The sequence below is a fragment of the Natator depressus genome, chromosome 22, assembly GCF_965152275.1.
Source record: "Natator depressus isolate rNatDep1 chromosome 22, rNatDep2.hap1, whole genome shotgun sequence".
NCBI lineage: Eukaryota > Metazoa > Chordata > Testudines > Cheloniidae > Natator > Natator depressus.
In genome coordinates this window covers 13,557,183-13,677,586 of record NC_134255.1, presented here as the reverse complement: position 1 = coordinate 13,677,586, position 120,404 = coordinate 13,557,183, and the positions used below count along the sequence as shown (strand labels likewise).

The 120,404-nt window shown below is 53.3% G+C and overlaps 6 protein-coding genes across 12 annotated transcripts; 5 read left to right on the top strand and 1 right to left on the bottom strand.

Annotated features, from left to right (window-relative positions):
* The first annotated feature begins 14,104 nt into the window (after positions 1 to 14,104).
* Positions 14,105 to 22,723, top strand: HINFP (histone H4 transcription factor). The gene is made up of 10 exons (XM_074936632.1): positions 14,105 to 14,195; positions 14,830 to 15,009; positions 15,739 to 15,965; positions 16,364 to 16,475; positions 17,335 to 17,487; positions 18,318 to 18,395; positions 18,498 to 18,618; positions 18,814 to 18,952; positions 20,407 to 20,531; positions 21,316 to 22,723. Exons 2-10 carry the CDS (start codon positions 14,847 to 14,849, stop codon positions 21,836 to 21,838), a joined length of 1,641 nt encoding a protein of 546 aa, XP_074792733.1. The 5' UTR covers positions 14,105 to 14,195; positions 14,830 to 14,846; the 3' UTR covers positions 21,839 to 22,723.
* Positions 22,724 to 26,650: 3,927 nt separating this feature from the next.
* On the top strand, positions 26,651 to 31,085 carry LOC141976100 (CUB and sushi domain-containing protein 3-like). Its single transcript, XM_074936904.1, has 4 exons — positions 26,651 to 26,962; positions 28,532 to 28,666; positions 29,967 to 30,134; positions 30,714 to 31,085. Exons 1-4 carry the CDS (start codon positions 26,890 to 26,892, stop codon positions 30,923 to 30,925), a joined length of 588 nt encoding a protein of 195 aa, XP_074793005.1. The 5' UTR covers positions 26,651 to 26,889; the 3' UTR covers positions 30,926 to 31,085.
* A 10,474-nt stretch (positions 31,086 to 41,559) lies between these two features.
* Positions 41,560 to 72,453, top strand: ABCG4 (ATP binding cassette subfamily G member 4). The gene is made up of 15 exons (XM_074936802.1): positions 41,560 to 41,975; positions 44,370 to 44,607; positions 55,932 to 56,049; positions 56,256 to 56,388; positions 57,251 to 57,301; positions 57,780 to 57,925; positions 58,594 to 58,717; positions 59,133 to 59,247; positions 60,128 to 60,267; positions 61,000 to 61,098; positions 61,459 to 61,627; positions 62,410 to 62,510; positions 62,852 to 63,010; positions 63,327 to 63,445; positions 64,113 to 72,453. The coding sequence occupies exons 2-15, from the start codon at positions 44,379 to 44,381 to the stop codon at positions 64,336 to 64,338; spliced, it is 1,929 nt and encodes a 642-aa protein (XP_074792903.1). The 5' UTR covers positions 41,560 to 41,975; positions 44,370 to 44,378; the 3' UTR covers positions 64,339 to 72,453.
* A 2,072-nt stretch (positions 72,454 to 74,525) lies between these two features.
* On the top strand, positions 74,526 to 93,510 carry NLRX1 (NLR family member X1). 3 transcript variants are annotated; one of them, XM_074936502.1, is made up of 10 exons: positions 74,526 to 74,752; positions 76,943 to 77,048; positions 77,846 to 77,979; positions 81,258 to 81,333; positions 82,795 to 82,892; positions 83,553 to 84,169; positions 85,045 to 86,456; positions 89,038 to 89,124; positions 91,117 to 91,368; positions 92,085 to 93,510. In XM_074936502.1, the coding sequence occupies exons 3-10, from the start codon at positions 77,865 to 77,867 to the stop codon at positions 92,401 to 92,403; spliced, it is 2,976 nt and encodes a 991-aa protein (XP_074792603.1). In that variant the 5' UTR covers positions 74,526 to 74,752; positions 76,943 to 77,048; positions 77,846 to 77,864; the 3' UTR covers positions 92,404 to 93,510. The 3 variants fall into 3 exon arrangements, with proteins under 3 accessions (XP_074792603.1, XP_074792605.1, XP_074792604.1); XM_074936503.1 differs by lacking the exon at positions 74,526 to 74,752 and adding an exon at positions 76,619 to 76,698; XM_074936504.1 differs by lacking the exons at positions 91,117 to 91,368; positions 92,085 to 93,510 and having other exon boundaries at positions 89,038 to 89,128.
* A 942-nt stretch (positions 93,511 to 94,452) lies between these two features.
* Positions 94,453 to 104,881, top strand: NHERF4 (NHERF family PDZ scaffold protein 4). 3 transcript variants are annotated; one of them, XM_074936816.1, is made up of 11 exons: positions 94,453 to 94,515; positions 96,197 to 96,224; positions 97,038 to 97,102; positions 98,319 to 98,530; positions 99,135 to 99,321; positions 99,520 to 99,656; positions 100,364 to 100,568; positions 100,935 to 101,131; positions 101,396 to 101,599; positions 102,474 to 102,715; positions 103,940 to 104,880. In XM_074936816.1, the coding sequence occupies exons 1-10, from the start codon at positions 94,500 to 94,502 to the stop codon at positions 102,702 to 102,704; spliced, it is 1,482 nt and encodes a 493-aa protein (XP_074792917.1). In that variant the 5' UTR covers positions 94,453 to 94,499; the 3' UTR covers positions 102,705 to 102,715; positions 103,940 to 104,880. The 3 variants fall into 3 exon arrangements, with proteins under 3 accessions (XP_074792917.1, XP_074792918.1, XP_074792916.1); XM_074936817.1 differs by lacking the exon at positions 102,474 to 102,715 and having other exon boundaries at positions 103,940 to 104,878; XM_074936815.1 differs by lacking the exon at positions 94,453 to 94,515 and having other exon boundaries at positions 95,895 to 96,224; positions 103,940 to 104,881.
* On the bottom strand, positions 103,470 to 111,888 carry DRC12 (dynein regulatory complex subunit 12 homolog). Of its 3 annotated transcripts, none has more exons than XM_074936820.1 (7): positions 111,757 to 111,888; positions 110,570 to 110,650; positions 109,471 to 109,536; positions 108,052 to 108,171; positions 106,866 to 106,958; positions 105,758 to 105,888; positions 103,472 to 105,417 (listed from the first exon to the last, which is right to left on the bottom strand). In XM_074936820.1, exons 2-7 carry the CDS (start codon positions 110,634 to 110,636, stop codon positions 105,289 to 105,291), a joined length of 606 nt encoding a protein of 201 aa, XP_074792921.1. In that variant the 5' UTR covers positions 110,637 to 110,650; positions 111,757 to 111,888; the 3' UTR covers positions 103,472 to 105,288. The 3 variants fall into 3 exon arrangements, with proteins under 3 accessions (XP_074792923.1, XP_074792921.1, XP_074792922.1); XM_074936821.1 differs by lacking the exon at positions 111,757 to 111,888 and adding an exon at positions 111,346 to 111,393; XM_074936822.1 differs by lacking the exon at positions 106,866 to 106,958 and having other exon boundaries at positions 103,470 to 105,417.
* Positions 111,889 to 120,404: the final 8,516 nt, after the last annotated feature.

Sequence of the window (120,404 nt, the reverse complement as noted above, 5' to 3'; positions counted from 1 at the left end):
AAAACTCCAAACCCAAATGGTCCAGCTAAAATACATTCTCATTACCATGCTTTTGATTAAACTGTGCTGAACTCTAGATAACGAGGAACTAGTTTCTCAAGCCCACTCTCTGTTTCAGTAGGCAGCATGGTCTAGCAGACAGGGAACTAAGTCAGGAGTTATGGGTTCTAGTCCAAGCACTGCCATTGACTGCTTGTGTGGAAAGCAGGTGAAAAGCACCATCCCAATGCAAAGGTAAAATAATTAGTAATTCTGAGTCTCATTTAGGCAGAGCAAATTCCATTAAAACAAAGAGTTGTTCCCTAGGGATGGGCTGTTTGAGAAGTCAAGGAGTTCCTGTCTCCTAGTCTTGTGCTCAGACCACTAGTCTTAGCCTTGTCCTTCAATGTCAGAGAGAATCTGTGGTTAGAGGAGTCGGTGACGGCTTTATTCTGCAGCTGCTACATATAGAGCTCATTAATTTCCATCTTTCATTTTTGCGGCCTTCATATATAGAGGATGTGGGGTTTTCTAGGGGCAACAAGCTGCGGTTTTTCCATATCCTCATGTAATTTTCTGATGCATCTTGGTTAATACCACTCACAAAATGTTACATGTCTGTAAAAAGGTTTAAGGTTGGTTTTTTAAATTATAAATCATGTGGTAATCTCAAGAGTTGCCTCAATCATACTAATTCTGCCCTGAAGTCGTTTTCAGATCCTACTCACGAAAACAGATTAAAACACGTTTGAAATCACTAGCCTAAATCACAATGGAATTACAGAACAATGAGACAAAGAACAATTAGGCAGATATAGTAAAGAGGTAGTAACCTCATTTTTTGCTAACACTCACCACTGTTTTAACTAAATTTTTACTATCTTCTTACAATGAATAACTGTCATTTACATTCAACAAAATCTAGATAGTTTAAAGATCTTGATAACATCAGTTAATAGTAAGTAATATCTAAAAAGTGTAACCCCACTGACAGAGTGGGTGCTGTATCCTTCTCTAGTGGCTGGTTCACTGGCGGATAACAGCTACTACTGCTATAGTGTTACTCCTTTGGCTCAAGCGGTAGAAGTCTATACTGTGCAGTATGTTGCCTTGCATAATGAAAAAGGTGGTTTGTTTGGTGTATATTTAAGATTCTATTATTAGTTCATTTTAAAAAAAAACAACAGACCAACACTGGGTGTGAGTTCTGTGTACCTGCGAGAGGCCTCTCTTCCCTTGACACACTGCCACAGCTGTGGTCAGCGAAAGTGATGCCCATCATTATAAAAGAGAGGGATATATTATGATGATAGGGTACTGGACTGGGACTCGAGACCTGCCACTGCCCTGCTGGATGACCATGGCCAATTCATGTCCCTCCCTGTGCATCAGTTTCCCTATTTGTAAAATGGGGATAATGAAAATGGCCTTTATTTGCAAAGTGCTTTACAAGAGAAAGATCAAACATGCTAGATGAGAGCTAAGTAGTATGATTGGCGGGTGGGGGGTGAGGGTCCCAGGATTCTGGAACTTGTTCTCCACCTTCATTGGTCCAAAACTTGGTGACCTTCTGGGCATGTTGCAAAAGCCGTTTATTTGACAGGGTTTTGTGGGGAGCCTGTGGGTGTGTCTCTGGGGGTGGGGCTAATGGGGCATTTTTGTTGCTTTGATTTATCAGCTAGCTGAGCTAATTGATATTTGGGCGGTCACCAACCATTTGAACATTTAAGTTGAAGTGTTTGGGGCACCCAGATGTTTATGTATGGGCATTTTTTATTGTTCTATAAACCTATAAGAAATAAATTATGGGCCAGATTCCCCATGGGTGTAAATCCGTGCAACTCCGTTAAAGTCAAGGGAGCAACACCAATTTGAAGGCACAGAGAACTTTGCCTTTTATATTATGTTATTCTTTGGATTGGCAGGTTGTAACTTGGCCTAGCATATCTGATTGGTTAGAAAAGCAAATAATTTCAAGCAAGACTTTTGTACTTAATTACTTGTTTTAATCTGAACCAAATATTCCCCTTGAACAGCTCAAGATGAAAGAGCAAGTTGACTTGGTAGAAAATAGTCTGTTCTTCAAAGGAACTGAAAGCAGGTTGCAGTGGTAAGATATTCAGAGACTTTGGGTTAAGTTAGGCAAAGCTGTTTTTTAAGGATGAAATTTGCCCTTGTGCAGAGAGCCAATGCAAGGCCTACAAACCACTTAATAATAATAATTAATAAATACCTCGCTCTTATATAGTACTTTTCAGCAGTAGATCTCAGAGAGCTTTACAAAGCAGGGAACTACATTAGCTCCATTTTACAGATGGGGAAACTGAGGCACAGAGAAGCAAAATGACTTGCCACGGGTTGCTCAGAAGGCCAGTACCAGAGCTGAGACTAGAACCCAGGACTCCTGAGTCCCAGTCCAGTGATCTATCCACTAGGCAACACTTAAGTCCCAGTGAAGCCTGCACAGGAGGGAATTTCACTCTATCTGAGTTTTGGAGAGGCATATCTGTTTGTTTTTTTCTGAGTACATCTCTGCAAAACTTTCCATTTGTTTGGGTGTTTTGACTGTAAATGAGCCCAGTGATGAAGCAGGGTACAATACTGAAGGTGACTCTTTTATCCTCTCCATTGGAGTCTGCCCACGTAAAGAGCTGACACCTGTGGAAAGCAGTGAGGAGTTTAAAAAAAGGCTTTTATTCAAATGTTACAAATGGGAAGTTGATGTTTGAGTTAATCCTTTGGAAAACAAAAAGATCTGTGTTTCCGGACAGAAAGTAAACACAAACGTATCAGAGAGGAAGTATCTGATCTCTTTAAAATTTTGGTTTACTTTGCTACATCTATGCTTTTCATCATTCTGGCTCACTTTATCATTTTAATACCTACAATATTGTTATCCACAGGTGTATTTAAACTCATAGAAACTTACGTAGGGTGAAATTTGAGGCTTTCGTGGTGTTGGGTCTTTGTGTTGGCCATGGGTCACAAAGTGTCTAAAATTCTCTTTGACAGGGCATTGTTTGTATTATTGTGATTATTTATTTTTAATCAAATTGTGTCTGTGGCCCCAGCCAAGGTCGGGGCTCCATTGTGCTAGGTGCTGTACAAATAAGGAATAAGAGACCAGCCCTGCCCTGAAGAGTTTACAGGTAAATAGATAAAAGGTGGGAGGGGAAGCAGAGCGGTGAAGTGACTTATAAAAGGTCACAAAGCAGGTCAGAGCTGGGAATAGCACTCACATCTTCTGAGTCCCCCTCGCACAGCTGTCTTCCCGCTGACTGAGTCTGACTCATCCACATATTGAGTCTTTCCGTTGACTCCACTAGGTATTGATTCAGGGTCCTAGTGAATAGGCTTTTGTTATTTCTGCTATAAACCCAAATGATTAAGGATATTTTCTGCTGCATTGGTCTGAAGCACAAATTCTGAGCCTGGGCATAGTTATTTTATATGCAAATAATTTCTAAAGAGTCTTAGTTCTAATAAAAATGCGTTTGGGCTTCTAATCAAGAAGCTATGAAAACAAGGTTTGCTAAAAAAACAAACGAGCAAACAAAATTTTACAGGCGTGTCTGTGTGTATACATGTAAAATTGATTGCTTAGGGGTATTTTTAGGAAGTTTAAATATTTAATTTTAAACTTTTGAGTTGTTTAACTTTAAAATAAAACAGCTAATGCATATGATGCATCCACACTACAGATCATATGCCAAGGCACTACAGCAAAAGTGGACAATATATACATAACAGTACTTGCACTTAGAGTTTTCCACCTCTATACAGATGCCTCTAAACGTTAAATTAACAATTCTGTATTAATAAAATAATTCTAATAGAAGTGCCCAAATAACATACTATAGACCCCTCTTGATATGTTTTGACAAGTAAAATAATTACCTCAAGTGCCTTCTGTTTGAGTCCAAATAAAGGATTCAGGCTCCGATTCAGCAAAGCCCATGCCTAATTTTAAGCATGTGAGTAGACCCATTAACGTCACTGGGACTATTCACATGGTTAAAGTTAGGCATGAACTATTTGAATTGGAACTTAAGGGAAAAATATAGTCTTGTATTTGATGATTGCTAAAATAGCAATATTTTTTTAAAACTGCCATCAAAAATTCCTAAAAGATGGTATAATAAAACAGAATCACTAGTGAGAATGACTGAGCAAACTAATATCTACAGTTGGGATTGAGGCCAGAGGAGTTATTCTTTACAACAGTTCAAATTACAGGTTTCTGTTTTAGAAAACTATTCACTTTCAGATTTATATACTGTTATCCTGGATTTACACCTGTATCACTGAGATCAGAATTTGGCCTACAATTAAGAAAAACTTTCTCGCAGTGGTATCAATTAGTTTGTTGAATAAGCTTAACAGGGAAATAGCAGAAAAGTCCTACTGCATTAGATCTTGAAAAACAGACTTCAGAAAAAGCCCTAGCAGATGAAGGATGGATTAGATGCACTTTTCTGTAGGGTAGGCTGAAAAAATTCCATTGTAACGTTTTTCAATAAAAAATGGGGTCTTGACTAAACAATTTTTTTGTGAAATATGTCTTCTTTCCTCAAATATTTTTTGATTTCTCATCAGAATTCAAAGAACTCCAAAATTGAATGGTTCTTGGCCAAAAATTCTTGTGTTTTTTTTTACAAAAAGCTTAAATTTTCTACAGGATCCCTACCTCTCCTTCTCCCCCAATTTTCCAACCAGCTCTACTGTTCAGTCTGTTCCATGTCTAATTTCTGCCATTCTTTAAAACACACATAATATTGCATTTAGGGTGTTAAATGAATGAGGCAAAAATACAACAGAAGACTTGGAACCTGCTTCTCATTTACACTAAGTCCTCTTTACACCTCTCTGACAGTGTACCATGTGCACTATCAGAGCTGTATAAATGGGCCTTAGGTAAATGGGACTCAGGCCCTACAGGATGTCATTCTCAGGCTCCAGGTACACCAAATGGATAAAGCTAGGTTGGACAGTATCATAAAACTTGTTTAACAAGACAAAGCCAGCATGAAAAACTGATCCTCAAACTGCAAATATACATAAATTGCAACGATGAGCTAATCTTGTGCCATTAGAGAAAATATGCATTGAAGCAGATCTTAAATCCAAGCAATTCTGTAAACAGATTTCTAAATACCTGTAAAGCAATTATCAGTGTTCTAGAATTGAATGCAGGACCTAGTTGACTTCTGCAGTCAAATGATTTTTTCAACTGTATTATAATGCTACTTCTACTTTGCCCCTATTCACTACCGTCATCTCAGGATCTCAAAGTGGCTTGCAAAGATGGGGCATCATGAATCCCATTTTACCAGGGGGAACTGAGGCACGGGGAGGTGAAATGACTTGATCAAGGTCATACAGCATGTCAGTGGCAGAGTCGCCACCAGAATAGTCACACTCTCTGACCGGATGGATCCGTCCTTCTATGTACTGATGAAACTTGACCTGTAAGAGGTCAAGAACGCACATTACAAACTGTTGATGCAAAAGGAATTGGGTGAAAGATTCAATGGGAGGGGGGGAAATGATCTGTGCTGCAGGGGCAACTGAATGGGAGTGTTGTGTGATATAGCGGGAGGTAGCATAGCCCCATGGCTGGAGCCCTGCTCTGGGATTCTGTAGGTTCTGTTCCTGGCTCACACGACTAATCGTGTGACCGTAGGGAAATTACTTTACCTTTCTGCATTTTGGTTTTCCCCCATCGGTCAAATGGGGATAATGACACTGTCTCACCATTGTGAAGTAAATATAATTATCAGTACCACTGTGGAGAGGCAATGTTTCCTCGCGTGTAGAGCATTGGATTGGGACTCACGACATGTGGGTTCTATTCCTGGCTCAGCCACTGGTCTGCTGGGTGACCTTGGGCAAGTCACTTCCCCTCTCTGTGTCTCTGTTACCCCATCTGTAAGATGATGCTCACCTCCTTTGTAAAGCACATTGAGATCTACGGATAAAAGTAGCATATAAAAATTAATAACTAGCTCTTATTATTATGAAGCTCTTTGAGAGCTATTGACGAAAAGCACTAGCTAGATATCAGAGCTAGGTATCAGAAGATCCCTGTGCGGATACAAAATTTGTATCTACATCTGATCCACAAATATGGTCTGTGGCTATAAAGCGAATATCCGCAGATTTGCAGGGTTCTAGGTATTCGGTTGCTTTCTCTTCGTCATCTGTGCGTGGCTACTTTTAGATGGCATCTCTCATACAACCGTACATTTGCTTTAGAATGACCCATGCAACCCAAGCTATATACTGTGACCCCCTTTCCATAATACATTAGCCCAATTCCACATCCTGAAAAAGAGACAACAATTATTACTTGCAGGCTCTATCGTCAAATATTCTAGAATCTCATTAACTGATTTGACTTCTATCATCAGTTCCTCTGGTAAATGTGATCCCATGTCCATATATAAATATAAATGTTTACATTTTGTCTTTACTATTGTCTTAACATAAACAATATCTCAGATGGGACAGGGCTGATTTCACTGTATTTCAAGTAAAAATCAAAGGAATTACAGTCAGGAATGGATTAACTTCAGTTCAAGGAATAAGCCAATTTTCATATCGATTCTTATTTAAATGAACCTGTTTACCCTGCTCTAACCCTGAACCACTGAAGCAAAGCATATATGAATGTTATAGTGAAAGCTTCTTTTAAATTAGTGATTTTATTTACAAAGTAAGACCTTGATCCTGCAAACACTTATGCAAATGCTTAATTTTACTCAGACGAGTAGTAGTCCTATTGAAGTCAATTGGTCTTCTCACATATGTAAAGTTACACAAGTGCTTAAGTCGTTGCAGGATCAGGGCCTATCTAATTTATCAATTACGAAATAAGGGCCCAGCACTGCAACTTTTTCTCACCTAGATAGATTCACATAATCAGTCCCCCTGAGTTTAGTGAGCCAGTGTGCTAGATCTGACACTGAGATATTAAAAACCTGAAATAACTGGCAGCAGAGAGGAGAGAACCTAACTTTGATCAGAATTTATTACAATTTTCCAGTAAGTTCTGAAAAAGTGCATTATGAATTACGTAAGCATCCTAAATTGTATTTAGAGAAGGCTGAAAATATTAGTTAATATTGCTAAAATACTGAAATATTGAAAAAAGAAAAGGAGTACTTGTGGCACCTTAGAGACTAACCAATTTATTTGATCATAAGCTTTCGTGAGCTACCTGAACTCATCCGATGAAGTGAGCTGTAGCTCATGAAAGTTTATGCTCAAATAAATTGGCTAGTCTCTAAGGTGCCACAAGTCCTCCTTTTCTTTTTGCGAAAACAGACTAACACGGCTGCTACTCTGAAACCTGAAATATTGAAAATACCAAACAGTGATTTAAAGGCATATTCCTTTCTTTGCCTTTCTACTTCAGTTCAGACCACAAGTAATGTGCCCATTCCCCTGTTTTCTTTTCTACTGTTGATATTTCAATTAACCATCGGTGAGATATACATTTTATATTTTGGAAAGTTTTGACAATGAAACTCACCAGTTTCCATTCTGAATGCTGCTGTGAATTTCCCCCTTTCAGACTCTGCAAGCTTTCTGAAAATGAACCGTCAGGAGCTTTCCAGTTGAGAATGAAGTCAATGCTCATTCTCCACTAATAAAGTTCTCTTTGAGCCTGACGGAAATGTATTTTTCACAATTTAATGATGTCTCTGAAATAGCTTCTTTGGGATTTGTTTAGATGCAAATCTTCCACTGTCTGTTTCACTGCAATTTGCATGGTCAGTGCTGATCATTCTCAAAGGTTTTTTCTCTTGATTAAAAAGACATTGCATGGGTGAAAACGGAATTTCACATGCTGATGGAGGAAAAGTTATTTACCATGAAAAACCTATAAGTCATGCAGTGATCAGCGGTCTCCATATAGCAGAGAGGAAAAGGGACTTGGCCAGAGAAATTGTGGGGCTCAGGAAAATGCCATATTACTTGTAGCACAATACCCCAGCATAGGATCAGGGCATCATTTTGCTAGGCACTGTACACACAAGGAATAAAACAACAATCCCAGGCCTAGGGCGCTCACAATCGAGGTTAGATGTTAAAAAATGTAAAAGAAATCTAAGGGAGACTCTCCATGCACTGCAGTGGGCACTGGATTGGGTCTAGTGGAGTGGATTGAGACCACTGACCAGCTTCACAAAGACAATCACACCTTTCAGTCAATAACAATCTGGACCAGAGATGACTAGCCATATGTCTTTACCAACCCATATTCAGTCCTTCCTGCTAGATGCTCTTTTCATAGCTCCCCAGTAAATGACCTTGGCTTGTTCCCCATTAGCATGCAAGAAGCTTCCATTCTACTAATACATTGTTGTCACTGTGTCTAGGTGGATAGTATTAGACTCCTTGCAGATAGCAATGCACTCTGATGAATTCTGCATTTCTGCTCTTCCTGAACCAAGAGGCAGAAACTCTATTTACTGTTTCTTCTTCAAATATTGTAGCTTATCCCTTGGTTCAGAAACTTGCCCTGATTATCAGTTGGGAGATCACTATTGTGTGACATTACTGGCCTCAACATGGAAATATGTCAGAGGAAAAGTGCAGTAAGAGGGACAAGGTCTGTAGTATTTTGTTTACAAGAACAGCAGGTTGTTGCTCAATATACTATGTCCTGAATAAGTAAACACTACATTTACCTATGTGAAATATTGCCAGTACATTCATCATAATCAAATAGTTCATTTCTTCTGGAATCTGTTGACGGCTCAAGGGTCTGCCAGTCCAAATCCATTCCTCTTTGTAACTCCACTGGCAGCATTACTGGAGGAGGGCTTTTATTTTTCCATCCATCATTTGTTTTTTGGAGGAGTAGGGGGGGGAACAGCTGCTGGCAAAGGCTGCTCCTGCCAGGCATGTCAAGAGAAAGAAAAGCAGCTCATGGGGAGCTGAAATAACAGAAAAATTGCAACTCCCTTCATGACATATTGAATCTACATCACTTGGCGTGTGTGTCTGGCCATATAATGCAAAAAGGCAAAAGTCTGACAGCCCTGCCCCAGAGAGTTCATAGGCTAGGAGTCAGACAGGATGTAACAGAACAGACCAACAGAGTGGAGAAGGGTAGGAGGATAAGACAGAAAAAAACAGAGTTTAGCAGGAAATTATGTAGTACAAGCCAGCACCTGCCCCAGAGAGCTTACAATCAAGGTTCATGTCAAGAAGTAACAAGGAGCCAATAAAGCTTGGAAGGTGGTATTAGGTCACAGTAAAAGGAATATGTTTTTGCATACTAAGAAATAGTGTCACCTTTCTACCTGCTTACCTATTGTCAGCACTCCTCACTAGCCCTGTCTGCTTCCATCTCTTATTCCATCTCTTATCTAAAAGATATAGGTGAAATTCTGGCCCCATTGAAGTCCATGGCAGTTTTGTTATTGACTTCAATGGATCCAAGATTGCTCCCTAGAGTTCCAGAAGTATCTATTGACTCTAGGTGTCTTTGCTATCAATTAAAAATAATGGCATTAAAAAAACATTTGAACCTGCAGCTGCTCCTCATGCCAAGCCAAGAAAATAATGAACCAAAGATGAAATCAAAACCCAACCAATATCCTTCTTACCACAGACCCTAGTTCTTATCACACACCTGCCTTCCCAGAACATGGGACTGAGATTTTCAATGCAGTGTAGGGGTTTTACGCACATATCTTCCATTTATTTTGTTTTCAGGATCAGGATTCATAATAGGAAACAGATATACAGCCAATTGAGTATTGCCCTGTAACCATAACAGAACCCACTGGGTCATATTACACACCTTACACCATCCCGTTTAATTTTTATATTCTATTTGCCTGCCCCAAAACAAACTTTGCTAATAATTTACTCCTATTTACTAAGACAAAGCACTGGCCTAACAGATGTAATATTCAGTGTTTATTTCCCTAATTCAAATTTTGATTTAAATCCATTGCTAAATGGAGAGCATTTTTGCTGTTTGTTGTTAAATAACATTATTTTGCAACATGCTGTGACACTGGCCGATCAGATCATGCTAGACTGTTTTCAGGTCATTTCACTTGTGGATTAGTATAGATCAAAGTGATTAGTGTTTTGGATGTTTAAACGTTGTAAAACTAAAGGGATGTTACATACATTGTTTTAACTTATCTGTTCCTGTTATAATGTAATAGCAAACATTTAAAGCGTAAATACCCCTGTAACTAAATAACTCATCAGACATCAAAGAAGCCTGGTGGAATGCTAATGATGGACTTTATGTTCTGATAAACATTGTGTGTGCCATTGTGGCCATTGTGTGTGATGACCTGTAGCCAAAAGACTAAGTGCATTCCTCACTCATCATCATCAAAGGAAAAGTCCATGTTGGTAGAGAGACTGTCAGTTTGTCTTCTGTGAGAAGATATAAGAATGGATCCAAAGAAAAATCCTTCATCTCTGGACTGTTTGGATTCTAACAGGGCAGAATAGCTGAATGAGAAGACTGAGATCCCCAGAGTTATTCTGGGTAGCCCTGAAAGACTTTTGGGAAACTGGCCATTTATTACACCACTGCTACCATTTGAAGTTACAAATTGTGATTCACCTGTTGTTATATTTTACCTGCTTTAATTTCTCAATAACTCATTCTTTTTTCTTAGTAAACTAACTAGAGATTTATTAGCTATAAATTTGGCTGCCATCATTGTCTTTGGTATAAAATGTGGAGTATCAATTGAGCTGGGGTAAGTGGCTGGTCTCCTTGAACTGGGAGAAACCAGCTGTGGTGTGATTTTAGATTTAAGTACCCTTTTATCACAAAGTCCAGTTTGTCTGAGTGGCAAGATAGGCTGGAGAGTCAAAGGGTCTATGACTCCATGGCAAGACTGGTATCGTTCTCCAAATGTTCACATTTGTTACTGACTTGGTGAAATCTAATTATAAGACATACCACCAATTTGGGATGTCTGCCCTTGTTTTCTGACAATCTGAGGTAGGCACTCACAGTTGTGAGCCACTCCAGATAGCGTGACACATGCAGCATAAAGTTAATGGATAATAAAACAGTTAATTTACTATGTTTGACTGTGAACTCCAGCTGCCAGTAATTTGATTGATCCTTCTGGGATGAGAGGGGTTTACTTGTTTATAGAACAAATGACAATGTTTGCCCTGTTTACCATAGTGACCAACTGTAAATTTCAGTTAACATAACATATTGCAGGATTTCACACTTTGTCAAGTTACAGAGGAAAAACAGCCACCATATGAAATCTCATGACATACTCAATGCTTGGGCCCCAAAGCAACTACTAAAGCCTAAAGTTAAGTATATGCATACATGTTTGCATGATTGGGCCCCTTGCATTACTTTTGATATCTTCAAAAGTGTTTTACATCTAGTAATCAATCCATACAACAACCCTGATAGGCAGGTATACCGATTGTGAGATAATATGATATCAATAAGCCCTCAGTCAAGCAAAATACTTAAGAATATGCTTAACTAAGAGCAGATGGGTAGCCCTACTGAAATCAATAAGTTTTTAAGGGCTTTGCTGGATCAAGTCCTATATATAAGCAAACAAGTAAGCACAATCTTAAGGTGGAAGCAAAACACTTTAAAAATACGTAAGAAAACCTCTATAAGAGATGAAACCTACAATTTGTCCCCCCACTCACACACCACCCCCCCCCCCAAAAAAAATTTTTTTAACAGTTTTCTTTAGAAAGTTTGCAACAGACATGTTTCTTTAAATAATTTGTATCTTTCCATTGTGGGTGTAGACACCTGTTTATTTGGTACTCAAAAAAAAAAAAAAGCTGGGGTACTGGCATTGATATTATCTCTTAACAAAAATGACACTGAACATTAAAATCTTGATCCTGAATTCCTAATTCAGCAGCAGATGGGGGTAGAAAACACCAGTAGTTAGATGGACTTCGCAAACAGAGAGAAAAGGGGGGAAAAGGTTGTTCAGATTACGGCCCACAAAAGTTTGCAATGCCCTTTAATAGATGATGCTGATAATAAATGTGATACACATTGTAGAGCGCCAAAGAAACATGTTATAACCTTTTTTGCCTCATTGTTTATGATCCAGGTTACACACACACACACACCACAGGAAGAATAGAAAGCATTGTTCTCAAATAAGATATTGCAGGAAGGTTTCAAAGTCCCAGTGATGTGTATCTGTTTTCACAGCAGGATCGCTATTTGTATTGACTGACTCAAAACTTCTGCCTCTTATTTGCCTAGTGTTATTTGCATGAATTTTCGCATTAGCCTTCATGATTTTCAACATTAAATAAAAGATGAACCCAATAAAAAATATTAACATTTTGGGGATAGAAATCATATTCAGTAAGTTTCAGAGGCTTATCCACTGCCCTGCTCCTCTGGCCCAATGGTGCATTTATATCTGAATAATTATGATGGAAACAGAAGCTGTGACCATGAGGTTCACTAATGATAAATCATAAATTGGTCCCAGAGAATGAGAGAGTTCCTGAAGATCAGGACTAGGTAACATTATTTCCTAACCTGACGTTAAGGCTTTGGGCCCAGATCTTCAAAGGTATTCAGGTGCCTAATTCCCATTGATTTCAATGGGAGTTAGATGTCTAAATACCTTTGAAGATTTGGGCTTTAGAATCATAGAAATGTAGGACTGGAAAGGACATTGAAAGTGAGGTCATCTAGTCCATCCTCCTGCCCTGAAACAAGACCAAATATATCTAGAACATCCCTAACCGGTATTGTCCAACCTGTCCTAAAGAACCTCCAATGATGGGGGCTTCACAACCTTGATTGGTAACTTATTCCAGTGTTTAACTATCCTTATAGTTAGAAAAATTTTCTTAATATGTAACGTTAATCCATCTTGCTGCAGATTAAGCCCATTAATTTTTGTCCTACCTTTAGTGGACATGAAGATCAATTGATCATCATCCTCTTTGTAACAACCCTTTACTTAGTTGAAGACTGTTATTTGAGCCTCCCTCAGTCTTCTTTTCTCAAAACTCAACATGCCCAGACTTTTTAACTTTTCCTCAGAGGTCAGGTTTTCTAAACGTTCTGTCATTTTAGTTGCTCTCCTCTGGACTCTCTCCAGTTTTTCCACCTCTTTCTTCAAGCGTTTTGCTCCTAACTAGATATGCATGTTTCAGAGTAGCAGCCATGTTAGTCTGTATCTCCATATAGAACAGGAGGACTTGTAGCACCTTAGAGACTAACAAATTTATTAGAGCATAAGCTTTCGTGAGCTACAGCTCCCTTCGTCGGATGTTTCATTAAGTGATGAGTTTTGTGTGTGTTTGCAGTGAGTGCAGGTTTTGTGTTTATTAGTGTAGGAATGTTAATGTGGTGTGCAGAGCGTTTTGCAGCAGTGACAGCCCTAGTACCATAGGCCTAGAATGGCTGAGGGGTCACTGGCACAGTGGCTCACTGATGTGAGTTTATATTGGGGTCAGAGACAGATCCGGTGGGAGGACCCCGCAGGGGTTGTTCCTCGTGCCGGCAGGGGTGATGGGGCTCGGTGCTGCAGGAGAAGTGGCAACTGGTGGTTGATTCTCACCCCCAGCCACTTGACAGGGTTGGTGTCCTCTGCCTCTGGCGACTGCTCTCACAGCCCTGACCCTGGCTGCTGGGAAGGTCAAAGGGCCTCTGAAGCCAGAGTTCAGAAGGTCAAAGGTCAAGAGGTCACCGAGATGCCTGACTCCACCTACCCTGATGCGCATGGGCCAGGGGTCAAGCGGCCGGGCTCACGGACAGTTCCTGGCCCACAGGGGTCAGAAGGTCACGGACAGGCTGTAGTGGGTCAGAGTTGAAAGGTCAAATGAGAAGTGGTCGGAGCCACTGAGTTTTCCGACCTCTGCCGGGGTCAAAGGTCAAAACGGAGACGTAAACGTTTTCAGCCTCTCCCCCTCCCGAAAGGGCCTCCATTGCTTATTTCCGCTTCCGGAGCCAGTCTCGGGCACTTCCGTGTAGACCGGCAGCCGGAACCTTAGTGTCCCGGCCTGGCGGGGGGCGTTTCCGGCCGAGGCCTTTCCGCCCGACTCTCCGCGCGGCCGCCCCTCGCTCGGATTGGCTGGCGGGCTGGGAGGAGGCGCTGCCATTGGCTGCGGAGGCGGCCGGCCTCGCGGTTGCTGCGCCCGCCCCCCGGCGGGCCCGGAGCGGGGAAGCCGGCAGTTGCCGGCGCGAGGAGCCGCCGGTAACCAGGGGTCGGGTCCTTCCCCGCCCCCTCCCGCGGACAGGCCTGGCCGAAGCGGGGCCCGGCCCCCCGCTCTCGTGGCTGCCCGCGGCAGGTGCCCCGGTCTCGGGACCCGCTGTCCCCAGCCCCCCTCCCCTCCTGGGGCTGGGGGAGCCGGGCCCCCTGGGTCCGATCCGGCCATTGCCCCCTGCGGCGGGGGCAGCCCCTGCGCTGTGACCCGGGCGGCGGCGCTGGACCGCAGGGTTTGCGTCCACACGGCGCCCCCTGCGCTCCGGGGCCGGCGGCGGGCTCCTGGCGGCCCGCGGGGGAGGAGGGTGTTGCTGGGGGACGCTGGTGTCTCCTGTCTCTGGATTTTCCTGGCGCTCCTGCCTGCATCTTATTCCAGATGTAGATTGTCACAACCCCACCCCCGAGACTCCCGGGGGCAGGGGCTGGATCTGCAAAATACAACCTTGTGCTGTGTTGCCCCTCTGAGCTGACCGCAGTCACAGTTCTGTCCCCATTGTGCCATGGCCCACGCTGCATCTAGGAACCCCCACGGCTTTGTAGAGGGCATCTTTTTTGGTGGTGGTGGTTTTCTGGGTGACTGAATGGCGTGCCAAACATTTCCTGTCTTTGTAACACCATCTCTCAGTGCCTAAAGGTCGGACCATGCCTCCTGGGAAGGCCGGCAATAAGGAAAAGCTGGTGCTCCAGTGTGAGTGGGAGATGTGCACCTATGTGGCCTCTAAGATGGAGGAGTTTTGTGATCATGTGTCGGAGCATTTGCAGCTGCATCTTCGTGGGGAACATAGGGATGAGATGAACCCTCTTGGTAAGGGACCCTGAGTGCAATTAAAAACTATAACTAAAATTGGACTCTTGGGTTGGAAGAGCCATAAGGTGGGTCATTAAGCTCCCTTCATTATTCTGAACCACCCCGGTAGACATGGAGAAATTTCAATAGTGAATTTCCTAGTGAGAGTGATGGCATAGTGTCCACTGGAGATAACGCGTTCTGCATTCTGGTAAGAAAATAAACTTTCCAGCGGATCTAGTGCGCTCTGCTGTCAATTAACCTATAAACCCTTAAATCGTAATCCTTTTCATTATGTGACTTCAGTTAAATCTATGCTGGGCTTTTCAGTGAGATGCTTAGCAGTGTTAACTAATATATATTTTTAAAGGGTGATACATAGTCTAACATTCTGATTACTGGATTGGGATCTGTGAACACTGAGCTATTAACAGAGCTAAGGAGATTTATTTTTATTTTTGTAAATAGTTGATGTTTATATTGACTGTCTTGAGTGCAAGGTATTGGCTGCCTTTGTAGTGGATCATAAGCCAGAGGCTTAGCCTTGTAGAACAGAGTCCAGAACTGAACAAGTAGGAAGATGAGAGTTCTCTTCTCACCATAAGTAGGTGGTCCCACCAGTTGCAGGGAAGGAAAGCTGTGAAGAAAGCTTACATCTTCTCTTGCTCATGGGGACTTAAGCTTTAACAGGGAGATAGTTACTGACAAATCTGTAGAAAATGAATGTGTTTCCTGTTTATGTTGCAGAAGAATACACCTGTCTGTGGCAGGAATGTGGCTTCTGCTCCCCAGAGAGCTCTGTAGACCTGGTCCGCCATGTTTACTTCCACTGTTACCACACTAAGCTGAAACAGTGGGGGCTGCAGGCCTTGCAGAGCCAGTCAGATGTGACCCACTGTCAGCTGGACTTCCAGAGCCGCAACATCATCCCTGAGATCCAGGAAAACTTCTTGTGTCTGTGGGAGTACTGTGAGGTGAGAACAACAGGGAGGGGATCAACCCTCCTAAATCCTGTCTATAGGTGTGCAGTCAGGTGGGAGTAGGAGAAAAGGGGGGCTTAGTCTCACACAGTGTCAGCAAATCTCCCAGTTCCCGAGCATTCAATCTGGTGTAACCCTTGAGAACTCAGCCCAGTTCAAGTGGGGGCACAGACAGGGCCTTACGTGGTCCAAGCCAACAAAATCTCTATTCTAGGGTAGGGAGATAGTCTCAGCATTACGAGCACTGCAACCATTTTGGATCCTGGATTGTGCTTTTCTGTGTTTTCCCCAAGAGAGAGGAGGGAAGAAGCTCTGTCAAAGTTGAGCTGTATCAGAACTGCTAGTATGCATGTGCTGACCAATATTCTTGTGTCTTTGTCTCCCCGCAACAGAGATCTTTTGATAACCCTGAATGGTTCTACCGGCATGTGGAGGATCACAGCTTCTGTTCAGAATACAAGGCAGCTGGGAAGGAGAACCATGTGGTCTTTTGTGGCTGGAAAGGTATTTGATTTTATTTATGTTACAGTAGCACTTAAGAACCCCGGTCATGGACCAGAACCTCGTTGTGCTTGGTGCTGTACAAACATGGAACAAAACACAGTCCCTGCACATGTGAGAACTTGAAAGCTCTCCTGGGGCGAGGCTGGGGAGCAGCTGACAAACGACAAAGCTTTGCACTTCGGTAGCTCCTTTCCACTGAGGCTCTCAAAGGGCTCTCCATTTCCCCACTGGTTGGCTCCAGAAACCAAAATACAGTGTCAACTTGCTGGATTGCCCACGGTATGTCAACGTAAGAGTGAGGAATATAACCTGGGACTCTTGCTTCTTAGTCCCCAGCCCTTTTGATTTAGACTTCCCTCCTTCCTTTGCTAAGGGGTTCTCAGTCCCTGGAGTGTAAAACTGCCCAAGAACTTCCCAACCCCAGTCAGAGAACTGACTGGAACCTGCCCACCATGGGTGGACTCAATACCCGGTGATTCCAGTTGAGGCATTTAATAGACGGTATCAAGGCCTCTGAACAGAACAGCAAGGGGGAAGTGCTGGTTTAACTGTAACAATAACTGCTGTCTTTCATGTGGACGTGATCATCTCAGCTGCTCATGTGTCCCGTGGAATGACAGATCTATGCTGTCTGTAGGCCTGTATCCAGTCTTCTACATATCTGCAGCATGCTTGGCCTGGCTCTCCACTGGGGGCAGCATTAACCTCCCACCCAGCAGAACAGCAAGTTGAAAGCTTCTGCGTGGTTTGGGGCTGTTGAGTCCAAGGCATTTTCCTCTGCCTGTGCTACTGAAAGTTTCTCGGAGCTGTCCGGTCCTTTGCCAAGGAGCTAACCAATGTCTCTGCCTCTTATGCTCAGACTGTGACTGCACCTTCAAAGGACGCTGTAAGCTGCGGGAACACCTGCGCAGCCACACGCAGGAGAAGGTAGTGGCTTGTCCTACCTGTGGCGGGATGTTTTCCAACAACACCAAGTTCTTTGACCACATCCGCCGGCAGACCGCCCTGGATCGTAAGTGCCTGAGGGGGGGTGGGATTGTCCCTGATCTACCCTGTTGCTTCTAGCTGGGTCATTTGATTTGTCAGCAGCTATCTCTGTTCTAGGAGCAAGGCATTAGCAGGGCACGACCACTGTGAATGGTGGCACTGATTGGCTCTCAGGCTCACCAGAGAGACCAGCAGCTTGAATAGGCCATTGAGACTGAATTCCCCTCTCAGGCAAGGGTGGGGCAGCACGGGAGAGGTTTGTCTTGCAGTATCCAGTGCCATTCTTGCTCTGTGGACATGGGACTAAAGTCTCGGGCTGGCAGGCAGGCCCTTCTGCCAGTGCTACATTCATTTAAAATCTCCTTGAGCTCTTTTGTGCCATACTGGGTGCTGGAGTCAGTACTGTGCTGTGCATTCTCCACTTCAGGCTGGGCCTGTAGCTAAAAGTGAAAGGCGTTGCTGGTCTACCCATAGCTCCCTGCAGGGGCCCTGTCTACATTTCCAGCTCTCCCTGTATGTCCCCAGCTCCCATGCATCTCATTCCTGGTTAGACTTGTTTTGTGACCGTCCTTGAAGGCAGTAGAATTGGTTCTGGGGTTGCTTCCTGAGTCATGCAGTGGTAGCACTGGGAGGACTGTGTTCACTGGAAGGCAAGACACTGGCTCTCTAGCCAGGGGCAGCGCCCACAGTGGCTGTGAATGAGGCGAAAGGGCACCTGGCTCTGATACAACTAATTCTCTTCCTCCTGTGTGTTGCTATCTGTGCTATATTCTCTCTGCTTTGTTCTTTCTGTCCTTTCCCCTCCCCCTTTGTGCACTCTCTTCTCTCTCCCCCCACCTTTCCCCACTGTTACAGAGCAGAGGTTTCAGTGCTCCCACTGCTCCAAGAGGTTTGCTACAGAGAGGCTGCTGCGTGATCACATGAGGAACCATGGTGAGTAAAGGCCCTTCTCGCTCTTCCAGGCGTCGCTCTGGCAAGTGCATTCCCTCTCCCCACTCCATGGTGATGGGCTTCCCTCTCGTTTTTCTCGAGCAGTAAACCACTACAAGTGCCCCTTGTGCGACATGACCTGCCCACTACCCTCCTCCCTGCGCAACCACATCCGCTTCCGGCACAGCGAGGAGCGGCCTTTCAAGTGTGACTACTGCGACTACAGGTGGGGTCCCTGTGATTGTACTTACCTAGGGGGGAGTGGGTCTGGGGTTCAGAGGTGGGGCCTGAGTCTGTGTGGGGTGAAGGGAGGGCAGCTGGGCTGTCAGGGACTGGGAGAGAAGCACTGATGGGCCGGGAAGGAGAATGGGGTAGGGGTCTCTCACGCATTTGGCTTCATTCCCACGTTCTTTCCTTTCAGCTGTAAAAATCTCATTGACTTGAGGAAGCACCTGGACACTCACAGCAAAGAGCCAGCCTATCGCTGCGAGTTCGAAGCCTGCAGCTTCACTGCGCGCTCCCTCTGCTCCATCAAACTGCACTACAGGAAAGTCCACGAGGTGGGGAGGGAACCAGGGGATCTGCTACTGTTCCCACTGTTTATATTGCAATAATGTTGAGAAGCTCCAAGCAAGGTCGCGGTCCAGTGTGCTAGGTGCTGCACATACACGTCGTGAGAGATGAGTCCTACACTGAAGAGCTTGCAATCTAGATAAAGATAAAAACTGAGAGGAAGGGAATGCTGTCCTCCCCGCTAGACAGATGGGGGGAGTAAGGCACAGAGAGACCAAATTACTTGTCCAAGGTCATACAGGGAGTCTGGCAGAGCTGGGATTTGAATCCACATCTCCTGACTTCCACCAGACCATTCTTCCTCTCAAACCCGCCCTAGCCCTCGAGGTGATCATAAAACCCTAATGGAAATTTCAGCTTCATTTTCCTCACCCACCCATGAACAATCCATGGTCACACTTGGTATCCATCAGCTCAGGGAGGAATTGACTCTTCTGTCCTTCCTGTTCCTCTCTCCACCTGCTGCAGTGCTGATGGCTAAACGGGTTCGGATGAGACAACACAAGTTATCTGGGGAGGGTGGGTCTCTCATGACTTTCCTTCTGGCTGTCTGGTCTCTTTTGATCTCTGCTCTCTGGCTGGGAACAGGGAGTTGCTCCCCCTTCCAGTGCAGGGTCGAGGGCAGGAAGAGCAGCAGTTCCTTAGATTTGTAGATACTAAGGTCAGAAGTAGCAAAGATGTACTGAACAGTAGGTGAGCCCTGGCAAGCAAGTAGCAGGTCCCTGCATTGAAGACACTAAAGACGCAGAGAACACTGACCAGAACTGGGCATACACACCCAGTAATTCAGGCTATGTGGTGTGTTAACATGTTTGCCTAGAATCTTGCCTGCTTTTTCCTGTGGCTATAAATGGTGGCTTATGGGGTTTGAGTGGGAGTTCTCCATTCTTGGCCACTATCCACTAACCTAGCAATTGTGCTAATTTTGTGAGCCGTGAGTTTGTATCTCCTTCTGGCCAATCCCTTGGGAGCACTGGTTGGGGTCCGCCTGCCCCTGTTCCTCCCTGCATGGCTGACTGCGTGTGTTCTGCTGCTACTCTCTGGCATGGGGCAAGCATTTTAATACCTGTATTTCTACAGACATGGGTATGGCTCCAGTACTTAGCCCTGCCTCGGTGCAGGGGACAGGACTAAATGACCTACTGAGGTCCCTTCCCGTCTGACATTTCTATGATTCTGTGGCCGCTTTGCAAAGCAGTCCCAAACAACTAGCAGCCGGGGCACAGGATCTCCTAGGTAATGAGATTCCCTCCATCCCATGGATTGGAAATGCCAAGCCCATCAGAAGTGTTACCAGTCCCCCACTCCTTTGCCATAATGATGCTTGCTATAGAACTTGTAGGATGTTTGTTTCTCTTGGAAAGCCTGGCTTCCCACAAGGCAGCTTGGGTTTGAATCCCATGACATTTACATCCTTCCTTTCTTCTCGCTCCCTCCCCAGGGTGACTCAGAACCCCGGTACAAGTGCCACATCTGTGACAAATGCTTCACGCGTGGGAACAACCTCACCGTGCACCTAAGGAAGAAACACCAGTTCAAGTGGCCCTCGGGCCATCCTCGCTTCAGGTACTGGACCTCCAGCCCCTCCTGTGTGCAAAGCTCACTACCTCTCTCAAGCCACAGGGGGCAGTAGGGGACAGTCACGCGGGGGTGGAGGACGTTGCTCCTGGGTTCTCTGATACTCTGGTGATGGGTGCCGTATCAGTACCTAGATAGCAGCCTCCAGTGGCAGATCAGAGACAAGGGCTGCTGGGCAGCAGTCACACTAATGCGGCTGGATCTACTGGGATGCTTGTGGAATTCGCAGGCTCAGGCTGCAGCCAGATCCAGCTCTCTTCAGCCTGAGAGAGTCACCCCAGTCTAAGCCCGGTCAGGTTTTGAGGATGCCTTATCCGGTGTAATCTCCAGCAAACCGCAGTCTCCCCCAGATGTTCCAGGGCTTAAAAGGGTGAGGAAGCAAAGGAGGGCTCTCAAATTTGCCCATGGAAACTGGACAGGACAAAGAAACCAAACCTGGCCTGAGTGGAGATGTAAACCCTCTATCTGGCGTGCGGCTGCTAACTGTTAGGGGCTGGGGATGAAAGGATTTACCCTCCCTGACAACGCCTCCCCCACTGCACTGCCTGTTAACACTCTGGGCGCTGTGTGCTGGGATGTCTGCCCCATAGGAATATCAGTGCTGCAAAATAACCTCTTTCGGGTAGCAACTGCCACTGATCGCCACCTAGCCTGGCGTTGGGTGGGCTAGCACGCTGGGCAGCACTCCAAGCAGGCAGTCCTCCCTCGGTAACTGCACAAGGCATCTGCTTTCCAGCCCCGTTCTAACCCTCCCTCTCTCTGGCCTGCCCAGGTACAAGGAACACGAAGACGGCTACATGCGGCTGCAGCTAGTGCGCTACGAAAGCGTGGAGCTGACTGAGCAGCTGCTGAAGGACCGGGAGAAGCAGGGCGAGTTGCTGGATGGCACGGCGGAGTGCGTGGTGCTGACAGAGGGTGAGGGCAACTTGCAGGGGATCATCCTGGAGCCACCGGCAGAGGCCTCCCTGGAGGAGGCCAATGACATGGAATCACAGGTGGCCCCGCTGCCACCACCGGCCTATGCTGCTGCCAACCCTGACCCAGCTCAGCAAAGCACCTTCCCGAGAGCTGAGGCCTCGCCAGACCGAGAGTCCAGCGCCCCGCTCGGCCCCATCATCCGTGTGGTGAACAGGACCAACGAACGTGGGGAGAACGAGACGGTGTACTACGTCATGGCCAACGCACCCTCAGAGGAGCAGACAGCAGTGCCCGGCGGCCTGGCCGGGGAGCCGGAGGAGAACGTCATGGACCGCCTACAGAAGACAGCTGAGGAGCTGGGGATACAGATTATGTGAGGTGCCAGCGCTGCCTCCCTGCACTTTGGCTTCAAGTAATTCAGGTGTCTCTCCTGCTTGGGAGGGCAGGGATGGAATCACAAACACTCTCCATCACCCCGCTGGGGTCCCTCCTCGTCCTTGATCATAAACCCAGAGGAGTTGGTGCTGCCTGCGGGAAGGTTCTGAGCACGTCCCCACCCAGCCTCAGCTGTCTCCCTTTGCCCTCCTGTCACTGAGGAGCAACTGCGCTGTGCTGGGTGACCTGATGGAGGAAAGCTCTGGTCAGCGCCCAGTGGGTGAGAGGGATCGAGCTCCCTTCCACCAGCCTGGGAAAGGAAGGTGGCAGTGGATGCTGGGAGCAGCCTTAGATATTCTCATGGCAGGAAAGGGGATTCGAGCTGGGAGGAAGATGTGGAATAGTCTCCCAGCACAAACGCTTTGTGACTTCAGTGCCCTCCATCCCATGGGGAGAGGTTTGGGCTGTGTCCCGCCCACACCCCAAAGGTCCCTGGCAGATGGGTCAGACTCCTGCTGCTAAGAGACTCAGTCCCTGTGCTTGCTGAGAGCCCCGTGCTCAGCCAGAATCTCCACTCCTTTGGAGCTGCAGGTGGATTAGCTTACCTCCTGAGATGCTGTTTGGCCTTAAACAGGCTCATTCTGTCCAGTTTCTCGTTGCCCTCGGGTGAACAAGACGCCCTGACCCTGTCTCAGACATGTCGGAGTGTCCACTTTCTAGCTTGCTCAAACAGATCCCTTATCAGTATTTGCATTGACACTGCCCCGTCACCTTGTTGATCTGAGCAGGGGACAGCCGAAGGGTCCATTTGTCCCTTTGCCGGCTGCTGCTCCCCCATGCACTGGTGGGGAGCTGGTGTAAGCTGGGGGCTCCCTTCTCAACACTCAGGGACCTTTGTGCTGCCTTCGTCCTCCCCTCGGGTTCTTGCTCAGGGGTTTCCCCACACTGGGGCCTGGGCTCCTGGCTGTGCAAAGTGAGTGCTTTTATAATAAAAATAAATAAATAAAAGCCCTGTGTTCCAGGTCAGGTTGCAAGTGTGTGGTGTCTGCCGTGGCCCTGTCAATGTGGCTCTTGCATGCCCTAGGGCAGGGATGAGACCAAGCAGTTGGGGATTTTCGTGACCGTATCCTTGTAATATCTAGGGTGCCGGTGACACTTGAGCTCTTACCGTATCTCTGTGGCATGTCCAGTGATACAGAGCCACCTTCGTGCAGCTGGAATCCCCAGCTTCAGCATAGGAGTGTCTGCTTTTGCTCTGTACCTCCCATAGCTTTCCACACGCACGCCGTCTCATCAGATAGGATACAGCGCTCCCCCAACCTTCTTCCCTGCACGTGGACTACTCCGCCATTCCCGTTGACCCAGAAACCTTTCCTTGCTTTAACATAAGGATCACTGTCGACTTGCAAGCAAGTCTCTACCACGGGACCAAGCTGTGCTAGCTGGCCTCTTTTTCTCTCCTGGGATCCCAAGGGGTCTCAGTTCTAAACTTCGGTTTGTAGATTTGGGAGACAACTCTACAATCCTCCTGCCCTCCAAGTCATCATTAGATGTATTTGCAATACCCTCATCAGTGAGGTGTTGACATACCATGCTTGTTAGGAGGTCTCTGTCTTGGCTAACCTCCAGCATGGGTAATTATGGTCTCCCGAGCCACTAATCCTCCTGGCCGTTTCAGCGGAGGACACAGTTCTCATCTTCCTTTCCTGAGCCATTATATCGCAGTGTTATGGGGAATCAAATAGTGCTGCGTTTCCTCCCATAGCTGGGCACATTTCAGGGGCGGACAAAGCGAGGCCCACTTGAAAAGTTTGTTGTTGTTGGATGAAAGGCATGAGCCAAACATCATGTTGGGGGTAGTTTTTAGCAGGTCCATTGCAGATTGCTGTTGTCTAGCTTGGGTTGGTTCTGGTTGCTTGACAGCCTGACCCCATCCTACTGGGATGTGGCAGGAACATGGCTGTAAAGTGCAGGTAAATAGGAAGCTCTGTCCCACCCTCAGACTGGTAGACGGGCTCTGGTGGTGATCAGTTCCCTTGGAGGTGCTGTGCTCTTTCTAATCCTGGAATAACCTTCCCTGCTCCACGCTGAGCTCTCGAATGGGGGCACCTGCTGCTCTCCCAGGACAGCTGTAATCGCCTTAACCAGCGTATTATGGAGCTTGTCTTACTGGGGAGCTGCCTCCTGGTACTGAGGGTGCAGCAAAGACGGCCTCTGCCAGCTGCATCTGGGGCCATGGAAGGTTCTGGTTTGTGCTGAAACCTGCCTGCCTGGCAGACTGACAAAGAGCCTGGAAGAGCTGAGAGCCCAGCTCAGGGCTTCTCTGCAGCCCAGATCCCTGGCTCTGGGACAGCCAGCTCAGCATGCTGTCATGGAGCTGGGGCTCCCATCGAGCTAGGTGGAAAACGATCATTCTGGCTTGTGGAGGATTTTGAAATTTGCGGGTTTCGTTTTGGAATCTCAGGATCCTTCACGAAGCAGGATTACCGTTCTCTGCCTAGCTCTGACTGGCCTTCCCAGGCTGAGGGGCAGTCAGCGTGCACATCAGCACGACTTCAGTTAAAGCAGGGCAAACCCCTGTGTGGGGAGGTCTTATTTCAGTGTAAGGGGGGCATTTTGGTTTTGTTTAAACATGGTTTGAATTGACTTCAGCTAAACTGCAGGAATCCTGGTTTAAACCCTAATAAGTGTCCACGTGGCCTTTGGCACTGGCTTAACTAGATGGTTTAAAATCGCAACTTAAGTTAAACTGGTGTAACTCTGCCCTTCTGCTCAGGGCCAGCCTGAGTCAGGGCTTGGATGGGAGACGTCTAGGAAACCAATGTGATTTGGATACTCTTCCCACAAAGCAAGTGCCCCACCTGGAGACTCCCTCTTTTGGATAATACACTTGTGCTCATTAGAACATCCCATGGTGCCATTGTACCTCCCTGCAGTTTCTACTAGATACAGAATTTTTCTTCACTTCCTGTCCTAAACTGAGTAAGGTGTTGCAGTGCCCTGCTGGCCTGTAGTTCTGGCATGCTTGGTGGGGGATTTTCCAAGTAGTTTTTCCATTGGTCGCCATTAGGGATTTGCCAGTGGCAATAATTGAGGCAGGATTCTTGCTGGCTCACTGGAGAGCCCTGAATGGAGGGACCCTGAAGGGAGTCGGTTTTGTGCAGCAGGTGCACGGAAGTCAGGTGTCTTGTTCTGCTGATGACTCCGGGAAACAATTGCTGTGTGTAGGCTCAATGGACCATCCTCCAGCAATGCAGTGGGATTGTGGCCTCAGCAGCCACTGTGGTGTGGTGGTCGCTGCCTTTCCCGTTCCCTGCTTGCGTAGTTCAGCAGAGCAAAAGCCGCTGAAGCTCCAGGTTATTTCAATGGAGAAATCACTTTACATTCAACCCCCAGCCATCTGCTCACTTTCTCATTACAAACCCACTAAGAGCATAATTCACAGTTGTGTCCTGAAAGCAGGAGGTGGTGGAGGGCAGCGCCCAAAGGGATGCTCTCTCTTCAGAATGTAGACGCTCACATTGGTTTCTCGTCCTTCAGATACTAAGGGAATGCCCATGCTATGGAGATTATACCAGCATCGCCCCATAACATAGACGCAGCCTATGTCACCGGAAGGAGTTTGCTTGTGTAGGAACTCCACCTCTCTGAACAGCTAGCCATGTCAATGGAAGCATTCTTCCATCCACATACCTGTGTCTACACTGGGGTTTTGTTGGCCTAGCTATGCCGGTCAGGCTTGGTTTCTTCACACGCCTGCCTGACATACTTATGCTAATGTAACTTTTGAGTGCAGACCAGGCCTGAGTAAAAGTGGGGAGGTGGGAAGGAAGGTGAGTGTCTGTTGGACAAAGCGTTCCCAGGCAGAGGTGGGCAGGGAACACAGCCCCTCTGGAAATAGTTCAGACAGTCGTGATCAAAATCCTCTAGTGGTTTGGAGGCCTGTGTCAAATGGGTTTCTCAGGCCGATTCCCCACAGACAGAGATCAACACTGTGTGCATGCATGCCCCTTCACAACTGATACGTAGCCTCTGCAGAGGGGACAAAGGCGTGAAGGGGCCCTGGACACTGTGTCCCACCCCAGAGGTGGAGTCCCAAGGCTGGGGTGAAGCACGCTGCCAGGAGGAGTGGGGTAAGCTTGCCCCGCCCATGCTGTAACTGGCGTGGATGGTCGGAGGATTTCCGGGTTGCTCAGCTGGCTCTAAATTCCCTTGAGTGCTCATGCAGTGAACAGCGCCTCCATAGAGGTTCAGCTCTCACATCCAGGCTGAGAGGAGACTGGACAGGGAGGCACCTGTGCATGTCCCAGAGGGCAAAGGCTAGTTTCCACCTTTCAGCTAGGTGAGTCCCATCTTGTATGCTTGGCATAACCTGGTTCTGATCAGTTGTACCAAGGATGCCTTCGCAGCAAGAGCATTCCAGGCAACAGAGCCTAGCTGGCACATTAAAGAACCAAATCTGTGCCAAAAGCTGCAGTGAATTGGGATGTCCTTTCCATGGCACTACTCAGGTCAAGTAGCCTGGGGCTCCACAGGTGGATATATGGGCAATGCAGCTGTCCCTGGAATGGACCAATAGAACCTAAGGTCAGGAAATACCATAGGGCCCAGTCTGAAACTTCACTGGTGCTCCTCTGTGGGATTGTGGCCTCTGGGGTCTTTAATAGCTGCAGCCACAGCATAGGCTGCAGAAGGTAATCGCTTTGCCAGAGGATTATCTGCAGGGAAGAGAGAATGGGGATTAAATGGAAGCCTCGTCCCCGTCCCCCCCCGCCCCGGTCCTCCCCCAGCTACCGGACCTGTAAGGTGTCTCTGTCCTGAGCACATGGAAGCGAAGTTCCCCTCCGCCATGGGAAGGCTGGGTCAGGACAGAGCCAGACCCTGCTGGCAGCCAGCTCAGCCCGGCCAGCATCCCCAGGGTGAGGGGGAGATGGAAAAGCAAATACTACCTGTCTTTTGAAAGCTGGAGTCCAAGGCCAGTGGGAGAAGGACTGGAAACTTCAGAACAACTAAGGAGGGCAGTGTGTGGAGAGGGCACTGGACTGGGCCTGTGATGAGCACCATGGAGCTGGGACTCCTCGTCTTAGTCACGCTGGCTGGGTTTGGCTCTGGTGAGGAGGAGGAAGGTAAGTAATGGGGCAGGAGGCATTGGCTACACACAGTATGGTGCCTGAGAGCCACTAGGGAGGGAGCTAGCTGTGTCGGGATCCAGACAGCTCTGGTCAGTGTCCTTGCGGAGAAGAGCAGCTTTGCTTTGGTCACAGAGCAGCAGCTCTGTGGTCCGTGTGGAGTGGTGGGATCCACCAAGGAAAGGGGGTGGTGGCTGCTTGTGCTTTCTCAGGCGCCCTCCTGGTGCTGCAGGGCCATGGGCTGGCAATGCTCTGAGCAGGCCCCGCTCTTTGTGTCACAGCCCGTGCAGCAGGGCACAGTGGGAGGTCACCCCTTCCCCCATGCCACAAAGCTGATGGTGGCATCACACTGAAAGTGTGCCCACCCCAGTCTTTGCCCAGAGCTGGGAAAGATCCTCCATTCGTGTCCTGCCAGTTCTCCCCAGCATAGGTTCCGTCTGGCGTTGAGTCACCCCTGCCTCTCGGGGGCCGAGGAGCTCCGTGCTCCTTTCTGTTTTGCTTCCCCGTCAGTGGAGAGGGCAGGAGTCGCTTCTCCAAACGGCTTCTCATGCCAAGGTCCATCTCGTCTCCCTGGCGTGCCCCGGGCTGGGTGGGAGGTTCTGGTGCTGATCTGGACCTGCTGGTGTTGGCACTCTCAGCCAGGCCCCGATACCCCCACCCCTCACTGCTTCCAGACCCTTGCAGCGTTCTCAGGGTACAACTTCACCAGCCCCACTTCGGTCCCATGTGCAGACAGGAAATGCAGGTGCCACCTGCAGAGAATCCCTTGTTGGCAGCATCAGAGAAAAGCCATTGGGAACGCCATGGCAGGGCTGAGACCTCTTGGCAGGATCAGTCTGAGCTGCTGCTGCCTAGGGTGCACCTCTCCAGAGGATAAAGAGAGGGCACCAGATCTCAGGCCTGTCACTCAGACATGCCATAAATGCCATGGGAGCCAGGACTCCTGGGTTCTATCCCCAGCTCTGCCAATGACTCCTCGTGGCCTTGGGCAAATCAGTCCCTTTGTCTATGCCTCAGTGTCTCTCCTCTCACCCCCATACCTGCTTGCTCCTGGGGTGCTCCCCAAGAGGCCCCTCAGTATCTGTAAAGGTCTGTGAGGCTGTGAAGGGCCACGGGAATGCAGAGCGCTACTTGGGGCCCTCGGAAAGACCTGGGGCTGACCCTGTTGCAGAGTGATGGCTAGCAGGGCCCTGCTTGATCTCCCAGCTGGCTTGCCTGGGGCTGGGGGATGTCGCGGCTCTGTCTGGAGCTCGGGTGCTGGAGCCTAGCCCGGCTGGGTGAGCTTGAGCCATAACAGTCACGCTGGCATTCTTAGTGTGCTCGCTTGAGCCTGGCTAAGGTGAGCCTGTCTACCTGGCTGGGAGGCTCACGCGAGCTGCAGTGTAGACACACCCTGGCAGGTTCAGTGCTGCTGCTGAGCCCTGGGGGAGCCTGGCCCAGCTAGGAAAGAGAATTTTGGGAGGTGGGGGTGGGAGACAGAATCGTGGGGGTGCCCTGGGACCTGGGAGAAGAGAGAGGTCCCAGCCCATCTCTCCCTGTTGTTCTGCCTTGATCGGTCCCCTCCAGGAAGCTTGGACACATACTGGTCTGGCACGGCCCCCATCTGCATGGGGGGCTGCAAAGGGAAACACAAGGAGCTGAAGAGGAGCCAGTGTGGGAATGGCAGCTGCTGCTGGCTGGGATACAAATCCTACTGTCGAGGTACAGGGGTGCTGTGGGAAGAGCAAAGGCGAGGCTGAGTTTGGTGGGGGAGGAACTGTGCAGGAACCTCACTGATCTCACCCCAAATGCACTCGGACACTGGGAAACAAGTCTGAATTGGGGGTGGGGGTGGGAGGCTGTCTCCAGTAGCAGCCCGGTGAATTTGTTTTGACAAATAGAAATGTGACGGAAAACATTAATTTTGTTTTGGTGTCTCTGGAACTATTTGTAAATTTCGATCGAACTCAATGAATAGCTTCCACGTGGAAAAACCCAGATTTGTTTTAAGTTGAAATGCTTTGTTTAGAGGGGTTATTCGTTTGTTTCAACGTGGCATTTGGTTCTCAAATACAGCCAATTTAAAAAAAAAATTTAAAGGGGGGTGGGTGAAAATGTTAAACGGTGAATTGAAATGAAAAAATGCCGTCAAATCAACGCAAAACATTTTGGTTGATTTGAAATGAATTGTTTTATTATTTGATGAGATATTTAAAAACAACAATGGTTTTGGTTCAGTTCAAACCTGTTTGTTTTTTGTGTGTATGTGTATATATATTTGTGTGTGTGTGTAAGGTGTTTATATACACACAACATATACATACATCTCTCTATGTGTGACCCCAAAGGCCCTTTTTATCTCCATCAAAAACTGTCTTTGGCTTGGAGAATTTGGGGGGCATCTGGGAAGTGAGAATTATGGGGCATTTCCTGAGGGTCCCCTTGGCAAGGAATTACAGCAGCTGTTGGCACCACGAGGTGTTGAGGTTAATGCAACAAATCTGTGTCCTGGAGCAGGCTTGGTGGTTGAAAGGGTACGGGCTGGGGGTTGATGCAACATCTCTGTATCCTCGGTTTCCCGACATCCAGGAGATGGGCCAATGGATCCTCTCTGGGATCTGGAGCATTTACCTCCAGCCCCTGGCATCCTAGCATCCATTTAGGCTCCATGTCACATACCCAGAGCAGTTTACCAGCACTGCTAGCATGCATCCAGGCTGTGGCAGATAACCTGGCCATCGCGGGTCCCAGGAGCTATATACCCTTGTCATCCATAGCATAAGCTGTTGCCATCTCTTTGGGATCCAGACCCCCATGCCCAGCATGTCCCCCCAAGGATCTGGTATTTACCCTTGGCATCTTTCTGGGGCTGTGGAATTATGCCAGCAGCCCTTGGCACCCCAATGATGCCAAGCATGTATCCATGGCGTGCTGCTCTCTGGTGCCCCTTTGGTCTCTGCGGGGGTGGCGATACCTTCAGACTTCCAACTTGCACCATCCACCGGGACCTTTCTCTTCCCAGTGAACTGCGGGCGGCCAGAGGCAGACTTCTATTCCATGGTCTACGGCAATGACTGGTGGGTGGGCTCTGTGGTGCGCTACGGCTGCCGGCCCGGCTTCCTGCTGGTGGGGGACCCAGCCAGTGCTTGCCAGTCCGATGGCCACTGGACACCTAAACCCACCTGCCTCCGTGAGTACTGCGCCGTGCAGCACCGATGGGCAGTAAAATGGGTAGGATTGGGAGGAGCTAATGTTCCACCCTAGAGGTGGCTGCATCACAGTGGTGGCTGGAGTGTCCCTTATTTGCCAATTTTCCACATGGGAGTCAGCATAGTCTGCAGGTCTGGCTGCACTGGGTGAGCTCCATTAAGACATCCCTGATGTGTGGCGGCGAGGGGGCTAATGGAGGAAACACCTCTGTCCCCCACCCCTCTGCAGTCAGGAGCAGGGGGAGAGTGGGGTGTCGCTCTCCTATCCCAGCCTGGGGCTGCACCATCAGCTTCACCTCGCTCCCTTAGGGGTGTTCCAAGCTCTGGAGAATGTGCTGGGTCTGCCGGGCTTGGGGACCTGCGCACTAAAAGGCTGCAGGGCTGGTTATTGGAACCCGGGGTGCTGGTGCCATCAGCAGCCTGATGCCTCATCAGCCTTGAGAGACCAGCCCCACTGCTCTGATAACCATGGCCCAGCCTCATGCTAATAACTCCCGCGCTCTGTTCTCAGTGCCTCCCCCCAGCCCCGGGGTAACAGGGCTGCTGTCTCTCCCCAGCAGGGGTATGCCTGCGGGGCCGGATCGAGATTAACGAGCGGGACATCGACGGCAGCTGCTCCTCCACCTGCACGGACAAGGCTCACCTCGGGGCCTTCCTCAACCGCGGCTGCATCAAGATCTCCAACTGCGTCACCAAGCAGTGGGGCTGGACCCGCTGGTTCGCACGCTGCGACTTCTGCGAGTGCGACTGCTACGTCCCCTGCTGTAAGTGACCCCGTCCCGTCCAGAGGGAGCCGCCTCCCCAGCCAACCTGATGGGACTTCCCTGCTGCTCCCATCCTATTGCAACACAATCGCTGCCCTGTGCTGGGTGGAATGTATTGGACCTGCTCTCCTGTGCGTGTGTGATCACGTCGCCCCCCTAGTGGCTACTCCCCATAGAGTAAAAGCCCTAATGTACTGCTGCTGATGGAGATTCTCCTTTCGCTGTAGTCATCAGCCCTGGTGTTCTTTGGTCCTAAAGGTCCTGGGTTTTATGCCTGACACCGCACGTGTTTGGTTTGGCTGGTCTGCTTGTGACCACAGGATTAGTCAAGTTTCTTTCTTCACCTCTTGTCCTAAACATTGTTGGTGCAGGCTTATCAGTTGCCAGGTTCCACCCCAGAGAGGCATGCCTTTTCCGGAGTGCCCCTGACAGCAGTATCTAAGAAATCTGATCCCAGTATGGAAAGGGCTACTGTCTGCCCATTTTGTGCCTTGTATAATGCAGAATGACTCTGCTGGCTGCGCTGGAGTTACTCCCCGATTGGCGCCGGCTGAGCCAAGAGCGAGGAAATTGGCAACTTTGTTTTGCAGTTGGCTCCATGATCAGAGCAGGAAAGTGAGTTTCACTCTGCTGCTCTTCACTGGCCCATGGAGCCGAGGGGAGGCAAGGAGCAGAAGCTAGTCGCATGCCAGTCCAGATGCGCTCGCATGGCACCCTTGACTTGGCGTGGGGCACGTGGGAGGGGGATGGTCAGGATAATCTAACATCACACAGACGCCCATTGTCTGAACGTGTTCTCGTTACAGCTTCCTCCGGGTAGAGATCTGGGGTGGATGGATTCGTGGGGAGCTGTTCAGCTGTGAAGGGGAGCTCCGTCCCAGGAGGGGCAGCAGCCAGCCTGATGCTCACTGCACAGTAGGCTACCATACTGTGCCTCTCCCCATCGGGCCAGACTCCTCCATCCATCTGTTCCCATCGCGCCCTTGGCACGATGCTGGCAGTGTGCTCGCGGAAGTGCGTGGTTGTGTCTGTCTCCTGGGCTGGAACCGTTTGCCAGCCTGTCTTGGGGTGCAGCATCTGCAGAGGAAAGGACTGCCTCCCCCATAACTTAACCCTTTGCACCCTGCTTTGTTCCAAACAAGCACGTAGGGGGATGGGTATATACAGTCATCTTCCTGCACTGCAGGGGTTACGCTGTGGGAGCCAGGGACCAGAGTTCCAAAGAACAGGAATGGGAGCCAAGGACTCCAGTCTTGCCCTCTTCTGAGACCGTGGGCAAAGGACAACACCGATCTCTGCCTCAGTTTTCCCATATGCTTAATGGGGATGAATAATACCCAGCACTGGGTGTGGGGGCATGTGGGGATTCGCTGTCCCTAACGATCTTTGAATGAGGAACGTCATTATCTCAGTGCTGCAGATTGCTACAGCCTCCCCCGTTGCCTCTCGCCAGATCTGGAGTCTGCGTGGACAGGTTCCATTGGCAGCAGGTGCAGTGAACCAAACCAGCTGGCCAAAAGGGACTGCCCCTCCCTCCCTCCCACCTGCATGCCTGCCCTGGCGAGTCCCACTCCCTACCAAGGCAGAGGGGCATGAGCAGAGAGGAGCGGGGAGCAGAGGCCTTCAGCCTAAAGGAGCTTTAGTCGGGGGCAAACTGTGTAAAAGGTGAATTGTTCTGCAAGTGCCACCTTTGGCAGGGGAAATGCACCACCCACAGCAAGAGGGGAGAGGGAGCAGCTGTTCTACGGGGGGGGAGAGGGTTGCTCCTGCCCTAATGTGGGATTAGGCACCAGTTTCCTCTTCTGACGCAGGGGGATGGAAGGCAGTTGAAGGGAATCCCTTTCCTTGCCTGCTTTTCTGTGATGCCATGCTACTCCCTGGCACCCAGCAGCCTCTGTCAAATTTTCTCCCTCACCTAGCAGTTGGGGAGGGTCTGTGGGACACAAAGGCCTCAGCCAGTGGTGTTCTCCCTCCTGGCCACATATGGGGTAGGCATGGGGAAGGTGAGGATTAAACGCTCGGTATGGTGAATGCTGCTCCTGCCCTAGGGGCGTTGTCTCTGTCCCCTGGCTCCAAGCCTGTGACCATCACTCCAATAAATCTGTCTAGAGGTGACTGGTGTTTCAGTGTTATTGTTGGAGGCGTCTCCTCACCCTCTAGCTCCCGTCCACACTCCACCCAGTTAAGTCCCTGTGTTCAGAAGCACCATCTCTCCTCCAGGGCTGGGGGTGGAGCTGGTTGGGAAGTGGGGTTTTGTTCCTGTGAAACAGTCCCATGAAAAAAATGATAGTTTTCAACAAAAACTATCTAAGAAAAAAGGGCCAGTTTTAACTGAAAAACCAGCACTCCCCAATTGTTTGGGTTTTGACAAGTGCCAGTCCCAAAAAAATGGGGACAAATTTTTTTTAGGTTGTGGCCAAAACTTTTTGGGTGCCAAAAAGTGAATGGGGGGGTTTTGTTAAGTGAACAACTGAAAAAGATCATTGGAAAGCAAAGTTTCCCCTGGAAATGACGCTTTTCTAACACTGTATTCATTTTTATGAAAAAGTTTCCACTGAAAAAGTATGACCAGTTCTAAGTGTGAGCTGTGCTGGCCCGGGAGCCGTTTGCATTCAGACCGAGGTGGCAGTTCTCGGTTTGGCCAGCAGTGTGCAGCACCAAATGAGGATAACCAGCATCCTCTCCCCTGCCTGCTGTTAGTCCAGGTATTTCCAGAGCATTGCGGTCACTGTGAATTTAATTTGTAAATCTAACAGGACCAAAGCCAGTGACTTCAAGGCTAGTGAATTGGGTGCAGATTCACAGGCTTCCAGGGAGCAGTAGCTCCTTGCACTCCGGAGGTGACATGCACAGACAGTGCTATTCCTTCTTAGGCATTGATACTCACCAGCTGCCTCTCCAGGGTATTCCTACCCCCCTACCCCGGCTCACATGTTCTCCCCTCTCCTGTAGGTTCTGGAGCCCAAGCCCCGCATTGCTACAGCTCGTGGAGGCATGAGGCTGATTGACGGAGACGGTTCATGTTCTGTGCCCACGCTGCTAGCTCAGCTGATTTCAGCTTTGGGCAGGCTTATGGGTGAACTCAGCCAGTAAAGGCAGCTAAGGCAGTTGCTATGGCCAAAGAGTCACTGAGGATGCCAACAAGAGAGAAACCCAGCTGGTTATTGGGCTTGCACACAGAACGTGTCCCACATACTGTGCAAGGCTGTGCTCGTAGCTCCCAGTGCTCTCCCCTTGTTAAAGGGGAATTTCAGTTCCCCTCCTCTGTTCCTCCACAGGTGAGGCTGGAGGCTGTTCTTTACCCAGAGCTTCCTGAGCCTGCTACTCTACGACCTTCCTTCTCCAGTGAGTCCACAGGCTGCTCCCCTTTGGGGTCAGCACCTTGAGGGCCTGTCCCAGCTACTGTTCCATCCTTATTCTCCAGCCGGCTGGGGCTGCTCCCAGGGAGTGGGTGGATGGTTTGCATCCCAGCGAGACAGCAGCAGGGGGTTATGCTGAACCCAGTTTCCCCTCTCCAAAGGTCAGTGCTTTCTCCCATGGAAGTTGATGGCTGAGCTCCCGTTCATTGCAATGGGCAGCATGGGATTTAGCTATAAAGGCAGGTTTCCTTTTACATCCCTCTCTGCAGCAGCATTGCAAAGAGGGAAATTGGCCTCTCTTTAAGGAGATGAAGGCGACAGACCCTCCCCTGACTCTCCACAGCCAGAAGTGCCTGTTATGTACCCCACATCGGCAGGCTACCACCCACCTTGCCTGTGTACCCCCTTGCACCCAGGCCTCCTGTGCACCAACTCTTCCATCTAAACAAAGCTGCACATTTTGCTCATCCTCATGCCTGCTGCACCCCAATTATACCTGGGCTGCTGCCTGCGTAAAAGAAACCTACTGGTTCCTTCTGTGACCTTGGACTGGTCACTCCCTGTCTGTGCTGGAGATCCCCCAGCTGTACAGCGGAGATGATCTTCTCGCTCATCTGCATAAAGCAGTGTGAGATCCTCAGGGGAAAAGAGGACTTAGATGAACAAACATATTCTCCTTGCAGCACCTTTGATTACAAACCCAGCCCCTGTGAAATGCAGCCAGCTCTGGGGGAGCCAATGCCCTCCCCAAGAGTGTGGGGGAAGGGGAAGCTAGGCCACTAGGGCAGGCATCTTTAACGCCCTTGCAAAGGGGAGAGTTCGTAGCCTGCAGTAACTGCACAGACCTCAGTGTATCCAGTGGGGAAGGGTGAAGGATGGATGCTGCTGGATTTGACCCTGTGGGTTCCAGGGGTTTTCAGCCCTGTCGACCGTCCTCTCCAGACAGAAAGCAGGAGACCTGTGGTTCATTTAGCCCCCTATCCCAGCTCCAACCAAAGCCAGCCGCTGGCACTTTAGAGGCAGGTGCAAGAAAGCCCCAGGTAGATAGATGTGTGATAACCTGCAAGGTCTCATCCCAATCCCTAATAGTTAGAGCGTGGCTTGTCCTGTGGAGTGTGAGGTGGGGGCTCCCTACTAGAATATGTTAACATTGAGTAGCCCTATTTAACTGTGGGGAAGACTGGACAGTGGCGAACACCCTAGCCTGGGAATTAGGAGACATGGGTTCAATTCCCTGCTCTACTCCAGTCTCTGTGATCTTGGGCAAGACTCTTAATCCCTTTGTGCCTCAGTTTCCCATCTGTAAAATGGGGATAGCAACAACTAGCTCTTGTAGAGTCCTTTATGTTTATTGATCTCAAAGAGTGCTGCCCTCTCTCATGGCAGGCAGGCTGAGGGGATCAATACGGTGAAGAGCGTGAGGTGCTCAGATACTAGTGGCCTGAGGCAGGTATGGACCAATAGAGAGCTAGAACCCAGGCTGGGCATCGTGTGAGCAGCAATCAGCAGCTCAGCCGCAAGCTATTGAACTCCATGCAGGGGGCACTGGGGAAAGTTCAGGCCTGGGCAATGCTGCTCAGACCGGCCCCTTATTATCTCTGTTGGAACGGCCGAGGAGTCCAACAGCAGCGCCCCAGGGGAGCAGGTTGGCCAACCTCAGCTACCTAGAAGCCGCCACCACCACAGGGGCCTTAGGAACCAGCAACTCTGTTCTTATTCTGGTTTGTCATGTGCAAACATTGGGGGGCGAGGGCAGGAGGGAACCAGGGTGATTCTGAAAATAGCTGTGACGTGGAGAGTCATTTCCAGTATCTCCTCCCCATGCTGCCCTCCCGCCCCAGCCCCATCCTCTGCAGGAAGGGGAGGGGGCTGGGAAGGATGGTAGGTTTTTCCAAGGCAATGGAGCTGAGCAGCAGTGGCTGGAGTTTGACTGTGAGTAACCTCACTGCAGCAGCAGCATCCCCTCCTCCCTGCCAGAGAAGGAGGCTGTGAGCAGGCACAAGTGACAGGTAGAGAATTTAAAGCTACAGGGGCACACACAGAGCTTGTCCTCCAGCTGCCTAACCTAGTTACTTCCAAGGCACTTTAGTATGTGCTCCCAGGGCAGCTGACACGGGGACAGATCTGCTCTGTGGCTGGAGCTCTGAACAGAGAAGCAGCTCGGGTAAGTGACCTGTGCTGGGGTATGGTGGGGACGGGGAGCTAGTCACCAGGAGGAAAAAGAAGCTAACTGAGCTGGGGGAACTGATCCAGCTGGGATGGCAAAGGAGGGTTCAGTCCTTGGGTTCTATTTTTACAGCAAGTCACCTCAGAAATGACTACATTGGAGAGGCCGAGGTGGGGGTAAAACATAACTGCATGGGTCTGTGACTGCAGCATGGGGGCAGGGAGTATGCAGTGCTGGGGCTGAGCAAACCCCAGGCCTTCTGAGAATACAGCCCCCAGGGCTCAGGTGGTCCAGAGAACACAGCATTGTGTCTGGACAGCATCCCAAGGAGCCAAGGCCAGAGATGAGGCAGTGCTGGGTCTTGGGCTCAGTGGCTAGTAGGAGTTAGAGCGGCAGGGAGGGAGGGTGGGAGAGAGGGCTTGACAATGACCCTGTCTGCCTGTGGGAATTGTTTAAGCTGGGCTGGTCAAAGCCCAGATGTGTGTGCTGTCCTGTGAAGAGTCATGGCCTGGCTCCGCGGGGGGTGGGAGTTGATGGGCCTCATCCATCTGTAACCTAGCATGAAACCTGTGCACCCCCAGGGTGGGGGAAGAGTCAGACTGTGGCAAGGGGCATCCTGCCAGGAAGGAAGGGGTGAGAGAAAGGGAACCCCCTGGGGTCCCTAGATCTCTCTCTAGGGCTCAGCAGGAGAGAAATGAACCAATCCCTCTCCCCAAATCGCACCAGCACCTTCTCCCTCAGCTCAGGGTATGGAGAGATGCCCATCTGCCAACGCAATCCATGCTTTGAGGATCCACTGAACCTGATACAGGGCCAGCCCTGCAGCCTATGGGCCCAAGCCAGAGCAGAGAGCTTCTTCCCCTCTAGTCCCATTGCTGGAGGGAGAGACTAGGTCAGCTCAGGAGCCATGTAGTCAGTGTGGGGCTGGAGGCAGGGCTGGGGTTGTGCTGTTTGTGCCCCAATGTCCATCCAGGGCATTAACCTTATGCCAATCCCCCATCCCAACAGACCAGCGATAAGCTGGGTTTAGCTGGCAGGCGCTGGGGCCCTCACTGCTGCCCCAACGTGAGCTACGGCCAGCTAAGCAGTGGGTTGGGTTGATGGACAGGCCACTATTGCCTAAGCCCTTTGTATAACATTCATCATCTGACCAGATGAGCTATCTTATGGACTGCAGGCAGCACAAACACAACCCCCTCTCGCAGGCACTTCTCATCCGGGCAGAGATTCGCTCTGAGCTGCCTAGATTTCTTCTCTCCTTTCATTTCCAGGAGGAATAAATATTCAACAGCTCCAGTGGGCGGCGAAGGCTTTTAGCCACACAGGTTCCTCTCCATTCGCATTATGCTGGCTCCAGCAGGAAGCAGCCTCTTGCTCCCCCAGGGAACCTTCCTGGAGCTCAGTGTAACCCCATCTCCTTTCCAAGCCTGGAAATGCACAAAGGAAGAGGCAATGGAGCAAACTGTGTGTGTGTGTGTGTGTGTGTTTTGAGAGTGAGAGAGGCAGAAGGAATTGGAGGCACATGTGCTGTAAGGATAATTAAAATATGTTTACAGCAAGATCACGGTGATTTTCCAGCACTACCACTGATTTAAAAACCTCTTAGGGGAGCTTCCGCATTCTGACCCAGTTTTCAGAGCCCTGGTGGGGATAGTACAGACTATGGAAGGTCTGCTGTGTTCTGCATCTGTGCAGTGTGTCCCTGCTCCAGGACCGGACTCTGAGGTGCTACTGCAGTACAACTAATAACAATTCTTAAACACTATTATTTTATTATATAGGTACAAGGAATCACGTGCTGCAATTGAATAGCACTAAACTGAGAGCCAGGGAAAGGAAATACCATTCCATTCTTCCATTCCCACTAGGTATTCTTATCTTTCTGTATGATTATACTCAACCTGTGGAACCTCCTGCTGCAGGAGGTCACAGAGGATGAGGTTTTCAAAAGCACCTAAATGACCTAGGAGCACTAGTCCCAGTGAACGTCCACAGGACTTGTGCTCCTGGGTCATTTAGATGCTTCCAAAAATCCCATTCTGAGTGAAATGCTGCAAGTAGGATTTAATTAGGGCTTGGCAAATTTTAATCATTTCAATAAAACACTGTAAGTGCCATAAGCCAAGCTAAACAGGGTAGACAGATCTTTTGCTTCAGGGCCAAACTTACGTACACAAGGGTCAGAAGGAATGCACAGATTCACACCTACGGCACCAAACCATTGGTAGGGTGCAGCGTGCAGTTTTGTGCCATTCTCTATTGCACCAGCTCTTAACCATGGCTGGAGACAAGTGCCAGATTAGGTACACAGCTAACAGACCAATGAATGTAGTCCCTGACCCAGGATACAGTCTATTCCTATGATAGGTCCATGGGTCACCCATAACTCCAGCCCAACACCCACCAGGAAAGGTTATCCCTCAGCCATGATGGGGGAGAGAGTGCCTGTTGTCATACCCTTCTGGGTACAGCCACCGAGATAGCCTCACACTTCTATGAACAGCCATGTCCCCCTACCTCCCATATGGCTGTACCAAAGGCACAGTGGCCAGTGCAAAGCTAGGCTCAAAGCCATTAGAGAGCTTGTTTCTTAAAGCCAAGCCAGCAGGCAGGACCCTAACTAGGAGTCATGGCCCTACTTCCCCAACAAAGAGAACAGACTGTCAGCATTTCAGGGCAGGGGCTGTCTAGACCCCCTGTCTGTACAGTGCCTAACACAAGGAGGCCCCTGATCTCAGCTGGGGCCTCTAGGCCCTACTGCGATGAAAATTAATAACAGAGCTAGCATTATGACTCCTGACTCGCTCCGTTCACATAAGCCGCAGCAAGTAATGGATCTAAGGTGGGCTGAGTTTTGTGGGGTGGTGTCAGAATTTGTGGGAATTCAGTGCTGGGGGCATTCCACCCAGGAGAAGAGCAGTGGGGATCCTCTTGTGAAATGGCCACAGCCAAAAGGACTGAATCCTCTGCTTGTCCACGCCACATGGGCAGTTAGGCAAGCTGCTCTGCCAATGACTCATCTGTGTGTTTCAGTCCTGCCTCAAGGGTATTATTTGTACTGTGGTAGCATCCGAAGGCTCCAGCCAGGCTCGGAGCCCCATCGTGCTAGGGGCTGTATAAACAGAATGAGAGAGAGTCCCTGCCCCCCAAAAAACCTAAGTTTGAAAAGAAGTGTTGTTAGCCCTAGGGAAGTTCAGTTTCCATAGCCCATTCCTCCTGAAGTTGCCAGAAAGGGGGCTAATTCATACCAATCGTGGTGGTTTCTGAACTGTAGACACTTATGTCCTAAGCTCATCTCACACATGGGAATGCCCAAGAGAGGGGATCCCCTTTCCAGCGCTACTGACCTGGCAGGAGTGAAGCCAAGTGATGGATGAGACGGACAGCGGTTTCTGAAAAAGGCAAACCCAGAATTGTTGTACTCCTGCTATGAAAGAAAAATTACCCAAACAAGCCAGAGCATAGAATCGGCTTATGAGCTTACATGGAACATTAAATGGCACTAACACATAAACCCAGGAATTCTTAGGCTGGGTATAGCGCAAGGTACCTAAGGAAGTTAGGCACCCTATGGTAGGATTTGCCTACGGCCCAGCTCAAAGGGATTTAGGCTCCTAACATCCATTTATTTCAGTGGAAGTTAGGAGCCTAAATACCTTTGTGAATCTGGGCCTAAGTGACTTGGGAGCCCAAGTCAGAGTAAAAGTCAGCAGCATTCAAGTTATTTAGGAGCTTTTGGAAACTTCTCTCCCCCCACCTCCCACTGTACTCCTTTAACCACCCCTCACTACCGCCCCTGGCAGCAGGTGGCCCCCCTGCCATTACACATGGCTTGCGCCCGACTCTAACTGATTCCCAGTCTGAGTTTGGTCCAACCATCAGCGCATAGTCACTGTCTCCAGCTGTCTCCCACCCTCCCGGTGACTGGCGGTGGCAGCGGGAAAGCTCTCCACAGCTCAGCAGATGGTTTTCTAATTAATACCCTCATTAATGTCGCTCATTTCCATATGTCTTCCATGCTTTAAGAAATGTTGTGGGTGATATGTGTGACTAGTAGCGATGGCACGAGCCATGCAGAGAGGTGCCGGGGCTGCGTGAGCTCTGGTGAGGAACGCCAGGGCTCTGACATCATGTTGATGGAGGCCTGAACAGAGAGTGAGATTCCTCCTCCCAGACACCCCACCACAACCTGGCTGATGCACCTCAGTCCTGACCTGCAGCCCCCATCCCCCAGCACCTCTACCCCCCATCACTTCCCCACAGCCCTGCTGATACGTATTCCTGGCCTGCAGACCCCAGGTATTCCAGTCCTAGGACACCCCCCCACCACCTTGCTGGTGCACCAATCTGCAGTATCCCTGCTACTCTCCCTGCACAGCTCCGCTGACATACTTCATTCCCCAAGGGCTCACCCTAGTTTATTTTAGGGTTCCCACACAATCCTCTGACAGCGCTCCCTGCTGTTCCACCCTTTGGGCTCTCCTGACTGGAAACAGATCCATTTGCCGAAGGGGTGTGTGACTGTGCGCACATCCATATAGGGCAGGGAGTTTGTGATGAATCAACCTCAGAATCTGTTTGACTGTTTCCCCTTTTGTTGCACTTCTCTCATTAGTTACACCCAGTAACTCTGGGGGGCTTTGGGTGATGGTCAGGCTACCTGATCTTAGCTGCCTATCACAGCCAAGCTGGTAGCTGCCCTCTGTCAGCAGCCAGTGGGCAATGTGGGTATCCCCGGGGCGCATCCCTATAGGGAACGGCCTTTAGAAAATTTCAGTTGATGCCAGAGCTGTGGGTGCAGCTCTCCATGTCCTCCAGCCTCCGGAGAACTGGGCCCCTCTTTCTTGGCTGGGCTGGGTACAAACGCTGCCGTCTAGCTGCCACGGTGCAATGCTGCTGCGTTCTGTCAGTAACACAGACCATGGCCACTGCAGCAGGGCCAGCCATGCCATTCAGAGCCGGAGGGGGGATTGTTTGGGGTGGGCCAGAAGGGACGAACAGCACGCCCAGGCCTGCAGGAGTAGGCGCTCTGGCCTGCCCTTACCTTTAGGGTCCTGGATAAGACAGCGCTTGGGTTACTGCCTCTTTAAGAGAGGCTGCTGTGTGGGCTGGGGAAGGAAGAGCTGCCTGGAAAGCCCAGCCTCATTCAGCAGAGGCTGGGACCCTACTGGAAAGGACCCAGGGGATGGATGGAGGCAGCTCCAGGAGAGGGGTCCCTAGCCGGCGGCTTGGCTGAGAAGGCATTTTCCAGCGGGGGGGAGGCGGCAGCCGAGCCAGCCCCACCTGCGAGGCAATGGAGAAGCCAGCGCCAGCTGGGGACTGATTGCAGCGGGTAACCTGCACATCCCCGGGAAGCTGCAAGTGTGATGGGAGCCCGGTGCCTGCAGTAACCTGGCAGCCCCTTCATTGCGCCGGTCTCTCTCTCTCTCTCTCTGGGTGCAGGCTCAGCCCGGCGTCGGCGTCGAGCGCTTCCTCCCTGAGCCTCGGCCACCGCCGGCAGGAGACCTCGCCTCTTTGTCTGCGAAGGCGAAGGTGAGGGCGTTTACACGGGGACGCGCCGCCACATGCCGGCGGCTCGGGGACTCCGGGCAGCGGGCGGCGGCGCGGCGCGGTAGATCCGTCGCCCCTCCAAGGACGGGGAGCCGGGCCGAGCCCCGTAACGCGCTAAGGTCTGCCCCCTTTTATACCACGGCGGCCAGCTTGCAAAGCCCCCTTCCCCTGCCACTCGCAGGCGGGTGAGCTGCCCAGAGACACGGGGGGTGCGTGCGGGGAGCAGGGGGCCGATCAATTTTGCTGCAGTTTGGAGGGGGGGCAGAGTATGAAAGAGTTGGGGGGGCGCTGAGGACTATTCCTGGCACATCTGCCCCCTTGGGGGGGCTGAAGTCGGAGCGATGCGGGGTGGGGGGATGTCTCGGTGCCTGCGAGGAGCCGCGGGAGGCGTCAAGGTGACCCCCGAGGGCTCCGCCTGGCTCAAACTTTGCCTTGGACCCTCTAGCTCCGGGGGGGCTGCGGCCGCCGGGCGCCTGGCGCAGCGAGGGGCGAGGAGGGGGCGCCTGGGATGTCGGGGCCCTGGGGCCAGCGAGCCAAGAGCCCTTCGCGGGGGATGGGGGCTGGCGCTTTGCCAGCCCTGCAAGGGCTCTGCCTGCATCAGGGAGCGGCCCAGCCAAGGATGCTCTGCCCAGGATTCCCCAGCCGGGCCGCAGCTCCGGGGAGGCATTAATACCCCAGCCGTGAGGGGGCAAGGGGCTGGGGCTGCTCGCCTGCAGGCTCAGCTCCCCTTCCCCCAGCAGCAGGGCCCCCGCAGGCCTGCCCCATTTGGGGCTCTCCTGAGGCCAGGTGCAGTGCAGGGGGCCTGGGCAGTGCTAACAGCGTCCCCCACTTCCCCGGATGAGCCCCACCGTGAACCCCAGTGCCGTGCAGCCCGCTCTGGGGTGGAGCCCACCGCCTATTGCCCGGCGCACGGCAGCACGGCACTGCAGTGTCGGGTGGGCAGCAAAGGAGGCTCATGTCTCCGTTACTGCTGGGGTGACACCAGTTAGACTTTGGCGAGGGCACCTGCTGCTCATCTGAAAAGGGCCAGGGGAGCATGAACCAAGCCAGGTTCCCCTGGGCACCTCCGCAGTCCGGCACCATGCAGGGGCCGATAGGCTCGTAGGGAAGAGCCCCTCCTGTGCCAGCTCTTCCTTGCAGGTCTGCTACCCCGGCACTGGCCTAGCACCCTGCCTGTCACCACAGCCTGAGCTGCTCCGGCTGCTGAGAGCAACCCAGGATCCTGTGGGACCTACTGGAGTGAGGCAGATGATCAGATGCGGTCGGGCGGGTTTAACACAGGAAGGATTGGCTGGGGGGGGGGGAGCCTTTTGCCCCAAGAATTGCAACGCATTGCAATGCCATGGCTTTGTCTGTCATCCCAACCTCCTGCCCCCTTACCAGACAGGAGGGGATTTTCCCCTTGGGCATCAGCAGCTCCTCGCCAATGGCAGGAGCAGATTGGAAGCCTGGGGGGCTAGCTGAGTAAGTAGCCTAGCTCGATTTACAGGGGGCATGGATACCCATGAATCCCTCCATCTTTCTCTCTGGTCTCTCCCTGCCTCTGCCCAGTGAGGATGCAGCGGGATGGGGGACAGATCTTGCTCCCTGCTCCCCACTTGGTGTGGAAGAGGGAGAAAGAGGGAGCAGGAGGGATGGGGGGGGCCCACAGGGCAACATGCTGCCTCAGCCTGAGAACTAGGCCTGGCTGGCAGAGCCAGCCATGGCCAGAGCTCCATGAATTATTGACATCCCAGCTGATGAGTGGCTGCTTGCCCCCAGCTCTCCAGAACCTGGCTGAGGTACATCAGCCCTGGGGTGTGGGGGCAGGGGAGTGGAGGGGAGATGTTCCCCTCCAGACTAGCTAAGGCCCCTTGAGGGGGCAGCATCCTGGATAGCGAGATCAGCCACTGAGTTCTTCTCTGCCTTGGAAGGGGTTGGCACCTCCAGGTTAGGCATGAAGGGGCTATTATCAATGTCAAGCACATGGGGCAATCTCGCTCTCCCAGTGTACACCTGCACCCAAGGGGTTAATACTCAGCAGCACCGAGCAGCCAGCTCCCTTGGGAATCCCCCGCTGGTCCAGGGATGCTAATAGCTGCTGCAACATTTATTGGGGAGGCAGAGGCCACGTGGCAGCTGGTCAAAACCAAGCCAAGCTGCCCTGTTCTAGCAGGAGTAGGGTGGGAGCTGGCTGCAGGGGAGCTCCCAGCTACTCCAGCCCCTGCATCCCAGCAGGAGGTGCCGTAGCAATAACCCCATGGCAGTCCCAGCTTTCTCCCAGCAGGGGTGCCTCGGGGCAGGGGCAGGAGTTTCTGGCTGCTCCACATAGAACAAGCTCCGATGAACTGGTCACTATCTGTCTCCACGGTGCACATGTGTGGTGTCCCCCTCCAGAGAGGCGCCATGGCTGAGAAGGGGATCGACCCGACCTGCGTCTCCATCGCCTTGGAGGACTCTGTGTGCAATGCTGGCTCCCAGGACGCGCCTCTCCTGACCACCCACCTGAAGAAGGTGGAGAATCACATCACAGAGGCGCAGAGGTTCTCGCACCTGCCCAAGCGTTCAGCCGTGGACATTGAGTTCGTTGACCTGTCCTACTCCGTCCGTGAGGGGTCCTGGTGGAGAAAGAGAGGTAGGATGTGGCAGCCCCTGGTGAGGGTGCAATGGTCCTGTGGGTGTAGCATCTTTCATGGCAGTTGTGTTCCTGTGGCCAGGGAATGGAGAGATCTAGCCAGGAGGGGAGAGATTTGAAAAGAAATCACATGTGTCAGCAACTTGAGGGGACACAGGTGGCAGGAGCTGTAGAGGAGAAGGCTCTTGCGCCTGCAATGGCAAAGGGACTGTTAGGATATGCTGTTTGGAGGAGTTTGCCTCCAAGGTCTTGGCTCCAGCCTCTTTCTGATATGGTGACTTTCATCCTCAGTCCCAAAGCACTTTGCAGGGGTTATTTACCCACCACTGAAATGCAGCCACCTCTGAGGTGGGATGCAGCAGCTGTTAAAATAAAAAAATAAATAAAACAATGTTTTATTTTAATCTGGTAACTGAAGGGTTAACTGTTGTGGGATGTATGCGCTAGCATAGGGGCCCCTGTCAGTTTCTTATATTTCTATTGGGTAGATCATGTGAGGGAGAGAAAAAAATACCCAATGCTTTGTTGCAAGTAATGTTCTATGCTGCATCGATGGCTGAGACTGGGAACAGCCCTGTGCTGCAGAAGCCAAGGGCTCTGGCTCTAAGATGGTTAGATGGTGGTTTAGGTCTCTTATTCCCTGGAAACTCTTTTCTCTGTTTAATGCAAGTGCAGTGCTTGGTTAAGGAAATCCAAGAGGTGCCAGTACCCACCAGAGACAGAACTGGATGACAGGAGGGAGGTGGGAGGGGAGGAAAAAGAAGGAGAAGACAAGTCCTGGGAGTGCAGTGGGAGCGAGCCCCTGGAAGGGTGTTTAAAATAAGAGTCCATCCAGTGGTGATTTTGAGTTGGCTCCTACAGGGGATGGGCAGCCAGGGGAGATGAGTGGGGTCAGTGTGCTCCCTGGGTTCTGCAGCCTTTGGGGGCTGATGAGATGGGGCTAGCGGGGCAGAGAGGAGGGATTGGAATAGGAAGAAAGACGAGATGGGAGCTGGTTGCCGATCCTAGCACCCGTCACCCAAGATGGCCAGAAGTCAAGATCGAACCACCCTTCAGTGCTGACACGTTCGCCCCCCAGCTGAAGGCAGTGAGGAGGGAAGCAGGGGCCCATCAGAGATGGCTGAGTTTGTAATCCTGTGGTGTTTGCCATGTCCTTGGGGCGGGGGGGGGAGGGGGCTGTTGAAAGCATCAGTTCCCTGCTCCCACCGGTGATACTTTTCCACCTTGGTGGTTCTTGGTGTCAGAAATCAATGTTCCAGACATCTCTGCCCCTGGCACTGCCTGCGGGAGAGGGTGTGGAGTCTCTTCCTAGGCTGCTGAGGTGGTGCTAGCGTGTTTCACTTCTGGGATGTGCTTGTGGCCAGGAGAAGGGGGAGATACAGGTAAATTACAAGCGCTGAGAGCAGTAAGATCATGTTGCCACAGCCAGGCGTTGCACTTCCCGCCCATGTGCAGTAGGATCCATGCATGGCGGATGAATGTTGCTGAATTTGACTCTCCAGCTATGATATCAAAATATATATTTAAATTAACCCCTGGGGGCATATTTCCAAAGGGTCAGGTGGGGTTCCAGTCACATGGCTCTTGTGGAAGTCTCTGCTAAACCTCTGGGACTGTGGAGATTCCCCCACCTTGGGCAGGGACCCTCTTTTTGTTCTGTGTTTGTACAGTGCCTAGCACAATGGGGTCCTGGGCCGGGGTTGGGACAATACAAACAATGAAGAACCGTGTTTCTGTGCTCCAACCCAGCACATCTGTGGGCAGTGGAGTGACAGGCCCTTCCCCGCTGCTCCTATTTTGATCATCCATGTGGGGCTGTGGTTTGATAGAGAGTGTAGTGCAAACCACTAGACAGGAGTTTGAAGGGGAGGAAGTCTTGTCACTTCCTGTGGCTGTATAAACTGCAGTAACCTCTTCCCAGTACCTACCTATCCTGACCGTGGCAGAAGGATGTGCTCAAGCCATGGAATCTGGCTGTTTGGAGGAGTTTGCCTCCAAGGTCTTGGCTCCAGCCTCTTTCTGATATGGTGACTTTCATCCTCAGTCCCAAAGCACTTTGCAGGGGTTATTTACCCACCACTGAAATGCAACCACCTCTGAGGTGGGATGCAGCAGCTGTTAAAAAGCACCCAGTAACACCACACAACAGTTGAGGAGAGGAGTGAAAGAGAATTCAGTGAAACCGCTGGGCAGGATTTAGGGAGGCAGAATGGAATTGTCCACACTGGACATCTCCTGTGTAATGACCCAAGATGGCCAGAACATCAGGGACAACAGAGCACTCAGGGCTTCAAATCCCCTCAAAGAGACCAGTTCTGTAGGAAGCTGCTGCAGACTGTCATCCTGGTGGGTGGGTTGAATGGCACTTGAAAGACCCTGATTGATGTGTCAGATCAGAGCATGAGCAGGCTGAGAGGGGAGTAGGTGTGTGTGGGGGGTTAGTTTCCTGCTCTCCCCGCCGTCCCACTCCTCAGGCCCTTTGAGGATGGCTCCTACCAAACCGTGCGTCGGTGGCATCCCCGTTTCATGTGTGTAACTTGGGGGGGCCCCCAGAGAGCCGGGGGAGGCTGATGGCAGCCAGTAGGTGGTAGTCTTCTTTAATTAGCTCCCTTCATTAATGGGATGCCAATCAAATGGCCCCAGGAGGCAGAAGAGAAGCTGATCCTGGAGGGGTGAAGAAAGACACTTTTAGAGCCCGGGGTTTGGAAGCGGTAGGAGAGAGTGGAACATCGCAGCAGCTGCAGAAAGAGCAGGGCTGGGTGGAATGCCGTAGGGCAGTTGCACGGGTGCCAGAGATGACTGGATGTGCTTTTGGGGGTGACGTTACGAGTGGGTCCCAAGTTTTATAGGATGTTGACTGCCGCTGGGGAAGGACCAGGGCTTGGTAGGGCAGAGGTCAGGGCAGGGTGCCCCACCAAAGGCTGGATTTTGGTGTGGGTGCAACCCTTCCATCTGAAGGGAGACTTGAACTGCTGCTTTGGTGGGGCTCATCGGTATCACCTCTACCTGGTGAGACGAAGGGAGCATCCCCCGGCCAGACCGGAAGCAGCCTGACCAGTCTTAGCTGGCTGGGGTTCTATGCAGCTCTTACAGCCAGTAACACACCCATCTGGGCAGAAGCTCAGGGTGCCTGGATCCTCAGCTGTAAATGATCCACATTCCAGACTGTGCAGGCAAACTGGGGAGTCCTTCATCTCCCCAAGACAGACCCTCCTACCCTGGCCTCTAGGAAGTTCTAGAATTTGGCCTTTTGGGTACAGAGTTTGCCCAGGGCTGTGGACACGTGTCCGCATGGCTTCTGTGTGTGTCTATTTACCAAGTATCCTTATTCCCCCTTTTACAGCTGGAGAAACTGAGGCACAAAGCGAGCAAGTGACTTGCCCTGGGCCTCCCAGTGAGTCAATGGCAGAGCCCGGACTAAGGTCCGGGTCTTGTGACTCTCACCGCACTGCCCAAAATGTTCTCCTTGAATAACGCAGCCTGTGCCCTGAGTTACGGACAGAACCCCCTCTCTCCTCCGGAGCCGCTGGCACTGGCAGACTTGGGGGCTGTAAGCACAGTCTATAAACTGTGCTTCAGGACTTCAGGACAATTGCATCAGGACTTTTCCCCGTCTCCTGTCTGTTCCCTTTCCCTACTGTGTCTCCTTAGCAGAATCTATTCTGAACCCCTATGGCCTGAGTCAAACATCCATGCCCAGCGCCCTCCAGCGGGCTCAGAATTAGGTGGAACGAATTCATCCAGCCCTGCCAGAAACAATGAGCTGAGCTTTGTCATCCACCTTTTAGCAATGGGATGTCATCCTAACCCCCTGCTATACTGATGCTGTCACCCTGCATATCCCGTAATGGTGATGTCACCCTAAATGTCCCACACATTACGATGAGGTCACTCTGCATCTCCCCAGTCCAGGCTGGGTATCTCTGGGATCAGCCCCTTGCCTGCTGTTTGCATCGACTCCCCCAGAGCCCACTCTTCCCTGCCCGTTGTTTTCAGCCTGCTGGGGCAGGAAGGGACTGGCAGCCGCTGTGAGCTCCCCCCATCACCCAGAGATGGGGGAATAGCAGGCAACACTCTGAGGCCTTTCTCAGGGCCTGATCCTTGCTCCCGTGAGCAACCTTTACTCAGGCAAGTAGTCCCTCTGGCTCCAGTGGGTGGTGGGCTCAGTTCCTAGCTCTTTATTCAGGCAAAACTCTGCTGGAGTCAATGAGGCTGTCACCAGACGGAGGGGCTCCAGGGTGTATCCCAGTCACAGTAAGTATTGTACCTGGCCCCTTTCAAAAAGGGGTGCTGAGGATCCTTCTCCCTATTGAATTACTCAGATTGGACGCTCTTTGGGGCAGGGACTGTCTTTGTTCTGTGTTTGTAGAGCGCGTAGCACAACGGGGTCCTGCTCCGTGCCCGGAGCTCCTGGCACTACAGTCATACAAACACCGTGCCCGTGGCTGTGGACGGGTGCCCACATGGCTTCCTACATGTGTCTGTTTACCAAGCATCGTTATTCCCCCTTCTACAGCTGGGGAAATTGAGGCACAGAGACTTGCCCAAAGTCACCCAGCAGACCAGTGGCAGAGCCGGGTACAGAATCCAGGAATCCTGACACCTCGCTCCCCACCACGGGGCCATGCTGCCTGCTAAAGTGGAGTCTTGGGGTTCCCAAGCAGAGCCGAGACAGCTCTTCGCCAAACTGAGCGTGAGATTCAGGGGTGATGGGGGGTGTGAGCCTCACCCCCTGCTCAAGGGGGTTTAAAGCACATGGGCTGTTGGGAGTCCAGCTGGGGGTCCTGGTGAAACTTTCTCTCGGAGGTGGTCTCCACCCCCCCTCACCTCACATCAGCCTCTGTCCCCTCCCTACAAGCCTCCAGATCTCCCCTCCCTGCCTCAGATGTCTGTGGGGGCAGGGGCAGGGATTGAGAGGGATCTGGCCCTGGGGGGCAGCTGATGAGGCAGAGACAGCTCTAGTGGGCGAAGAATGGGGGCTAATTTGGGACTGACCCCATTAGTGAGCACAGCTCTGCCGGGTTCAATCAGACAGCAGAGGGCGGGGAGGGGAGCCAACCCATGGGAAAGGCGGCTGGGGAGCAGGCCCCAGCACAATCCCCATCTTCACATGCCGGAGCTGACAGGCAAACTGCAAAGCCCTGCAGAGCCTGCTGTCCTTCCCCAGCAGCACGCAGGGGTGGGCTGAGTGAGGGCTCAGCTGCGGCTGGGGGTTACTGGCTGTCAATGAACTTGAGTAACCGTGCTGCAAGCTGCAGCCCTTTGGCGTCTGGAGTGTGTGCTGTGGTTTGTGTGCCACGCAGAGCCTCCAGCAGTGCAGGGCTGGGGAAGGGGGTGCAGCTTAGTGCCTGGGTTTGCCTTCTGCATGCAAGGAGCAATGTGTGTGAACCGGGTGCCGCTTCTCCCGGCTTTGAGTAGTTTGCCACATGCCGCCACATCCCCATCTTCAGCATCTCGCACGAGCCTGGCCAGGACTCTGAAAAACTGCCGCGAAGCCAGCGACATGGCTGTGAGGAGGAGGATTATACGCTGTATTACCATCGTGCTTAGGAGCCCTTGCCAGGGGCCCGGCAACTGCTGCAGGGCCATAAAGCTGCCCCCAGATTGCTTGCTGGCCCCACCAGCCCCCTCCCTGGGCCAGCTGCTTCCCTGCTCCTGTGCAGACTGTCGTTAATTTCCTACAGTGCCCTTGGATGGCAGCAGTAAAAGTTCTGGGGTGCACTTCCCCACTGGAGGAGAGGAAGGGGGCAGGTTAACGCTGCCCAGACGAGGAGCGCAGTCCCTGGGCCCTGAAACAAGATACACCTCTTCCCAGCTGATTAGGGAGGGGTGATGGAAATGCTACTCCCCTGGCACCTGATCCAGGGACACTCAGGGGCTTTACAGCAGCAGCAGGGATAGAACGCAGACCCTTCCTTCATGGAGCAAGAGGAGAATCCCCATTAACTGCTAGCAGTACTGGGTCCAGGACACACAGTGAGCAGTTCTGATTCCTTCCAGGAAAGGGAAGCAGTGCCCCATAAACCCTAGAGTTGGGTACCCAGGAGCCTAGCCGGGCTGATCTGCAAAAGCGCCCGTGATGCTCTGGGCTGAAGTCCAGCCTTTCCTTAGAAGTTGGGAGGGGCGGTGCGGCTGGGCATGTCCTGGAGGGTGACCCCAGTGTGATGGGCGCAGACGCCAGGGGTTAACCCCTTCAGAACCACGGCGCTTTGCTGAAGCTATGGAGGTTGCTGGAAGGATGGATGTGCAGGGCGCGCAGTTAATGGCAGCTTGGTTCTTGCCAGGTCTGGCGCTGCCAAGGTATAGAGCGCCGCGAGCCAACCCCACAATGCCTGTGTCCCTAAGGCAGTGATTGCTGGGGGCAGGAGCTTCATGCGGAGGGACGAGTGGGAAGTTGGTTCCTTATTTTTACCATGGCGTCCGTGTGAGAAAGCATGACAGAGGGGGCATCTGCGCCCGATCTATAGGAGAACCGAGGGCTTGTCCTGCAAGACCTTCAAACCCTTATTGTTTGTTTATTTGTGTTGGGGTAGCTCCTATAGGCCTTAATTGGGGAGCGGGGCCCTGCTGCACTAGGCACTGTCCAGCCATGATGAAAAGACTGGCCCTGCCCCAAGAGCTGACAAGCGACAGCCGGTGGGCAGCAGACAGATACAGTCTAGGTCATTAGATTAGAAGGATATAAACCTGGCATCCTCCTAATCTAATCTAATCCCTCTCTCTGTTCTCTGTGCTCTTGCACGCATTCTGTCTATCCTCGCTCTCTCTGATCTGCCCATGACCGTGGTAGGGAGGTGCTGCCCTCAATATCTGAAGTTGGAAAGAAAGGTCCTAACCTTCCGCTATACCGATCACTTGTTGCCCTGATGCGTGGGGGTTTGATTGCCCTTGTTTGAGCCTGTGGCTATGGGTCAGGGAGTTATCCAGCTCCAGCTCCACCATCTAGCTCCACTCCTCGGCCCTTGGGCCCCTCCTGCTGCGGTTCTTTGACGCCTCCACCGGAGAAGCCCCGAAACTGGCTTCGGACGGTAATAGCTGCTCAGAGACACAAGGCACTGCCTGTCGCACTCCCCCGAGCCATCTTGTTCCCAGCGCTGCAAAATGCTAATCACCCCCTTCAAGTCCCTGGTAATTCTGGGGCTGATTAGCGGCTGCTGCCAGGTGTCACAGTGGGAATGCAAAGTAGGTCGGCGGGCCATCGATCCGGCACGCGCAGGGCCTGCAGGCTGGGGACTGGTATTGCTGGGGGCTGCTTCCCAGAAAGCCCCTCCTGGGCAGAGCCCACCCAGTCAGTGTGCCGCTGGGTGCCCCAAGGCAGCAGTGATGACTCAAACCCAGTAAAGAAAAATCCCTCTGTGAATCTCAGCCCCCTGGAGCACTGCAATAGGGACCACATGTTAGCCCTCGTTACTGGTCAGGGGCAGGCAATGAGGCAGTTATTGCGTGGAGGCAATGGGAGAGGAGTTCTTTAGCCCATGGCGAGCTCTCCCCATTCACACACATTGTTCCTTACATGCAGAACAATCTCCTGCTTCCTGTCCAACAAGCCCCCCCACTTACTCTCCACCCTCCCAGAACTTCTCCCTGCCTCCCCTAAACTCCCCCTCCAGTTTCTCATCTGGTGCTTGCTTGTCTTTATTTTGAGCTGCAGTCTTGCGAGGCGCTGGACACCTGCTGGAGGGAATGGCCAGAGTGCTCAGCAGCATGCGGCGTCGGGCTGGTAGGCTCAGGAAGCTCCCCAGGCCACGAAGGCATCCCTGTTGCGCAGAGCAGGCTCAGCTCTTGGTTTCCCCAAGGCCAGTGTGCAGCAGCAGCCCCCGCCTCACTGGAGCTAGTGCAGTTGCTGCGGGTTTGCAGTGAGCAGGGTAACAGAGCGGAGCCCAGCCCAGGGTTTCTAACACACCCGGCCCATTCATGGTGCCGGAGAATGAGTAACAGTGACTGTCCAGGGGGCAGATCTTGAGAGGTTGGGGAGAGAAAAGTGGGGTCCCCTGGGATTCCACATTTTGGTTTCCTATCCCAGCTTGTTTGGTTTCCATCATCCCAGTAGGATCCTCTCTCTGTCCATCCCCATGCCAGGCTCTGTCCTAGCATAATCTGTCCCATTAGGATCTGCGCTCCATTCCAGTATGACCTATACATGCCTATCCCTGTGCACTCTGCCCCACCCCTTGACTAGTCCTGTCATGTGTCCTTTGCCTTCTCATTTCTGGATGGTCGCAGAGGCCCCGGGCATGCAACTTATCGGCTGCAAATCGGACAGACTCCACAGGATGATGGAGGGAAGGGGGTGGAGGGAGCCTGCTGCTAAACTTGGCTTCCTGGAATTTACAACTGAAATCGACGTGTGGCTCTGCTGCTGGAGCCAATCTGGGCTGAGCCTGGGGCAGAGTAGCCGGGCCTTTGGCAGACAGACGCCTGTTAGCTAAGGTAGGGGAGGGACCCTGCATGCAGAAACAGGTGCCCTGACCCAGGCCTGGTCCCCTGCGGAGGTAGGAGATGGGAGGAGGCTTTGCTGCTAGGAATGGGCCTGTGTGTTTGGATCTGAACTGCCCCGTGGTTCTGGGGCTTGGGCCGCATTTCCTATCCCAACGGGTGCTGTGCAAAAGGCTGGTGGGCTGCTGCCAAGTCACTGAGCAGCAGCTACACAAAGACCTGCAACCCCTAGTCTCCCTGCTCAGAGCGAACCCCCACCCAGCTCCATTTCTTGGGAGATTCCATCTCCCCGCTGGCTCTGAGGCTGCCCCAGCATCCGGCAGCCTGCCTTCTGTAGGGACCCTTGGCACATTCTGGCTTGCTCTGCTGCTAAGGTCCATAGCCCCAGGCAGATCCAGGGCCCCCAAGGGGCTGGGCCTCCCCTATTGGGGGCAGGAAAATCAGCGGGGCGCATCTGTCTGCAAAGTCAGTGCAATGAATAGGGATGGGGTTTCACTGTTCAGGGAAACTGCAGCTGTTTTCTCCCTCGGGGGCCCAGCAAGGGCACCTATTCTTATGCTTCTGGCTCTTGGGTGGAGACCCGCGTCTCTCTCCCTCCTGACCAGGGTATTTCCAGGCTGCACAGTTACCTGCCTGTGCTGTGAATTCCCCAGCAAAGTCAAACAATCTAAGCAGGCTTTGCTTTGCTTTCTTGTCAAAGGCTTTGAACTGTATAATGGCCCACAATTATGTCACTACACAGCTAGATTCAGAGTCAAAGAGGGAGGAGGGACACTAAATGATCTAGCCTGACCTTCTGAACGCAGCTCTTTCTAAGCAAGCACATTTATTCTTAAGGTAACAGCATTACAGAGAAAATGTATTAAGAACCTACAAGCATGCTAGGAAGCTTGCCAGAGTTCACCCCAACTTCCACAAGGGCTCTGGCTGGTGAAAACAGCCTTCAGGCCCCACCAAGGAGGTTTTCTGTGGTCACAAGTTCATAACAGCTGTTACCTCGGAACAAATACCCCATGAATCTGAGAGTCACTCGTTTATCCAGTTTGGGCCTCTTGACTTTCTCCTCCTGTAACAGACCATGGGGTTTTCCTTCAAAGGGATGGGTCCGGAGGTGAGCAATTTGCATTCCCCTCCTCCCAATATTTCCTAGGAAACCCACTCAACTAAAAGGTCAGTCTTGTCTGACCCATTGTTTGAAAAGAATCCTTTGATGCTCATAACGCTTCCCAGGGTTTACATTAGTCCTGCCTCCCCCTTAAAGAAGTCCCATGCAATCCCACAGTAACACGTACACATATGCATTTGTAATAAAATGAACTCCTAAAATACTTAAACTTAGTTCAATAAGGTTTGCCCAGGAGATGGCAGCAGATTGCCTGATCTGGCACGGGGGCCTGTTAGAGACTGGGGGTCCCAGGTAGTACAGGAACTTTCACCTCCAGGTCACCAGTTAGGACGGAGACCTGCCGGCACAGGAGATCTGTTCCTAACGGTTGCCACACCAGAGCTGACTGCCTGCTTGTAAAACAATGGTTAATGTTACAGCGTCTGCAGGCTTGTAATGTGGCACTGGGCTCAGAGAGCGGGAGAGGTTGTGAGGTGGCCCCCCGATGTGTCTCTGGATGGGTGGACAGGCTGGGAGTCAGGACTCCTGAGCTCTCTTCCTGACCCGTTGTGTGGATGACCCCATTCTGTACCTCACTTTCACCATCTGCAACATGGGGAGAATGATCCTGCCCAGCAATTGTAAAGGGCTTTTGACTGATAGAGCTTAAGGCCAGAAAGGAGATGTGATGAAGTGGGACTGTTCTTAATGTTTCCTCTGAATAGTGTGGGGGTACCTCAGTTTCCCCTATGCAGTTCTTAAGTATCTAAGGGGTGGGATAAGGGTGTATGATCGTTGCAGAGCCCTAGAGGGTAGGTGTGTGCAGGGGTCTGGACACAGAGAATGGCCAACACCCTGTTTCCTGGCAACTGATGGCCTGGCCCTTCCCCCCTGCAAGGTGAGAGCTAAAGGGTTGGAGAACAAAGGAATCAGGTGACCTCCTGGCCCGGGAAAGGGACAAAGCCCAGAGGAGGAGGGGCTGGAGGGAGTTTCAGTTTGGGGCTGCCTGGGACATGGAGTGAAGTGCAGACGTGGTTGTCTGGCTCACTGCCCCCCAAAATGGACCCAGCTGAGGGGTCCTGTTCTCTGTACCTGCAAGCTCTGTGTTAGACCATGTTCCTGTCGTCTAATAAACCTCTGTTTTACTGGCTGGCTGAGAGTCACGTCTGACTGCGAAGTTGGGGTACAGGACCCTCTGGCTTCCCCAGGAGCCCCGCATGAGCGGACTTGCTGTGGGAAGCGCACGGAGGGGCAGAGGATGCTGACTGCTCCGAGGTCAGACCCAAGAAGGTGGAAGCTGTGTGAGCTGTGTGTCCTGCAGACAGGCTGCTCACAGAAATGAGACTTCCCCAGAGTCCTGCCTGGCTTCGCAGGGAGCAGTTCCAGAGCATCGCCCAGGGACTCCGTGACAGGATTAGATCATCTCATCTGATCTCCTGTATAACACTGGCCATGACATTTCACCCAGTTACCCCCATACTGAGCCCGGTAACTTATATTTGACTAAAGCAGGTCTCCCAGAGAGGCCTCCAGTCTGGATGTGAGGCCAACAAGAGATGGAGAATCCACTACTTCCCTTGTGGAAGGTGCCAGAGAAGGGCCCAGGGCTGCGGTGTTTTACTGTAGTGGGGGATGGGGTAAGCTCCTCCACCCTAGAGGAGTTACCGAAGTGGGGCTGGCCCTTTGCATCATGGCCACTGGTTCCCCAGTCCTCGCACTCCACCAGACAGTTCTCTGGGCTCTGCCAGAGAGGAGCTCACCCTGCTTTCTTCCCCTCTTCCAGGGTACAAGACCCTCCTGAAATGCCTGTCCGGGAAATTCTGCCGGCGCGAGCTCATCGGGATAATGGGCCCCTCGGGCGCTGGGAAATCCACGCTCATGAACATCCTGGCTGGTTACAGGTGAGGCAGCTCCCTGGCAGGGACTGACTCTGTGCATGGGACCGACAGCCTGGTGTTCCCCTCTCTTCGGCCAGCCCGGTAGGGATGGGAGCACGGTGCACTGTGATGGAGGCTCCTGGGGGTGGGTTATCCCTGTGGGAGGTGGGGATCTGCACTCACTCCGCCTCACCGGCACCGCACCGTGCATCTCGGCCTGTCGCCCGCAGGGAGACGGGGATGAAGGGCCAGATCCTGGTGAATGGCCGGCCGCGGGACCTGCGCACCTTCCGCAAGATGTCCTGCTACATCATGCAGGATGACATGCTGCTGCCGCACCTGACTGTGCTGGAGGCCATGATGGTGAGTGAGTGAGTGAGTGAGTGGGCGGGGGGGGCAATGGCATGGCCCGGGGGGCAGCAGGACTCGAGGGCTGCTCCGAAAGGGTGGAACAGCAGTGAGGGATTGCTTGCTTGGGAGCTGTGTTTTGGCCCTGCAGTTGGCACAAGACCTGGCCCGGATTAACCCAGCATGGGCTTGCCACTGAGCCCATGGCCGTATGGAGATGTGGTGGCATGGGGCCACCTTCCTCCCCGGAGTGATCCCACCAGCCTGGGTGCAGTGAGCGCCATTATATGGCTATGGACGCTAGTCGATATGGGGATAGGAACAGAATATATTGAGAACGTAGAACCCAGTTAGGCTTGGGTTTTATAAACCAGCCGGGGTCCTCAGCTGCTGTCACTGGGGGAGTTTGGTGCTCATGAAAGCTGGGGGAGCTGAGCCAGACTCTGCAGGCAGCTGTGGGCTCCTCTCACATGCCTCTGCAGCCGTGTCCTGTAGTGCGCCCTGTTATCCCAGTTCTGGGCTCCCCCCGCGCACACAGCTCTGCCAATACCCCTCAATCCCAACCCACAGCCACCCCGGGCTCCCCCGGGCCCACAGCTCTGCCAATAATGCTCAATCCCAGCTCACAGACCCCTGCTATCACAGCCCTGGGCTCCCCCCATGCACATAGCTCTGCCAGTGCCCCTCAATCCCGACCCACAGCCCCCTGCTATTCCATCCCCTGGATTCTGCTGAGCAGAGCTGAGGGCAGAGTGCCTGGCCTACCATGGCATCCTGTGCGGAGGTCGGGAGACCCCTGGTCATTCTGTCTGGGAGCTGGGCAGGCCCCAGTGTGGCTGCCCTCAGGCTCCCCCCGTGTCTGTTCCCTGCCCCGCAGGTGTCTGCTAACCTGAAGCTGAATGAGAAGCAGGAGGTGAAGAAGGAGCTGGTGAGTTGGGGGTCTCTGCTTAGTAGCTGAAGGGTTTCAAGGGAGGGCGGCACGCTCTGGGCAGCACGGTCATGCCCAGAAGGGCCCATCCTGTCCCTCTGCCCACAGGGTAAAGGGGCTCCCAGGGCACACCCTCGCCTCCATTGCTTTAGCCTTCTTAATGGCTCAGCACACCGGCACAGAGGTGGGACCCCTGGGAGGGCTGGGGAAGGTGGGGACACAGGCTGGGCACGGGAGGGGGGACAAGGGGAGGTGGGGACTTGGGCTGGGCACAGTGGGGGCAGGGGGAGCAGCAGGGGGTAGGAAGAGTGTTGGGAGCCATCAGTGCCTTTCAAACCCTGGCCCCGGGGAGGCCGCACATCCCTCAGGGTGGGGCTGTGACGGGGGCAGTGAGGCGCCCGGGTGGGGCAGGGAGGCTGGCACAGCAACCCCGGGGCCCCGTCAGGGAGTGACTCTCTCTGCTCTGTGCTGGGCCCAGGTGCAGGAGATCCTGACGGCGCTGGGGCTGCTGGAGTGCTCCTACACGCGCACCATGTCGCTGTCCGGGGGGCAGCGCAAGCGCCTCGCCATCGCCCTGGAGCTGGTCAACAACCCCCCGGTCATGTTCTTCGACGAGCCAACCAGGTGAGCATGGGGCGGCCCTGCCCTAGCCTGAGCCTGCCGCGTCCCTCCTCGCAGCCCCGCGAGCCCGCTCTCCACATGGGGAGCCTCCCTCCTCCACCACTCCAGGCCAGCATGGGGCTCCCCCTCCACGGGAGCCTGCAGCTGTCGCCAGCCCCTGGAGCTGCACAGGGGGAGCCAAGCATGAGCAGCGGGGTCACGTCTCTTTGCTGCAGCTGAGAAATTGGAGGGGGGGGTCACAGCCAGGGATGAACGTGGATTAACCAGGACGGGGGCTCTCCCTGCACCAGCTGGAGCGGGGAGCTGTGAGGCACGCTGTGTAGCCAAGCTGGGGGAGTGGGGAGCCCTGCTTTGTTTTAGCAGCCAGGGAGCCCTGCCCTGCTAATAGCTCAGGGTCACAGCTGGCCCCCGCCCCCCCAGAGTTGGCTCAGGGGCTGCCGAGGTGTCCCTGTATCTGGGGTGTTCATTCTCTCCCCATCCCCATTCCTATACCACCTCATTCTGGCTCCACTCCTCTTCCTCCCTGCTTTCATCCTTTCCCCCACTCCCGATCTGTTTTCCACCTCTTCTATCCATCCTCCTCACACCTCCATCTCCCCCTTTTCTCACTCCTCCTCTCCCCCCACAAACCCGGTTTCCTTCCCTCTCCCCCCCGCTTTTCCTGGCTGCAGTGGCCTGGACAGCGCCTCCTGCTTCCAAGTCGTCTCTTTGATGAGATCCCTGGCCCAGGGAGGCCGCACTATCATCTGCACCATTCACCAGCCCAGCGCCAAGCTCTTCGAAATGTTCGACAAGGTGGGTGAGTCCCCTGCCCGCCCCTGTGCTTTGGGGAGCATTGCCTGCCCATCAGAGCTCTGCCTCCAGGGGGCAAAGAGGGTCTCTGCAGCTGGCAGGGCCTGTCTGCTCTCAGGTGCTGAGTCGGGGGTATAGGGCTCAGCCATGTAGGCACCCTGCAGACTGACCGACAGCTAGTGCGGCAGGCAATAGAAAACTGGGACCGACTTCCACCAGCTGTGGAGCAGCGTCCCAGTACCCTGGGGCAGCATCTCTTGGCTGGTGGGCCCCCCACTGGCTCCCCCTTCCCTGTGGGGCAGAGCGCTCCCTGGCTTGCACGAGCCCTAGGAGCCGGAGGTCTCGGGGTCTGGACCATGGTGTTTTGTGGGGGACTTGCTGCCATTTCCTGCCCAGGCAGCTTTGTTCTCTCTTCCAGCTGTACATCCTGAGCCAGGGCCAGTGCATCTTCAAAGGGGTGGTGACCAACCTCATCCCCTACCTGAAAGGGCTGGGGCTGCACTGCCCCACCTACCACAACCCGGCTGACTTCAGTAAGTGCCCATGCAAAGCCAGGCTTCCCATGCCTTTCCCTTGGCCTGCAGCCGGCCCCGCTTCTCGCTGGCTGAGCAGGACCAGGACGGCATGGGAGAGCTCTCAGGAGCGGGAGGGCAGAGCCTAGGGGTTGGTGAGTCAGTACGTGACTCCTGGTGTGCTGGTGTGTTTTTCTGGGAGTGGGAGAAGTTTGTGCTGCTCTCCCAGCTGGTGTGGTTCTGTCCTCCCCCGGGGCTCTCACCGGATGTGAGATACTTCTTCACTTCCTGCCCTAAGCACTTGTGCTGTGTTACTACTAAACAGCTGCTGCCTTCCACCCCAGAGGTGGCTGCATTTCCTCGGGGATGAGCCCCCTCTAGACCCCTCACAGGGCGAATGAACATTGCAAGGTGCTACAGGAGCCTTCGAAGGCCTGGGAGGGCAACGCACTGACAGTTCTCCATGCAGAGTGGCGCCAGGCACTCGGGAGTGAGGTGGGGTCTCCCTCCCCACACCTGCCCAAAGTCTGGGGGGGGTTATGCCTATAGTACTGTCCCCCACCCCACCTGGCGTGGGTCAAGGGGCTCTGCCTGACTACTCCAGCCTTAGCACCTGACCATGGGGAGGTGGCTGCTCCCCTGTGGTCGCCTGCCATTTCCTGATCATGGTGCCTCTGTCATAGCTCCCCATCCCATCTGGGGGACGTTTCCAGGAGCAGACAAGCCTAACTCCCACTCAGCCCTGAGATGGAGGTTAGTACAGCCCCCCTCAATGTGCTGGGGCCAGGGCAGAGGGGGCAGGGTGCCCAGCTGCCCCTGATTGTCAGCCGTGGCTGCGAAGGGCGGGGCAGGGTGGCTAGGCCCGAGGGGTCTCAGTGCTTGCTGTTTGGGTTCCCCCCAGTTATCGAAGTGGCCTCGGGCGAGTATGGAGACCTCAACCCATTGCTGTTCCGTGCTGTCCAGAACGGTCTGTGCACCATGGCCGAGAAGAAGAGCAGCCCGGAGAAGACGGACTCGTCCTGCCCAGTCCCCTGCGTGACGGTCAGTGTGGCAGCCCCGAGGCAGGCAGGCCCCGGGGCATCTTTGCCCCCGATGCTCAGAACCCTGTGGTGCTGGGCTCTGTCCCTCCAGGTGGGGCTGGGCTGTGGGTCAGCTATGGGGAACGGTCCTGGTGTATCTAGGGAATATCCCTGGGACAGCAGCATCCCTGCCCTCATCACACTGTCCCACACCCTGGTCGGCTCCAGAGGGGGTGGGTACAGAGCGGCTGAGACTTGGGAGCAGCCCTTGCCTTGTTCCCTCACCCCGAGGGAGTAATGTCCGTCTGTACACCTGTGGAGTTTGGGGTGCCCATCGCTGTGTTAACTGGGCACTGACAGAGCACAGGCCTCTGGCACCAGAGCCACCCTCCCCCCAGGCAGTGCCCCTTGTTCTCTGGGGATCTCCCCACACACCAGAGCACCTGTGCTGTGTCTGCCCTGCTGCCCCCATAGAGCCATTCCCCAGGGTGTGTACAGCAGCCCTGTCGTGGCCCAGGGACGTCCAGGGTGCTGTAGGGAGTGAGACGGTGTCTGGGCGAGGGGTGTGGCAGGTGCTGGCCTGGCCTGGGCCCATTGTCCCTGAGGTGCTGGGGGTAACAAGGCTCCCCTGGGTGCGGCTGGTGCCCGCACTCCCAGCAGGTGCCCATGTGGGGTGGAGGGGGTCTGCATGTCAGGGCTGGGAGCCCCTGGGTCCCTGACTCTCCGTGTCCTCGTCTTGGTCCCCCCCGCACAGGATGTGGATCATATCGAGAGCCACACGTTTGCCACCAGCACCATGACCCAGTTCTGCATCCTCTTCAAGAGAACGTTCCTGTCTATCATGAGAGACACAGTAAGGGGAGGGGGCAGGGGCCAGGGCTGGGGCAGAGGGGACAGGTGCTATGGGGAGCAGGGTCCAGGGTTGGGAGGCAGAGGGAGGGGAGGGGACCGGGGGCAGAAGGTGGGAAGGTTGGAGGCAGGACTAAGGCACATGCAGAGGGGATGGGGTGGAGGGAGCAGGGACCAGGGCCTGGTGGCTGGAGAAGGGAAGGGAGAGGTTGCGTCGTGGGAACCCCCTTACTGCTGGAGCCAGCGGGTGGAGGGGGCCCATCGCTGCCCTTGCTGTTGGGGGTGAACGCTCAGCAAGTGGCCAGGCACGCCCAGGGCTCATGGTAGTCCCTCTCTGAGTGCAGAGTCCATCTTGCCCCTGCAGGTCTTGACCCACCTGCGGTTCATGTCCCACATCTGCATCGGGGTGCTCATCGGGCTGCTGTACCTGCACATCGGCAACGACGCCGGCAAGGTCTTCAACAACACCGGCTTCCTCTTCTTCTCCATGCTCTTCCTCATGTTCGCCGCCCTGATGCCTACTGTCCTCACATGTACGGCACTCACCTGCCCCCATCTCACCTAGAGCACTGGTGTCTGTCCGGGGGGCTTGCGGGAAGATCCCAGGAGTGAGGGTGGGGCAGGCCCGTCTGGCGGCTGGGAGCTTTCTGTGCTGCACTGAAACACCCGAGCCCATAACTCCCTCTGCCCAGGCCTGGGGCTTAGCTGGGGTCGCTGCAGGGCAGGTGGGGCAAGGCCGGGGTACACTCAGTGCTGACGTTATGGGCAGGAGCTGATGCAGCACAGGGACTCCTTTGGGGGCTCAGTGGAAGAGCCCCGGGCAGGCTAAGAAGTCAGCCCAGTGCCCTGTGATGTGCAGGTCGGGGTGTGAGGCCCCTGGACCACTGGGGATCCCCTAGCTCTGGCAGCTGAGCTCCTCCATGGGGTCCAGCTGGGTTTACCCCCGGGCGGCTCCAGCCAGGCCTGGGAGAGACTGAGGTTGGGAGTGATGGGCAGGGGGTGGAGTGTAGGTAGTTCCAGGCCCAGTTCGGTTCTTGAGGGTAGACCCCAGTGCCCCTCACTCCTGGAGGCGCTGGCTCCCGAGGAAGCGGGTGCATCGTGGATCAGAACCAGCCACAGCCATGCAACTCCAGCAGGGCTCAGCCACCTCCCAGGAACCCTGGGGAGCTGCTTGGCAGCACTACTGGGCTTCAAGGGTTAGCATCTATCAGTCCTCCCGCGGCTTCTATTTGAGCGAGGAGCCGGCGGGCCCTAGAATGGGGCCGGCACAGGGCACCGCTTGCTGCTAACCTGCTGTATCCCTCTGTGCCTGCAGTCCCTCTGGAGATGTCTGTGTTCCTGAGAGAGCACCTGAACTACTGGTACAGCCTAAAGGCCTATTACCTGGCCAAGACCATGGCAGATGTGCCCTTCCAGGTGAGGATTCAGCATGGGTGGGTGGGGGGATGAAATAGATTCTCCTAGGTTCGGCCCCTGGGCTGCTCTGCCTACAGGGAGATCCAGGGCTGGCTTCTCCCGGGTTCCTGCCACTCGTGGCACATCCTAGGCCCTGACCCCATTGGAGAGGTGCCGAGAGGGGGGTTCATAGAGCTCCGGAGGTCCCAGATCCCTGCCCTGTGGAGCTCACAGTATAACTTGGACCACTGTGATGCTTGGGGCCACAGAGCGGGGTGCAGAGACCCCGTCATTGCAGAGTGTAGCATGGAGCCTTAGTGGAGGTGGGTCCTGCTGAACCATCTCCCTTCCACCCCCTGCAGGTGATCTGCCCCATAGCCTACTGCAGCATCGTGTACTGGATGACAGGCCAGCCCCCGGAGGCCACGCGCTTCCTCCTCTTCTCCGCCCTCGCCACTTCCACCGCCCTGGTGGCACAGTCCCTGGGGCTTCTGATCGGAGCAGCTTCCACCTCCTTGCAGGTCAGAGGGGGTGCAGGTTTTGGTGGGGACCCTGGGTTACACGACGGGGACAGCCTCTGGCAGAGTTTGCACCCGTCTGCTCTATCAGGGTCAGTAATCGAGCCAGTGATGTGCCAGGGTGTGTGGATTGCAGGTGTGCTAGGGGGTGTCAGCCCTCCAAGGGCGTGGCACCGAAAGCATGAGCGTGCATGTGTGTGGAAGTGTGCGTGCACACCAGGGCATGTGTGTGGCCATGGGTTCGCGTGACACTGGCTACATGCTGTGCCCCCCCGACCCTCATTGCCACGCCTGACTCCGGCCTGCCTCTGCCTTGCAGGTGGCCACGTTCGTGGGACCGGTCACTGCTATCCCCGTCCTGCTCTTCTCAGGCTTCTTCGTCAGCTTCAAGACCATCCCCACGTACCTGCAGTGGACCTCATATGTCTCCTATGTCAGGTGGGGGCTCGCAGCAGCAGTGGGAACAGGGCACTGGCAACACTCACACGTGGACGGTGACTGCCCTGCATCCCTGCTAATGCTCCCCACAGACGTCCCTCTGGGAAGGCTTTGCAGGGGATTCAGGCCTGGCCCTAGGGCTTGAGGGGACATCCAGCTACCAGGGACCCCCTCTCAAGCCGTGGCACCTTGCTCCAGGGATGCTCTAGCTGGCGGGTGGTAGGATGCAGGAGAGGCAAGGACCCTGGAGGGATGGTGCCTCCTTGTGGCTGCAGATGGGTTGCACAGACCTGCTGCTTCTTTGAGGACGGAGATATCCAGCTTTAGGGGAGATGGTTTTACGTGCATCTGTCTGGCCCGCGGCCACACAGCAGTGCCAGTTCTGCAGCTGGCCAGCCTGATACCCCCAAGAGCTACCAGCACCACTGCTGCCCAGCTCCTTGGTGCACAGCTGTGCTGGGGCCTCTCCCGGCCAGCTCCCTGGTGTGCAGTGATGCTGATGCCAGTCTTGGCAGGTGCAGCAGAATCGGTATCACTCGTGGCTGGCTCTCTGCTGCAGAGCAGGCCAGAGGCTCACCCAGTCTGGTGCCAGGTGAGCAGAAGCCACCCAGTGTGTGTGAAAATCCGGGGTGCAGCTGGAACTAATGTTGCTTGTGCTCTGGCACAGGTATGGCTTCGAGGGCGTCATCCTCACCATCTATGCCATGGAGCGTGAGGACCTGGAGTGCCGGGAGACTCCCTGCCCCTTCCAGAATCCCAGCAGGATCCTCCAGGAGCTGGACGTGGAAGAGGCCAAACTCTACCTGGACTTCATCATCCTGGGCATCTTCTTCCTCATTCTGCGGCTCCTGGCCTACCTGGTCCTCAGGTACAAAGTGAAGTCTGAGAGATAAGGGGGCCATCGGAGCCCGATGCCTTTCCCAGACCTGATCTGCCACAGCATGGACATTCCCAAAGGGACTCTCAGTCTCTGTGGAAGTGGGACCACAGGGGAGGCATCGGGGAGGTGGCGGCCAGTCCTGGCTCAGTCGAGAAGGTTTTTTGGGACATCTCGGAACTGTTTTAACCTTTCCACACTCTTCATCGCAAATGTTTTGTACTGTCCTGGAATGCCTCATTCTCTCCCCTGGAGCCGCGTCATCAGATGGATCTTGGATTTCCCCCCTCCACCCTGTGCCCCAAACCACCACCTCAGGACACCCACGGAGGCAGCTGTCTTCCAAGCCAGACAAAGAGAGAGCAGCCCGCCAAGAGGCTTTGGGGGAGGGGGTTGCGCCGGTCAGAACCCCGTTTACCTCCCGCAAAGCACAGGTTTGTAGCGCAGTGTGTAGTGCAGTGTTTTAACTTGCCTGCGAGTCGATGTCCAGTAGCATGTGTATCCATATTAAGAAGAAATCAGAAGACAACAATCGGCTAAGTGGCAGGAGGCTTTCATGTTTACCTTTAGCCATAGTGCCAGCCAATGCCATAGCCCCGGTCTTTTTCTGTAGACTTCCCTTTTTCTTAAGGAAAAACCAAAACCAAAAGACAACCCGGCAGCACTTAGCACAGGAACAAGAACTGTCGCTCTGGGGGGATGCGGGTCGATCCGGCCTCTGCATTTAGGATTTGGCAGGATGTAATATTGGTAGAAACATTTCAATGAAATTTTTTTTAAATGTTTTTTCGGGAGGTGGGAGAGTTCCCGCCCCTGCTGGGTTTGCCACCAGGGCCCTGCCATGTTGGACTACTGCATGAGACCCGGGGAGTGAAGGAGCAAACCTGGCTGGCCATGTTGAAACTGACCAGTTTCCTTGGGAGCTGAGTAAATGGTGAAAAGGTAAGGGGGCGGATTCTCCATTCTCTTACGCTGGTGTGAATGGGAGGCAGCTGCCCTGAAGCCAGCAGAGTTAGGTTGGGTTAGGGTGACCAGACAGCGAGTGTGAAAAATTGGTAATAGGAGCCTATATAAGAAAAAGACCCAAAAATCGGGACTGTCCCTTATAAAATTGGGACATCTGGTCACCCTAGGCTGGGTTGAGAGGAGGATCTGGCACAGTGATTGACCTCAGTGGAGTTTCTGCTTCCCTGTGAAATCAGAATCAGTCCCTAGGGGCCCAATGCTGCAGACCACTTGGGTCTGATTCTCCCAGTTCACCTGCACTTTGCATCGTCACTTACACCTGCACAAAAATCCTGCCAAATCAGAGCGGAGATGTTTTACCCTTGCTTTGCACAAGTGTAAAATGATGACACAAGGTGCGGGGCATTGATGAACCAGCCCCATTGAGATTAGCAGGATGTGGCCCTGAGTGGCACGAAAGGTGCAAAGTAAAGGAGCTCTCCTTTGTGTTTAATAACCCCCAGTCTTGTTACAATGCATGGAAGGACATTTTCATTTGTGGCTGATAATGGGACAATGCCCCTTTTAAAGTTTGGCCTTGCAGCTGAAGCCCTGAATAGCTGAAGACAAACAAATTTCAAAACCTCCCTGAGCTCCCTAATCAGTAATAGAAAAAGCAAGCACAGAATTAAAAATCCCCAGTGTGTTTGTGTTCAGCCCAAAACAGTGTTTACCGTGTGTAGCAGTTGTGTACAGAGCATTTTGCAGGGAGACATTTACCTGGCGTCAATCGGCATAGCTCCAGTCACATCAGCTGAGGGTCTCCCCTTGTATGAGCTAATTTATTTCAGTGTACACCTGAAGTGGCAGCTCTGTAAAGCTCTTGGTACTTAAAACATGATCCGTAGCTATAACTGGCAAATAACTTGTAGCAGAGGGAATTTCAGGGGCAGGGGAGAAGAGAAGATGATTTCAGCTGAGATTTGGGAAGAACTGGGGGGCAGAGAGCTGAGCTATTTGAAAGCGATTCCTCCCGTCTTTGACATGCCAAGGCTTGAGCTCAGTATTCCATGTTTCCCCTGCAGTAGCTGACAAGCCAGTGTCCAAAGCAGAGTGTTTTCCTGTGCTGCTCAAAGCATTTGCAATGCCTGCAATCAAAGCACCTTGCTCTGCTGGGAGCAGGTCAGGTCTTGCATGCTAATCAGAGTCAGGCTTGGTCAGTGTTTGGATGGGAGTGGTGTTGGAGAGTCAATAGGAGCTGTTCTTCCCTTTAGAGGCCATACTGAGCCCATGGTGCCATTAGGGGGAGCTTGTAGTCAAAGAGGTGTCCTTCAGATGAGCCTTGAAGTCCAGGCCCTGCAAACTTTAATCTTGTGGCTTGTTTGTCAATCAGGGGTTAGCCTTGGAGTCCTGGCCAAATTCCAGCTCAGGTTTCCCTTCCCTAAAGTCCTTAGCAGCTGCAATCAGAGACAGGATTTTCCTTTGTTTCTTGCCCTGAGGTGTTATGTAGTGTTGCTGTGCTGTGTCAAAGAGCTGCTGTGTTCCAGCCCAGAGGACTGCCCAGCCCAGCATGTGTGTAGTTTGTCGAGTGCTTTAGGACCATCCCAGGGGAACGGGTGCTCTAGAAATGGAGGCTCCAGAGCCCTGAACTCGGGTGTTTGTAGGGCAGGGAAGGAGGAGCTCAGTGAAGGTCCACATCTGCTCTGTTACTGGTTTGGGGCTTAAACAAGCCACTGCCATTCCCGTGTTTCAGTTTTCATGGAGGAGATGGGGAGGGAGGGGATTAATGCTGTGGGGCTGCCTAGAGCAGGGGTGGGCAAACTGCCCTGGCCCTGCACCGCTTCCAGAAGCAGCCGGCGCCACATCCCTGTGGCCCTGCTTCCCCCCCCCCCCCCGGCTCCTCCAGGGAGCCTGCCTTAGCCCCGCTGTGGGCCTCTGCCACCCTGGAGCCACTCAAGGTAAGTGGCGCCGGGCCAGAGCCTACACCCCAAACCCCTCCTGAACCTCTCCTGAGTCCCCTGCCACACCTCCTCCTGCACCCCAACCTCTTGCCCTGAGACCCCAACCCCTTGCCCTGAGACCCCTCCCAACCCCCTGCCCCAGCCGTACATTCATGGCCCTGCATGCAATTTCCCCACCCAGATGTAGCCCTCGGGCCAAAAAGTTTGCCCACCCCTGGCCCAGAGCCCTGATCCTGATAAGGGGCAGTATGTAGAGGGCAGGGGACCCAGGTGTTGGAGGGTGAGAGCCAGTGAGATGACCCAGTGCAATGTGATTCAAGCAGCCTGGGGGTAACAAGGACCCTCCATCACCACTCGCTCCTCTTTCCTCCTTGCTTTCACTCCTTCCCCTCTCTCTTTCTCATTCCCCTTTTCTCTGTCCCTCACTCCATGGGCACAGGCAGGGAAGGTCCTAGGTCCTCGCGTCCGGCCCCTGCTGTCGCTGGGAACCCCATCCTACAGACCCATCCAGAAACTTACCAGGCTCCACCTTCAAACCAGTCAGGCTGCTTGTCGCCACAGCTCCTCATGAGAAGCTTGGCTGGTGGTTAGAAACTGTGACACTTTCCCCTTCTCTGCCCTCATCTCTCTTTCCTCCCTTGCTTTCCCTTAGGGCTGGGTTCTAAGCTATCCCGTCTAACTGTGTTGGCGCTGGGGGCTGCCCTCGTTAACTGTATTAGTACCAAAGCTGTGCGTGGCCCAGCCGTGAACATACACGCATCCCTAACATAACCCCCGGGTCGGTCTATCCCGTCTTGGTGTAGGGAGACCCCCGTGCTGGGGTCTGAACCCAGTGTAGGGTCCTGCTCTGCAATAGATTCTCCTCCCGCTCAGCCCTGCAGGAAGCAAGTATGGAGGGGCAGAGATGCTGGGAGCCCTCCAGGCCAATGCCCGGTGTAGCAACGTGCTGCCCACTCTGTCTCAAGGATGGAACCCATGCCACCTACGCCCAAGACATCCTCCAGTGGTCTAAACCCCTCTCCAGCATCATCTTTGCTCAGTAGCGGCCCGAGCTGCTGCCCCTCCCAGAAGAACTAGGGCTGTTTGTGTGGTGTTTATTGGGTCTCTCTTGCTGGATGGACTGGTCCTGAGTTTCTCACTGCGCTGCCTCTGGCGGGGGCAGGTGGTGCGCGGTGGACACCGGGGGCCATGCAGGAATCAGGAGCTGCTCATCGTGGATCTCCAACCCTCTGGGGGATTTTGAGTCCCAGTTCTCCCAGGCTGGAACTTCTCCCCTCCCTTCACCTGCACAGGAACAAATGGGGTCCCCGGCCTGAACTGGACCTGGATCTTAGCTGGGGCAGCGGGATCAAAGCAATAGAAAACTGGATGTGGGCTCCATTGCCTGGTACAGTTCTTTCCTCCCCACCTGTCTCCGGAAGCTGCGTCCCTCCTGCGTCTTGTGGTAGTGCGGCCGGGCCATGCTGCAGGAGCACAGCTCAGAGACGGGACCAGCTTGGTGCGTCTGGTGGTTCGGAAGGTCGGTTATGGCTTGTGAGCCTCGGTGTGGGACCCTGGCTGCCGAGGTTTGGATTGTGTCTCCCTGGGCTCGCTAACCTCTGACCTGCTGGGTGGGGACAAGCATTGCTCACTGACTCCTGAATACAAAGCACAAGGGGTCCCCGGGTGGAGCCAGCCAGACTTGCTGAGTGAGCTTTGGGGTCAAGGCTGATTGCTGGGCAGAGACTCCTAGGCCCCAATTCCTTGGTAACTAGATAATCCATGACCTCAGGGGGAATATGGAAAGGGAGACAACAGCAAACCAGCCCCACTGACAAGTCCTGTGTTTGGCCATCAGGGTGGCATGGCCAGGCTGGGTAGCAGAGTCATGGGCTGACCCTCAGGGGACTGAAGAAAGCCGGGGTGTGCTGGCAGGGGAGGGGCTGCTGCCTAGGCTGCCCCGGTCTGTAGATACCTACAGGGCTCTGGAGCTGTCCGGCCAGCACTTTTCCTAGATTCGTACAGGCCGTCAGCCTCCCGTCCCAGCCGCCCTCCTGTGCACGGTGCCTCACTCAGCCTGCTCTAGCTGGCTTCATTCTCCAGATGGTCAGGTGCTGTCCCAAGTTTTACAGATGGGGTGTGGGACAGACCACTGGCTTGCGGGGTCGGGGGAGAATGGCTGGCTGGGGTGCCCCCTTTCCCGGGCCCATGATGGCAGCTGTTCTGAGCGGCACTGAACGCACAATGCTGTTGATTGTAGGGACTGTGAAAGGGGCACCGGCACTTCAAACCTACTATGCCGGATCAATGCAAGGTGGAGAGCTCATCTCTGGGAGGCCACCTGCCCTCAGCCCCTTTGGTATCACGGCTGCTGTCAACCAGGGATGGAGTTAGACTGGGCAAGCACCTCCCAGCTGGCTGCTTTAGTGACCGCGCGCCTTTACCCGAACGTCCCAGGGCGTGTGCGGAGACAGGGCCCATGGTCCAGTATGCGAGATGGTTAATGCTGCTAATGTTCGGAGGTGAGGAAATGCTCTGCCTGTCTGAGTCGGATTAGCAGGGTGCTGCTTCACAGGCAGGAGGGATTGCCCCCTCCTCCCGGTGTTAATGGGGGAGTCACACAGGGATGTCACTGGCAGCAGTCCAGGCAGCAAGCCGCCGTGGCCATGCAGCTGGAGGAAGGCCGGTCTGCTCCAACCTGCTTGGAAGTGGAGTCTTCTCTGTGACTTGCTGCCCGAGACTCCAGCCAAGCTGCTGCTTCAGGTCAGGGACAGCCGTGTAGCCCAGAGGATGCCATCTCCTTCTTTCTCTGCCTGCCTGCCTCCCCATTGCCTACCTCTCCTTGCCCTGGGAAGATGAGGCAGGGGGGCTTTCCCTCCTGTCTCCCCTAGCGTCACAGCATGCCAGCCGTACAGGGTGCGGGCTGTGACTTGTGTTCCTCTCGGCAGGATGGGGAGAGGTCAGGCAGTTGTGACCCGCCACTCACAGTAATAATGCTGGCTCTTCGTTGATACGTGGCCTGGGGGGTTGGTGCAATCCTGTCTCTTCCTTCTCCTTCCTTAAACGGGATCAGAAAAAGCAACCAAAGGGCCTCCTCCCATGCCGGGGAGTTTGACATGAAACTCCCGTCCGCATGGGTGTCGGTGGCAGGGCGTGCTCCAAAGAGGGCAGCTGGGCGTGCCAGAGCTTTGTCTATTGCACCAAGTTCTTTCACATGGCCCGCTGCTCCTAGGATTGTAACAAGTGACTACGATGCACTTTAATAGAGCATGCTCCTTGGGGCGCTTTGACATTGCCAGTCACTTTGGGGGGCACTATGTTCCTTCTGGATGCCAATTTATGTGGCACCAGGGCTTGGCGCCCCCTCTCTGGGTAGGGAAGTCTTTCCTGCATGTCTCTTTGGGATAATCAGGAGGTGAGTGTTACGGGCGAGGGAGGGTTCTCTGCCCCCTCCCTCTCCATTTTCCAGTCCTGTCCCTTCCTGTAATGTTCCCAAACACTGGGTCCCAATGCACCAGTGGGTCACGGGAAGATTTTAGATGGGTCGCCACATCCAGGGCTGGATTAAACCATCACTGGGCCCTAGGTGAACATACCCTTCTCCCTGCCTGGTGCAGAGGGGAGGCCCAGCAGAGGGGGTGGGTGTCGCAGACAAGCCTGCCCTGCGCTCACCCCACAGAGGCAGCTCCTGTCGCACAGGCCTGGGCCTGGCTCCCTGCTCCAGGCGTTGTGACTGGCGCACAGGGTCACAGGCGTTGTGACTGGTACACCAGCTCACAACACTGGGAGTGGGGAGCAGGACCCAGTCCTGCGGGACAGGAGTCGCCACTGAGGGAGGGAGTACAGGGCAGACTTGGTCTCCAGCCCCTCCCCCAGGACGTCCCCACACACAGGACTGGGATTCGGGTTGTGATGCCGGGACAGAGGGTGCATAAATGTAATGGTACGTCACCAAAAAAAGAAACTGCAGTTGGTGGATCACCCCAGTAAAAAGTGTGGGAACCACTGCTGCAATGCACTTTTAATGGACAGCAAATCCTTGTTCAGGCTGCAGATTAGGGTTTGTGTCCTTTGCAACATAACCTGAGTGACCTTATGTGTTTAGCTTCTCTTTAAAACTGCTCCACCCACCGGGAGAGCTACTCCCATCCAAAGGCATAAATGCAACACGTGCAACTTCTCTCTCTGGGCACTCACATAAGCACACACACACATACTCTCTGATACAGTCTGGCACACTTGCATGCCCTGATACTCTTATTCACACGTACAAGCGAAGCAGATTCACAATCAAACCACTGGTGCTAAGGCTTGCAAAGGGAAGAGGCTGGACCATGGATGGGGTGGGGGGCGCATTTCCAGGTCTCCACCTTCCCCTCGAATCAGGCAATAAACGTGTTTTGTTTCGATCCGTGTGGACAAAGTTTGTGTCATCCAGCCACCAAGTGAGCTCCTGGGCCAGAGAGTGTCACATGGCTATCTCAGCTGTTCCATGTTTCCCATCGATATCTCAACAAGGCTGGTGTGTGTGTGTTCTAAGTCTCTTTTCAAGTGTTCTTCATGTTTGTATAACCAGATGGGTTTGTATAGGGAGTGTGTGTGTGCGTGTGTGTGTACGTGTGTAGCATAGAGAGGTCTGGCCAATAGAATCTGTCACGGGCCACCTAATCATAAGAGGTGTGTCTGTTTAATTGGGACCGTGTCCCACAACCAATGCATTTCAAACCATGGCTAACAGTCACCGTGAGTCTGTTTAAATGGCTTCATGTGCAAACCCTTTGCTACAGCGGCCAGGTGTGACACGCTGTCTGCCAGCATTCAGGACACATTCTGCGATCTCTTTGTTCACTGGAGGTGGCTACGTGGATCCACATGACCTTGCTATCATTTCCCCAAGCCTGGCCCTCTGCGTATCTTTTCAAAACAAGTGGTGAAAGGGAAGCAAATCTCTCCCAGCCTGAGAGCTCCCCTTGGGAAGCTGGCATGTCTCTTTCCCGACGAGGGTCAGTTCCAGTGAAGAGGACTGTGCTGTCTGCACACACGCACATGCAGGTATAGTCTGTCTGTAGCTCCTGACTTCATGATGGTGTCTTTGCAGAGACGTTACTAGTTTAATCTCGACCACCATCCAGATTCACAGGGTGACAGGAGTCAGCAGCTAGGCAGACATTTTGCAGTTTAATTCAGTGTTCCTGAGATGCCAGCTGTACTCGTTGGATTTCACACCCTTAATAAAACCTATATTTATACTGTACATGTCAGAGCGCCTCTTCCGTCTCTGGGGGCCTGAAGGGCATGTGCGCATGTGTGTAGGGGGTCTAGGCAGTGAATTTGTTTGCCAGTGTGTACATGCTGTTCTGGGAATGTGTGTTTATGTGGGATGGGTGTGGGCATGTGGTTTTGAGTGGCTAGGGAAGCAGGCGTGTTTTTCTTTGGGGGTGCAGTTGTGAGCTCATGTGTATTGTGTGTAGGGTCAGGGGTCTGAGTGTGCGTGTGCCCGTGTGGAGTGTGTTGCTTTGTGTGCAGCGATGCAGGTGCACATGCCCTGAGTAGAGCTGTGAGCGTGTGCAGGGGTGCCCGCGTGTGAAGGGTGTGAGTGTGCTGGTGAATGTTTGGGGTTGAGAGTGCGTGGGGGTCATCTCAGCAAGTTTGGCTGACGGAGGAGAAACCTCACATGAGCCAGACCCAACATACGGCGGGGGGTTAACCCTGCTCTGAGGGGGTCAAGGTCAGATGGTGTTTAATGACCCAGCTTTGTCTTCATTGTGGGGAGTGGGGAGGATGATTCCTACAGGCACTTCCCAGGGCAGGATGCAGAAGGTTCTCTCCTGTCCCTGGTAAGACCCCAGGGGTTTCTCTTGTCAAGTTGACAAGCAGGTCTCCCGGTTATTCGTTGCCAGTGTAAGTCATTTAGGACTGGAATTCTGCCCTCGCCCAGTGAAAACAGGCACATGAGAGAATGCATACGACACAGGGCTGACACGGCTCCTGTTGGGAGACACTGGGACGGGCATGTCTGCGAGCTCCCCCAGTCAATGCCCCCGCCTCTTTTCCCCACAGCACTTCACCTGGGCCTGGGAGAGCAGGGCCCTGTCCCTAGGCTGCTTCCTTCTGGGAAAGGTTGGGACTGGAGCACCTGGGAGCTTCCCCCATCAAGTGCTCCTCAGTGTTGCTGCAGTAACCACCATCTGTGCAAAGCTCGAGGCACTGGATGGCTGTTGCATTTTTACCCTTCTCATTCAGCACCTGGGCTGACAGGAAAAGCCAGAAAAGCTCTGAGTCACCTCCCAGGGCAAATCCTTCCCTAGAAACGGATGGGTGTTTGGGTGCCAAACCCCAAAAGACAGTTGTGCCTGTAATACCGAGGAAGGAAGTGGAGAATGACTCCATCCCATCCGTGTTCCTGCCTGCTGGGAGCTGTTCCCTGCAGCTGCAAGAGTGGAACCACGGACTGTAACAGACGAGTTGCAAAATCCCTCTTAGGGCCTTGTCCCCGACCATAACAACAGCAATGGTCATTGTTATTTATGAATGATGTTATCTTAGTGCCTAGCAGCCATCGTCAGGGATCAGAGCCTCGCTCTGCGCGGTGCTGGACGTACATGACAAAAAGATGGTCCCTGCTTCAAACAGGACTCGCCGGTCCTTCCAAACACAGCTAAAATAAAGATTGCTCAGGAGCCATATTTCCTCCCCCTTGTCCTGTCCCCCCATCCCCTGAATCCACCACAGTCGGTCGTCATTGCTCTTCGCGTTAAGCATCTTAACAATTCGCCAGCTCCTTGCCTGGGTAGGTCTGTAAAGCCCAATGCACCCCCCCTACGGTGCTGAAGCCATACCAATGATCGCTATGGCCATGGGGAATAGCCGGAGGGCCTTGCACAGAGCTTGCTCTGCTGATTAGAGTGGACTCTCGAATTTATACTTAATGATGCCACATGATTTTGTGATGTGCCATCAGCCTGCACAGCACAGGTATATTAGTAAAGTTGTTTCAGCAAGGACCTGAGCCTGATTCTGCCCTCATTTCTACAGGTGTAAATCTGGAGTGATGCTCCTGAAGCCAATGGCGTGAAACTGGCATGCAATCAGAATCGGCCTCTTTGGCCCAGATCCTCCAAGGTGTTTAGGTTCCTAACAGCCATAGATTTCCATTGACTTTGAGGCTCTGGGCCTTTTTGCACCGGAATAACTTTCGCAGTGCTAATGGAGGAGCTGTCTCTTGCTCTCCTCTCCCTCTCCTTCTCTGTGGTTTCACCACCCTGGCTTATTTTTGGCAGCTTCCCCAGCTGTAGAGGCGGTGGGAGGGGCCAGAGCTGCAGGAAGTTACAGCTGCAAGGAAGCAGCCAGAGAGAAGCTGTCAGAGAACGAGCTAAAACCACAGAAAGGAAAGGGAGGGACGCTCTCTGGCACGGGGCAACATTTAACAGCTGCCAGGGATGGCAGAGATACAACTGCATGCAGTGACGGGTGGGGAAGAGCGATTCCAAATGGACCGAAGGCTGTGGGACTAACACACAGCAGCTGGCTGAGAAAACACTCTAGGTAACTTTTGATCTTCCAGAGTCTCATTTTTCCTCAGTCCCCATTCTCTGAGCCGGCTGGGTCCCTGCTCCCCCTAGTCCGAGCACAGAGCGGCTCAGAAGCCAGAGCCCTGATTTCCTTCATCTCTGGCTTTCTCTGGTGGGCTGGGTTCTGAGCAAGGGGCTGGTTTTTAACAGAAACGACTGCTGTATTTCTGCTCTGGTGGCGGGGACCGTGCAAGACAGAATGAGCAGGAAACTGGCTTATCTCTCCTAGGCAATGGCAATGGGGTCTGTGGGGTTCATGGCAGCAGGGACCTCTGTGGGGCTGCCCTGAGCAGAGGCTGCAAAAGAAAGTCCCTAAGCTGGTGGCTCTGGGACACTGTGACCCAGTTTGGGTTTCACCCCAAACATGCCTCTCCCAGAGCAGCATCCCTGCCCAGCTATTGATAGAAGTAGAACAGCCGGGACCCCAGGCAGTGGGCTTCACAGCACCCTGCCTTTCAAATTCAGTGGATCCGCTGAGTTACAGGAGCATAGGGGACAGCAAAATGTGCCCGTGAAGTAGGGTGGGCATGGAGCCCTGGACTCGAAGTCAGGACTCCTGGGTTCTAGTCCCAGCTTTGCTAACAAGTGTCTAGTGGTTACCACAAGGGACTCCAAAGCCAGACCTTCTTGGGTTCTATTTCAGCTCTGTTATGGGCCTGCTCTGTACCTCAGTTTCCCCAGCAGTAAAATGGGTATAATCAATGAGATAGACCCTCCTTCAGAAAGGGCTCTGAGATGGGTAGATGAAAAGCATCCGAAAGGGCTCGGTGAGTCGTCGCAGCTCCGACCCCGCTCAAGGGGGCTGCACAGGAGAGCCCAGAGCCCAGGTAGCTTCCCTGGGACCAGAGGTTTCCTGTTGTGTGGTTTGGAAACTCTCAGGGTGCCTGAAAAACAAGACAGAGGAGAGGTGAGGCGAGGCTGAGCAGCTTGCTGTGTGGGGATTCCCACCCAGGTAATGACAGGTTGGGGAGGGAAAGACACCCTGCTCACGTCACCTGTTAACCCTTCAGTGCCCTCCCTACATCTACCAGTGATCGAATGCCCCCAGCCACAACCACAGCACCACAGCTAAACCCAGATGCAATGACCAACTCCTTTTCTCACACTGGGCAGGAGTCCCTGAGCCTTACAGCGCAGATGGAGAAGGACAGGGGCTGGCACCCCGCTCCCAGCACTGACAAGCCTCAGAGGAGGCAATGCCCACAACCTGCTGCCCTGGAGACAGTCAGACATGGCCTGGACCAGAGACTGGTATTAGCCAGTTGAGAGAGGACGAACCAGGTGTTCCCTGGACACATATGTTCTTCTGTTCTGGCTGCTCACAAAGATCATGGATTCAGCAATTGGCAGCAGCTGTCTGGGCTGGAAACAAGCTTGTTCCACTTTAAATTTGACTCTTGCTCCAGTTTACCCTTGCCTTAGAGACGCTAAACTCCCGCTGCATTCAACAGGTGTGCAGAGCAAGGGGGCCCCACACCTGCTCGGTGGGGATCCATTCAGCCCTGACAAACGTGGATGGCAGCGGCAACCCCACTCCCGACTGTTTTTGGCCCAGACTCTCCAAGGCAGCCCCTGGTAGGGCGCTCCCGAGCGCTGCTCTCTGCAAGGCCTGAAAGCAGCAGGCCAGATTTCAGCTTGACAGCTGGAGTCTCTCTCCCCTGCTGCTTTAAGGGGAGGAGGCTACGGGTTTGCCCTAAGCCTGTGTCTCATTTCTCCAGCAGAGCAGCCAGCACAGGCTGCCAGGCTCAGGATAGAGGGCTCTGTGCTGGCTGCCACTGCAGCACTGGAGAGAGACACGAATGCAGCAGGAGACGGTCTCCTCAGTGGGCCCCTGGGATCTGTCTGGTAGAGAAGGTCACCGGCCTGTCCTTCCCCTGACTGCCACTGACAGGCCAAGGGGAAAAGCCTGTAACCACTCAGGTATTTGGAGGGGGGAGGGCGTAAGGGGGAGAGGATGGATCTTCTCTCCACTACAGAGCTACCAATAGGGTGACCAGATGTCCCGATTTTATAGGGACAGTCCCAATTTTGGGGTCTTTTTCTTATATAGGCTCCTATTACCCTCCACCCCCTGTCCCGATTTTTCACATTTGCTGTCTGGTCACCCTAGCTGCCAACACTCCCCATGTCAGCGGGACTCTCACCTTTGATCTCTTTCTTAAAGCCCCTACCCCTGGCGTCACCTGGTTGTGGGAGACTCTCTAAACAGCACCAGCCAAAGTAAATGTGAAGCCTCTCGTCAGGAGAGAGAAGTCTGGATCCCCAGGAAGGTAAAGAAAGACTCAAATGTCATTATTGAATAAGTAGTGCAATCTTCAGGTGGGGAGGGCCTGACTCACGATTTTGAAGGGGAGGGAGTGACACTGCTCTTTCACCTCGTGCTCTGTCTCTTTCTTCCCCTAAATTAACTGAATGAGAACAGCTGCAGCCCCTCACTCAGGTGATTGGTTAAGAACCTTACCTGCTTAGAACTATTGTTTTGCCTGACCCAGAGACCCTCCTTTGCTTGTGACTCAGGTGGCGAAAAACTCCCACCAGTACAATGGGCTTGACTCTTCTCTTGCTCACATCAGTTCCCTGTGATAATCCATTTAAAAATAGTGTGAGAAGAGACTGAGGCCCCCAAAGTGCAGTAAAGCTGCAGGGCACCAGCTAATCACTACGGAGGTCAGGAAGGGGATCTCCCCAGTGCTGCAGACAGGGTAGAAGACTGAGCGGATGGCCTGATACTGTGGGTTTGCGCAGGGGAGAGCTGTCTTGAGGGCCCCCTCTCTGCTCCAAGATCGCTAATCTCTCTGCTTGGTGGGGAGAGCACTGTTTACGCTTGCCTCTTGGTGTGAGAGCCCAAGGAGGAAGGGTGCATAAAGCAAGCTTTGGGCTTCCGCTCATGCAAGATGATGCTGGTTCCTTAGCCCTCAGGTGTGTCCTGGGGTAGGCTGGGCTTTGCTAACCTGGCCCTCACAGCACACAGCTTAGTGATGGGACTGAGGACCCCAGCGGGGTGGTCCAGCTGGGGCACCGCAGTGGGGTGGTCCACCTCCCCAAGTGATTGCTCTCTGCATTTCAGCTGAAGCAAGTCCCCTGCCATGCAGTGCCCGAGATGTCTGCCCCAGGCTGGGACCCGCTGGAGCAGGATCCAGGGCCCCAAGCTCGGAGGCCGAGAGATTATGCGCATGCTGCTGTCCCCCAGCTCTGCACCAGGTAAGCAGCCGTTGGAACTGGCTGAGGTGAGAAGCCTCTTACCTGGCTTTCCCCAGAGCCCAATCCCTTTGGAGTGAAATTTGCAGCTCCCTGTTATGGCTGCAGGTGGAATCACTGGATTCTACCTTCTGGGGCAGCATGATCTTATGAGTGGGGCAGGGGAGTCAGGATGCCTGGGTTCTGTTCCTATCTCTGAGAGGGTGGGAGGGTCTAGAGACTACAGCAAGGGGCTGGGAGCCCAGTTCTTCTACTGGCGCTGCCCCGACTCACCTGGTGACCACGGCCATATCACAGCCATGTCCTGTGTGTGAATTCCCCACTGATGAAACTGCGTTAAGACAAAAGCACAGTGGGTCTAAGGTTGGGTGCTGGGTTCTGGGGGCTTGGGATGGCACCAGTTCTGCCTGGGCCCAGCTCACACTGCAGCCAGTCTGTGCTGCTTTGTCAGAGGAGACTTGCTGGCCTAGTTATGTCACTTCTAATTGCACCATTACTGGCGGGGAGGTGGTGTTCGTGCAAAGTGTTTCCTTCTAGTTTACATAGAGGCAGTGCAGGGCAGGGGTCTGGGAGACAGACCTCCTGGGTTCTATTCCCAGCTGTGCCACTGACTCACTGGGTGACTTTGAGCAAGTCACTTGACTACTTTGTGCCTCAGTTTCCCCATCTGTAAAATGGAGTTAATGGTAGTGACCTCCTTAGTGAAGTGCTTTGAGTGGATGGACAGTGCTAGAGAAGGGGAAAAACATTGGGGCAATAAGTGGAAAATCCAGTCCTGAGTGGATAACTGGGGGGAGATATTCCCACATGCCCTGGCACCAGAAGTCAGAGATCTCAGTGGGGGAATTCCCTGGGAGGTTATTTGCAGGTCAGGCTGTGCCACTGCTGGGAAGAATTCCCTGGCTCATGTGATGGGGTGCCCTCGATGCTTGCTCATAACTTAGCACTTATAAAGAGCCTGCTTTTTACAGGTGCTGAGCACCTGCAGCTACCACTGGAATCAGCAGGATCTGCACCAAAGCAGGCCCAGGGTCTGCAAAGCATCGCATCCTGTATTAACAAGAGTGTCCTAAGTAAGACACGGGAGGTCATTGTCCCACTCTGGTTGGCTCTGGTGAGGCCCGAGCTGGAGTACCCATGGCCAGTTCTGGGGGCCACACTTTAGGAAAGATGTGGAGAAATCGGAGAGAGTCCAGAGGAGAGCAACAAAAATGCTCAAAGTTTGGAAAACCTGATCTCTGAGAAAAGGTTGAAAGACTTGCGTATGTTTAGTCAAGATAATGCTGAGGGGCACCTGATAAGTCTGCCAATACGTAAAAGGTTGTTGTAAAGAGGAGGACGATCAGTTGTTCTCCTTGTCCATCGAGGGCAGGACAACAAGGACTCAGCTAAGTTTGCAACAAGAGAGAGTGTGACGAAGTGGGACTGTTCTTAATGTATCCTCTGAATAGTGTGGGAGTGCCTCAGTTTCCCCTATGCAGTTCTTAAGTATCTAGGTGGTGGGGTAAGGGTGTATGATCATTGCAGAGCCCTAGAGGGCAGGTGTGTGCGGGGGTCTGGACACACAGAATGGCCAACACCCTGTTTCCTGGCAACTGATGGCCTGGGCCCTTCCCCCCCTATGAGGTGAGAGCTAAAGGGTTGGAGAACAAAGGGATCAGGTGCCCTCCTGGCCCGGAAAGGGACAAAGCCCAGAGGAGGAGGGGCTGGAGGGAGTTTTCAGTTTGGGCCTGGCTGGAGACATGGAGTGAAAGGCAGACATGGTTGTCTGGCTCACGGCCCCCCAAAATGGACCCAGCTGAGGGGTCCGGTTCTCTGCACCTACAAGCTCTGTTTTAGACCATGTTCCTGTCGTCTAATAAACCTCTGTTTTACTGGCTGGCTGAGAGTCACATCTGACTGCGAAGTTGGGAGGCAGGACCCTCTGGCTTCCCCAGGACCCTGCCTGGGCGGACTTGCTGTGGGAAGCGCACGGAGGGGCAGAGGATGCTGAATGCTCCGAGGTCAGACCCAGGAAGGTGGAAGCTGTGTGAGCCGTGTGTCCTGCAGACAGGCTGCTCACAGAAAGGAGACTGCCCCAGAGTCCTGACTGGCTTCATGGGGAGCAGTTCCAGAGCATCGCCCAGGGACTCCGTGACAAAGAGTTAGGTTGGATATTAGGAAAAACTTTCTGTCTCTCTAAGGATAGTTGAGTGCTGGCACAGGTTACCTCGGGAGGTTGGGGAGTCCCCGTCATCAGAGGGTTTTAAGTGCAGGTGTGACGCAGCTGGGAGGGGGAGTGTTGACCTGGGAATGTGGCAGGGGAGTTTCACCGGGGATGGGAAACCTGAGAGCCTGTAACCTGAGCCAGGAGGGGGAGGTAACACCTCTGCCCGGGAATGTGGAAGGAGGCTGCAGGAGAGAGCCTGCTAGGGGGGGTTTAGTTTTTCAGTTTGGTGCTGGGTGGTGGAACGCAGGGAACCCCAGGGCTGGGGTCTAAGCTCCCTGCTCCCCCAGAAGGACTTGACTGAGGGGTCCTGGTTGTACCCACAAGCTCTGTTTTAGACTGTGTTCCTTCTGTCCAATAAACCTTCTGTTTTACTGGCTGGCTGAGAGTCACAGTGAATCCCAGGAATAGGGGTGCAGGCCCCGGACTCCCCAACACTCTGTGACAGCAGGGTAGACAAACACCTTTTAGGGATGGTCTAGGTTTACTTGGTCCTGCCTTAGCACAGGTGGTTGGACTAGCTGACCTCTCAGGTCCCTTCCAGCCTGACATTTCTATGATTTCTGTGATATTAGCTAATTGATCCCCACAACCCCCTTTGAGTGGGGGGGAGAGTATTGTCCCTCACAGGGAGGCACAGACAGGGGAAATACCAAGGCCAGAGAGTAAGACAGTGGCAGAGACAGGATTTGAACAGAGGAGCTCCTGTCTCCCAAGCCTGTGCTCTGAACATGAGCCCATGACTCTGCAGGCAGGTGTCTCCCTGGGCCTCGAATCTGGCATCACTGCCTTAGCATCCTGTTCCCTGGCCGTGCACAGATGCACACTACATGGAGCATGGTCCGGTCCAGGCCACATGGAGCCAGAACCCTGGGGAAGGTGCACAGAACATCCTGGCTGTCTGGGCCTCGGGTGCTGCTGGAGCAAGGCTCCTTCCTTTGCTTTCTTGGAGTGCAGAGGAAGAAGGGTGCTGAGGGGGAGCCGGTACCCTGGGGGGCGGGTGGCAGGCGACAGGCACCATCCTGTATCTCTCTCAATCCTGCTCTCTCTGACCTCCTGCATTCCTTCCTTTCAGGTGCCAGGAGCAGCTTCATCCTCAGGAGGATGCTTCACCCAGCTGGCAGGCTGTGCTCCAAAATGTCCCCCCCCAGGTAGGGCCTGGAGCGCCTGCGGAAGCTGGCAGGGGCATGAAGTAAAGGGGACCCGAGTGCAAGGGGTGGGTGGCTAAGGCAGCTCCCCTCACATAAAGCAATTGGTCTAATTTGTCGGCATGGGTGTTAAAGTTAATTGAGATCCTGCCCCAGGATGCATGGCTTTGGTGGGGGGAGGCTGCTGAGGCCCTCTCAGCTGGGCTCTTCCTGGTCTTTCAGAGGGACTAGCTCTGGGAGGCTGGGAATAGGCTAAGGGGCCTGTCACCCCTTGGCAACCCATTCAAACCCACCCCAGCTGATGACAGAAAGTTATGTGTGGGGAGCTGTTCAGCTTAGAAAAGAGACAACTGAGGGGGGAGATGATCGAGGTCTATGAAATCACGACTGGTGTGGAGAAAGTGCATAAGAAAGTGTTGTTTACTCCTTCACATGACACAACCAGGGGTCACCCAATGCACTTAATAGGCAGCAGGTTTAAAACCACAATAGGAAGGACTACTTCACACAACGCACAGTTAGCCTGTGGAATTCATTGCCGGGGATGCTGTGCAGGTCAGTAGTATAACTGGGTTCAAAAAAGAACTAGATAAGTTCATGGAGGGTAGGTCCACAAAGGCTATTAGCCAAGATTGTCAGGGATGCAACCCCATGCTCTGGGTGCCCCTACACCTCTGACAGCCAGAAGTTGGGAGTGGATGACAGGGGATGGCTCACTCAATAATTGCACTTTTCTGTTCATCTCATCTAAAGCATCTGGCCCCAGCCACTGTTGGTGACAGGACACTGGGCCATTCTTATATAAGGTGGCTTGTTGCTATTTGGTGGTCCTTATGAAATGAGTTTGGCCTCTGCCCAGTTCCTAGTGGACAAGTATTCACATAACAAACAGCCCCCTGCACTAACAGGCCCCCTTGTTCTCTGGCTCAGAGGAGAGATCAAAGCCTGAGTGCAGACTGAACTCCTGAATGGGTCCCTTGATGGCAGGCCTGAGACAGATGGGTTGCGGGGAGCTTGCCTGGCTCCTGCTGGAGCCAGACCTGGTCTCAGGATAAAGTGGGCACATTTTGCAGCTCAGAGTTCAAACAAGGGGAGGTTCTCTTTGGGCTGAGTTGGAAGAAGCAGGTCCTGGTTTGTTGTCCTCAGGTTCCCCATTTCCCACAATGCCACTGGAGCTGACATGGGTCCTACTGCAGTGGTGCTTTCCCCAGTTCTTCTGGCACCGCTGTGTTTGCACACAAGCTGCTCCCCTCCTTCGTTTCGGAAGAGTTTGGTCAATGGCAAGGAGGCAGTTTCTCTGTGGCCGGGGCTGAGGGGTTGGCTGGTGAGCTAACCATGTCTTTGGCTGGGATGTCCGGGTTCACTCAAGCTGCAGCCTGCCCCAGCTCTGGGCCGTTGGGACAGACTCTGCTGTCCCACTCTGGGCTTTGCTCTCTCAACAATTCCCTGCCTGCTTCCTTGCAGGAGCTTTGCTCGCTACCAAGGAGGATTCCAGGAGAGTGCGTCTCAGCCGAGCTCCTCCCGGCCTGGCCAGATGGCCCTGAGGAATGTGGTCTCTTCCGGTAAGGCCCCGTGCTTCTGCCATGCTGTAGGAGCCCATCACAGAGGGGCAGTGCTGAGGTGGTAGGGTGTGCTCGGGACTGGGAGTCAGGTGAGCAGGCTGGGATGCAGTCACTGACCCGGGCGAGGTGCGGTGGTTAGAAAAGGAGACAGAGTGACAGGAGTCCTGGGTTCTATTCCCTGTTCTGTCGCTGACTCGCTGCGGGGCCCTGGAGCCAACGGGTTCCTAACCCTGTGTGAAACAGGGAGGGTCACCCTGCCCCTCCAACCCTTCGTAGTGTGCTGGGGGGGTCTTTAGATGGGGAAATGTTACCTCTGTACAAAGCAATATTAAAGGCACCGTCTTGGCAGGTCAGACTGGGCTGTGGGGGTGGGGAGTGGACAGCACCAGCACTGGAGCGCTGGGTGGGAGAGCACAGTGCTACGGCACCCCGCTGGTGCACGAGCGCTGCTCCAATACAGGAATGAAGGGGGCAGCTAGCTGGATCCGGGGGTTCCTGGGCTTTGTTAGGGCTTGGAGCAGCCGGTGCCAGGACTGCGCTGAGGGACTCTAGCGCTGGGGGTACTGGAGGGGCTCCAGCAATTTGGAAACTTGAGACAACCTTTCCCCCACCCCCACCCCCGTATTTGTGAGCATCTCTCTACTACCCCCTACCCCTCAGATGCCATTCAGAAGCACCGGAAGAGCCTGTCTGACTGGTTCAGCCACCAGCCCAATGAGGAGAGGCAGTTCGGCCCATCCTTCTCACTGGACACCATCCACGTGGACCCGGTCATCAGGGAGAGCTCCCTGGAGGAGATCTTGAAGCCCTCGTCTGACCTGACCATCCTGAACCAGTTCCAGTCCCCTTGTAGCCGGACCATCGGCCTCCAGAACCTGTTCGACGCGGACGCCTGCGGGCAGCAGGTGAAGAATGTGGTGCTGTACGGCACAGTGGGCACAGGGAAGAGCACCCTCATCAAAAAGATGGTGGTGGACTGGTGCCATGGGCGCCTGCCCCACTTCGAGTTGGTCATCCCCTTCTCCTGCGAGGACCTGTCCCAGAGCAACGTGCCCATCTCGCTACGGCGCCTCATCACCAAAAAGTACTTGCACCTCAAGGAGGTGGTGCCGCTGCTGGGCTCCACCAACCTCAAGGTGCTCGTTATCCTCCATGGGCTGGAGCGGCTCAACTTGGACTTCCGGCTGTCTGGCACCGAGCTCTGCTGCGACCCTAATGAGGCCGTGCCTCCCTCCACCATCGTGGTCAACCTGCTGAGGAAGTACCTGCTGCCAGAGGTTGGTGTTCCTCCCCACCCGGTGCTGTGAGCCTGTCAGGGGCTGCAGGTAGAAACGGGGATCCCTGGAGCATTGCCCAGAACCCACTCCTTGGTGAGGCCTCTACTGGCCCTGACTGGCTGGTAAAAGGCACAGCAAGGAGCTTCCCCACACCCCGTGTGCTGGAAGGACACCCCCGCCCCTCATGGCCCTTAGGAGGGAGAGGGGAGTCCAGTCTTCAAAGCTCATTCAGTCTTTGGCCTCCCTGCACAGGCTGGGAACAAAGAGGCTGATCCGTGCCAGCTGGGAGGATTGTTTCTTGACAACCTGCAGTTATCGATGTAACATAGCAAATGCAACCCCAAGGTGGTTCCTGACCCGAAGAACGGACAGCCTAAATGGAAGGCGGCAAATCCAGAAGGCATGGGGGAATGGGTGTCTGCGGAGGGATGAGGCGAATGAACGGAGGGGGTTGCTAAGGTGGCACAACATGCCCCATCTTAGTGCCAGCGGTTCTGACCTGTTGTGCCATCAGTACGAGCTGCGGCATGAGGGATTTGTAGGAAAAGGCAATGTGTGGGAGTCCATCAGCCGGACTGAGATCCCCTAAGCTCCCCTCACACCCAGCCTCAGATAGTGATGATGTTAAATCATTGCTGTCCTGGGCTGGATGTGAACCAGCAGCCTTGAGGTAATCATCACCTTAATCCCATCCAGTCCTTGCCCTTCCTCCTCAAGTCATTTCGTCATATAGGGCCTGACCCAAGGCACTCTGACACCGGAGAGAGGTTTCCCATTGAGGTCAGTGGGCTCTGGATCAGGCCAGTAATGGTTTGACAGAGAAAGAGAGGGACTGTATTAAATCCCAGCTTTGTGCATCTCTGCTCTGGTTGCAGGCCAGCATCATCGTCACCACGCGCCCATCCGCCGTGCGCCGGATCCCCAGCAAGTACGTGGACCGCTACGCCGAGATCTGTGGCTTCTCTGACACCAACCTCCAGAAGCAGTACTTCCAGATGCGCCTGAGCCAGCCCGGCTGCGACAGCAGCGGGAGCAGCAGCAACTCGGACGAGCGGGACAACCTGGTGGAGATGCTTTCGAGGAATCTGGAGCACCACAACCAGATCGCAGCTGCTTGCTTCCTGCCCTCTTACTGCTGGCTGGTCTGCACCACTCTGCACTTCCTCTACTTCACCAAGTCGGTGCCTCCCAGCCAGACCCTGACGGGCATCTACACCAGCTTCCTGCGGCTCAACTTCAGCGGGGAGATCCTGGACAGCACCGACCCCACCAACGTTTCCATGATGAAATACGTAGCCAAGACGGTGGGCAAGCTGGCCCATGAGGGGGTGATTTCCCGCCGGACCTGCTTCTCAGATGAAGACCTGCAGAAGTGCTTCGAGGTGGAGATGAAGACGGAGGGTGAGCTTAACCTCCTCAACGTCTTCCGCACTGACGTCTTCCGCTTCTTCCTCACGCCCTGCGTCCAGCCGGGCAAGGAGCACACCTTTGTCTTCACCATCCCTGCCATGCAGGAGTACCTGGCAGCCCTCTATGTGGTGCTGGGCGAGAAGAAGACCCTGGCACAGCGGGTGGGGAAGGAGGTGTCTGAGGTCATCGGCAAGGTAAGCGAGGACGTGACTCTGGTGCTGAGCATCGTCTCCAAGGTCCTCCCCCTGCGCATCCTGCCGCTGCTCTTCGGCCTACTCAAGATGTTCCCCCGCTTTTTCAACCGGCTCAGTGGCAAGGACCGTGACACCATTGCCCACACCATGGCGGTGGAGATGTTCAAGGAGGAGGACTACTTCAACGACGATGTGCTAGACCAGATCAACTCCAGCATCTTGGGGGTGGAGGGCCCCCAGCACCACCCTGACGAGGCACCGGATGATGAAGTCTTTGAGCTCTTCCCCATCTTCATGGGCGGGCTCCTGTCGCGCCGCAACCGGGCCCTCCTGGAGCAGCTTGGCTGCTCCATCAAGAACCTGGCAGCCTTTGAGATTGCCAACGCTATGAAGAAGACCATGATCAGGAACAGCCGCAAGTGGCTGCCACCATCCGAGCTGATGGACTACCTCGTCTTCCTGCATGAGTTCCAGAACGAGCGCTTCACGGCTGAGGCCATCCACTCCCTCAGGGCGATCAACCTCTCCTCCATCAAGATGACCCCACTCAAGTGCTCCATCCTGGCATCTGTCATGGGCACCACCAGCCATGAGGTGGAGGAGCTTAACCTGAGCTCATGCCATCTTGATGTCAACAGCCTGAGAACTCTTTTCCCTGTCCTGCTACGGTGCCAGAAGCTCCAGTGAGTGTCTCCTTCTCTGATTCTGCCTGGGGTCTAGGTCATCCATTTATATCTGGGGATGCCTTGATTGTACTCCCATCAGCAGCTTGCCTGGAGCCTGAGAGCTGCGTACAATGGTGTAAACCAGCGGTTCTCAAAACTGTGGGTCAGGACCCCAAAGTTGGTCGTGACCCTGTTTTAATGGGGTTGCCAGGGCTGGCATTAGACTTGTTGGGGCCTGGGGCTGAAGCCAAAAGTCCAAGCCCCACCGCCCAGGGATGAAGCTCTCAAGCTTCAGCTTCACATGCCCCCAGGGGGGCAGGGCTCGGGCTGTGGCTTTGGGCCCCCTTGCCTGGGGCGGAAGGGCTTGGGTTTCTGTCCCCCTTCCCGGGGTCATGGAGTAATTTTTGTTTTCAGAAAGGGGTCGCGGTGCAATGAAGTTTGAGAAACCTGGTGTAAAGAGTTGCTGCCTTTGTCCGTTTTAAATACGAAGATACAGACCATGGAGACTATAAATCAGTGTACAGTGCTCCTTGATCTAAGCAGCCATGCTAGATTATTGCATGCTGGGACTAGTAGTCTCAATGGATGGCAACTTTTTACAGATGATGGGTCCTTTATAGAACTCTGTGGGCTGCTGTTCGGCTGTTCTTTGAACCGTGCTTGGCATCAAGGCTCTTCTAGTGGTTTTCATCTCCGTATTTCAGCTGTCAGTTCCCAAATTCCTGTTGCTTTTCAGGGCCCTTGCTTTTGTGGAATTCTATCTAAAGGCACCACAAATCCATTCAAGTAATTTTTAAATTATATTGCCAGCTCTGCTAACTTTTTATTAAAGAAGCGGAGGGGGGAGAGAGGGAGAAAGCCATTTGCCCATCATTAGATTTTACTTTAGATCAGAGTTAAGATCATTAGAGTATCTTGGTCCCACTGTCTCACTTGGTACCAGAGCAATAACATAAGAATGGCCATACTGGGTCAGACCAAAGGTCCATCTAGCCCAGTATCCTGTCTTCCAACCATGGCGAATGCAAAGGTGTCCCAGAGGGAATGAACAGAACAGGTAATCATCAAGTGATCCATTCCCTGTATGATATATTCCATCTCTACTCCATGCAGGGTCTTTGGTACACACTGACTCTCTCCATAAGCTTTGTGGAGTTGAATTATATCAGAGAAAGAAACTAAGACATAGGGACAAGGGAGCCATGAGATGCTTCCAGATTGGGTTTGGAACGTGATGGAGACTTGAACAAGATGGAAAGGTACAATGTGGAGGAGGGGTACTATTCCAGACAATGGCAGCTGCGGAGCAGAAGGTTCTTGCACCAGCTCTGTTGAGGTGATGTGGAGAGACAGAGGAGACTGTTGGCATGGGGATGGGATGTTAGATAAGATCTGTGACATGGCTGCAGTGACACCACAGTGGGTTGTATAATGGAGAAGGGCAGTTTTGAACTGGATATTGAAGTGATTGGGGAAAGCAGTCAATTGCATTTTTTAAAATATGGCCTGTTCAGAAATTTGCACCCCTCTGATTGTTTTCCCCCTCCATGGATCCTGTCTGGTTGCAGAAAAGGTGGAATCTAGAGCTGGAAAAGACCTATTTAGTCCAGGTCCTGGCCAGTTGCAAGACTCTCTTCTTGTCACTTTGCTCCTGTTTTGTCCTAGTCTCGTTTTTTAAATATGCCTGGTATTGCAAACTCACCTTCTACCAGAAGGCGGCAAGCTGCAATCAGGAAAGAAAGAGGGGAAAGAAAATACAGCGGGTCTGAAAAAAATGTCCCATCCCTTTGGCCAGAGAAGAATCAATACAAAGACAATCAGGGAGGGAATCCATGGTGGATCCTTCCCTCTCTCTCCTCCAACATCTGAATTTCCCTTCCTGCTGGGGACTGTTCTCCCATGTACATCTCTCTGGGATTCTGTCTGAGAGCTTGTGCCATTTAGTCTTCTGGCTGGTACTGCCCCTCTTCTGTCTGTGCATGAAAATGGGGAGCATTTTCTCCCTGTTTGGGGAAAAAATACTGTATTATCTTCCAAGCAGAGGTGATGGCTGCCTTATGGCTGACCCATAACTCGGTGGCGCCTGCCAGGAGTAATACTGAGCGTTTACATAGCACCCTTCAATGGCTTCACAGACACTAATTGGATAAGCGTGACATTCCCAGGACTGCAGGGGAGGGAGTTCAGTGTTGTTAATACTGATGGGGAAATGACTCCCCCAAGGCTGCATGCTGGCAGAGCAGGGAACAACCCCAAGAGTCCAGTTCTGTGCTTTTGGCCACAAGACGCAGGCTGCCTCTCCCATTGGGTTGCCTCAGGAGAGACCTCATCCCTTGTGGTTCTCCCTTCCTAGTCCTGGGGTGCCTGGCAGGCTAGGAGAGGTGGAGGGGGTGTTAGTGGGCAGGTGGGTGTGAGTCGCACTGCAATAGGTGCACCTACATGTCCCCCATGTAGGGCAATAACCTCTACTCCGCCCTCTAGGGCCAGAGTGCGGTACTCCTACAGCAGGGGCATGTGTGGGGAGGGGCTGGGTGTTGGCCCCATAACATGAAGGGTTGACTAGTGCCACTGCTGACCTCTTGCTCTCGCCCTGTCTCAGTTTGCAGCTCAACAGCTTGGGCCCTGAAGCCTGCAGGGAGATCCGGGACCTGCTGCTGCACGACAAGTGTGTGGTGAGCACCCTGCGGTGAGTGTGCTCAGGAAACCAAGAGCCTGTCTCCCGGAGCAGGACTCTCTCTGAGACCTACCCCTACTGGTGAGGTCACTTCCTTAGTGTGTTCGGCTGACCTGTGGTCATGGCTTTCTGGATCTCCTGGTCAGGAGTTCAAGCTGCATGCTGGGCCCCGCTGTTACTAGCCTGAGGGATCCTGGAGAGGGGAGGTATTAGAGGGTAAGCAAATGGCTGAGAGGAAAGGCTGGGGGCAGAGCCTGCTGGTTGTTACTCTGGCCCTTACTAAGCAGGCTCGACGCTCAGCTCAGGGCCAGCTGAAGCTGCTGGTCCCCATGGTCTGTGAACTGGGCAGGATCCTTTAAAGTGCCTGAACCAGCTTGGACCTAGCTTTGCCAAAGGGGCCTGGATCAAGAGGGTTTTCCGGGCACCTGGCCATGGAGGCAATATCTGGTGTGCTCCATCGTCTTTCATTGTCCCTTTCACACTCTTTGCTGCAGCCCTTCCCTTCCCGGCTCTGCAGCCCTGCTTAGCCTGCGGTTCTCTCTAGCATGGGTTCAGGCAGAGCGGAAACTCCCTGCAGCACAATGGCAGGGCTGGGGGGAGCTGGCTGCCAGGACAAAGCTGTGCAGGACTACAGAACGCTGCCTGACTCAAACATCTTTCCCATGTTGCTAGGGGAGGGTGGTGTCAGTTCTACGGGGTGGGTGAAGGGATTATGAGGGAAATGTACCCAGAGCTGAGGAAGGCATTTGAGGGAAGAATGGGGGGAGGTTTCCTATTAAGCAGGAGCACAGAAAGGAAGCTGTGACATGCCCCCGCCAAGGCTGCAATAAAGGGAAAGCTAGGGCTAACTGAAAATTTTCCGTCAAATCTGTTTTTCAACAGAAAATTGGGTTTTCAGCTAGATGAAGTATTTTGCGAAAAGTATTCACTTTCCATAGAAAATTCTAGTGATTTGCTTTTAAATTGAACAGTCCTATCTCCAAACCCCAAAATATTCCAATTTCAACAAGCTGCTATGGTGCCTCATGGCAGCTGTAGTTCAGTTGCTTCATGTCCCCATTCTCGTCTATGCACCAGGCTCCTCAGCTGGACTACATCTCCCATGATGCATCATGGCCAGGGAATCCCATGAAGTTCCGCCTCCCACTCCAAAAGGGGAAACCCTACTGCATCATGGGAGATGTAGTCCAACCAGGGAGCCCAGCTTATAGTGGAGAATGGAAGCATGAGGCACCTGAACTACAACTCCCACGAGGCACCGCAGCAGCATTTCCAAATTGAAATATTTTGGTAATCAAATTTCTGCCCAAAATCAAAAAATTTCCAATGAAAATTTATACAAAACTTTTTTTTTTTAAATGCTGAAATTATCTGTGGTGGGGGGTGTGACGATGTGACGCAGCAGGGAGGGGGGAGTGTTGACCTGGGAATGTGCCCTGGGGACGGGAGACCTGAGAGCCTGTCACCTGAGCCAGGAGGGGGAGGGGGAGGTGACACCTCTGCCCAGGAATGTGGACGGAGGCTGCAGCAGGGAACCTGCTCGGTGGGTTTAGTTTCAGTTTGAGGCTGGGTGGAGGAAGACAGGGAACCCCAGGGCTGGGGTCTAAGCTCCCTGCTCCCCCAGAAGGACTTCACTGAGGGGTCCTGGGGGTACCCACAAGCTCTGTTTTGGACTGTGTTCCTGTTGTCCAATAAACCTTCTGTTTTACTGGCTGGCTGAGAGTCTCAGTGAATCCCAGGAAGAGGGGTGCAGGGCCTGGACTCCCCCACACTCCGTGACAGGGGGAAAACCCCTCTTTTTTTGTTCCCTTTCTTTTTTTTTTTTTTCCCCTAACCAGCTCTAAGGGGGACAAGCTATTTTCTCCCCAGAGCCCTCTGTCACCCCATGTCCTGCAGCACTAAGGTATGAGCAGTAAACACCCCACTAGTCAGTGCCTGTTGGGGTGGCAGCCCCATTTCCTGGCTGCCCCCTCTCCCTCTGTGACCTTCCTGTGTTGTTTTCAGGCTCTCGGACAACCCCGTGACTGAGCAGGGGGCCAAGTACTTGGCTGAGGCCATCGCAGGCAACTGCTCCCTGACACACCTGTCCCTCCTGCACACCTCCTTGGGGAACCAGGGTGTGGAAGTGATCACTCAGCACCTGGCCCAGAACCAGCACCTAAAGTTGCTCAACGTGGGCTACAATTCGGTGACGGACAAGGCAGCCCTGGAGCTGGTGGAGGTGGCTAAGAGGCATGCGACACTGAAGGAAGTGCAGTGAGTCTCCAAGTCCCTTCCCCTCACCATACAGCCAGGTCAATGTTTTCCCCGCCCCATCCATGACCCCAGACCAGGGAGCCACAGCTCAGGCATCCAGCCCGGCATCCCCTTTATGGGTACCAGCTTCCCTCCTTGGCAGCACTCCCAGCCCACAAGACCTGGCCCCTCTCCCTCTGGGTGCTCCCCCCACCCCATATCGGCTCCTTGCTGGTGGCTGCTCTAGCACTTGCTGCTTGTCAACGGCGGCTGAGCTTGTCACTCATTGGCCAACCCCTCATGGCTGCTAGAGTCCTTGTCTCTCATTGGTCACTGTGCCTCCACTCATCTCTCCTAGGCCACTACTCCCCTGAGCCATAGCTCATGCTTCTCTCTGATTGGTCACTGTGCCTGTGCCTGTGCTTTGCTTTAGTGGCTTCTGCCCCATATGGCTGCAGGAGTGCTTGTCCCTTATTGGTCACTGCCTTGTCCCATGCTTGTCTCTCATTGGCCACTACCTCATGCGGCTGCTTGAGGCCTTGTCCCTCGGTGGCCACCATTCGTCCACTCGTTGCCCATTGGCTGCGGCTCCTCTCTGAGCCTGCACTCATTGGCTACTGCCTTTTGGGGCTGCTCCTGTCCCTTCACTTCATTGGCCACTGGCCCCCCATGCTCCTCTCTCATTGGTCACCAAGGGATGCCTCATGGCCCCATAACCCTGCTTCTCCCTTCCCCAGCCTGTATTTCAACGACATCAGTGAGGAGGGCAAGTGGGCCCTGCATGCGCTGCGCAAGGACCGCGACGGCGTCCAGGTGCTGGTGTTCCTCACAGTGGGCACCGACGTCTCCGACTACTGGGCCTTCATCCTGAGCGTGGTGAAGAAGAACCTGCCCAACTGGGACCGCGAGCGGGTCCAGCAGCACCTCAGCCTGCTGCTGCAGGACCTGGAGTGCAGCCGCCGGCAGACCGGCAACCCCTGGAAGAAGGCCAAGTTCCTGCGGGTGGAGAACGAGGTCAAGAAGATGCTGGTTAAAATCCAGCAGGGAACCTTCTAACACCCCCCCATGCACCTCTCCCATGGGCCTGCCCCAGCAGGATGGGAGGATGCAATGGACATAAGGACTTAACAGGGTCCGAGGGAGTCACTCTGTTAACCATTTCACCACCACCCCAAGAGCAGGGTTCGCTTGGGTGGCGGGGAGCAGGTAGTTACTTGCGGCACCACAGGGCATGGGGGTCCTGTCAGGAGAAGCCCCAGCGCCAGGACAGCAGGAGGCACTATTTTAGGCCTGGAGTGAGGTGTGTTGGCAACGCTGGGCAGTAGAAAAGGAGGAGGCAGGGTGTGGTCAGAGCAGCTGGTCGGAGGGGGGGAGGGGGAAGCTTGCACAGCACTAGCCCTGGCTTTAGATGGCACCGTCGCTCCCTCACTTGGATCCCATCTGCACAGCCACACATACCTCAGGGACGCGCCCAGTGCTAGGGTTCACTGGGCTATTTCCCAAGCAGCTCCTGGCCTCCCTTCCTGGAGTGCACTGAGGCCATAAACCCTCCACTCTCACGTGCTGTCTCTGAGCGATGCCCAAGTAGAACTGCAGTGAAACCACAACACCAAGAGCCTGGAGCCTCTGTGGAAGGACCATGGAGCATTGCCCCTTGGGAGCTGCCCTGTGCCTCCATCTGGGAACCCCTCTGCCTTTCCCAGACAGCAAGCGGCCATTGCCAAGGCTGGTGAGATCCTGGCTCTGCTCCAAGGGATCCACTTTTATTCCAAGGGAGGGGGGACTGCAGCCTGAACTCCGTGAGGGCTGAGAATGGTGCGGCCATTGGTCATGCCAAACACAGGACAGGTTTGCATGGCAAGACTCTTAAGGGCACCAGAGGGCTGAGAGCCAGTTGATCAACCAAGGGCCTGAGTCTCCTGGACCTTGTGGAGTCCTTTCTTCTAGGGCCCAGTGGCTGCTGAATGCTCCCATTCTGATCAGGGAGCATTTGACACCCACTGTGCGCTGGTTTCAATGACGGCGCAGGGGAATCGGGCCCTGGAAATCCATCCTGGGGGGAGGGTTGTGTGGACTGAGGCAGCACGAGGCCCAATGTGGGAGAGCAGGCTGAAGGGCAGAGCAGCTCTGGAGGTTGTTCCCAGTATTGGACGCTTTGTGCAGTTCTGTGTATCATGGAAACAAAAGTGGTTTAGTTTCAACAAACGTGAGTTGTTACCAAACTGGTCTGTTCTTCTGTGGCCAGAGCCTTCCCAAACCGATGCCACATCTCTCCTGCCATCTGTCTGGGGAGCGCTACCTGCTCCCATCCCTGCAGTACTTCTGTGCGGGAGGCATGGGGGGACATTTCCTTGGCATTTCATGGGCTGATTGGGGGGAGGGTATTCGAGATTGTGCCATAGCCAGGCTATGTGAGCGTGGTGGGGGGAAGCAATCCAGGGAAGAGGAAGAGACCCACCTTATGGCTCGTCGGTAGGAGAGAAGGATTGGGGGTTGCGGGGCCTTAACCTGATGAAGCAACTTCAGGCATGGGACCACCTGGGGGTTGGCTTTGTGGCTGGCCTGGATGCCTCAGCTGGGTTGAGGGGTGGACAATGGAGCCTTTCCCCTCCAGGGTCCTCTCTCCGCGCTGGCCTGGGACCACAGTGACTAGAGTCATTCCTCTGGATGGCTGGCTGGTGCCCTGTGTGAACTGGATCTGGGGGGTCCCAGTGCTGATCCATAGAACCCACCAACCACCATTGACATCCTCAGCAGAGGGCAAGGATTGAATGGGCCAGGGAGACTGAGAGACAAGCCTGAACTAGGCAGCCCGGATTCCCAGCTTCTTTTTGTGTCCTGAGAAGTTAGGGGGGGCAGGGGGGGTGTTGGGGCTGAGAGCCTGAACTCCTGGGTTCCATTCCCAGCTCTGCCACTGACTTGCTGCGTGACTGTGGCCAAGTCCATTCACCCCATGGCCCCCTACTGCTGGGCTGGCTGAGGTGTGACCTGGAGGGGTCAGCCGAGGGGAGCTGTTCTCTCTTGCTGATACTCATGGGCGCAGGGGAAGACTCTTGTCTTGTTTAAATATTAAACCGGTGCAGTCTTGGAGGAGGCGGGGACACCAGCTTCACCTGCCACTTCACCCTGTACCTTGCACCTTCGCCACAGCCATGAAGCAAAAGCAAAGTAAGTAGCTGAGGCTTATGGCAGGGCTGGGAAGCAGCTGGGGGGAAAGGGGGTTGATTCTGAGGAACCTACCCCACACACGCAACCAGGGGCCCGTGGCTTTCTTCACTCTCCAGGTGCTGGGAGTGGGGTTGGGTGGCTGCAGGAGTTCTTGGGAAGGTCCTGATGACATCCGGAGAGACAGACAACCCTTCATTTGGGAGTTCTAGGCAGCCCCCCAGTTCCATGGGATTGTGGGTTCTCTAGGGCTGGCTTTCTGTGTGGCTTGTATTTTGGGGGCCAAGGGCATTATCCCTGAGGAGTTACTCTCTGCCCTTTCCCTAAGCCCCATTGCCCTCTCGTTCTGCCTCCCTAAAAGCCCAGTCCTGACCCTGAGGACAGTGTGTCCCTGGCTGTGAGCACTGCAGCTCAGGCCTTGTCTCGTTCCTCCCTTGCTCTCCGTGGCCAGGTTTCTGCAGCAGCAGGCCAGGTTGGGCTGGGTACTAAGTACCTAGTTAAGTGGAGGTGAAGGCTGTGAGGTGCACTCTCCTGCTCAGAAACGCAGAGATACGTGCCACTGGCGAGAACGGGTCTGGACTGCACCCCCAGAGCTGCCTCCCTGCTGGCTGGACTCCCTGCACTGAGCCTCAGTTAGCCAGAGAGTGGTGGCACCATGCCAGCTATTTCTTGGGGCAGGATTGGGGGGTCAAATTCCAGCCCCTCCACCCGCAGAGGCCCCAGGTCTCCTTCCGTATCCCCGCTCTCTTACCCACACAATGCATGATCCAGGGCTGCCAGAAGTCACATTCTTGGCACTCCCCCCGCTGTGCCATAGGGGCACAGGGGAGTAATATTTGATGCTACAGTGGAAGGCAGTACAGCACCCCCTGCCCCTCTGTCTGGACAGTCTGGATGGAGGGGTGGCCCGGTCAAATTTCAGTGGCGTTGGGACCTTGTAGCGGGAGCAATACTGATTTAGCAGAGAGGAATGCTGCTTAACCCCCTCTTCCCCACTGGCTCCAGGGCCTATGCAACTTTGAGCAAATGCACAAACCTTGCAGGGGGTGGGAGGGAAGTGTTCACACATGCCCCTGACTCCTTCCCCCTCCCCCTGTAGGCACACACAGTTGGCTCCACAGCAGAGAGCTGGGGCTCAGGAGGCTGTGGTCCTCCAAAATGCATCTGATTCACTGGGTCTCCAGCTGCCTCTCCCCCTCTCTCACCTGGTTGAGAGTGGAGGTGGATGTACCAAAGCTGTGTTGTGCTGTGTGTGCTTGTACACAAGTGCATCTCCGGGGCATCCCCCTCATGTGGGCAAGAAGTGGGCACTACGGTGCACAAGGACAAGGCTCCCTCCCCTCCTGACAAACACAGGAACTGCCATCCACCTGGAATGTTCACTGGGTCCCGCCTGTAGGAAAGGAGGCTGCTGATCTGTGTTTGTGCCCATCTAGTCTGGGCTCTGCTTACAGTCCCTGGAAGGGGACCAGCCACAAGAGGCTGGGTCGGTGTCCCTGTGGGGGCCCCCGCCTCGGTGAGCGCATGGCAGTGCTTTGGGGCATGTGCTGGGGCAGGGTCTGCTAGCCCCAGGCAGGGGGTGGGCATGTGAATGCAGCCCAGGTGAGGTGAGCTGTGCGCCTGCACAATGCAATGTCAGGGCTACTAGAGAGATGGTCTAACCTCAGAGCCTTTTCTTTCGCAGGGCTTGAGGATACCAAGGAGTTAACCCTGTAAGTGCTGAGCTACTCCTGTATACTTGGGTTTTGCTGGTATCCTACGGGTGCCTTCCTGGTCCCATGCCAATTACTTCCTGTGCCTGTGTGTGGGAGTGTGACAAATCCATGGGCATGTGGGACTTCACAGTTCTTGTGGGCTCTTGGGAACTTCTCGGGCACAGTGGGGACCCCCACCTTGCTCCAAAATCTCAGGCCAAAGGAGAATCTCCCTTAGCTGTTAGCAGTATGGGGGCCAGCACACACAGCTGAGCAGTTCAGATTCAGAGGGAGGTGGTGTCCAGACACGCCAGACACCCATTGCAGTAGGAAGATAGTGCTTCCCATGCAGGACTGGACTCCTGGTCTGCTGCCTCTGGCTGTAGCCAATATTTGATGCTACAAGGAAAGGCAGTACAGCACCTGGCTGGTTGTGCCATGCTGTATGGCAGGGGTGTGAGGAGATTCCTTCCTGACCCCTGACATGGTCATCTCATACCCTGAAGCCTCCCATGGCCTTGCCTTCCAGTGTCCCATTCAGGTCCCTCTCCCTCCCCTCCATTTCTATATGAACACTGGAGCCTTTGGGCAAGATTCTCCCAAGGAAGGAGACAGCAAATACAGCCCCCTTCTGCCTGCCCCCCTAACATTTTTGGGCTCCCAACAGGATAGGGCTGGGATTCCCTGCAGCAGGTGCCCAGGCCAGCTGCGGCCCATGTGGCTGGGGTGCGATGTCACGGCACACCGAGCTGGAGTGGAGCCCAGTGGGTCTGGCTGCTGTAGATTGACTTCTCTTATCTATTGCTGTAGATTCTTCTCTTATTGTTTCAGGAAATTTGAATTCAACCCCAAAGACGGGATTGATAACCCAGCCCTATCACTGGCAGAGGACTCTGGTAAGCGGCAGCCCTGGGCTTGCTGCGGGTTGGGGTTGTTCCTCTTCAAGAGCAAACTGACTTAGAAGAAACTAGGCTCAGCAGCATCCCCCCGCCCCTCCAGGGCCAGGCTGGGTTCTGTGTTTGTGTGAGGAGTAGGGTGGGGCAGACATGACCTGTAGAGTGAGACCACCCACCAGCATGTGATCTTGCAGCTGCATAAGTGACCAAAACTGTTCATAACTGATGCTTCTTGGGCACTTCAATTCCGTGTAGAAGGAGAAGGCCCCCGTCCTGAGCCCTCGTGTCTGAGAGAGCTGCCAACAGCCCCTTCCCTCCCCCCACCTCCCGACTTGGATTGGAGACCCTTGCCTGCACTGCACCCACGCCCCTCTGTAAGGGGGGGCAGAGACCTGGACGGAGGCCAGCTTGCATGCAGTCTCTTTGCCGCTGTCTTTTTGTTGGGGGAGAGGTTCAGTGAGTCTCTTCTTTGCTTCTGGCAAAACCAAACCGAGGGAGACCTGACCCCAATAACCCTCTCCCCATGTATAAAAGAATGAGGTGAAACCAGACAGGGGAAAAGTCCCTGCTGGGAGGCAATCACATGCAAGTGCAGCGGGATGTGCATTCACATGCAGGGAGGTACACAGGTGCATAGGCGCATATGGGTGCATATGCACCCACAGTGTGACACGAATAGGTATGTGCGCAGACACATGACACACGTATGTGTCTGCATGTACACAGCAACCCAGGCAGGTGCATAAGCACAGGTGGACATGTGTATGCACACGGATGTGTCCTGAGTACAGATGAGCCCAGGCACACTGGGACTTCAGGATGCTCCTGTGCAGGTGCACAGCCAAAAGTGGACACTATCCATATGATATGAATATGCAGAAGTGCCTGGGACAGATGCACAAAGACACAGACCGGTACACACACAGGCACGTGAGCATCCAGCTGGTACAAGACTGAGCAGGCCTGGCAATGAGATGGTGCAGAGACTAGAATCCCACCTGGCCAGGAGGAGGCAGAATCCTGCCTCTCTGTGGCAAACCTGAATGACTGAGGCTCCCCAGAGGGTGTGGTGCATGGCGGGGGCGGGGGGGAGGTTACCCCAGTTCATTAATATCTCTACACGCTTACTGATTCCCCACATGCTGCCTACCTATGTCCCCCTCCACAGTGGCAGCCTGGGTACCACGTGGCACTCACAGGCTCTGTTCTCCTTCAGATACAGAAGACGCAGGGAAGCCACGATTCTACCTGCTGACCAAGGGCGATGGGGAGAGCTTCGGGTTCTGCCTACGTGAGGAAGTGGGGTACAAGGGGCACATCATCCGGCAGGTTGCCTGCGGGGGGATGGCCCAGCGTAGGGGCCTGCAGGACGGGGACCGGATCCTGGAGGTGAACGGTGAATACGTGGACAACATGGATCACTTTAGGGTAAGCCGTGGGCTGGTGGGCAGGGCTGAGCGACGAGGTCTCTGACTAGCATCATCAGCTCAGCCTGGTTAACGGGGGATGAACTGTCATGTCATGGCTGCCCCACACTGTACCCTTCTGATTGTCCATGGTAGGAGCCAGCAGAGACCTGGCATGGGCCTGAGCCATAACATCTGGCTCCAAAACCAAACTCCCCTGGAGCTCCAGTGTATTGGGATCTAGGCTTTGGTTCAAGTCAGTGTCCCACGGGCGGTTGGGTGGATCCCGTGAAATGAGTTTGCTGGGCCTCAGCTCAATTCCTAATGTCCACAGTCCGGAAACAACCGCTCCACCTGGCCCCTTGCCGGCAGCATTAGCCCAAAGCATGAGCAGGCCATGACTGTAGAGCCCCCTTCTCTGTCCGAGCAGGGGCGAGTCACATGGCAGGGCAGGGTTGGGAAGCTTGCTCTGCTGCAGCCCAGGTTCTTCCTGTCCTGTGGCCAAACAGAGGACTAGAGTCTCCAGGACTGTCGATTTAGTACCTTCTGCCAGCACGACATCCCTCCCAAGCCCTGTGTCTGGAGCCCCCCTGGCCCTGGGCCCATATGCCTGGGTTCTCTTGCAGGTGGCGCAGAAGATCAAGGCCAGCGGTAACCAGGTCACTGTCGCAGTCCTGGATGGCAATGCCTACGAAGTTGCAAAAGCCCTCGACAAGAACCTGGCAGAGCTGCTGCCAGGCCACACCAGGCCGCGGCTCTGCCATGTCGTGAAGGACAAAAGTGGCTTTGGCTTCAGGGTTTCAGCTCCAGAAGGTAAAAGAAAACATCAAAACCCTGCCAGTGCTTCCTGTGTGTGTATTCCTCTACCCACTTCCCCACGGCAGGGCCAACCGGGCCTCCTGGCGCGGAGTGCTTACCCACGGCAGGGCCAGCTGGGCCTCCCGGCGCAGGGCGCTTCCCCGTGGTGGCTGGGCTTGCTAGCACTATCCCTTTGTTCTGCTCTCCATGCAGGTGTGAAGGGCACGTTCCGGCTGTCCGTGACGAGCGACAGCCCAGCGGATAAAGCGGGTGTCCCCTCTGACTCCTGGCTGCTCGAACTGAACGGGGCCAGTGTGAGGAACTACACTTATGCACGGCTCACCAGGAAGGTACAGGCCCAGGCCTACCGTCCCACTGCCAGGCTGTTCCCCAGGGTGGGGGGCCACCAGGTCGCAGATTGGCCTGAATCTCCCCTCATGTCCTTGGAATATGTCTGTTAGACACTTGCTGCCTTTTGCCTTACTAGATCCCATTTCCTTCCCTCCCACCCACTCATCACTGAACACCTCTCTGACCTGCATCAGGCCCCCTTCGTCTGCCTATCCACTCCAACTCACCATTCCTCAGTCACTGTCCCTCTGTCCTTCCTTCACCTCTCTGTCCTCCTGTCCCCGCTTTCCCTCTTCATCTGCCTGTCCCTCCCCCACAGCCTTCATCCTCTTCTCTCCCCCTCTCCCCCTCACAATCACGCCTCATGTAAGGCTGGCAGCGTCTGTCTGTCCAAAGTCACAGATCCAGTCACCTTCTGGCGCCACACTCAGGAGATGGTAGTGGACAGTTCCCTGGGGACACAGGGCCCTTCACCCTGGAGATGCCCCACCAGGTCAATGCCCAGTTCTCTCCACACTCCGTGTCCTGAGTTCTGGCTCCACTGATGTGTGTGGTAAAGGCATGATGCCTATGACTGTCCATCCCTGCCCCTGGTCTCCAGGCTATTCCATGGCCTATGCCCTGCGGGAGGGTGTCAGGGGGCCCGGTGCTGATTCTAACCAGGCCCACGTGGCTCTCTGTGCGCATGTGTTTCTTTCGGAGCCAGCTCAAGCAGAGTGGCAGCAAAGTGACCCTGCTGGTGATAGATGCCAAGTCGGAGGAGTTCTACCGGCTTCAGGGTGTCAGGGTCATAGCTGCCATGGCCGATGCCACCACGCTGCCCTTCAAGGCCAGGAAACTGCACATGGTGAAAGGTCCAGATGGCTACGGGTTCCTGCTGAAGGAAGAGAGGGGCAGCTCAGGGAGGATGGGTAAGGCGGCCTGGGATGGGGAGCTAGGGCTATCGGTGCGTATCGTAGAGGTAGAGGCCTGAGCACAGGCCTGGGAGCCCAGAGCTAATGAGTTCTGTTCCTGATGCTGACCCTGACTTCTTAGGGACTTGCCCAAGGTCACCCATTTGCCTCAGTTTACCCATCTGTAAAAGGGGGATATTGTCCCTAATCGTCCCCTGGCGATGAGGATCAATGCATTAGCTGGAGGGGGCCATCCCCACTGTATGGACCCTGTCAGGAAAGAAATTTTAACTTCTCTCTCTCACACTCACAGTTTTCCTTTTCTCTCCTCTCCATCTTTCTTTTTTCTTCCTCTCTCTCTGGGTCCGTCCCCCACACGTGCAGGCCAGTTCCTGTGTGAGATGGATACCGGGCTGCCAGCCGACAGGGCAGGGATGAGGGATGGAGACCGGCTCCTGGCCGTGAACGGTGAGGGTGTGGAGGGGCTGTGCCACCAGGAGGTGGTGGACATGATCCGCGCTAGCGGCAACCAGGTGACGTTGCTGGTCATTGATCCGGATGGAGACAAATTCTTCAGCTCGGTACGTCCCAGCAGGATCGCGGCGCAGTGTGAGGGCTGGTGGGCAGCAGGGAGAGATGCCAACCCTGCCCTCTTTGGGGGCAACAGCCCCACAGGAATTCCTCCCCGGGCACCCCCTGCCATTCAGTGCTGGGTCACTATATGCCCATGGCCATGTGGGATGTCGAGATAGAGGCCTTGGCAAAGCTGACCTCCCGCCTCAGGGATGCTCTCCTCTGGCTCAGGGCCCCAGGAGCTGTGAGGCTCAGCCTGCTTGGTTTTCCAGATGGTGCTGTCCCCACTACTGTTCTGTGAAGATGGGCACCCTTCATCGGGCACTCACACGGCCCCAGGATCTCATCCCAGCATGCCTCAGCGAAACGGCACGCCCACTGGCACGCCCCGCCTCTGCCACCTGGACATGGGGCCGGAAGGGTACGGATTCCAGCTGCAGACCATCACTGACAAGCCAGGGGTCTTTATCACACAGGTAACTCCCCTCGATGCTCCTCACCTCAGTGCCAAGGGTGGGCCAAACAATCTCGGTCAGCTTCTGACCCTCACACACGGAGCCTGAGCTAGAGGCTCCAGATGGCACTGTACTCTGGCATGGGTAGCTCACAGGACTCAGACTCCCTGCCCAGCACCCCTCTCCCCCAAGGCAGAGACTGAGCAGGGAACAGGCTTCTCTGTGTCCCTGGCTGTCCATGCCTGGCATCCTGAGCTGCCTCGCCACCACTGATTTCATTGCCAGCTGGAGGCAATGTTTGGTGGAGGTGGGGGGTGGGGGTCAGGACACCTGGGTTCTCTTCCCAGTTCTGGGAGGGGAATGGAGTCAGGAGTTATAGCAGATCTGGAGACTGGGAGCCAGGACTCCTGGGTTCTCTTCCTAGCTCTGGGAGGGGAGTAGTTACAGCAGGGGGCTGGGAACCAGGACTCCTGGCTTCTAGTCCCATTGCATTCACTAACTCGCCCATGTGGCCGTGTGTAAAGTGCTGTGGGATTCTCAGCTGGTTGGCACTGGGCAGAACCACCTAGTACGGTTATTAGAAGGGTTAGCTGGAAAAATGGGGCCACCCAGAGCCCGGGGCTGCAGTACAGCTTGCCTGCCCTGGACAATAGGCATAGGAGGCCCTGAACAGACAACACCCCATGCTGGTGGTTGGACAATGCTGAGGCAGCCCGCCTGCCATATTCCAAGGCAGGGAGAACCAGTGACTCCCTCTGCCTCACCCACGGAGCATGGTCAGCATCAAGGGTCTCTGACCCAGCTCTATGGCCTGCCCATTGGATTGCACGTCTGAGAAGTCGGAGGGGCGGTGAAGGCTGAGTATTTCCTGAGCGGCATGGCTGCTGTCTCCCAGGTGGCCGGGGGCAGCGCCGGGAAGGGAGCAGGCCTGAAGGAGGGGGACGTGGTGATTGAGGTCAACGGGAGCAACATGGAGCAGGAGAGCTACAAAGAGGTGCTGGGGAGGATAAAGGAGAGTGGCCAACAGCTGACGTTGCTGGTGGTGGAGCAGGAGGTGCTCAGGAGCTACAGGGAGATGGGCCTCGCTATCACGGAGATGCTGCTGCCAGGGCCGAGGCCCTGTTGAGTTCTAGGCAGGTGAATGTGAATAAGGCTGGCCTGGCTCCTGCCTTCTATGTATTGCCCCAGGCTCCACATCGCCCTGCCAGTGCATTCACCTGTGGTCAAGACTCCACAGAGAAGCCAGAGCAGGGAGTCATATTAGCCTAGGCAGGCCCAAGAGCCAGGCCAGAATGGTTTGCTGTGGGGTTTGGTCTCAAGCAGTGGGGCTCCCTCCCCTGCCTGCTGGGAGATGATTCCAGGGGTGTTCCTTCCTAATGTTCCACTTTCCTTTCCTTGGGGCTTCCCTGCCCTGGGGCCTGTAGCCACTGACAGAGCTGGAGTGCCACAAATGGCCCTGCACTGGTGTGACTCATGTCTGCACCAGCTACACCCAGGGCTAAAACCTCAGTGCAGATAAGGCCTCTGTCGCTTCTCTGGGCCCAGGGCTCGCTAACTCTTCTCCCTGCAAGGCGTTTGTGCCCTTCCCGTGGCAGGAGCTCTCAACAGCCGAGCTCTTCCCTCCGCACCTGGGATGTTTTTTCATTGCTTGCTCCTCTCTGGCCTCCCTCCAGCTCATCAGTGACTCGTTAGTCAGAACAAATGCAACAGGCCAGACTCTGCTCTGTTGCCTGGCTGTAACTGCCTAAAAGTTAGTTTTCAGAGTAGCAGCCGTGTTAGTCTGTATTCACAAAAAGAAAAGGAGTACTTGTGGCACCTTAGAGACAAACCAATTTATTTGAGCATAAGCTTTCGTGAGCTACAGCTCACTTCATCAGATGCATTCAGTGTCAGTGTAGTTACTCCAACTTACACCATGGTAAATGGGAGCAGAATCTGGGCCAGGAACACCAAGTGAATTTGCTCCTAGCCCCTAGTGTAAATCTAGAGTCACTCCATTATCTTCTGTTGCTCTGGATTTACATGGTTATTAGATGGAGATCAGAGTCCCTGTCTTGCTATCTGGCCCCCAAGTCACATGCGGGGCATGCCTGGATGGGGGGAATCCCAGGGGTGACAGAGGAGTAACCAAACTGTATTTGACCCACCCCTGCAAACTGAGATGGGGCAGGTGAGAACAAAGCGGGAGAAGCCTCCGTGCAGGTGGTGCTATAATTCTAAGAACCTCTTCCCTGTACCACATGTCACCTGGAACCCCGATCTCTGCTGCTTCCCCTCTCTCCCTTTGGACAGCCCCTATGCTCAGGGTCTCCAGAAGGGCCATGTAAGTGACTGGTACTGACCCTTCTCCGTTCCACGCAGGAGCCACGGTGTGAGGACTGGAAGGGACGGAGCCAGTCATTCTAGCCACTCTGTGCTGGACCTGTGGGCTCAGCGCAATCCCAGCTCTGGAGCGGCTTCAAACCATGGCCCAGATCAGCCCTGGACATGCGATTTTGCACGCACAATAACTTGCACTTTGATTCTTCCCTTGATTTTATTTCCTGGTGAGCTGCTACACCAATCAGCTGATCTTGGGACTTTAAAGCTGCCACTTCTCCTGTGATTGGTCTCAGAGATTAAGGGCTGGCCCAGTGTGGGAGCAGGGACCAGAACAGGTGAGGTCAGTGAAATAAGGAGGTTCAGGGGCCTGCACCTAAGGGAAACCAATCACCCACCTGGCTGAGGCTTCACACCGACTTTTTATTAACAGACACAGTGGCACCATGTGTAACGGAAGGACAATCTTGTCTCTTCACCCCTTTTGCTGATAGCACTGTCTCTGCCAAGGAGCTGTACCTTGGGGCGCTGCAACAAGGCATGGAGGTTTGGAGACAGTAAAGTTGCTGTATTGGGTCCTAATTGTGGCTTTTACAAGTTAATCTCCCCAGCTCTATAGATTGGAGAGACGCTGAGGTTAGGGGCAATAAAACCGTGCCTGCTGAGAGGTTGTGGCACATGGACTGGGGAGGAAGGGGTGCAATGGACCGGGCTCTCTGTTAAGAATGAAGAATTATCTGGGGGAGGAAAGGCAGTGGGGTCAGCAGTTGCATGGCACGCAGGGGGCAGGGCCCCAAACAGTTACTCCCTTTTCCTGGTGCCTGACCCCCATGGTGTAAGTTCCCAACTAGATGAGGATCTGGCCCCTTGTATTGTGCCACGCATAGACCCCCCTCCCCGCAACCTTCCCTTCTGCAAGCCCTACCCCGCAGCTGCCGTCCATCCCTCCTGCTGTACAGGAGCTGGCTCCCACTTCCTCCTCTTATTCTTATTTTACACAATTAAAACAATTTTAAAAAATTACCTAAGCTGGTCTGAGAAGCAGTGAACCTGGTGGGACTCTCTGGGAAGGAGCAGGATGGGGAGGGAGAGCGGGAAGGGCCGTTCTCAGCAGAGAAGCCAAGGACCAAAGGGGGCATGGAGACTGAACTGTTCTCTCACTGCTAGCTGGGGGGCCCCAGGCCAAGGTGAGCTGGGCCTGGTGTTGAGAGAGCTGCCCTGGGGCAAGAGGACACCAGTCTCCAGGGCTGTTGATCCAGGTCCTTCCCACAGTTAGGAGAATACCTGCTAGCCCTGCAAGGCAACCCATTGCAGCTGCCACTGCTGGGGGGTTAGTGCTTGGCCACGATGGGGCGTCCACACGGCCCCTTTCCCCAGCATAAACCAGGGCCCTAGATCTCCAGGGGATTGAGCCCGAACTCTCGCAGTCTCTCCTTCTGCTCCGTGTGCATGGCCGTGGCTTCCTTCTCCCAGCAGCCCTGGGCGGCTGCCAGCTTGGAAAGGACTCGGTCTAGGCTGCCCTGGAGGGAGAGAGCAGAGAAGCAACAGGTGAAGAACAGCCGCTAAGGGGGGGCCTCCTCTGGGTCAGGCTGTTAGGGGCCTAGTGGGGAGGCTCTGGAACTGGGTGCCTAGATGCTGCAGTGGGGGGCACCCTGGGAACACACAGAGTAGATACCAGCAGGTAGCCACTCTTCGCTCTGTGTCTCTGGTTAATTGGAGATAGGACCCCCAGCTTTGTGGAGCAGGGCTGGCAGGTTCCTCTAAGAAGAGGAAGATTCTTCCAGCCCACCCCATGGCCTGCTCCGACAGGGCTCGCCCACCCCACAGGCATGGCGCCAGATCCCTGGCACAGCGACTTACGTGCAGGATCTTTTCATACTCTGACTCCATGGCATCGATTTTGCCCTGCAGCTCTGCAATGGTCCGGTCCTTCTCCCCCAGCACCTGCTCTCTCTCCGCCCAGGCCTGCTGGATAGCCTCACGGCAAGTTGCTGCCAGAGAGAGACACCAGGGAGTGAGAGGAGGAGGGCAGTGGAGTGGGAATGTTGAATAGCTGCAGGGGATGGCAGGCAGCAGAGCCCAGCACCGGGGCCTGGGTAGGAGGTGAAGAATCAGGACTGGAGCTGGGGCTGGCCTGACCTTGAGGGCAGACGAGCAGGTAAATGCACCACAGCGATTGTGTCAATGACAAAGTGCCCTCTGCCCCGGGTACAGGGTGCTGGGCATCAGCATCAAATTCTTTGCAATGTATGGAGAGAGGCCATCCCTTAAACAGCACCAGAACCAGCCAAGGGGTGAGAAGTTCACCCACGTGGGGTCCAGCAGCATTGAGACCAGAGCACACCTTGGGAAGGGGTTGAGAGGCTTTTCCCAAAAGGGGAGGGGAAGTGGCATGAGACAGTTTTGGGCAGGGAGGAGGGGGGGAGTTTTGGGCAGGGAGGAAGGGGCTCCCCAGGAACCACACCACCAACAGCTCCATTGCTATCTGACTGCAGCAGAAGGTGCTTGAGCAGAGAGCCCAGCGGGGAAGGTGGATTCTGCATGCGGGATTTCCCTACGGCTGCTGCATGAGGCGGAGCAGAATCCCCTCGCTCTCCTAGCGCTGCAGGGGCTGTGAGGGGTTGGGGAGGAAGAGATCTTGTCACAGTGGTGTTGGCGGAGAGTGCAGGGCTGAGAGGCGCCCAGACTACAAGATCAAAGATGGGATCCCACTGTTTAGCGTTCCCTTTGGACGGAAGAGGTCCCAGCCTGGATTCCAAGGGCCCCACTAAACCTGCAGGGGAAATGCTGCTGGTCCCAGAGAGAAGCACATTCCCAGAATTGCCATTCAGCAGGTGACAACGTGTCTCAGAAATTCCCTGCTGGCCAGCGCGCACATCCCCGCTTCCTGGGGGGCAGAAACATGGCCATGAACCGCCCTACCGGCCTGGGTCACCTCCCTCCATCCCTGAGTGTCAGGCTGTCCTACCGAGCTGCTCCTGGAGCTGCTTCATCTCAGTCTCCAGTTGCTGTATGCGGGTCTCTGTCTGCTGCTGGAGCTCCTGGTACTGCCGGATCATCTCTGAGTGGCCAGGGGCACAAGGGTGGGGAGAGGAAGGTGCCAAACATGGTGACTCTTCGAGAGATACAAAAATGCAACCCAGCGGGCATGCTCCCCTCCTGTCTGTCATAGGCTCTTCTCGGAACCCATCACTATCTCCCTTCTGTAATGTTTCGATCCTCACCCCGGGAGGCAGGGCAGGGCTATTACCCCATTTTGGGGGTGGGGAACCGAGGCACAGAGAGACTAAGGGACAGGCCCACGGTTGCACAGGTGGGCTGTGGCAAAGCAGGGGACTGAACCCAGGACTCAGGTTAACCACTGAACCATCTGTCCCTCCCTGCCCTGCCCTGCAGAGGGCCTCCTTGTGGGAGACCCCTCCCACCAGCACTAAAGGGCAGGAGGGCTGTATGTGCAGAAGAGAGCCCCAGAGGGGAATTTTGCCCATAAGCCCAGCTGCAGGGAGCCAAAGCAGCGTAGGGTTTATATACTGCTCAGACCCCACACCACTGGCTGAGCTTTACCTTCAAGAAAAGGCCCTGGCAGGGCTTAGAGCTGTTGAAGAGGGAAGCGTTTGCTAATGGGAAAGGCCAGTGGAGGCCTTCCACATGAGGGGAGCCCAGATTCCAGACCTCGGGACAAAGGTTAAGGCTCTTGAGTCCGCAGCTGGGGGCACATCTGCCCCCGGCTCGCAGCGTGCGTACGGCCCAATAGAACCAGGGAGGTGCTGCTCTGTGGGGATGGGTGGAGTGGGATGTGAGGAGCCTCCAAGGGACAATGCAGCCCCACGTAGGGAGGGCTATGAGGGAGCAACGGCAGTGTGTCCACAAGCCCAGTTGTGTTCCATTCCTCTGGGACAATTGAGGGGCACCCACTGGTCTGGAGGGAATGGAGCACATGGCTTTTGGCTGCAGCTGCCTCTGCCTGCCTAGGAGGAACGTTAGGGGTTCAGGCAGCCCTCAAGCTTCGGCCAGCAGCCAGCTGCAGCCGCCCGCTATCATCTCCCAGCCACTTCCCCACCAGGCGGTGCTGAAGAAGCATGGAGGGGTTCCCTCTTAAAGCAGGAGGATGCCACACCCCACAAGCATTAGGCAATAGCGCCCCAGCCCCTCACCTTCGTAAATGTCTTTCTTGTCGTCCCGTGACATCTCCAGCTCCCGCTCCAGCTCCAGCAGCCTCTGCTTGAGTCCTTCACTGTCAGCCTTCACCTGCCTGGCCACGTCCCTCCGGAGGGCTGCCGGGCACGGAGATGCATAGCTCAACAGAGAGGCTGGAACCTACTCCCCTCCCCTGACGTGCTGCCCCCAGGCGGCTACCCGGCAACGTTGCCCCTGGAGTCTGTGAATTTGGGGAAGGGACACACCTACGCACTTCCATGTGAGAGCAGGACTGGCTCCATAGGGAGTACAACGGGCCACAATACCTGGCACTTCTCTACCGTCTTCCGTGCCTCGTGCTCAGGGGGCCACTGCTAATGGTCATGAGCTGAACTTCACAGCACTTGCATTGGAGCCCTCTGGAGCTGCCTGGGATGGTGGTGATTCAGTGCAAGGTACCAGTTGTGATCACAACGTCATGGGGAGAGGGAGGCACTGTACTGCTGGACATGCCATCTTCCAGCACTGATGGAGAACCAAGGTCCTGACCACCTGTGGTCATCAACGGGCCCGTGCACTTCTCCCAAGCACTAGGGCTCAGATCCTCAAAGGAATTTAAGCACGTAACGTCCACTGATTTCAATGGGAGTTAGGCACTTAAATACCTCCGAGGATCTGGGCCCAGGTTACTAACCCTGATTGCTTGGCCAAATTCACAGATTCGTTCATTGACTCTAAGGCCAGCAGGGCCCACTGTGATCACCACATCTGAGCTTCTGGCTAGATGGGCCATACGACTTCCCTGTTTTGAACTGGAGCACATCTTTTGTAAATCAAGACTGGGCGTTTTTCTAAAATTCTGGTGAAGGAAAAGCAGCCACCGCAACCCTTGGTAAGTTGTTCCCATGGTTAATTACCCTTGGCCAAGTACGTGCTGCTTCCCTGAAGTTCTCCCTTGCAGTTTCAATAGCAATGGGGTATTTTTTTTCACTTCCTGTCCTAAGCTGTTGCACAGCATCACTGCACCTCATGAAACAGCGGCTGGGTTCCAGGGGTGGCTGCATTCCAGGGGTGCGGGAGGGACTCCTAGGCATAACCTATAAAACAGTTTGGAAGGCCTTCAAGTTGAAAGGGGCTGGAGAGATATAAACCAATGGGCCTGACTCTGTTCTCACGTACAATGGCAGAACTCACTGACCTCGCTGGAGTTATTGCTGATTTACATTGGTGTAACTGAAAGCAGCACTGGGCTCATTACTATGAAAGCAGACACTTCTGCAGGGGGATAGTGATTGATCCCATACGGGAAACTTGGTGGCTCCCAGCAGTTGTCTCCCCTCTGAAGGGAGAAAACTCCCCTCAGTCCTATCCTCCACCTGTTACCAGTCCCTGGTGTAGCAGGACACATGTCCCGAGGAAAGAGATGAGGCTTTTACCCAGGTGCTCTTTCAGGATGTCGACCTCCAGGACTGCTTTCCTGTATTTCTCCTCCACTTCATTTTCTGCAGCAAGCGAGCAAAAAAGAGAATGGTATTGCTGATCTGATGCAGAGGATGAGATAAGCTCCAGGTAAGCATGGCCATGCACGGGCCTGGAATCCTGGCTCCTCACCCACCCTGCAGCTGGATTTTCAAGGGCTCAGTAACAACAAACAGGGCCAGATTTTCTAAAGATCTCCACTCCCATTTAGGCATCTAAATAAGGGCCAGATTTTCGACAGGGCTCAGCCCCCAGTGACTCCTGCTATGATGCTTAGGGCCAGATTCTCAAAACGTCGAGAGCCTGACCCGCACCCTGCAGGAGGGTGCTCTTTGGACAATCTGGCCCATAGCACTCACCTACCCTCCTGCCATGTGAAAGTGAGGAGCAGTTTTGCATTTGAATCAGACTTGCCTCAGTGTAGGAACCAGGGCCTGTGAACCATCCCCTGGGCCACCAATTGGGAGCAAGCCAGAGCAACGCTCTAACCGTTCCTGTGTCCCTTTTGGATAGGAATGTGTCTGCGATACTCCCCTTGTGGCATGCCTGGGATTACCCAGAACATTTCCCCCGGAACCGGGGGCTGTATTTCACGGACATTGGCTAAAGCAGCGTCTCCTGGACGTATAAGTGCTGAGGAGCTCCCTCCAAAAATGCGTGCCTAGCAGTCTTCCAGCATCCTGTCCCTACCACACCATGCCATATGGTTCCATTTTAAAGGCCCAGGGGGAGAAGTAGGGGCCTGGGAGGGCCACTCTCTTTGATTCCTAGCTTCCGTCTTGCTTGGGAGGTTATTAAACCACTTAGGAAAGGCCCTTCTGTTTCTCATCAGAATGTAGGAGCAGCTGCAACAGCGAGGGCGCAGGGGGAGAGAGGATGAGACAGCACTAGTGCTGTTGTCCCCCTGGGGACTGACACATTCCATCAACAGCATTCCCAGCTTGAGCTTCCTGGAGCCTGCGGCAAAGCCAGCCTCTGGCCCTGGGAGTGGGAGAAATGGGGACAGAAACAGGGATGGGGGAATCTCCTGGACTGCATGGGGGCCTCCACACTCACCTGCCTCATTCTTCTTTTTCTTCTGTTTCCCTCCTTTCTTCCCTTTCCCTCTGTTCCTGGGGGCCATTGTTTGCGATTTTTCTGCAAATAGAAATTGACAAGGCCTATTAACGCCTGTGCTCCGCGGTCTTCCCCAAGGGCAGCTCAGGGCAGAACTGTCTGTGCTGGCCACTGTTGGAGCTGCGGTAGTGGGCTAGAGAAGCGATCCAATCTGGCAAGTCCTGTGCTCTAAGATACACAAACTTAAATGTACGTTGTGCCTGGGATCCAGGCATGGCGGGACCACAGCATGCACCCTGAGCCCAGGCTGCACCCCCCAGGGCGTGGGAATGGGGGGCTAGGAACAGCTAAAAGGCTACTCAAAATAAAGGAAAAGTAACTGTCCGTTGACCATTCTGCACTGGTTAAAAGAGGCAATTACAGAGCGGGTAGCTGATGTTCCTTCTGCAGTGCAACTAATCTAGCACTCAGAGCCAGGGTAGGGAACCAGTACAACAGTCCTACCGCTAGACGCAGGAATTTGCTCCAGAGCAATTATCTCTGCATTCACCCCCCCAGCTCATTGTATCAGTGTAATTATCCCAGCTCTCAGCCCCAGTGCACTGGCTCCAAGGAAGTTCAGTTCTCTTTCATCCCACTTTTAGGCTCTGATTCTGATCTCTCTTGTGTAAACTTAAATAACTCCACTGAAGTCAATGGATATATTCCAGATCTACACTGCTGTAACACAGCTTGGAATCCAGCCCTTAGAGCTCAGCCCAAGCTCTGTTACACACATTCAGTTGAAAACTTTAGATTGTGCAGCTTCCACAAATGTGGCCTCCCCAGCTCCTCGCAGCCCACAGTGGTCTCTCTGCAGTGCTGCAACACCCTTCAGCTGCAGATCTCAAACTACTTGCTATAAGCTGGGGCCAATGGAGACACAGACAAGGGCAGTGACTCATGTTGGGCCGCAAAGGAAATCAGTCTGGACTAAAATTAGAGTCCTGACTCCTAGACCCTGGCTCTAACCGTTAGAATCCACTCCTCCTGCTCGTCACACACAACCACTTTTTCCATTTGCTGCCTTAAAAGCATCAGTATTTTGCTTCTATTTTTGATTTCGTAGATCTCAGTGGAGCTCCAAAGGGAAAAAGGCTTTTAAACAGTAATTTCTGCTCAAGATACAATTTACTCCCCCTGAATACCTGGAAGTGAAGAGCTTATTATTTCTTGATATGCCGCAGTTATCCAACAGGAAATGTAACCAACCCTGTGTGAGTAGCACTGGGCAAGCCTATCAGCGGTGAGGAGAACCAGTGACTTGGTGGCTGGGAGCCTATCCTGGCAGTGCAATACATGGGCTTTACATTGCTAGGCAGCAGGCCCATTTGCTGCTATGGTGACTAAGGGAAGCTTGGCAGAGATGGACTCCAGCAGGAGGGTTCAAGCACAATCAGGAACTGGCAGATTTGCAGCCAGGCTGCCTGTGAGCAGTCAGAGAAAATGTGTTCTTTACAGCTAGGGCGGTAAAATGGGAGAAGACATGGCAAACACAGTGTCGCTCTGTGTCTCGCACACGCATACAAACAGTCCAACAACGGCATACCGTGACATGCATCGTCACACGAATGCACAGTCACGCTCGCTCAGTCTCCCTCACACACACACTTTCTACAAAAAGAAAAGGAGGACTTGTGGCACCTTAGAGACTAACAAATTTATTTGAGCATAAGCTTTCGTGAGTTACTGCTCACGTCATCGGATGCATTCAGTGGAGAATACAGTGGGGAGATTTATATACATAGAGAACATGAAACAATGGGTGTTACCATACACACTGTAACCAGAGTGATCACTGAAACACTTTCTACAGTTCAACGTGCAGCATTGGCCCACGGCTCTTGGGGCCTTTAGTGACTGCAGAAATCTCAGAGCAATATTGTGCAACAACATTAATGGAATACAGCCAAATCCTCTAGACCAGAAAGGAAACAGACCTTGAAAGCCACAAAGAGGAACGGCCCTAATATCAAAGCCTAGAGGGATTTTTTATTCAAACTGATCATTCTTGTGCTAAAGGTGGTGGCACTTGCTTTAGGTCTTACACGTAAACACAGCATTGCACCCAGGAGTGTGGTTCCAAAAGAGGTGAACGTGCTTTGCTTTTGGTGCAATATGGCCTCGGTCAGGTCACTTCCCCTCTCTACCTTGGTCAGGTCACTTCCCCTTTCTACAGTTTCTCCATGTGTCAAATGAGGATCAAAGTCATTATCACCCAGGGGAAGCGTGAGGGTTCATTAATGTCCATGGCACACTTAGAAGATACAAAGTTCGATGCAATCTGAGCCAGTTCTTTGGCTGGAGTAAGAGCTAGGCGTACTTATGCTGCCTGAGAGTCTGGCTGTAAGTGTATTACCCTCAATAGGTCAAAACCCAAGCCTTTACTCTGGTTTGAAATCACAGGAGTTTTGCCTGAGGTGGGGCTTCAGGACTGAGCCCCACATTTGTTAACTCTGGATGTATTACTTTTGGCAGTGTCCCCTGAGCCGCAGCGTAGTCACTGCCCCAGAGAATGCAGGAACACTCCATCTCTGAGCTCATTTCCTCCCACCCTCTAGGTGCCTTCCAATCTGCTTGTCTTGGTTTTACGCATAAAGGGCCTAGCTCTCCTCTCTCGTACATCGGTGTCAAGCAGAGTAACTCCATGGATGTGAATGGAGTTACATCAGGGTAAAGCCAGGGTGAGATCAGAATTCAGGCCTTGGCTCTGTCTAACCAATGGGCCAGATCCCCAGCTGCTGTAGAATGGCCCAGCGGCGCTGATGGTTTTTCACTTGTTGAGGATCTGGCCCAATATATTCTGATCTCACACTGATTTTGTATCAGTGTAACTCCATTCACGTCAGTGGAGTAACGCCTGATTTACAGCGGTCTAACTGAGAAAGAAACTAGACCCTATCTATTGAATACTTGTGGCACCTTAGAGACTTCATCGGATGAACTGAGCTGTAGCTCAGGAAAGCTTATGCTCAAATAAATTGATTAGTCTCTAAGGTGCCACAAGTCCTCCTTTTCTTTTTGCGAATACAGACTAACACGGCCGTTACTCTGATAACTATTGAATGTAATCCAACTATTGTATCTAAAGCTATCCACCACTCACCACTCCTCTGTCCTTCTGGAGTGCCCCTTCGAACAGGCTCCACCCTTCTCTCCAGCCAGACCCCATTCTCATTAAAACATACTCCTTCCATTGACTTTTCCTCCTTGTCACGAGTAGCCTCTTCTCACCCTCCCTTTCCTAGACTGGTACCCTGAGTCTTGGCTTGTTTAGCTTTCATCATAAGCTTTCTGGGGCAAGGAACATTTATTAGTCCATGTCTCCAAAGCACCGTATAAATCCATGGCACTATATCAATAGTTAATAATACTTACAGTGGATGAATACATATATTGACAGTATATTGAATGCTACTGTAAAGTACTGCAGCAGTTTAATAATTGTACCTAGTGCTTATGTAGTCCTTTTCAGATGTAGATCTCCAGCATTTTACAAGCATCATGACCGCTATTTTACAAATGGGGAAACTGAGGCACGGATAAGTTAAGTGACCAAGATCACAAAGTAGGTCAGTGACAGAGCTTTACCCTCACTTTAATTCTGGTTAAATGTTAAGACCCTTATTGGAGATCTGAATGATGCCAGAGGCAGATGTGTCAGTAACACAGTCACTCAATGTCTGCAGGGTTTGGGCTCTTTGGGTTAGATCTAAAACCCATTCCAGTCCACAGGAGTCTTTCCATGGATCTGAACGTGGTTTGGATCAGGTCCATAGTGGTCATTATGTTTTGCCCAACAAAGAGAGCCTAACCCCCACAAGTTCTGTCACTGGGAAGTGGTGGCATCATTGGATTGCTCCTGACACCCTGTGATGGTCACATGGGTTTGAATATTAGCCAGAATGCATAAGTATCTAAGGGGAAAAGCCTCAAGAACATGGCACTCAATTGATGTGGAAATATTTGAGGTCAGTATAATCCTTAGGAAAACTCTCCCAGGTAATTAAAGCCAGGCAGGGAGTTGCCTGTTCCAGAAATAATTACCAGCCCCCAAAGGGCAATGGAATAAAGTTTGTGAGTTTCATGTTAATGTGCATTGATTTATAGGAGGTTAGCTGGCATATCCCCCCCTGCAACTGAAATGTTTGAAAGCGGTCCATTGGCCTGTTGGTACAATGCATCAGATCAAGAATGAAATGGAATCTTTACAAGGAATGAACATCCCCAGAGCAGAAGGTCAACGTGAGGTTAATGAGAATGAAGTGGTGCTTAGACCGTGAGCTGATCTTCTGGGCAGGGGGAATTTCATTTACGGCAATGAAACCGTTGTAGCTCCAGGTTTGGTGGAAGGAATTGCACAATATGCTGCTGCTGGATAAGCAGTGCACCACCACGCAATGCGTATGCAACACCTGTGGCAAGATAAGGCAATGCAGAGCATGCATGTGAAACATTACTGTGGTATAAGGCAATGGCGACACAATGTGGGCACACAACACAGTGTTGTGATATAACCAAATGGCAGGGAAGTTGTAACCTGTCCTGTAACAGGGTGGCCTGCCCCTTTAAGAACCAGGAGGGCTGCAGCCACTCAACCCTGTTCAGGTAGCACTGCCCTGCTATATGTGTGTGGGGTGTTGGTCTGGGGGGAAAGCCTAGCAGCTGAGGCTGACTGGGGAGGAGAGTAGATAGACTGTGCCTATGGGGTTAGAAAGTCTCTAGGAGCTATCTGAGGACTGTAGCCTGCCGCAACTCTTTGTAGGAGGGGTGGGGGTAGAGCCCAGGTACCCCTAAGAGAGGCTTTTGCAGCTGAGCCCTGCTGGTAACGAAGAGGGCAGGAGGCTGGGCTAAAGAGTCCTTTGTTTTGTGCTTTTTGTTGTCTTTTGTCTAAGGACTCTGTTACTCTGGAAGGGGTTAGTCTCTCCAGAGGGGCTCCTTTGGAGCCAAGTCACCTACAGTGGGAGTAGGCTGAAGAGCGTGGTGGGGAAGCTGGGGTATATGAACTCCAATTTCACACTATGGCATGAAGGGGTGCTCTGAGACGGCGTGTCTTGAACACGTCCCTTGTACAAACTATGCAGCAGTACACGTCCTTTCTATCCTGCAGGGAAGTTGCTGCCGCTGCTAACTTGCAAGCCATTTCCACCGTTGCCATGGAATCATTGAATTTCCAAGTGGAGACAGGAAGGTGCTGCTCTGAGTCATTTTTTCAGAACACTCCAAAAGTGGACTTTACAAAGACAGAAGAGACCCACATCCCCAGAAAGGACACCATTTAATGTAAGCAAGCACTAGGATGTAAATAAATTATTTATTCAAACTAAGTTGTAAAAACCGGCATTGCCCAGCTTGCAGTAGTTGGTGGGCTTTCCCCCTTAAAGCCTCAGCTCGTGGAGTCATGTTATTTTGGTGAGACTCTCCGTTATTATTTAAAAACAAAAACGAAACTTTTAGACCTTGTGGCTGTGGAGGAAAAACACTCCCTAACACTCCCTTACTGTTCAAAAAACCAGAAGGCAAAGGAAAAAAACCCAACTTTTAAAACAAGCACATGATTTCTTCTGGCTAATTTCATGATTTTTGCTTGCTTGCAATGCTGCCCAAAAGTCACCGTTCTACCAGTTTGGCTTTTCTCCCTCATAACTCCCTCTGCGATCTTCCTGGAGTGTTTTCAGTTCTGTTTTGCACATATTCAAACCTGCTCTGCCCTGTTGCAGAAGGGGGTGGGGGAATGAAGAAAGAAGATGTATTAATTCCAGAGAAATTCAGTGCCATTGTGAAATACAGCATCCTAAAAGAAACCAGGGACAGACTCCAGTATGTTGGTTTTAGAACACTTTATTAACTGGCTGTGTTTATTACCGCTGGCATCACTCAGGAGCCATGTCTCCATGGCTGGCTTTTTTGCTGCAGAAGGATTTATTCTTTGGACACAGGTTTGGGAAGCAATTAGCTTGATTCTCATTCTCAGTGGTGCTGCTGCAAATCAGGAGTGGTAACCCTGTGGAAGTAAACTCTATGGGTTTTTTCCCCCTGGTAGAAAACTGCTGTGAGATGAGACTCGGGCCTGTGTGCTGTTTCCCTGATGGGATGGGGGGGCAGGGCGGAGGCAATCACTGAGTCTGTTCTCTGTGGAATTCAGTCATGCACCCAGCACAGGATTTATTAATTTCTTGTTTAAAATGTTACACTTACTGTTTAAGTGTAAAGATACACATTTTGTGATATCAGTGAGGACCATACTATGAACTCTCCAACCTCTGGTGACAAGAGTGATCTCATTAGCTTCACTGGGACCACTTGTCCTAATAAGTGCTTACACATAGGACTAAAGTAGTCACAACTTGACCTGGAGTAGGACAGACTTCACACATTTACACAAAGATGGGTGAATCTAAAGGGGCCTGATGCAAAGCTGTTTGACTGCCTTGGACTATGGATTACGCACGACGATCCCGATCCTGCAGACCTACCTAACTTTGCTAGCATAAGCAGTCCCATGGGAACTCTGTGTGGGAGCAAAGTTCAGCACGAGTCAGAAGAGGAGCCAGGGTCTCTTGGGACATGTGTGTTTTACAGCTTGTCACAAGGTAAACCCAAGCGTGGTCATAAAGGTTTCTGTTTGCAGAAGATGCAGGGTCAGTAGTGTCAACAGCTGAAGGCCAGTTTCTATTCTTATACAACGTGTGGCGGTGGGAGAGAAACCTCATGAGATCAGAGTAACAGCCGTGTTAGTCTGTATTTGCAAAAAGAAAAGGAGTACTTGTGGCACCTGTAGCTCACGAAAGCTTATGCTCAAATAAATTGGTTAGTCTCTAAGGTGCCACAAGTCGTCCTTTTCTCATGAGATCAGGGAAGTGTATGACTTTAACAAGAATGGCTGAGTATGCTGGTACCATGATCTTTATTCTTTACAGAGGAATGGACAGAGATAAACACACCAGCAACGCCTGGGGGCCTCAAGGCCCGGGTTCAGTTTAATAGGAAGCAGCTTCTCTAGTCAACAGTTTCTCAAGGCAAAGTGAACCTGCAAGCCTTGCATTTCCCACACCCGGTGAGAGACTGGAATCTCCTTGCTCCATTTCCTGACTTTTCTTTACGTATTTACGCTGAAAATTCTCCATTTGAAGAAAAGGGAACCTGGCTTTTTGAAAAAGGGAAATGCTGCTGTGGTGCTATGTCTGTACAATAATTCTGCTTGCTACAAAGGAAGATGGGGGGAGAGGTGGGGTCAACAATAAAACAAGCAAATCCTTTCTGGGTTGTTGCCTTCATAACACAAGTATAAGTGGGAGGGGATATCTTGCAGCCATAAGCATCAGGGTATAAACCCTGATTCCCGGGAATGTGCAGGTTCGGATGTTGGAGCCACTTCAGAAGCAGGTGCATTGGGAACCAGGTTGTAATAGTGCAAGCCTTCTCTCTGCTCTGCATGGATATTAATGATCCCATGCAGCACTTTTTGGTAGGATGGGCATTTGCTGTGGAGTTCTTGGCTGACATTTCCCCTCCTCCTCCTGGCCTGTAGGGTTCTATGTGCTGACTGCTGCCCTCCACCCCTGAGGTCACTGCATGGTAGTGTGGCTGGTTATATGGGGCTCATGAGACGCTGTGATGGAGTGAAAGGTGCATTACATGGCCGGGGTGTGTGTGTGTCAGCCATTTGTCCCTTGCAAGGATACGGGGTGTGTCCCACACACAGGCTGGGCGGATAAAAATCAGGATTATTATTTTCAAATTTAAATCAGTGTTTTTATTCACAGGTTGCTAGTTCTCTACTTTCCACTCACTTTGTAGTCAAATTGCTAACATGGATGTCTCATACTTATTCCTTTCATTTTTCTAATTGTTAATACAAGTTCAGGTTTTACATAAATGTATCTTCCTACTAAGAAGTTTCACAGTTAAAATACTCATCAGTGCTGAAAAAGACAAGTCTGGGCCCTCTAACCTCTGTGAGACTCCCACATAAGCAAATAGCCTGGGCTATATTTGCAACCAACATCACCTTCTAATGTATTAAACTTACCCAGAAAAACTAAGCTGAAATGCACTGACCAGGTTATGCTCCTTCATCAGGGTTTGTAGTTTAAAATCAACAGGGCTTATGCTCCCAAGTCACTCAAGCACTCTTGAAAATACTATTTCTGTGTACTTAAATAGGGCTCTTGTTTTTGTAAAAGTCAAATAAGAGATCCAGCCACGAGGAGTACTTATTTATTTAAAAAAACAGAACTGATGATATAGTTAATTAAACTTTAATCTTATGGTGCAATGGCACCAACTTTCACATTAGTTTTACAACTGTGACATCTCAACCTGCCTTTAAAAAAATGCATTTGTGATGTTGGCAGATCAGATGCTAAGATCCCCAGGTCTCAACTGAACACTGACAAATATCTGGTTGGAATCAGACTGGCTCAACTGCGTATGAGTATTGTTAAAACAGCTATTAGAATTATAAGAATGTGTTTAGTGGTTATGCTTTATGGAATGTTTGTTAGCTGCTGCCTGGCGTAATCTTAACTATAATATCTCTATCCCATATTGTAAGGTAATATCTGAGTGGTTGTATTGGGAGCCTCTGTGACTGTGTAAATCACCAGACAGGAAAGACACATTAACTAGTGTGAAGTACTGATCTCCAACAGAAAATGTTACATCCTGCCCAACAGGAAAGGTCCATCAACAGCAAATTAACTATTGGGAGACAATACAGAGGATAAAAGACCTTTGTTGTTTTGCCCTCCCCTTGGTGAAGAGCCATGCACGAGGATTCCTCTCGTCAGCTGAGCTTGCAGCTCAGAGCGCAATGGATGGGAGGATAAAACCCCCCAACAAGAAGGAACTATCTCTATGCTGCTTGGAATCTGGGTGGCAAGATTTTTTAGCCATCAGCAAGAGACTCCTGGTGCTTAGGCTGGGTTAGTCCTAATGTAGAGCTTGCTTACTATAGAAGCTTCTATTACATTTTGAAACTTAACGTTGTAACTCATTGGAGTGTGTATGTTTAACCTGCTTCAACCTTGTAAATATCTCTCGTTTTCCTTTCCCTTCTTCATTAATCTTTATTATGGGACTGGCTACAAGCATAGGGGCTGGAATTAGGGGTGCTGCTGCACCCCCTGGCTTGAAGTGCTTTCCATTATAGGCAGGGTTTACAGTTTGGTTCAGCGGCTTTCCGCACCCCGGCCTACAGGCATTGTCTTGGGTGTGAGAGCTAAAGTGCAACTTACCGGGGGTAAGCGCCTGGCCCTTCAGGACGGGCTGTAAGCTGAGCATTGCTCTGGTTCTTGGTGAGAGGACCCTCTCTCACGAAGGCAGGCTCAGCTGGGTGGGGGGTAAGAGACTATGCGGGGTGGGGGAGAGAGCGCCTGCGACTCCCTGGCGGGGCTGCCACAGGGCCTAGGGAGGTTACACTCAATAACCGGTTGGTGGAAGCTCACTGGGGAACTGGCCACCGCGCTGGGGTCTGTGCCCCGGCTCTGGACAGGGGCACACTCCCCCTCCCCGGTGCGAGGGGGAGTCTGCCCCTCTTCCCCAGGCCAGGCTGCCCTGCCTCGCTCCCCAGCTCCAGCCCTCCCACTTCCCTCTTTCCCCTCCCCCGCCTCCGGGCCCGTGCCCACACTAATCATGGCCTCCTTTTGGCCTCTACCGCCACAGTGCGCATGCCGGCCGGGTGGGAGCACGCGCAGCGCAAAGCACCGGGAAATGGGGGCGGAGTCAGGGCAAATGAGCTGCCGGCTGGGCGGCTTGTGAGAGGGACGCTCCCTCCCACCCCCGGGCGGTAGCG

Excerpts from the sequence above, each read along its gene's own strand:
- ABCG4 (XM_074936802.1), top strand. The coding sequence starts at position 44,379 with ATGGCTGAGAAGGGGATCGACCCGACCTGCGTCTCCATCGCCTTGGAG. Across the intron at positions 44,608-55,931 it reads GTCCTGGTGGAGAAAGAGAG|GGTACAAGACCCTCCTGAAA; the intron begins GTAGGATGTGGC and ends CCCCTCTTCCAG. Across the intron at positions 57,302-57,779 it reads AGGAGGTGAAGAAGGAGCTG|GTGCAGGAGATCCTGACGGC; the intron begins GTGAGTTGGGGG and ends TGCTGGGCCCAG.
- LOC141976100 (XM_074936904.1), top strand. The coding sequence starts at position 26,890 with ATGAGCACCATGGAGCTGGGACTCCTCGTCTTAGTCACGCTGGCTGGG. Across the intron at positions 26,963-28,531 it reads CTCTGGTGAGGAGGAGGAAG|GAAGCTTGGACACATACTGG; the intron begins GTAAGTAATGGG and ends GGTCCCCTCCAG. Across the intron at positions 28,667-29,966 it reads ATACAAATCCTACTGTCGAG|TGAACTGCGGGCGGCCAGAG; the intron begins GTACAGGGGTGC and ends TTCTCTTCCCAG.
- NLRX1 (XM_074936502.1), top strand. The coding sequence starts at position 77,865 with ATGCAGTGCCCGAGATGTCTGCCCCAGGCTGGGACCCGCTGGAGCAGG. Across the intron at positions 82,893-83,552 it reads GAGGAATGTGGTCTCTTCCG|ATGCCATTCAGAAGCACCGG; the intron begins GTAAGGCCCCGT and ends CCTACCCCTCAG. Across the intron at positions 91,369-92,084 it reads GCGACACTGAAGGAAGTGCA|CCTGTATTTCAACGACATCA; the intron begins GTGAGTCTCCAA and ends TCCCTTCCCCAG.
- NHERF4 (XM_074936815.1), top strand. The coding sequence starts at position 96,145 with ATGTCAGGGCTACTAGAGAGATGGTCTAACCTCAGAGCCTTTTCTTTC. Across the intron at positions 97,103-98,318 it reads ATCACTGGCAGAGGACTCTG|ATACAGAAGACGCAGGGAAG; the intron begins GTAAGCGGCAGC and ends GTTCTCCTTCAG. Across the intron at positions 99,657-100,363 it reads ATGCACGGCTCACCAGGAAG|CTCAAGCAGAGTGGCAGCAA; the intron begins GTACAGGCCCAG and ends TTTCGGAGCCAG.
- DRC12 (XM_074936820.1), bottom strand. The coding sequence starts at position 110,636 with ATGGCCCCCAGGAACAGAGGGAAAGGGAAGAAAGGAGGGAAACAGAAG. Across the intron at positions 106,959-108,051 it reads CAAGAAAGACATTTACGAAG|AGATGATCCGGCAGTACCAG; the intron begins GTGAGGGGCTGG and ends CTGGCCACTCAG. Across the intron at positions 105,418-105,757 it reads AGTATGAAAAGATCCTGCAC|GGCAGCCTAGACCGAGTCCT; the intron begins GTAAGTCGCTGT and ends CTCTCCCTCCAG.
- HINFP (XM_074936632.1), top strand. The coding sequence starts at position 14,847 with ATGCCTCCTGGGAAGGCCGGCAATAAGGAAAAGCTGGTGCTCCAGTGT. Across the intron at positions 16,476-17,334 it reads GGTCTTTTGTGGCTGGAAAG|ACTGTGACTGCACCTTCAAA; the intron begins GTATTTGATTTT and ends TCTTATGCTCAG. Across the intron at positions 17,488-18,317 it reads CCGGCAGACCGCCCTGGATC|AGCAGAGGTTTCAGTGCTCC; the intron begins GTAAGTGCCTGA and ends CCACTGTTACAG.